At 41.1% G+C, this 121,896-nt stretch overlaps 7 protein-coding genes across 19 annotated transcripts in view; 2 read left to right on the forward strand and 5 right to left on the reverse strand.

Moving 5' to 3' along the window:
* Nucleotides 1-6,058, reverse strand: part of LOC139544338 (DEP domain-containing protein 1B-like) — a 16,354-nt gene extending 10,296 nt beyond the window's left edge. The window contains exon 1 of the mRNA XM_071351326.1: nucleotides 5,886-6,058. Within this exon, the coding sequence (XP_071207427.1) occupies nucleotides 5,886-5,933 (48 nt within the window). The 5' untranslated portion in view covers nucleotides 5,934-6,058. The remainder of the gene's footprint in view (nucleotides 1-5,885) is intronic.
* Nucleotides 6,059-6,288: 230 nt separating this feature from the next.
* On the reverse strand, nucleotides 6,289-13,467 carry LOC139544588 (very long chain fatty acid elongase 7-like). 6 transcript variants are annotated; one of them, XM_071351896.1, is made up of 9 exons: nucleotides 13,251-13,467; nucleotides 12,943-13,103; nucleotides 10,383-10,466; nucleotides 9,834-10,024; nucleotides 8,688-8,768; nucleotides 8,478-8,534; nucleotides 8,255-8,360; nucleotides 7,997-8,133; nucleotides 6,289-7,617 (listed from the first exon to the last, which is right to left on the reverse strand). In XM_071351896.1, the coding sequence occupies exons 3-9, from the start codon at nucleotides 10,444-10,446 to the stop codon at nucleotides 7,273-7,275; spliced, it is 981 nt and encodes a 326-aa protein (XP_071207997.1). In that variant the 5' UTR covers nucleotides 10,447-10,466; nucleotides 12,943-13,103; nucleotides 13,251-13,467; the 3' UTR covers nucleotides 6,289-7,272. The 6 variants fall into 6 exon arrangements, with proteins under 6 accessions (XP_071207997.1, XP_071207996.1, XP_071207994.1 ...); XM_071351895.1 differs by having other exon boundaries at nucleotides 12,794-13,103; XM_071351893.1 differs by having other exon boundaries at nucleotides 12,894-13,103; nucleotides 13,251-13,465.
* Nucleotides 13,468-19,028: 5,561 nt separating this feature from the next.
* ubxn8 (UBX domain protein 8) lies at nucleotides 19,029-23,556 on the forward strand. 2 transcript variants are annotated; one of them, XM_071351900.1, is made up of 8 exons: nucleotides 19,029-19,299; nucleotides 19,599-19,727; nucleotides 20,745-20,818; nucleotides 20,913-21,035; nucleotides 21,568-21,702; nucleotides 22,390-22,431; nucleotides 22,584-22,658; nucleotides 22,817-23,556. In XM_071351900.1, the coding sequence occupies exons 1-8, from the start codon at nucleotides 19,215-19,217 to the stop codon at nucleotides 22,985-22,987; spliced, it is 834 nt and encodes a 277-aa protein (XP_071208001.1). In that variant the 5' UTR covers nucleotides 19,029-19,214; the 3' UTR covers nucleotides 22,988-23,556. The 2 variants fall into 2 exon arrangements, with proteins under 2 accessions (XP_071208001.1, XP_071208002.1); XM_071351901.1 differs by lacking the exons at nucleotides 19,029-19,299; nucleotides 19,599-19,727 and adding an exon at nucleotides 19,792-20,178.
* Nucleotides 23,557-23,615: 59 nt separating this feature from the next.
* Nucleotides 23,616-35,360, reverse strand: ppp2cb (protein phosphatase 2, catalytic subunit, beta isozyme). Its single transcript, XM_071351899.1, has 7 exons — nucleotides 34,788-35,360; nucleotides 30,371-30,580; nucleotides 29,372-29,545; nucleotides 26,963-27,052; nucleotides 26,193-26,354; nucleotides 24,532-24,650; nucleotides 23,616-24,241 (listed from the first exon to the last, which is right to left on the reverse strand). The coding sequence occupies exons 1-7, from the start codon at nucleotides 34,887-34,889 to the stop codon at nucleotides 24,169-24,171; spliced, it is 930 nt and encodes a 309-aa protein (XP_071208000.1). The 5' UTR covers nucleotides 34,890-35,360; the 3' UTR covers nucleotides 23,616-24,168.
* A 1,100-nt stretch (nucleotides 35,361-36,460) lies between these two features.
* Nucleotides 36,461-77,102, reverse strand: LOC139544585 (uncharacterized). Of its 5 annotated transcripts, none has more exons than XM_071351886.1 (9): nucleotides 77,085-77,102; nucleotides 50,607-51,052; nucleotides 50,178-50,343; nucleotides 47,638-47,875; nucleotides 47,403-47,546; nucleotides 44,102-44,252; nucleotides 38,213-43,953; nucleotides 38,000-38,049; nucleotides 36,461-37,793 (listed from the first exon to the last, which is right to left on the reverse strand). In XM_071351886.1, exons 2-9 carry the CDS (start codon nucleotides 51,022-51,024, stop codon nucleotides 37,097-37,099), a joined length of 7,605 nt encoding a protein of 2,534 aa, XP_071207987.1. In that variant the 5' UTR covers nucleotides 51,025-51,052; nucleotides 77,085-77,102; the 3' UTR covers nucleotides 36,461-37,096. The 5 variants fall into 5 exon arrangements, with proteins under 5 accessions (XP_071207987.1, XP_071207988.1, XP_071207985.1 ...); XM_071351887.1 differs by lacking the exon at nucleotides 77,085-77,102 and adding an exon at nucleotides 53,385-53,514 and having other exon boundaries at nucleotides 38,000-38,046; XM_071351884.1 differs by lacking the exon at nucleotides 77,085-77,102 and adding an exon at nucleotides 53,385-53,514.
* On the reverse strand, nucleotides 57,174-66,777 carry purg (purine-rich element binding protein G). The gene has a single exon (XM_071351902.1). The coding sequence runs from the start codon at nucleotides 66,231-66,233 to the stop codon at nucleotides 65,211-65,213; it is 1,023 nt and encodes a 340-aa protein (XP_071208003.1). The 5' UTR covers nucleotides 66,234-66,777; the 3' UTR covers nucleotides 57,174-65,210.
* wrn (WRN RecQ like helicase) lies at nucleotides 76,147-116,169 on the forward strand. 3 transcript variants are annotated; one of them, XM_071351890.1, is made up of 36 exons: nucleotides 76,147-76,421; nucleotides 76,979-77,055; nucleotides 77,748-77,869; nucleotides 78,243-78,388; nucleotides 78,568-78,716; nucleotides 79,017-79,166; nucleotides 79,306-79,348; nucleotides 80,554-80,656; nucleotides 80,790-81,171; nucleotides 83,115-83,183; nucleotides 83,700-83,814; nucleotides 84,486-84,561; nucleotides 84,649-84,716; nucleotides 85,834-85,942; nucleotides 86,432-86,500; nucleotides 87,347-87,429; nucleotides 87,725-87,831; nucleotides 88,362-88,549; nucleotides 88,924-89,098; nucleotides 89,357-89,538; nucleotides 89,724-89,825; nucleotides 89,940-90,032; nucleotides 91,147-91,291; nucleotides 91,437-91,607; nucleotides 93,310-93,404; nucleotides 100,780-100,843; nucleotides 101,370-101,443; nucleotides 101,757-101,844; nucleotides 102,305-102,417; nucleotides 103,401-103,515; nucleotides 103,727-103,858; nucleotides 104,295-104,457; nucleotides 105,029-105,192; nucleotides 107,776-108,138; nucleotides 108,309-108,464; nucleotides 115,883-116,169. In XM_071351890.1, the coding sequence occupies exons 2-36, from the start codon at nucleotides 76,987-76,989 to the stop codon at nucleotides 115,994-115,996; spliced, it is 4,557 nt and encodes a 1,518-aa protein (XP_071207991.1). In that variant the 5' UTR covers nucleotides 76,147-76,421; nucleotides 76,979-76,986; the 3' UTR covers nucleotides 115,997-116,169. The 3 variants fall into 3 exon arrangements, with proteins under 3 accessions (XP_071207991.1, XP_071207993.1, XP_071207990.1); XM_071351892.1 differs by having other exon boundaries at nucleotides 76,147-76,417; XM_071351889.1 differs by lacking the exon at nucleotides 76,147-76,421 and adding an exon at nucleotides 76,461-76,664.
* Nucleotides 116,170-121,896: the final 5,727 nt, after the last annotated feature.

Here is a 121,896-nt window from a genome sequence, read left to right on the forward strand (position 1 = left end):
ATATATTGAGAGGCATGTTGCGCACCCTTTAGTTCTCATAAAACGATTCCTAGATTAAACATATATATGTTTTTGTTTTAAATCCCTTAAAACTCATCAGTTCCTTTAATATGTGATGTAGACACCTCAAACCAACTTTGGAATGTTCAAAGGGACAATTGTTGAATTTCTTTTACCTTAATTTATTAGTTACATTTTGGCCTTTGAATTTCAATAGCTCCTTGATCACATGACCTAGGCACTTCAAATCAACTTAGGAATGTTTGTATTATTCACAGGGTAGGGACACACATTGCATGTCTGCCATGAGTTTCACACAAAAGTAAGACTTTCTGCTCTGCAAAGTTAGACCGCCAGGTTTTGGGCATTCTGAATAGTATTGTGTTGAACAGTTAATCAGATTGTCACCTCTTATTTGGACTACTGTAATGCTCATCTCTAGTCTCTGTCAACCCTCTTCAATATGTTCACAATTCTGTTGCTTCAGCGCTCACCCACACCATTTTGGTGTCACCATTATGTCTCAATCTGTTTGCAGGCATTCTGATGGGCTGGCAAGGGGAGGGAAAATATAGTGTTCTCCCTCCTCTGGGTCCTTACCTGACGTTATGGTATAAAGTAAGGCTGCAGACTGAAGCGTTGGAAAAGTTTGCCGGCAGGCTGTATGCAACTTCTTACCATTGTGCACAATATCTGAATGCTTACAAGACAGTTGTTCACTCTATCCTTGGATCCTTTATTTCAAACCACTGGGACCCGAAAATTCCCTAATCCACACCAAAACCTGGGAAAACATCCACTCTCCACCAACTCCCCTGCTCACCTACAAACCTCTCCATGTCCTGGCTCTTTCTTAACTCTCTGACATGCTGCACACCTAAATACCTTCCTTTTCACCCCCAACACCAGACTCCTGGCCACTGGGGAGCTTGTCTTCAGTGACTTCAGCTCAGCTGCAGTCCTCTGAAACATCCATCATCAATTTGCATATTTAAAACCAGACTGACAAACCATCTCTTTAGACAACACCTATGTTACACTCCAATAATTACCCAGTCTCCCAGTTCCTTGTTAGATGTTTTGACTAGAACCAAAACGTGATCATTTTACTCCAGTGCTAGTCTGCTGGCTTCCTGTTAAGGCTCAATGTTTTACTGTTAACATACAAAGCATTGCATGGACTTGCTTTTACTTATCTCTGATTTGGTTCCACCGTACATACCTACGGTACATGTGTTCTACAGTCATAAGACGAAGGCCTCCTTATTGTCCCTAGAATTTGTAAGGAAACAGCCGGAAGCAGGGCTTTCTCCTATAGAGCTCCTCTTTTATGGGATACTCTGCCGATCCATGTGAGAGACGCAGACTCGGTCTCAACCTTTAAGTCTTTACTGAAGACTCATCTGTTCAGTAGGTCCTATGATTGAGCGTAGTCGTTTTTTGCTCAGGGGAGCGAAAGTGAATGAGAAGTCACTGGCGAGAGGAACCGCCCTTGCCGTCTCTGCCTGGCTGGATCCCCACTCTCTCTTGGGATTCTTATTATTACGGCGTCTGTGTCACTGGCTTGTTCATGCTGTCCTATGCTTTCCCTATAAGGACACATCACATCATGCCAGGCTTTGCTCGCTACACTCGACTCCCTTGGGTGGGTTGAGTCACAGACGTGATCTTCCTGTCCGGTTTTGCTTACCTTAGGGCTAGTGCGGTAGGGGAGATCTTCCCGGGCTATACTCGGCCTTGTCTCAGGGTAGTAAGTTAGAGGTCTCTTGATTTCCCCCGAGTGGTGTGGGAGCTGTGCTTTGATGTTTATCCTGCTTGATTGGCCCTGTCTGGGAGTCATTTTGGACGGGGCCAGTGTTGCCCAACCCCCACCCGTCTCAGTCTCAAGTATATATCCTGCAATAGCCTATGTGCCGGGGGTCTAGGGTCAGTCTGTTCAATCTGGTGTACTGTGTGATCTAAGGATAGGAGAATTTGAGGAAGCATGCCTAAGGCCATACCGTACACAAGATAGGATAGGAGAATTTGAGAGAGCATGCCTATCTCGTGTACTGTGCGAAGGCTGATTTCGTTACCTCAGCTGAACCTCAATTGAGAACAGGTAGAGGTTCAGCATTTTCAATTACTTGGGGGCTATTACAGACAGAAGCCTCAACTTCACTGAAAACAAAGTACATTTGACACTTACCTGCTATGGAGAAGGAGGCGCCTCAACGTAGTTCCCACAATCCTGCAGAGCTATTACACCTGCCACCTGTTACATCAAGCTGAGGAAGTCAGTCTGGGGTCTGCTGTCTGAGGCCACCTGTTACATCAAGCTGAGGAAGTCAGTCTGGGGTCTGCTGTCTGAGGCCACCTGTTACATCAAGCTGAGGAAGTCGGTCTGGGGTCTGCTGTCTGAGGCCACCTGTTACATCAAGCTGAGGAAGTCGGTCTGGGGTCTGAGGCCACCTGTTACATCAAGCTGAGGAAGTCGGTCTGGGGTCTGAGGCCACCTGTTACATCAAGCTGAGGAAGTCGGTCTGGGGTCTGAGGCCACCTGTTACATCAAGCTGAGGAAGTCAGTCTGGGGTCTGCTGTCTGAGGCCACCTGTTACATCAAGCTGAGGAAGTCAGTCTGGGGTCTGCTGTCTGAGGCCACCTGTTACATCAAGCTGAGGAAGTCGGTCTGGGGTCTGAGGCCACCTGTTACATCAAGCTGAGGAAGTCAGTCTGGGGTCTGCTGTCTGAGGCCACCTGTTACATCAAGCTGAGGAAGTCAGTCTGGGGTCTGCTGTCTGAGGCCACCTGTTACATCAAGCTGAGGAAGTCAGTCTGGGGTCTGCTGTCTGAGGCCACCTGTTACATCAAGCTGAGGAAGTCGGTCTGGGGTCTGAGGCCACCTGTTACATCAAGCTGAGGAAGTCAGTCTGGGGTCTGCTGTCTGAGGCCACCTGTTACATCAAGCTGAGGAAGTCGGTCTGGGGTCTGAGGCCACCTGTAGTCTGCTGTCTGAGGGCAACAGTGCTCAGGCCTTAAGAGGCTGTATGACACACAAGCAAGGAAAAAAGCAACACAAATAGCATTGGACTCAATTCGCAATCAGTGTGGCTTCTTCCAGAGCCTGCCCTTTGGTCTAAGATACGCTAAGTACACTAACATTCATGACCAACTGAGGCAGGGGCAGCTTCATTCCCACTGCTCAATTATAATTTCCAATAGTTACACTTTTTTACTTTAGACCAAGGACCTAAGAAATTAATGGTGAAAAATAAATGTTTCAGAAAACCAAAGGGTGTGCAACATGCCTCTATGTAAGGAATAATGGACAGTGAGGTTGCTAAATCACATGGTTTCAAATATTTATATAAAAATTGTCTAAGTCAGTGTTCCCCAAACTCGGTCCTCAAGGTTGCACGGCTAGTTTTTTTTTGCCCTAGCACTACACAGCTCATTCAAATAATTAAAGCTTGATGATTTGTTTATTATTTGAATCAGCTGTGTAGTGCTAGGGCAAAAACCAAAACATGCACCCATTGGGGTCCCGAGGACCAAGTTTGGGAAACACTGGTCTAAGTGCATTTTGGGAAAACCGAAGGGTGTGATCCATTTCTGCCAGGCTAGAAGATTTCCCCCTATGAAGGTTGGTTGACTAATGTGATATTTTGTCCCTCCCATTTGAACAATACAAAGTTGGTTTGAGGTGCCTATGTGATCGAAGAGCTATGGATTTTAAAGTGATTATTTTTTTTACAATATACAGTGCCTTCAGAAAGTATTCAGATCCTGAATTTTAAATGGTTTAAATTGAGATTGTGTGTCACTGGTCTACCCATAATATCAGTGGGAATATGTTTCCGGATTTTTTCTTGATTTTTTTATTATTTTTTATATATAAATGGAATAGAGCTAAACACAGGCAAAATCCTAGAGGGAAACCTGGTTCAGTCTGCTTTCCACCAGAAACTGTGAGACAAATTCACATTTCAGCAGGACAATAACCTAAAACACAAGGCCAAATATACAGTGGAGTTGGTTACCAAGGCGACATTGAATGTTCCTGTATGACCTAGTTACATTTTTGACTTAAATCGACTTGCACCCATTGGGAACATCTATGGCAAGACTTGAAAATGGCTGTCTAACAATGATCAACCAACTTGAAGAATTTTTTAAAAGAATAATGTGCAAATATTGTACAATCCAGGTGTGTAAAGCTCTTAGAAAGCTACCCAGAGAGATTCACAGCTGTAGTCAATGCCAAAAGGTGATTATAACATGTATTGACTCAGGAGTATGATTACTTATATAAATGAGATTTCTGTATTTCATTTAATATGTTTTCAAAAATGGCTAAAAAACATGTTTTCACTGTCATTATGGGCTATTGTGTGTAGATGGGTGAGAAAAAAATATCAATTTAATCCATTTTGAATTCCTGATGTCACAAAATGTGGAATAAGTCAAGAGGTATGAATACTTTCTCAAGGCACTGTATATTTTTTTAAATATAGGAATCGTTTGAGAACTAAAGGGTGTGCAACATGCCTCTATATAAGGCATACTACAAAGTTGAAATGAGGTTGCTAAGTCACATTGAAGAGACAGTCATTTTAAAGTTTCAAATATTTATATGAAATCATGAACGCGCATTTTGGAAAAACCAAAGGGTGAACAATGTATTTCCCTACATGTGAACATTCCAAAGTTAGGTTGAGATGTCTAGGTCACATGGTCAAGGAGCAATTGAATTTTAAGTGTATTTTAATAAATATGCAATAAACTGAGATATTTTTTGGAGAGAACTAAAAGATCAATCAATCAAATGTATTTATAAAGCCCTTTTTACATCAGCCGATGTCACAAAGTGCTGTACAGAAACCCAGCCTAAAACCCCAAACAGCAAGCAATGCAGATGTAGAAGCACATGCCTCTATAGAAGGTATGATACAAAGGGTGCGTTCATAAATTCACTCTGGCTATGTACTCAGATTTCAGAGCACTCATCCGAGTGTGCCAGAGCGCAGAACTACTGATGAATTTACAAACGCGCAACACCCGTTGAATATGGCCGGTGTCAGTAAACTTTGGCAAAATATATGAAATTGTTGCCAGCAGCACAGTTAGTTGCCAACGCTCTGGATAACCAGCTCTGCTAGGGCAAGTAAAATGGTCAGAGTGCGGTGTTCTCTCATTTATGTCTGGACGTAGCTAGCAAGCTAGCTAAATTTAGCCAGTTCGCTTGGGTGGTTGACTGCTGTTGAGGTCAGAACGCTCAGGTCAACCCTACTCCTCAGCAAGATTGTACATTGCACTCTAAAATCCCGAGAGCGAAACGCTCTCAATTTAAGAACGGACAATCTGACAACGCTCGTAATTTATGAATGCCTAGAGCACTCTCTGGCACTCCAGAGTGAATTTACTAACGTTGAAATGAGGTTGCTAAGTCACGTGGTTAAAGCTATTGCAATTTGAATGTTGTGATCATGCACTTCGTTGATGGTCCCTAACTAGTTGCATTGACGGTGCCACAGACTGCCTACACTTTTGCCTTGTGATTATGAAACTCCGGTCGGGGAATTGGGAAAGTAAGACCTGTGCAAAGTTGTACAATTTTTTTTCACAAAGAGTCTAACCTGAAGTCCTGACTGGCAAAGATACCAACTTTACCACGGTGAGAAACCTTGCCAGAGTGCACTGGACAGCGCCGGGACGTTCCTTCAACGCTAGCCAGCCAAGAGTAATATCAATACCTAGTTGGCGTTAGCCAAAAAAACTGAGTTTTATCCGATTAAACGACAAAAGTCTTACAACATAACCAACAAGCCATTTGGCAAATTGACGTTGCCTATGCAAATGACCACAAAACTAGCTAGCAAACATTACTAGCATTGGACATAACTCACCAACTTTGTTGCCCTGTATGGACCCGGTCCGATCATTTTACCTTCCATTCTGGTACAATAACACACACAAACGTTACACAGCTTTCATAAACGAGAAGTTCTACCAAATATTATTGCAGACTATCGTTACTGCTGAAAACATAACATGCCATTGAGAAGCTAGCCTAGCTACGCCTCGCTGACCAACTTTGAATCTCGAGCGTCACATCTGAGCAATGCGATTGGAGCAGAGACAAGCGAACCCGGTCACATGATACGATGTCCAAATATGGACATCCTGCAACAATTTAGGGACATAGTCGAGTCAACTTGCCCGAGATAAGAGAACATTGTGTAGTCTAGTATAGTTCCCTATAAAAACGTAAAGAATAAATGAACTTTCATAAATGACTTGGCCAATATATGTAGGTAAAAATAATTTATTTCAACATAAAAGCAGATTGTTCTTTTGAACAATATTGTAGCGACCTCGTCAAGCGGTTTGGACCTCCTGGCGTGATGGTTAAGGTGTTGGCTTGACAGTCGCGGGACTCGGATTCTAGTCCCGATCGGTGCCAACCACCCGAATTCGCTACAATATTGAGCAAGTAGCTTAAAAATACACAGTATTTGCTATTGCCTGCAGTAGTAAAATAATCGCTTTCATTCAGACAATATTGTTCTGTTCTCATTCACCATGGGCACAAAGGAAATGCCCAGTTTTGGTCAGCTCCTTCAATAACACTAAAAGCCCAGACAGCCTTCACATAGCCTGCTGTACATTTTACCTTGAAACGGCAACATAAAAAAGACAAATGTATATACATTGTGAACATTAAATTAACACAAAAGACATCAAGTACGATCCATTGGCATACTATAAGCAATAAAGCATTTCAGGAAGTGCATTTCGCCTACTACAAACTTACTCATATGAAAAGACTAAAGCTCAAATCAGTGAAATGTATGCCACTAATTCCAGGGCTTCAGGTTCTACCAGAGCAGCTCTAAGAACATTCATATGCTCTGTTTGCGCCAGACATTTCAAGCATAATCACCTCGTTTAAAACAACTCTCAAAAGCCTGTTCCCAGGCACATTATATTACAGCACAAAACCATTTACATTTAACTGAAAAAAATGGTATGCAGTGGTCCCTATAACTACATTTCTGAACAAAAGTCATGCAGTAACTCAACCACCTATAGCCAAACAGAACATGTGATTCTATTCAATAACAGTGATAAGACAAAGTTGTAAGCACACACAAAAAACAACAGTTGGAACCAACTAAAACAGGGAATACGCTCTGAAATGGTGGAAGTGTAATAAAAAGGAGACTTGGATGTAAAATACAGCCCGGGAAGTTGGTAATTGAGCTTGTCAACTAAAACATGAGGCTGCATCGTTTACTTTTCCTTCTTGTGAATGCCATTGCCATGGTGAAAGCCGTTTGCGACCCTGTTGGTTGTGCCATAGAAGATGCCGTTGGTTGCCTCCTTGGCGACCCCGTTGGAATGGTGAACCCCATTGGCATGGTGAGCACCGTTGCCATTCTGGAGAGCCTTGCTGTTCTGCGCAACCGTGGGCAGCCTCTTTCCCTTTGTGTATGCGTGGTACCAGAAGTTGAGGAAGAGAACCAGGAAGATCAGTCCGTAGAGACCAACAATGTAGAGAAGAACCGGAAACTTATAGGGGCAGTCCTTCATGAAGACGAACTGGCCAATGTGGACAGTCACCATCACAAACTGAACCTAGAGAAAAGGAAACATGATTAAGATATATGGTGACTAAACCACTACAATGCAGATGTACAGGTCTTAAAAAGGGGCAGCATTGAGGAAACCATTTTACTTAAAGTAAAAATGTGGATGCTTCATCCAGCTTTGTTTCTTAAATTGTTTATCCTCAGTGCTTGAGCTCACCACAGCAGAGTACCAGCACCTCAAATGTTCTACTGCTTGAGCTTCTGTTCCTCTTCTAGAATATTAGCTCAAACAAACGGTACTACTGTGGAGCTCCTGCATTTGACTATAAAACAGTACCGGCACTCATTCTATTTCAGTCTAAGTCATGCACTTGTCCTCAATACAATTAATGAACACAGGGCACACTATACAAGTATTAGCATACCAACTGGATAGTGGTCATGTATTTCTTCCACCACAGGTACTTCTGATAGGCAGGCCCCATAGCACACACAGCATAGTAGGAGTACATGAGGACGTGGACACCGCAGTTCAACATGGCATGGAAGGTTCCCATACCACCTGGTTAAAAATAAAAAATAAAACATTTTATGATTTCAAAAATGGCAACAGATGGCATTGCATAATGTTAGGTCATTACCAACTCAGATTCACAAGTTCCATTTCAAGTCTCTTACTCTACCTGCTGAAAACTTGACTCCAAACCACCAAGTGAAGGGCATGATAGAGTGATGAAAGACATGAAGGAATGTCACCTGGCTGGTCTTTTTGCGGAGGACGAAGAAGATCTGACAAGAAAATAACAATAACAATGTCTTTCATATAGTTGTGTAGTAATAGCTGGTTTAATTCATTAAAATGTTCTACTTGACTACAGTTGTACAACTAAACAGGATAGTACTTACTGTGTCCAACATTTCAATAAACTTTGAGAAGTAGTAGAGCCAGCAGGTCCATGCCATCTGAGGGGGCAACAGTCAAACATTAGCCTCCGGGGGTAACAGTCAAACATTAGCCTCCGGGGGGTAACAGTCAAACATTGCCACCGAATTCAGAGATACAGGACTATTAATATTCAAAGAGTATTTCGCTAGTGCAATGTGAAAGTAGCTTACCCGGACAGCCAGAGGATTGCTGGAGTAGTCAACAAGGTCACAACGGTAGGAGTAACCATTGGCCCAACCGGACATCAGATACTAACAAACAAGGTAATGTTAGTCAAAATTGAAAAAACCATGAGAAAAAAAAAAGACACCCCACTTTACAAAGCACCTCATGTAAAAGTCACACCTGTGTTATTGCAAGTAACCACCAGCAGATGGCAGCATAGTAGTAAAAATAAACCCATTATATTTCTCAAAGGCCCAGTGCAGTCAAAAATGTGTGTGTATGCATCTCGCCACACAGTAGGCAGTTTTCCATTGACCCAGGTTTATTCGCAAACAAATAATTGTAACATGTGTAATGGAAACGGCAGATATGAGACATTTTCTTAAGGGTGACAACACTCATCCATTCGACAGGGGTGCATTGTGTTGTGCGACAAAACTGCACATTTTAGAGCGGCCTTTTATTGTCTCCAGCACAAAGTGCACCTGTGTAATGATAATGCAATTTAATCAGCTTCTTGATGTGTCACACCTGTCAGGTGGATGATTATCTTGGCAAAGTAGAAATGTTCACTAACGGGGAAGTAAACAAATTTGTGAACAAAACTTGTGCGTATTAAATTCTGGTATCTTTTAGGGCTCCCGGGTAGCGCAGCGGTCTAGGCTACTGCATCTCAGTGTAAGAGGCGTCACTACAGTCCCTGGTTCGAATCCAGGCGGTATCTGGCTGTGAACGGGAGTCCATAGGGCGGCGCACAATTGGCCCAGCGTCGTCCGGGTTTGGCCGTCATTGTAAATAAGAATGTGTTCTTAACTGACTTGCCTAGTTAAATAAAAGGTTAAATAAATAAACATATTTAAAATAAAAAAACTCAGCTAAACAACACTATCTGTTGCGTTTATATTTTTGTTTAGTATAGTTAATAGACCGTTAAAGAGTTCTGGCAATAACAGTTTTCAGTTTCAAGCTCTCTACTCAGAATTCTAGAGAAATTGCTCTTTGCTGTTTGCTTTAAATAAAAACACAAAATAAATCACAGTAAGGTACTTAATTGTTACCCAGAAAATTATTTGATTTTGAAATAAAAACAGCTGCATTGCACTTTTAAGTTTAAAGTTATGGTGGCCAGTCGATTTCTGAAGTGCACCCACCTCATAGATCATGTAGATGGAGAAGCCCACTATACTGAAATTGTAGACGACCATGGCATTTTTGAGGTCAAAGGGTTTGCGGTTCTCCATCAGCCGAGGGCCCAGCGTCGTGACAAAGCAGATGTAGGCGATTACGATGAGAGTCTGGGCCATCGGCGATGCCATTAGGGGCCAGTCCTCTGTCCTGGGATCTGAGTGGACCAAAAAAAACATTATTCCTGAGTGTAACGTGACAAGCCAGGGATCCTGTTCAAATAGTTCAAGTAATCACTAATCTGACATAACAGGACAGGTGTAATGTAATGAGCCCTTGTGGACACCCATCCAATTGTGTTCGAGTATTATTCTCTGTATTAAGTCAATGCCTCAAGGAAGGGCAGGAAAGAGTTAGAATGGATGGAGATAATGTTTTTAAACAACTTAATTTCCACAGTCTTAGGTATCCCTAATATACACTATACAGAAATTAAGACCTGAACTGATAATTGAATCAACTTTCTACATCAATAAATATTTGCATAACGTCGTTTCGAAATTACAACAACTTACCAGCCAGTTTAAGCCATTCATCATAGAGCAAGACTACTCTGGAGGACAGCGAGTCAAAAGCCATTACTGTTCTTGTTGCACCTCCTATAAAATAAATGGGATACAATTCAGAAGTGCAATCGCATAATTCAGAGCCCCATATCAGTTCACAGAATAGGTTTTTACAGCAAAGTAACATGCACAATTGAAATACAATTGAAATACAATGCAAGCTTTTTAAAGTAGTGCAGTAGGGGAAACTGTGCCACTGTCTGCCCCACAGACAGTATTGTCTGTATGCATCAATTGCATAATAGCATCAGTTGCAAAATTACTCCAGTCAATTTTTTATTTTGGACACAGTAATTGCAGATTTTTAAAATTTAACTAGGCAAGTCAGTTTAGAACCAATTCTTATTTACACTGACGGCCTACCCCAGCCAACGCTGGGCCAATTGTGTGCCACCCTATGGGACTCTCAATCACAGCCAGATGTGATGAAGCCTGGATTTTAACCAGGTACTGCAGTGACGCCTCCTGCACTGAGATGCAGTGTCTTCGACCACTGCGCCACTCGGGAGCCCAAAATACTTACATTATATCTTTGAAACAAGGTGGATGGGTCAAATTCCAATCCTAGACATTCTCCTAAGGCTCTCAAACTCATCCTCAGCTAGCTCCACTGCGTTCCCATTGTTGCCCCTCTGATCAGTGACTGATTTAGATCTGGGACACCAGGTGGGTGCAATTAATTATCAGGTAGAACATAAAGCTGTCAGGATCCGGACCTTGTAGGGTAAGCATTAAATACGCCTGCCCTATGGTTTACCCAATTAGGCTACAAGTCAGTTGTATTGAGCTTTACAAGTGGGACAATAGAAACATGTGATCATAACAAAGAATGTAATAGCTACAAAAGTTATCAGTGAAGCATATACTGTTAATCAGCATTGCCATTACACACTCCAAATAACATTGAAGTTTACCTTTAAAATGACTCTACACATCTACCCAGACAACCAAAGATTGCAATCTATGCCTGGGCCCAAACTCAGAATGCCCGTAACGTTTACACAAGGTTGGTCCATCATCATAACCCAGCCTGGTCTCAGAGCATTTCGTATTATTCTGTACGTAAGTCCGTAACATTCCATTTAGTATGATATGTTAGGTATGCTTACATAGATGTTACTTAAGGCACAAAGGAAAGGAGGGTGGATGGATGGGCATCAGTTGAGGCTGCTTAGGGAGGATGGCTCATAATGTCTGGAAGGGTGTCAACGGAATGATATCAAATACATGATTTCCATGTGGTTGATATCACTCTAGACATTATTATGAGCCGTCCTCCCCTTAGCAGCCTCCACTGGTGGGCATATACCACAAACGTCTATCAAAAGATTGCGAGGTCGAATTTAATCACAGACAACTTCAGCATTTTATCAACTTTCTAACTACTTATCATGTTAACTAGCCCTTCCCCTAACCTTGTAACCTAACCTTAACCCCAAGCTTCACTCACGCCCGCCGGCCACAGAGCTAGAATTTGTAACATAATACGAAGGAAGGCACGAGGGGGTGTGGTATATGGGCAATATACCACAGCTAAGGGCTGTTCTTAAGCACAACGCAATGCGGAATGCCTGGATACAGACATTAGCCGTGGTATATTAGCCAAACACCAAAAATCCCGAGGTACCTTATTGCTATTATATATTGGTTAACGTAATTAAAACTGTAAAAATAATTTGTCATACACATGGTTTATGGTCTGATTTACCATGGCTTTTAGCCTATCAGCACTCAAACCACCCAGTTTATAATTAGTAATATATCATACAAAATGGATGGACATCCACAAATTATATACCATACGAATCTTTAAAATATATTACTAAATGAGGTTGCTCAGATTTACGTACAGAATAATACGAAATGCTCTGAGACCAGGTTGCATAACCACCACAATGCAATACTCTAGTCTGGGAATGTGTCTATTTGTTTAAAGAGGGTTCTCCATTACAAGCAGGTTATGTTTACGTTGAACACGAAATACCACGCCGTCGGGGGAAATCTCAGAAACACACCGGCTCTCCGTTATTAGGCTAATCAAAATATATACGTTTGGGTTAATTACTTCAAATGTCAAAAAGTTAGACTAAACCACAACGTTTTTCTGGAGAAGTGGAAGAATTAAGGTTCAATTAGTCTAATATTTCACTAACCTAAAATTTAACGCGCAAGTAGCCTAGTGGTTAGAGTGTTGGGACAGTAATTGAAAGGTTGCTAGATCGAATCCCTGAGTTGACAAGGTAAAAATCTGTCGTTCTGCCCCTGAACAAGGTAGTTAAGCCACTGTTCCTAGGCAGTCATTTTAAATAAGAATTTGTTCTTAGCTGACTTGCCTAGTTAACATAAATATTTAGGCCTACCTCATTGTACTGGAACTTCAAAAAGTTAAGAACTGGAAAGTGAATCGCCTAAAATTAGGCAAAACTCAACGATGAAGATAAATGAGTGAGACCCAATAACCTGTTTGACGACGATGGCGTTTCCCTTTCCTCTTCTATCTGGTACACACCTGTCGCTGCCCGGTCTGGCTCGAATGACTCGCCTGTTGGTGATGCACCATACTTATCCACCCACTGCAGATGTCTCCTCCCACATGTTGGCAGAGCAGGGCTCCGGACGAAACTTCTCCAACAATGCCCGAAACTATGCCACTTCGCTGATTGGTGCTTTCTGTTTGACGAAGTTCCAAGCCAATCCCATAGTGAGCAATTGAGAATTAATGAAACATTATATGCAGTGTGTAAATACGTCACATTTTATTTGTCACATGCACAAATTACAAACAGGTGTAGACTTTACAGTGAAATGCTTACTTACTATGTACGATTGTTGGGAAATGGCTCGTAACACAAACTAACGATGCTATATACTGGAGTAGCGGTACTACTTCACTGACTTTATTGTCCTCATGAGGAAATGTTGTTACAGTGTCATGTACACGTTTAAAGTGGCGTTTAAATACAAGACAAATTGGCAATACAACTTTCATAACAGTTACATACCCATAAAACGAGACTAGCCTGCTGGCCTTACTGAGTCGATAGGAACATTAGCCCGAGCTATTTAGGAGGGATATCACACCTGGCACAAATTGGATAATTCTGTTTTTCTTGCCGAGGTGTACCTTATACCTGCGCACAAAGGGGAGTAGTTCAAAGTCCGGTTACAGGGGGTGGCTTGGGTCCAAAATGATTTTGAGAGCCTTGCAGAGGGCCCTGACCTTAAAGATCTCATCCAGGCCTGTCTGTTTGACTCCAAGTACCTTGCTTGCTGTGGTGATAATCCTTCTCAGCATATTTCTCTGGCTGACAGTGTCTTGGCCAAACCAACAAACAATACAAAAAGTTAAAATACTCTCAGTGAAAGATTTGTAAAACAGAGTCAGTATAGTACAATTAATATTAAAAGATCCCAGCTTTTTGAGAAAGTACAGTCTCTGTTGACTCTTTTTGTAGATCAGGTCTGTACATTTACTCCACTGAAGCTTATTGTCCAAGACGACACACATATATTTGTATTCCTCTACAATCTATGGAGTCAATGTGCACCGGTACGAGGTAGTAGAGATATTATGTAGATCTAGGTATGGGTAAAAGTAACAATCAGAATACATAAACACTGTGTGTGGGGATAGAGTTGTAACATAATGTCTTTAGGGACACCAAAATTATTAGGAAGATATATAAGCATCAACAATATCCATGCATCATCAATACCCTGTCAATTGACTTAGAAAATTATTTATATTACCATCATCCTCAATTGATTTAGAAAATTATACAGAAAGTTAGTGTATCAGCATCATCGATATCAATAAACATAATCACCAAATAGCGATATAAAAAGTAACTATATTTAACCAGGTAGCCTAGGCAAGTCAGTTAAGAACAAATTCTTATTTACAATGACGGCCTACCGGGTGCCTTGTTCAGGGGAGAAACGACAGATTTTTACCTTGTCAGCTCGGGGATTCAATCCAGCAAGTTTTCAGTTACTGGCCCAACGCTCTAACCACTAGGCTACCTGCCGTCCCTACACTCTAACCACTAGGCTACCTGCCGTCCCAATAAACACAATAGCTCTATGCATAACTACTTCTAAATAAAGTAAATAAAGAAAAAAATACTATTCTGTGAATCTGTAGTTATCAAGTCATAGTTTTTATTCTCTGTAGTAAGGGAATCCAGTTCCTCACATGAAGTAGGCTAAACGTTCAGGTTCAATACCATGCTTTGCACAAATACTAAAATAGCAAGTACATGTTTGGGGGAGTGTTGTCAAACTTGGGGTGTAAAGTTGTTGCAGGAATGTCAAACAAAGATCTCATAGTAGCCTAAACTAATAATTGAAAACATACTTAGAGCAAAACTGAGAAGGGATACATGCATATTATGCAGCACAATGCCCTCAATGCTGTAGGACATTTCACTCCAAAACCAAAGTTTGTCAGATGTTTTCAGGGAGTACACATACACAAGCATTCATGGGAGTACATATACAGTCAAATGTAAAATAACACACGGCATATTGAGAGAAGACATTCAATCACATGTAATTTACTTCCAAAGTATCAAGTCCTAACACAGATAGATGACTGGGGTAAAGCCAACTGTACAGTCAACCTCATTATGAGAAATTAAGGGAATGTTAAGAAAATGTAGAGCAAATATACATACACCGAAAGGGATTATTATAATATTTTTTAACCATAATTATACTAAAACGAATTTATAATTTATGTTTCAATATACCTTGAATCAGAAACATTCACAATGGAAATAAACAACAGTATCCTCATGGCAAAGTTATGCGTGTTCAGTGTGTCAAGCAGAGGAATAGTAACAAGTAACCTGATAGGTATCTTATCTCACTAATCGTGTACAACTTCCTTCTTCATTCTTTACCTCTGACTTCATCATTCCTCCCTTCACGTCTGGGAGTGTCAACATTACAACAAATAATGGAATAAGGAATAAGCCAAGTAACCAGGAACTATCAATCATTGTCAAAATGGTTTCTTACTGTTCGATCTTAATTGCTAGACTTAAAAAGTACCACAGTGTCCTAAGCTATAATCATATAAAAAGACACACTGAAACACCCACTCCGGCTATTTTGTTTTACTTTTCCTGTTGGAAAAACAATATCCCAAGTATAAATGCAGTAATGTTGCCATAAGGCCTCCCCTGTCCCCCTTGCTTGAGGAACAATAGAGGTCAAAAGAGGTAAGGCCCACCCCCCTTCTTGTTCCATGTCATACCTGGACCACCTATTGAGATGTGCCTTTTTGTTAAGTAAATCAGGTAATAAATGAGATGAAAAGGAGACTGGAATGCATCTTTAAAGGGAATGATGATTCGTCAAAAGTATCTGAATAATAATATATGCATCAAATCAGATTGTATTGGTCACAAACACGTGTTCAGCAGATGTTATTGCAGGTAGAGATAAATGCATGGAACAGTTTCAATGGCATATTTGGCTCAGTGGCAACTAGAGTAGATGGCAGTGCCACACCCTATAACTCAACTCTCACCTAACAAGCTCTTCTGGGTTACACTGACAACCAGGCAGTGTGATGGGGAGCTACTAGTCTACCGACTAACTGTATGTAAATTCATAACATACCTATGAGATGTCCTAAACAACACCATGTCCACTTCCTGGACAGTCGGTAATAAATCTCATTTGTAGGAAGTCATCTCTGCTTGTGTTGAATGACATTTATTATTGGTAACAAATACAAAATGGACAATGTGAAATGGAATGTTCTCACTAAAGCCGCTAGATCAAAATATAAAATGCAAAACTCATCAAAAGCACAATATGCTGAACAATACTCAACAGACACCACAATATTGTAGTTTGACATGAATACTTAGTATCTCATAATCAATATACTGTATCTATATGTTACACAAGGTTTACACAAAAACGTGTTTAACTTTCATACATTTTGGGGGGGTAAGTATGTCATGAATTCAGATAAAGCTCTGCAGTCAGCATGCTCTCTATTCTGAGGTTTGGTCGGTCAGGTGACCTCTAGCTCATTGTTGCTAGGAAGTCAGTCCCCAGGGAGACAAAGGCCTTTCAGCGCTGTGGCCTGGTCACTGCTCAAAGGCCTTTCTCTGACTTGTCCTGCCAGTGGGAGTTCAAGATAGAGGCACTTGGAGATATTCTCACTCACACACACTCTCCCTGGTCACATTTTGTTATATTGTTCTTGTTCACCATTACACTTTCAGTGATTTATTCACAGATTAGACGAAGTACGATGACTAACAACTCCAGTTTTGCTGTATTAGCTTGCTCGGGAAGTTGTATCAAGGCTGTTACTCCAGGTTTCTTTCAAAACACAGGGACAAACATAACATGTCACTGAAGATCCAGTACCATTCCTATCATCTCTTTTCTAAAACAAACGTTGACTGTTCTTCTTTACAGATATAAATTGTGTCAAACAAACTGTTTTTGCTCATATCAGTTATTTCATTAAAGCTCGTGTTGGCCTCTTTGCCTTCGTCAGAGGAAAGAACATCTGACGAAGGCCAAGAGGCTGACACATGAGCTTTAAGAAAATAAGTGATAGGAGCAAGAGCAGTGTGCGGGTTTCTCTGTGAAGTTATTACATTATTCCCACTCACCTGCAATGAGAACTCGGATAAAGGGGTACCCCAGGGTTTGATTCTGGAGCCACTATTGTTTACACTGTATATACACAAATTGAAATACTGTGAAAAAATGTTTATGAATGTTTATGCTGATGATACAGTATTGTACTCTGTAAACCAAGCCTTTTCACATTTGACGTCTGATTTCCAAGCGCTACAGAAGTCACTCTTGGACCTTAAGTTTGTACTTAATGCAACAACAAAAAAATCCATGCTATTATCTAGGTCCCATAAATGACTTACTGTTTGGGGTTTAGGCTGGGTTTCTGTATAGCACTTTGACATCTGCTGGTGTAAAAAGGGCTTCATAAATACATTTGATTGACATTACTAGCCTGAACAGAACACACATTGAACGAGTTCCCTCTTATGAATATCTTGGTAACTGGCTAAATAATAAGTTGGCATTTTAATAACGCATGTTACTGAGCTGGTAAAGTTGAAGATCAAAGTTGTATTATTTTACAGAAATAGAGCATGTCTATCTTTTGATAATAGAAAGGAAGGTGTCCAGGCCATTTTTATGCCTGTTTTAGATTAGAGGGATATCATCTCCATGCAAGCAGCTGCTTCCACACTTTGACCACTAGATGCTGTTTTACATTGTGCCCTTAGATTCATTACTGGTGGTTATTTTAGAACCCACCCACCTGTCTGTAGAGCAGCATTCCCTTCTGTTTATTTACAAAGCGCTCCTGCAGAAACTTCCGATGTCTCTGACAACACTGGTCAAGGACACAAAGATAGAATACAGTACAAGAGCACAAGATTGGATAGTGCTAGAGGTTCCAAGGGTGGCATCTGATTTAGGGAGAGACTCCTTTTAGTTTTTATGCTCCACAGATGTGGAATATGTTGCAAAGGAGGCTCAGGCTTGAATGCCTGGCTCACTTTCGGGAATTTACAGTTATGTGGGGGATGCTCCATGTAAAGATTGGGTTGATTTGTTTAGGATCATGTTTTGTAATTTAGTATTATATTGATATTTTTATTGTGCTGGGCTCATTTGAAAAAGAGAATTGGTCTCAATATGAACATTAATTAACCTAAATAATTCCCCCCTCTGCTGTGAACAGCATATGATAACTATAACTTCATATTTTAGCTGAGCTTTGATTCATGTAATGGGATTGACAGTTTCCCATTCCCTTCACTTTCTCTGTCTTATTTCCTTTGTCCTGTTGTCTGTATGTGGTGTCTTGAATGACACAGGTGGCACATCATGTTTGACATTTTCTGAGAAAGAAAATGTGTGATAGGTGGCATGAAATATATAGGGGTAATAATCAGCTGACAAAAGAGACCACTGCATAACAGTCAGAAGTGGGCTGTTCCTTATATGCTTCCATCAATCAACTAAATATGGTTTAAAAATACAGTTACGACCATATGTTTATGATCAGTTTAAGACGTTTTATCCTGACCCTATATAACCTGTACTTATATTATGTACTTATATTGACCAGCAGGGGTCCCTAATCACACGTTTGCGAAATTGACAAAGATTCTTTATAACTAACCCAAGACAGACCAGAGCCTGTTGTTTCCAATGGGCACAAACGAACAGAATGAGTAGAACAAGCAAGGAGGTGAGCAGAGCCAAGCACGAGCTAGTGAAATCCTATTGGCGCGATCTAGTATATTTATTTGCATATTTCCGTTAGGGAACGCCTACTCTGTAGTGCGCGTGTGCAATAACTCAATTCGCCCATGCACTCCTAAACAACGCCATAACAAACAAAACAAACTTTTGCAAAGGGTAAAGGCTAAAAAACGCAGTCCACTCTGTTAGATACTAGTTTTGGAAACAGAAAACTGTATGGAGATCAAATGTTTAATCGACGCGAAAATTAGCAGAACGTCGGCCAAAATCCATCTCGCTCCATCTTCTCCCACTGCCGGCTAATGGACTTCCTCTCATCACCATATTTGGCAGTGAGTGGGAAACGCCAACCGGATGCTTCACATTTATACATCCAGTGAAATATCTGGCTCATGGTTCTAGCTGTGGTTGAGATATTTACCGCGGAAGAATATTTTAAGAAAAAATATATAAAAATAAAAGACACACGCAGTAGAAACGGGATAGCTTGGAGAACGATATTATAAAATGTCTTCGTCAAAGACATCTTGGCTTTTGGGGACCTTGTTAATATCAATACTTTGTTTTGTTTCTTGGAAACATTCAATAATCGGTAAGTTTATTTTTTTACTCTTGCAAGTGTTGGTTAAGCTATGTGCAAGGAGCCCATTGGCTAGTTTTGCAACAAGGGGGAGAGGGATTCTAATTTTGTTTGGGGATAAGTAGCTAGTGAAATTGTCATGGTGTTCTTTTATTGTGACATTACTGTCCTAACGTTTGTTTGTACACACAATACTGAACTGATTACTGAATTGATTACTAATATCCACTATCCATTTGAGAAGGTGACGTGTGAGTGTACATTATCTATGCAAGTTATTAATTGCTTATGTCTATTAATCTCCATTTTAGATGTGAGAGGTGCCTTTCTATTGGTGGGGCGAGGTCTGTTGCTGTTGGGCCTGTCTACCTTGATGGTGTCATATTTTTATCCACGCCTGAGGTCTTTGTTCTCTTCCAACACCCGATCAACATCTGAATGTAGGTGACTGTCTATCAAACAGGCAATCCCAATATTACTCATTCAAATCATGCATTCCATTTTGTATAACAATAGTCGCCAACCCTTTGTTACAGTAGAGTTAGCATTCCGAAACCATTCTTATCCATAGAGTTTTTAGCGGTTAGGTTCACCCACAGCTGCCTGCATGTGAACTACAATTCCGACGCTGTGTTAACGTTTAGAAACTTCAAACCAGTTGTTCGAAACATGCCGATATGCCCCTTTCATTTCAACAATAAATCATTTCCCAAAAAATATACCTACTGTAGCAGTTTTGCACAGACTTGTGCGCCATTTTACGAACGACACTTCCTCCCAAGTTACATACAGGTGTTTGGAGTACGCTAGATAGCCAATTAGCTCAGGTGGCTTTCTGTCTGTCTACCACAAACAAGCGATGAGACATGGTCGTATGGGAACCATATAAAGGTGTGTAGTAATATTTTATTTTAACCTTTTATACGTTCCTTATGTTTCCAAAACCGTACCGCAAGCGATTGCTTTTAATGTTCAGAACGAGCGTTGGAGACGTTGATTAACAAAACTCCCCCCACCCAAAAGATGCTACTGTCAATAGGCGTTAAAGCATTTAGCGTCTATGAATGGGTTACAGCAGCGCCAGGTCACCAACACACCTGATTTAATTAATCTAGGCCATTAGTTGATTAGCCTAATTAGGTGTTTCAGTACTGGTGTAACCGATGTGAAATGGCTAGCTAGTTAGCGGTGGTGCGCGCTAATAACGGTTCAATCGGTGACGTCACTCGCTCTGAGGCCTTGAAGTAGTTGTTCCCCTTGCGCTGCAAGGGCTGCGGCTTTTGTGAAGCGATGGATAACTGTTGTCTGTGTGCAGAGGGTCCCTGGTTCGAGCGAGGGGAACGGAAGCAAAACTGTTACACTGGCCACTGTTTTTCAACTTCTGATACCAGGCCAACGATTTCTTCTGAAAATTGTGAACCAGTTGATGGTTGAATGAAACTATGCACTTCTTCCAGATTCTGAAGATGAGGAGGCAAAACAAAGACAAAAGCAGGCAAGGGAGGAGCTGCAGGAGAAACACAGTGAGAAGGTAATATGGCCTTTCAGCAAAAAACTAAACAGCACTGCTCTTTTTTTTAAACAGAGTAGGCTAATACTTTCCTGTGTGTGTTTTTCTCTTTCAGGCCTTCTCTTATCAGGAGTCAGTGCTGAGGCCTCGTCAGGAGTCTTCTATGAGGAAGAAAGAAGAGCGATTCTACCGCATGACGGGAGAGGCCTGGAAGCTGACTGACGGAGAACAACTTGGGGTGAGAATAACTTCAACTACCAGATACCACCCATAGAATTGTATAAAACAAACCACATAACTTAGTTGCTGGGTGACTGGATTCTCTGAACACTTCGTTCCGACAGCTAAACAACCGTACCTTTTGCGCATGTACTACTTTATGAGTTACAAAATAAGTTGTAGGTTGTTATTTACGGTTAAAACGTAGATTGTTTTGCCCCAGTGCAATATGTAGACTAGGTTGTCATGTAGGCTAAATGTGTTTGGTTTCACGCCAAAATTTGAATTTTAAAAAAGGATCTATTTCAATGGGCCAGGTAAATCTACATATTAATGAATAAAACATGATAAGAATTGATATTGTACACTGTTTCAAATTTGCTTGGACCAAATGAACAGTGTGCTTAGCCAATGGAATGCAGTACTTGCTTTCTCCCACTGGGGAGAACAATTCTACACACCTCTTACATTTTTAGGCCTTTTGATACTTCTATGGACAAGATCCTCAGTGAGGTGTGCCAACTGTAAATGTGTTATTTATGTGGCTACAGGAAGGAGAATCGTTATGGCAGAGAGCCCAGGAGGATGTTGATGGGACACCCAATCAGGAGGCAGTAAGAAGGAGGAAACTGCCAGAGAGTGCCACCAGACTCCACCCCAAACTTGAGGTCCCTCCCCAAAAAAGGGTGTGTATACTGAATGCCTCTATTCAGGAAAGGATGTTAAGATGCTAATGGGAAGGATATCTTTAACAATTTAAATCCAAGGACCTGAAAATGGTTTTATTCCATGGTTAGTGCTATTCAGAATTGGGACGTCCCTACCCTAACCATTTTAAATGTCAACTTCAATGAGGTAAAATCAGTTGCAACCACCCAAGGATTCCAGATAGCACCAACCTTTATTCCATGTCAGGTTAGTCCCGCTTGAGGGTCCCTCCTATAGTTTATTATTTCACTAAAGCAGAGGGAGTCATTGTTCTGTGTTTAGGCCGTGATTCAATCCGATCACGCTTTGTCAGCTATGCACCTTTTTTAAAGACGTTCAGAGACCGCACAGTAGGGAAAGGGGGATACCTAGTCAGTCGTACAACTGAATGCCTTCAACTGAGAGGTGCGGGGGGGGGGCTGCCTTAATCGACATCCACGTCTTTGGTGCCCGGGGAACAGTGTGTTAACTGACTTGCTCAGGGGCAGAATGACAGATTTTAACACTGTCAGCTTGGGGATTCGATCCAGCCACCTTTCAGTAACGCTGCATATCTCGGCTCAATCAGAAAATACCTTTGAAATGGCGCATAGTCGACAATCCACAATGGGTTTGAATCCAGGCCTAACACCTCAATGGTTTATGTGCTCTTCTGGATTGAAAAGGTGGTCGTTTTACCTGAGGAGCCAGCAGAGGATGCTGAAGGGGTATGTATTAGACACTTTTGTCCCATGGAGTGTTTGCTCTTACATCTGTTATGCTATGGAATTTGAAGACACATTTACACTCTAATCAATGTAAACTATTCATGATTGGCAAAAGGTGGTCAGTGTGAGTACGGCAAGGTTTCTCTTGATAGGTTGTACGGGTGGCTTTGAGATGCCCAAGTGGAAGAACAATTCACAGAAGATTCCTGAAATCCGACAGCTCCTCGGTGAGAAAAGGAGTTTCCCCCCCTTTATGTATTCATCTCATACTCAAACTTTTATAACATGGTCTCATAATCCTATTCAATAAAATAGTTAAGTTTAACATCCCAGAAGATGCTTATGAAGATTGTACTGTTTTGATTTGAAAACCCTTGTTCTGTAGGTTCTTTTGGACTGGTTGCTGAAAACAGGATATCACCCTGCAATCTACACATTATGCACCACCTACCCCAGACAACCCTTGGTCATTGGGAAAGACATAAGCATGGGGGATGCAGGCATTTTAACACACACAGTATTAAATGTGGAAGTGAAAGATCCCTCCACGACCTAAGGAAAACGCATCAGTTCCATGCCATTTGAAAATAAAAATATGGGCAACTGGATCATAGGTGTCAGAACAGCAAATCCTTCACAACTCTTTCAGACAAGGGAACAAAGCTATAAACTATGTCCATATTGCATGGATTTTCTTAATGTCAGAACCAAGTATACAACCAGTGTACTCCTTTCATGTTCAGTTGTATGAATTACTGTTTCCCAAATTATATTGCTACACAAACACATGTGGACAATGTCGAGTTCTGGTGATGTTATAAATTGTTGGGTTGTAATTTGAAATACTTGCTATACCAGAAGTTAATGGTTATTTAGGAGGAATGTATATGGTGGGGTCAATGGAGGTTGTTTAAGAGCCAGGAATGTTACTAAGGGGAAAGGCAGTCACATGGTTGTGGAATTGGAGCAGAGGTCAGGTCACATGAAGGAATAGTATTACCCACATCAACTTCCTGCCTAGCAACAAAGATGTTGAGGAAAGGAGACTGCCTAAAGGGGATATAAATACTTGGGTGTTAACATGCATTTTTTTCAGCCATTGTGTGAATAAACTTGGTTCGAGTTTTTCCTAGTCTGTTTTTACTCATTTTAGAACCTAACAATGACTGAAATATCAGCAAGAGTCGGATTAAAAGTACTTTAGTTCAAATACATCAAAGAGGCAATCACTGACAAATATACAGAGGGCAGTAAATGCAAACGAGTAGGAGAAAGCAGGTAGGTCTATTGACATGAAAGCATACAATCCCAAGGAGGAAGAGGCATCTCCCTCAATTTTAAGCATCCATTCCCAAATAGTGTGAAGGCTAGGGATGTATGTGCATTTGTATAAAATATTGTAAATAATTCACATTGCCAACGGAAATTGTATATTTGTCCAGTGATCTTTGGGTGGGGAAAGGAAGAGTTGTCACATTTGTTTGCGTAATGTACAGTCCACGGAAGAAAAACAAAGGAACATTACGATCAATAGTATAGAGCAGGCAATTGCACTAAAGGCTAAAACAGGACACTGTGTTGCAGTACTGAGACACAGGGCAATGTGTATTATTGTAATGTGTACTAAATGCTTATATGGCACATTTTGGTCCATGTTAGTGCTTTAATGTTGGTAACAGGTCATATGCACACAGGTTTTGGGCGGGGGGGGGGGTTTGTCGTTTGCTGTAGAGGAGTTTATAAGAAGTAGTCGGGGGTACGGCGGGTGACGTGGGGCTCTCCGCGTCGAGGTGCAGGGTCGAACTGAAGGCTGGAGGACAGGAAATGCAACATTAGGATGACTCCAATTGGGACCATTTACAGAACTGTCATTTTTAGACTAAAAACTCAATTTATGCCAGTTGTGAAGATAAGTTTTTGGTGCTGAATATAGAAGTTCCAATTAGGGACAATGAGCGTTACTTTGAAGTACACTGACAAAGCACATGCAGCAACAGCTATTGCATTCTATTTGTTCTCAGTAACACTCAATTTGAGTTCCCCTGGTGTTAGACTCAAAGTTAAAACATCTACTCCAGATAACCACAAAATGTCACTTACAAAGAGTATTTAAGAGTATCGTCCAGTTCCATGATAGCAGCTTGGTTGCCACAGCGATAGCAGTAGTTTGGCGCACTGAAGATGGTGACAACATTTCGGTCATGACACCAGTTGTAGCCCTGGATAAAGGCAACCCGTACGTTAGTACATACAAACCATTTAGTTGAAATGACCAATTTAAAAGTAAACAACCTCAAGTCACTTATTCTAATCATTAGTCAAAACTTACAAGAAGTTAAATTGAGAGCGTTACAAAGCTTCATTTCCAACTCTATATTCTCATCCTGGGATTCTTATGCAGAGTGACTGAGCCAAAGTACCTACATAGTCCAAGAACATTTTACTAGTGCACTTTATGGGGAAGAGTGCACCATTTTGGATGCAAACCTAGTCTCGAAGCACAGGCTGTCCCCCCCGTTACGTTTTTTTTTTACACTACCAAATCTCTATTTTTGATGTTAATGGAATGTTATAGAAGGGTCCAGGCACATAGTTTGTGAATTCACTTTTGCGGGAGGGGGGGGTGTAATATGGGGGCCATGAAAAACATGAACCAAGGCTCCAAAAACACCTAAATAGTGTAGGTCCTTTTGGAAGCTCTCGGTATAGTGATGAAGCTCTTTAAATGTTTTACATGAAAATGTGTCATTCTGAACTTTGGCCGCAACGTTATATTCCATTTTGTTGCGACTCGAGCGATAGCTATCCGTCCATTCTAGACGTAATTGCCAAAATAAAGGAAACACTTGAGTAAATGAGGGATAAGTATATAGAAAACATAGGATGCTTCCACACAGGAAGTTCCAGACATTTGTAGAATCCATGCCAAGGCACTGGTGGTTCGTGGTGGCCCAACGCCCCATTAAGACATGTTGGCATTTCCTTTATTTTGGCAGTTACCTGTAGCAGCTGGCTACATGGAGAATGGAACAGCTGGATAGGGGAAACGGCTTGGGTCGCACAAAAGGGAATACAGGGTTGGGCTAAAGTTATGAATGACAATTTCATGTGTACAACATCATCACCTGTATCACTATACTGAGAGCTTCGCCGTTTCTAAAAGGACGCATTTGGGTGTTTTTGGCACCTTTGCTCATGTTTTTTCAGGGCCTCCCATACTACACAACAAGGATGAGGAAGTGATTTGCTGTAAGTTTAAAAAAAAAAAATGTTTTTTAAAAGTTATCACAAAGGTGCCTGAACCCTTTTATAAACATGCAATTGACATAAAAATAGAGGTTTGGTTATTTTTAAAAACGTATCCTTTTAAGCTGAAAGTGGGTAAAACTATAAATATAAAAACGCTGTACACAAGGCTCTTGAATTATTGATTCCGGTTCAATTCTAGCACAGCAGCTTCCAGCTGAATCATCTACGGAAACATGGAGACTACCTCAGTCTTATCCTAACAAACCTTTAGGTTCCATGAACAAAATGGAAGTACCACAACATTTGAAATATTCAGAAATTGCCCCTTTCCATGGTAGAATTGAAATTCTATGCTCCCTGCCAAAAATATACTATAACTTTATTTTCCATTTACATGGAAGTCCATTAATTAATGTAAATATCTAACAGATGCTTTAATACTAACTACGCCAACCAAGTATATAAACACACTTAGCATAAACATTAACTGCCTAAATTAAAAGTGGGGTTACCTCCATGACAAGTTGGTGGGCACGGGACACAAGGGTAAGACCGTTGGCATGATTGAAGGTTTCCGAGATGTCCTGCCCAAAGGTGTAGCCGGCACCCCGGGGGGAGATGCCCCAGCCCCCACGGTCATCTGGGTCTGACCACAGCAGGTCACACATGGGCCCCTGAAACAAACACACATCATTAACAAAAGCAGCCCTCAATGACAATGACACATGGGCATTATGACCTCATTCCTGAAACACACATTAACAAAAGCAGCCCTCAATGACACATAGGGATTATGACCTCATTTAGCATGGCTTGAACACTGAGAGCCTAATACATTATGTAATTCTATGGGCAGTAGGATTGCAAAGGAGGGGAATATTCATCATAAGACCACAGCCCTCATTGACAATGATGCATTGGAAAGGTGACAACCTGAATAGCCTACCTCTTGAGCAGAGACCAGGGCTATGTTCATTAGGGCCCACCGTAGCAAAACAGATGAGAAAACGAAAATAAGCATTTCTAATTGGACAAGTCCAGTTACATCTTCCCCGTTTTACTCAGTTTGGTGCCTACTGAACATGACCCGGCTTGGCTCCAACACTGGTAGGTCAACATGACCCAGGGCTTGGCTCTGGGTCAACACAACCTCATGACAATATCACTACCTCATACCATCTGATAGCCCCACTCTCTGCTTACAGATAGCTAGTATCCAGCCCCTACTGTATGTGTCGTTGACAGGGCTGACTACTAACGTCCTCTGGCAGGCAGCACTGACCTCGTGTGGAACCTCCTGCAGGCGATCCAGGGCCCGGATGTGATCCAGTGTGTCTATGGAGGGAGAGAGGCCACCGTGCAGACAGAAGATCTGAGACAGAGGAGGAAACAAGAGTATAGATGTTGATTTGCCCTTACGTAACAAGTTGCTCCGGATAAGAGTGTTTGCTAAATGACTAAAATGTTAATGTAGCCTAAATATAAAATGACAAGAGTTACAAATATACATTTGGGACACACAGATTGAAGGTTGCGAATAAGTTCAAAAGGAAGCCTAGCTACTGAATTACACTACCGTTCAAAAGCTGAGTCACTTACAAACGTCCTTGTTTTTTAAATATTTTTTTTGTCCATTAAAATATCAAATTGATCAGAAACAGTGTAGACATGTAAATTACTATTGTAGCTGAAAACGGCTGATTTAATGGAATATCTACATAGGCGTAGGGCTGGGCGGTATACCGTATTTTATGATATACCAGTATTGATGCAGGGACCAGTTTGGGTTTTTACCTTCTATACCGGTATTTGAATATTTGGTTTGTTAAATGCGATACGCCATGTGTAATGTCACTTTCCACACAGACCTAGCCACGCACCCTGTCACTCAAGAAGAGCATTTGATGTTCCTCAACCACGAGACACATGCGTTCAGTCTGCATGGTCAATGCAGCACATGCAATAATGTTGATGACAACAATGCGGTTTTCACTTTTCTTCTTAATATAAATCCACTAGCGTTCTATAATGACACTATTAGTTTGTGTTTCTTACATCAGCAAACAGCTAGTTTGTCTTTTCTTAGCAAGTTGCCTTAAAATCAGTTGCGATGCTAATTGTTAGCCGCTAATGCTAATAGCTAGCTAGCTAATAAATGTACTGAGTTAGAGCAAACGTAGCTAGCTAATACAGCCTGATAATATCAGTGATGGTGTAGACCTAAATCAGCATGTTGTTTGTGCACCAGTATCTTCTAAATCAAAGACGAATATGCAAAGCAAGAATATGTTAGCTGCATGAAGTAGCCAAGAGAAAACATGCACTGTAGCCAAAGCTTATAGGGTCCCATAGGAAACACTTAACACTTTAGTTCCCTCCCTGTCACAATAACGCCTCCTTGGCATTTTAATTAGTTGTCATCTCAAGTGCCCACTATAGAATTAGAATAGTCATTCTATTTCCATGATTCCAACAGTTTTGCTCTAATTCGCAAGTCAAATCGCAATTGCAACATTTAGTTAAAAATAAGTCCTAGATTATTTGCCCATATCGCGGAGCCCTACGTGGCAGTGTAGAAATTCTCTCAATTGAGCAGTGGTGTAAAGTACTTAAGTAGTACTTGAAAGTATTTTTTCTTAAGTCGTTTTTTTGGGTTGGCAGAGTTGCAAAGAAAAAGCCATATCTCAGACTGGCCAATTAAAGATTAAGGTGGGGGAAAAAACACACACTGGACATAGGAACTCTGCCTAGAAGACCAACATCCCGGAGTCGCTTATTCACTGTTGACGTTGAGACTGGTGTTTTGAAGGTACTATTTAATGAAGCTGCCAGTTGAGGACTTGTGAAGTGTCTGTTTCTCAAACAAGACACTAATGTACTTGTCCTCTTGCTCAGTTGTGCACCGGGGCCTCCCACTCCTATTTCTGTTCTGGTTAGAGCCAGTTTGCGCTGTTCTGTGAAGGGAGTAGTGCACAGCGTTGTAAGAGATCTTGAGTTTCTTTGTAATTTCTCGCATAGAATAGCCTTCATTTCTCTGAACAAGAATAGACTGACGAGTTTCAGAAGAAAGGTCTTTGTTTCTGGCCATTTTGAGCCTGTAATCAAACCCACAAATGCTGATACTCCAGATATTGAACTAGTCGAAAGAAGTCCAGTTTTATTGCTTATTTAAAATCAGAAAAACAGTTTTCAGCTGTGCTAACATAATTGCAAAAGGGTTTTCTAATGACCAATTTGCCTTTTAAAATTATAAAACTTGGATTAGCTAACACAACGTGCTTTGGAACACAGGAGTGATGGTTGCTGATAACGGGCCTCTGTACGCCTATGTAGATATTCCATTTTTAAAAATCTGCCGTTTCCAGCTACAATAGTAATTTACACTATTTCTGATCAATTTGATGTTATTTTAACTGACTTTTTTTTTTGCTTTTCTTTCAAAAACACGGACATTTTTAAGTGACCCCAAACTTTTGAACTGTAGTATAATTCGGTAGCTAGGCTTCCTTTGAACTTATTCACAACCTTCAATCTGTGTCCCCCAAATGCCACCATATTCTATATATAGCGCACTACTTTTGACCAGCGGCTTGGTCAAAAGTAGTTCACTAAGGGAATAGGGTGCCATGAGGGATGCACCCCATTACATAAAGTAAGGCCACGTCATGCACTTTTAAAGCACTTGTGTTACCTGTTCGTCGACCAGGGCCGTCAGGGGAAGATAATCGAAGAGGTCTGTGAAGTATTTCCACACGTTGGCGTTGCCGTACTTCCTCAAGCACTCGTCGTAGAAGCCGTACACCTGTGTGATTTGCCTGCTCTCGTGGTTCCCCCGCAGTATCGTGATGCGTTTTGGGTAACGGACCTGGGGAGCGAGACAGTCGTAATTGAGTTTGGCTCCAAAAGTGCCAGGCCTAAATAACTTGATTGATGAAAAACTGCCCGAGTTCCTTTGTAAAGTACATGACAGTGGCACAGCGCCACCATTTGAAAACTAAACTGCATTGTATTCAAAACTACATAACGCCATTTAAAAATAAGGCATTTTACACCACACTTGACTAATAAGTGATCCTGTTATAGCCTATAATTTACAAATAAGTTATTCCAATATATCTGTTGTCCTTAGATAAGATGTCCCACAGAGACCTCGAAAGTCACAGCTGACGTTTGAGATGAGCTCAATGAATCCAATTCGACCCACTATGTTAACAGCCGTGAGGTGAGTGACACATTGGTTATGACTGTAAACTGTCCCACTTCTAGCTTGTAAGCATTACCGGCTGAGCCCTGGAATACATTGAGTCTACAAAAAAATAAAAACACTTCGGTAACCTACTTCAGTTTGCATATTATCTTCGGCTTGCATACATTGACTCCTGAATACCACCAGTTCCCATACACTTCAAGAGCTAGCCTACATCCTCAGAGGTAGTAAAACTTGATTGGTCCTTGACTTTCTTCAGGACACAGTTGAGAGTTCGAAATATATTGAGCATACGAGAATGACATGTCCCTGGTTTTAAGAACAGGTGCTGGGCAAAAAATATACTGTCGGTAAAATATACTATAGATGTATTTATCTGGGTCCCATCTCTTTTTCAGTCATTTATTATGGCAAGGCAAACCTTATACCAGCAACTGAAATACTGTGGTTTCAGCCCACTCATCAAGTTCAGAATTCACTTGCCTTAAGTGCGACCAGCAGTGAGACTGTTTCCACCGAGTAGTAGCCTCTGTCTACATAGTCCCCCATGAACAGGTAGTTGGTGTCGGGTGACTTGCCCCCGATTCTGAACAGCTCCATGAGGTCGTGGAACTGGCCATGCACATCTCCGCACACCGTGACGGGACAGCGCACCTCCTGCACATTGGACTCCTTGGTAAGGATCTCTTTAGCCTGGAGAGGGGAACAAAACAAGTGCATTACAGAAAACATCAGTGACTGGTGTATCCACATTTACCTCCTTACTTCATTTGCACACACTGTATACAGATTTTTCTATTGTGTTATTGACTGTACATTTGTCTATCCCATGTGTAACTGTCATTTTTGTCGCACTGCTTTGCTTTGTCTTGGCCAGGTCGCAGTTGTAAATGAGAACTTGTTCAACTGGCCTGGTTAAATAAAGGTTAAATAATAAGTTAACAATTATTCATGAGGGTGAATGAAAGACAAGTATTGTATGTGTCGTTTAAATTATGTACGATACATCAAAACACTAGATAGGAAGGCTGCCTCATTTAACTTCAAGGGTGTCGTAGCTTCCCCTGCCCGAATTTGCTGTGAAAGCCGCCCCATTATCACCATGGAAACAATACGAGTGTGTCTCCATGGAGACTTCTCTGCAGCACAGCCCTATCCCTCTTTAATATGAAGACGACAATATAAATTCATCAGCAAAACTATCCCTCTCGCTAAAGAAATCATCCACATGCAATTGTGTAATAACATCATCTCAACAAGAATATAAATGACCAATGAAAATGGACTGGGTAGGTGGTGCATTAAATTAAGCTTGTTGCACATACTGTATTTCAACTATACAATGCAAAGTATGGATCGTCAAGCAGGGAAATTATTTTACGGTCTGCAATAGAGGTCGGCCGATTAATCGGAATGGCCGATTAATTAGGGCCAATTTCAAGTTTTCATAACAATCGGAAATCTGTATTTTTGGACACCGATTTGGCTGATAAAAAAAAAACACACACCTTTATTTAACTAGGCAAGTCAGTTAAGAACACATTCTTATTTTCAATGACGGCCTAGGAACGGTAGGTTAACTGCCTTGTTCAGGGGCAGAACGACAGATTTTTACCTTGTCAGCTCAGGGATTCAATCTTGCAACCTTACGGTTAACTAGTCTAACGCTCTAACCACCTGCCTTACATTGCACTCCACGAGGAGCCTGCCTGTTACGCGAATGCAGTAAGAAGCCATGGTAAGTTGCTAGCTAGCATTAAACTTATCTTATAAAAAACAATCAATTATAATCACTAGTTAACTACACATGGTTGATGATATTACTAGTTTATCTAGCGTGTCCTGCGTTGCATATAATCGATGCAGTGCGCATTTGCGAAAAAGGACTGTCGTTGCTCCAACGTGTACCTAACCATAAACATCAATGCCTTTCTTAAAATCAATACACAAGTATATATTTTTAAACCTGCATATTTAGTTAATATTGCCTGTTAACATGAATTTCTTTTAACTAGGGAAATTGTGTCACTTCTCTTGCAACAGAGTCAGGGTATATGCAGCAGTTTGGCTCGTTGCGAACTATGTGAAGACTATTTCTTCCTAACCAAGACAGCCAACTTCGCCAAACGGGATGATTTAACAAAAGAGCATTTGCGTAAAAAGCACAATCTTTGCACGACTGTACCTAACCATAAACATCAATGCCTTTCTTAAAATCAATACACAGAAGTATACATTTTTAAACCTGCATATTTAGCTAAAATAAATCCAGGTTAGCAGGCAATATTAACCAGGTGAAATTGTGTCACTTCTCTTATGTTCATTGCACGCAGAGTCAGGGTATATGCAACAGTTTGTGCCGCCTGGCTCGTTGCAAACTAATTTGCCAGAATTTTACGTAATTATGACATAACATTGAAGGTTGTTATGTTGTAACAGGAATATTTCGACTTATGGATACCACCTGTTAAATAAAATACGTAACGGTTCCGTATTTCACTGAAATAATAAACGTTTTATTTTCAAGGTGATAGTTTCCGGATTCAACCATATTAATGACCTAAGGCTCGTATTTCTGTGTGTTATGTTATAATTAAGTCTATGATTTGATAGAGCAGTCTGAGCGATGGTAGGCACCAGCAGGCTCGTAAGCATTCATTCAAACAGCACTTTCGTGCGTTTAGCCAGCAGCTCTTCACAATGCTTCAAGCATTGCGCTGTTTATGACTTCAAGCCTACCAACTCCTGAGATTAGGCTGGTGTAACCGATGTGAACTGGCTAGCTAGTTAGCAGGGTGCGCGCTAATAGCGTTTCAAATGTCACTCGCTCTGAGACTTGGAGTAGTTGTTCCCCTTGCTCTGCATGGGCAACGCTGCTTCGAGGGTGACTGTTGTCGATGTGTTCCTGGTTCGAGCCCAGGTAGGAGCGAGGAGAGGGACGGAAGCTATACTGTTACAGTGGCAATACTAAAGTGCCTATAAGAACATCCAATAGACAAAGGTATATGAAATACAAATCGTAGAGAGAGAAATAGTCCTATAATAACTACAACCTAAAACTTCTTACCTGGGAATATTTAAGACTCATGTTAAAAGGAACCACCAGCTTTCATATGTTCTCATGTTCTGAGCAAGGAACTTAAACGTTAGCTTTCTTACATGGCACATATTGCACTTTTACTTTCTTCTCCAACACTTTGTTTTTGCATTATTTAAACCAAATTGAACATGTTTCATTATTTATTTGAGGCTAAATTGATTTTATTTATGTATTATATTAAGTTAAAATACGTGTTCATTCAGTATTGTTGTAATTGTCATTATTACAAATAAAGATAGAAAGAAGAAAATAAAATAAAAAAGAGGGGGGAAAAAAATCGGCCGATTAATCGGTATCGGCTTTTTTTGGTCCTCCAATAAATCGGTATCGGCGCTGAAAAATCATAGTCGGTTGACCTCTAGTCTGCAATTCACATTTGTTTGGTGCGAAGGGTTCTCCAACGAAACAGTGAGATGTTTATTGCCTTTCAAAATCAGCAAGACTCATGTTCTGCACTGTGTGAGGAAAAATATAATTGTTGCGATTGTGATCGCAAATGGTTCCATCCTAAATGGAATCTTCTATTTCCCCAGGGCCTGCATATCTAGCAACATCAACGACATCATGTGTGGATAGTCATAGATTGCAAGCCAGTTCGATCAGGGATGGGAAACTGATGGGGAGGGAAACAAACAAATCTGAACTTATGAGGGGCCACAGTTGCTTGAGGGGCTACATATCCACCTGCAATTCTACACATTTTTCCATAGGGTGGTATCTGAGTGAGACTGACTTACAAAATCATGTTGGTAATTTGACCATGACCACTAAAATGTTGATAGCTGGCCACTAGACTAATTTACCAACCTAAAAAATGTTAGCTGACATGAGCTAATTGAGTGACTGGCATATGAAAAAAAAACTGTGACTGGCATAAGAAAAAAAACTGCTAATGCAGTTTCGAAACTGCACTTTGTGTATTCTACCTTGCAACCATAAGTGCGGGGAGGATAATTGAGCCAAGGGCCTTCATCCCGGAGTTAAATATTTGTAGCATTTGGGTACGGTTAGCTGCTCGGTGGTCGCCTTAACTATCAACCCTATGAAAGAGCTACTGACATGTATAAGCTAAAGTTTGTAGCTAACGTACTGTTTTTAGTCCTAACTTAAGTACAAGGCAGTAATATTTGCTTCAATTAGATCGAATTAAATAGCTATGCTGACACTATTTGCAGAAAAAAACGTAGCTAACCAACTAACTAGTTAGCAGTAACGTCAATAAACGGAGTTACACACTGGTTAGCTAACGTTAATGGTGGCACGTAGCTAACGTTACCACTAACGCGCTGCTAGTTAGCTAGCTACGTTAGCATGTGACAACGGACAACATTGGCAAAAATAACTAGCTAACGTTACATGTTTTCTATAACATATGCAAATAAATTATAAACCTAGATAATTGAGAAGTTAACCAGTTAACTAGATAACGTTACTGTTAACTACTTATGTTGTGTAAGTCGTTAAAGTTATTAACGTTAGTTAGCCATCCAACTAGCTTGTTATGGTAACGTTACCAGTTATTAGTTAGGTAACTTGTTAGATATGTTGTCTAAGTCACATTAGCGAATAACGAGATGTGGAAATGGACCTTAAAGACTTCGGATCAAAATTGTGTATTTGCATAGTTAGTTACTAACTAACCACCACGGAATGTAGAGGAAACATTGGTTAGTCGTCGACGCTAACTTGCTAGCTAGATTTCAGCGGCCTTCACGTAAACATGTTACCGGTGAGAAGTTAACTAAAAGTAACTTAGAGAGAACATCGCTAGCTAACATGTCTTCAGTCGAGTGTTCTTACCTTTTCGCATAGCGTTCGCACTTGATTCTCCGATAATTGCTTGCATTCATTCAGTTGCTCGACCCACTGATCCAATTCCTTTGTAAATACTTTATCGTCCATTTTGAAAACTGTTCAGATAGCTGAAAAACAGACTATGGTGAAGTAATGAAACAACCGTTCTTTCGCTCAAATTCGACGCAACTCAAGACGACAGCCGGGTTATGGCTGGGTTTGTGGAACGCTGCGCAGCACTCTAACGTTACCTATATAACTATAATCAACGAGCCAATCTGTGATTATTATGGGTACCGTCAATACAACGCTAATGTTTTCGTTATTTTTATGGCCCACGTATAAACCATATGGTGCGGCAGGGACGTCCCTGTTTTCTCGGCACTGCGAGCGATGTCTCTCGGTCGCTAGTTCCCTGTCGCCCCCGACCTTCCAAAGGAAACTCGCTGTGTAATGGCCGCTCAGTATTTGCCTCGCTCGGATCGACGTCATCACATTGGTATTTCTAGAACGATGGCGGTGGTGAAAGCGTGTGCGCCGCCTTGAGGACAAGAGGATTCGCCAGACAGATGGCTACCGCCAAATACTGCAATAGGAAGAATATAATATGAGAAACAGAAAATAAAAGAGATGCATGATATGGAGTATAGATAATAGATTAAGCAGGCTATAGTCTTGTACCGTTGAGGTTTAGAGCGTTGGGCCAGTAATCATAAAGTCTCTGGTTCAACTCCCGGAGCCGACAAGGTCCATAGTTGTCTCAGGGGAGTTGGGATATGCAAAAACACATTCCCGATACACGCAACAGGACAAATACAAGCACCCACCAAATTCTTATTACCAGGGTTAAAACCGTGGCAGAAGTCTATAGCCAATGGCTCAGTGAGCCAACGCAATAATGCAACTTTTCAGGTCTTAGGCAAGGTTATTACACAAGCGTGGTTACCCAACCTCCGTTACACTTCGCCCCCTCTGACAATGGTGCAGGTAAAGTAGTCAGCAGAGCTAGATATGAGCTGTATTTGGTTCTACATTTTTTGACCAGTGTTTCACAAAGTCTCATCTGTCAACCACACAGGAAGAGTTTTTTCTTTTTGGGATGCTGCTGGTTCCGTCAGTTTTCACACCTCTGTAAGGCAAGAGAGAGACCATTAGATTAAAAAACATTTAGTTCAGAATGAATCATGCACATTACCAGGCAAGTCCTTTTTTCTATATTTACAACTTCGGTCAGCTACGCTGGCCTATGGAGTCCCTTGGGAAACAACTAACGAACCGTCCAATGATGGGATTTATAAATAAATGATCTGGGCTCCCGAAAGGACTGATCTCTATAATATATTCTGAGTTAGCCATTATTTAAAAAGTATGGTCCACAGAACTATTGAATCTGAGCAACCCTTTAACTGGAGCAGAATCTGATGGGGACTGAGGAAGGGAATGGGTTGGGGTTATCTTTGTATGGATTGTTTTTGTAACCCCCCCCCTCTGGAAAAAAAAGGACAAAATAAATAGAAAGTTGGTTAAAACAATTACAAATTAGTTCAGATGACAGATAATTGCACCTTTCTAATGAAGTATATTAAAAAGTTTTGTTTAACAACATTATCTTTAAAAAATATTACTTATTTTGAGGTTGGTGTTGCTGTGATGCACAAATGGCAGCCACATTTAATGGATTTGTACAAATATATTTTATTTGACAGTTAACCTACACAACAACAAAACAATTCTGCTGGGGAAATAGTTATTAAGGGTTAAGTTTGCCAATGTGACACTTAAATACAAAACAAAGCCTCAAGCAGTAGCCAAAACATGACAAGCACAAAAATCCTGAGTAAAACAAACAAGCTAATAACCAAAAGCAGTCTTTAAAATTCAACAAAACACTTAAATAATATTATTTACAACTCGATATTACAAAATAACAATATAATCCACTTTGAGGAATAAGTTAACAACACTTTATACAATTAATTTTGGTCAGAAAATAGGACACTTTCAATCAGATATTGCTTATCAGCAATTGACAACGTGTTTGAGATTATATACAAAAGAAATTGTTACAACAATAAAAAAAAGTACAACAAACATGAAACTAATTAAATTAACTTAAAATAGTGAATTCAACATGAAATAAATTAACTCAAATCCTTTTGTTTCCAACTCCCCTTCGAGTTCCTTCTTTTTTGACTGATATTTGTTTCCTGATCCAGTTCAGTATTTAAACACGGAAACACCAGCACTTCCTTATTTTCAAAAGGTCCTTATTTGCTTTATAAACCTGTTCCATAAAAGTTGATAAAGAAGCAGCACTACTCTACATAGGGAGGAAATCTCCCTCTGTTATCAAGAGTTGCTGTGGATAATTCAGGATTGGCAGTGGAATAGGTCTGACCATTCAGGAGGAAAAATGGGTAATTTATAGGAAGGGGCTCACATATGGGAGGGAAATTATTTGTAGTGGTAGCGAGAGCTGGGAGGGAGTGCAGAGATTGTTGTGCTGTATTTCCTGCTGGTACAGATGGAGGAGGAGAAGAAGGCAGACTAGACCAGGAAGACGGATTAGTTTGCTCTAAGAGGACAGGCTCCCCGATGGGGGGATGACCATTGTCCCCAACACCAATCCACAGAGGATGCATTGGCCTCAGATCACTTCCTGTGATGTTCTGGAGGATATGGGGAATCCAGCTCACGGCCCACTGCTGCCTCCCATCTGATTTACTTCCCACCCCTCCCATTGAGGCAGGTAACTGGATCTGTGAGTTTGGCGCTGTCCCACTTTTACTAGTCCTTAGACAGGCCCTGATTTCAGGGTATGTTGGCACAGGTCGGGATAAGGAAGATGCAGGGATATTCCTCTCCATGGCTTGCGTATCATGTGACCTTTCACCCCAGTCTACTACCTGGCTCTTGACAAGGTTTTCTTGGTGTGTCCAAGCCTGGAAATGGGCTGCAGGGTTGCTTGGTGGTTTGGCCCAATGGTATACATCTGGGTTATCCCTGTTAGGGCTTGAATTGGAGAGGAAAAACAAGTTAGATGATAGATGTTTAAATTTTCCCTCCTCCAAACCATTATTTAGCTATCTTTAATATGGTAGGAATTACATATCAATTGCTACTGTGTTAATTCATGTTTTGCTTCTGATACACAAGGGAAATAACAGTGATACCCTTCCTTGGCTTATTGACACAAATAAAAATGGTAATTTACTTACGATTTTGTGAGGTCTATTATCGGCAAAGACCCATGTTGAGGATATTTCTTCTGGAAAATAAACCATACAGCAATAAAAACACAGTCTAATTGATCTCTTTTTACTAGTTTAAAAATCTCACCATGGGAAACATGTTACTAAAGGCAATTTAAATTATTTGATATCATACATGTGTAATTTCTACTCCCCAAAAATGGGAATATATCAACAAACCTCAGCACAGCGAGTGTTCTCCATAGGCGGCCTCCCATGACTCCGACCTCTGAATCTCTGTGCTGTGGTCCCAGTCTTAACCATGAGCTGGGTCCTCTTTGACATGCTTGTATGCAACAGTGAGACACCAGATTCAGTCACCCCATAGACAATTTGTGGATTTGCTTTCTTGTATTTCGCCTGCGGCTCATCTGACCCAGCCTGTTTCGTGTCCCTCCACACCAGCATCTTCGAAGCGTCATACAGGATGTGTTCCATGCCAAACCAAGACGTCTTGCTGACCATCGTGTTGCTGCAAGCTTTCAAATAGTAGATTTTCTCCTGAAGAAATCGGAACACCATGGCAAGGTGCTCAGCCTTTCCAACATCGAATCCGTCTTCTAATTTGTCTGCAGGAGTCTCTGTGAAAGTCGTCACAAGCCTCTGGACCCTCTGTAAACTTTCCACACTGTCGCCAAAATTGACCATGCAAGACAGTGGTACAGAGAGGAAGAAACTCTCTATGTCTGAGGGATTTCGTAATGCAGCCTCAATCTCCAGCCTCTCTCTTTTGCTTTTGAGATACATGTAGTAAGACATTTCTGGGGCCCTTTTCAGCTGTTCATTCAATGTAGAGACAGCTAAATGGTACCTCTGCAATGCAATTGGGCCTTCGTTGATGAGGCTTTGTTGGAAAGATGAATATAAAGAGGACTGTTGCTGAAATCCCACTTTCCCTTTAAAGAGTTCCCCATACAGAGTGGGATCGTACCAGAGCAGACTCCTAAATGTAGATTGTCCACTCAAAAATCGCATCTTGTTATCTACAAATTGCCAGGCCTCCATCATTATCTGCAGTTCCAGGAAAGAATTCAACGCCTCGTACTTCAGTTCCATTGGTACAGGAGGACGGTCCAGATATCGCTCTAAAATCTGATCTCTTGAGACGATAGTTCTATTGACCTCAACATTCTGTTTTTCCTCAAAGTTTAAGATGAAGTACTGCATCATGACTTTGCATTCAGTTCGCAACGGGCAAAGTTCGGCAAAGGAAGCTACTTTGTCTCCATGCTTTAGTGCATTTGAGATATCAGCCACACTGAAGTTTCTATGAAAAGTCTTAGTGTTCAACCTTACAATGTGGCTTGTTGGCTTCTGGTTGGTGTTTTCTTTTGTTTGACAAAATTCAGAATTCTCTGGTTCTATTTCTGCTAGTGCTTTGAGCATGATCATGTTGTTTGCATCAATAGTGCAATTTGCCTGTCTTTGCTGTTCTCTTGAGGCATACTTTTCTGCAATTGTAATTCCATGGTTAATGTCAGGCACACTTGTGGAGATTTCTGCTTCAGTTGTATTCTTGTCCATAGGAGTTTGAGTGGACTTTTCAGGGACTTCCAACATGGAAGTACTATCAGGGCTAATGCAAGGAATGCTGTAATAATTTGTTTTGTTCCCTCTTGTTTTCTCCTTGTGTTCCTGTTCTTTACTATGAATCAGGTCATTGTCTGTGTTGATAGTCGAAGTGCATATCTTTATTGGGAAAGGAATTGCATTAGGTCTCAGATTGCGCAACTCCACCCTGTCAAGGACAACCAGGTGAACTGGTTTCTCCTTATGGTCATTGACATTATTCTGCATAGTTTCACAAATCTGTGGCAAATTCGTTGCAGTTTCACAGAGTGTATCTGATGTTTTTGGCTCGGGGTTCCTAACTATGGACTCAAAATTTGTCAAGTAATCTCTTAATCTAGTGATGAGTTTCACTTCCTTGGAGGGTGTGTCTTCTTGTTCCAGTGGGTTGCAGTAATGTGTTCTATCTGATGTGTCTGCTTTCTCTGTCTCCATTTTACCATACTTGTGCTGCAACACCCAAGCGATCTCTTCCTGTGGTTTGGGTGTGTTTGAATTTAACTCACTGCCGCAAAGAATCTTGATGGCAGCATCTAAGGGAAACTCCATGTTCTCAGAAGCTGAAATTATCTCTTTAGCAGGCGCCATATCACTGTTGGCCTCTTCCACCTCTTTTATAGAGTGCGTATGAGCTTGTAATGCCTTTTCTTTCAGCAGATCCACCTCGTGTTTTTTAAACTCAGTTATTCCCTCATTGTCTTGATTTATAGCCACGGTATTGGTGCATTTCGGTGGAGGTATTTTGTTCTGAAGGGAAGTGCAATTGCTCTGGGTTTCCTGAGATGTTTCTGTGTCATGTGGCTTGCCTTCGTTGCAAGTTCTGCTTTTAGATAGATCCTTTACTTCCTCAATGTGTTGAATGTCTTCCACAAAGTTGCTCGCAGTGCTCCCAGAAGTAGATTTTGCAGCCTCTTCATTGACTATTTCTATGGTCGACGAAGTTAAGGTTGTGTCAACAGCATCAGCGATCTGCTTTTCCTCGTTGATCTTTTCATTTCCATCTCTCATAGACATATTTGTTTCTAACTCTCTCGTTGGTGTCTTCAGATGTTTCTTCTCGAAACGATTACCTCTCAGACGTTCATTATCATCTGACGTTGGGCTGGAAGTAATATACTTTGCAAGAGCATTGCACACATTCCTTTGACTGTACATTCTGTTGTGATTGAATGTCCCCCAACGTTTTTTTCTCCTAAAATCTATTATCATCTTCAGGATAGTGCTTTTTTTTGATTTTATGGGAACTCGCGTTGAGGTCTTTAAGACGTCTGAAATTTTGTGAGCTGCAACCTTTGATTTAAATGTAAAACATGATTTGTGTTTGTTCTCTCTGGCATTTCTTGTGACCTTATTGGGGGAAAAGGTTTTGCGTTTCAAGTTTTTGTGGGAAACATTCAGACAGTCTTTTTCCCTCTGCATAAATGGCATCTGCATATGACCTGTAATGGCTTTATGGGATGTTCTTGATATTTCTGAGCATGGAATGTCAGTGGTGGATTTTTCAACAATCGATTTCTTCTTCACTCTTGAATGTTGATGATTTCTCGTTATCCTCACTGACGCATTTTCCTTCCCTTTGTATTTCTCTGCCATCATTTTGATTAATTTGGCATTGCGGGCATGTGCTCTGTTGAAGGTGGTGTAGTAGGTGGATGTTTTCAGAACACTGTCAATGGGTGTGTTTTCACTGATAATGCTGTTGTTGCTAAACGTTTCATTTTCCTGTACAGTTGGTGAGGCTTGAGTTCCTTGAGGACATTCTGACACTGAAAATCTCTTGGACAGAGAGGGTGATTCCGTGACAGCGGACAATTCTCTATCAGCGTTTATTGTGATGCGAAGGTTACATCCCTCTCCGATGTCTACTTGGTTTGGGTTGCAGGGCGGAAGGAGTGATTTATTGGTGTCCATAGGACTGTCTTTGCATTTTGGTTTAAGGTAATGTTTACCAGAAATTGAGCATGATCCATGCTGATTAGGTGAAAGAAAGAGCTCACTGAGTTGCAGCCTGTTATACAGGAAACTGTAGACTGTATCTTTGGCTTTTGAATCATCAGCCTGACATTCCTCAGTATTATCAGCTAAGTTATCACAGGTAGAAAATGTATTGGATTCATTTTGTTGATGTTGGCCAATTCCATAACATTCTCTGTCTTTCTGTAAAAGCCTTTCATGATTTTGCCTTGACATAACTCCAGGACAGAAGACCTTGACACTCATAACTTCCTCTGATGTTTCCATACCACAAACCTCTTCACAAGCATCCATGATATCAGTATGGCTCTCATAAATGACTGGACACTTTGGTTCTGAGGGATTTTTGTTCGCCATTGTGTCATCCACTGAACTTACAGCATTTGTTTGTTTTTTCTCTGCTAAGATTGGTTCACACTTCAGTTCTCTGCTCTCTCTGTTTCCCTCAGCGATTTCAGGTACAATGTTTAGATTTTTTTCATCTCTTATGGAATTTGGTTTGGAGCTTGCCTCTGTGTTCTGCTTGCTTGCATTAGAGTTTACATTTAGAGCATCCTGAGGTTTTTCCTCTGTTGCTGAGTTAAGATTGGACCTCACCTCTGTGTCCTGCCGGCTTTCAGAGGTTGCAGTTTGGTTGACAGCCTGGGGATGGAATGGAATCGGTGAGTCATTTTTCATTGCCATTTCATCTTGTGGTTCCACAGTAACTTTGTGCGCATCCTCTTCTGTTTCTGTGAGACATGTAGTGGTGGGTTCTGGGCTGCAAAGGTTCATGTCCTCTGGTTCCATATTGCCTGTGTTCCTCTCAAGTTGGAGGGCCACGTTTTCCTCCACAGCCCCACAGACAATTGATGGATTATGGGCTGACATTTCTGGGATAGGTTTTGATCTCTGATCACCATTTGTGGTGTACTGGGGCAGATTATGTTGTCTCACCTGCTGCTGCAAGTATGCACCGCTGTCCTCATGAGTCTTTTGAGGACTGTTGCACATCTCCACTGAGTCTGTGCTGGACAAGCATCTTTTTATACTTCCTGGTTTACATAGCTGCCCAGGGTCGACTGTGGTGACCTTGTCATTTTGATTGAGTAGACACCTGGACTTCTGAAAATAAGTAGCATAAAAATTGGTTCTCTCTAATAATGTCTTTTTCTCATCAAATGACAGATGTTGTAGAGAACCAATTTTTGCCTTCCTCTCCTCTTTGGTCAGATAAAAATATGGAGAATACTTCTGGAACTTCATTTTAAGCATTCTAGACGATGGCTGATTCTCAGTTGTAGGTATCACAGAGGATGGAGCTGAAATATTCACCAAAGTAGCAGTAGAACAATCTATTGGTGTATCAGGCTGGCATGGTTTTGGATCATTCTTTTTTCCAGTTTCCCTGAGATTTTTCTCCTGTTTTGGTACATTTTGGAGATTCTTATGCTCTGGCTTCACGGTCAATATGCAGACAGAGGTACCTGTTTGTTGACCGCTCTCTGACTCCATTGAAATCGATCTCTGCATGTTGTTAGTTTCTCGTGCCGACAATCTGGGATCCTTAATCACACGTGAAGAATAAACTATAGTAGAGACTGGTTCCAATGCACCTGTTGCAGATGTAGACTGTCGCCAGAAGTTATCCTGGTTCGTGGACAGGGTGTTCGAAACTTGTTGACAAGACTGAACTTGGTTACCTAAGTGGGGTTTATTATGGTCAAATTGAGCTGTTCCAGCATGGCTTGGGATCTGTAAATGTATAGGGTCAGTAACCTGTCCATTGTCTTCCAAGAAGGTAATTGAACCAGTGAATGGTTGTGGTAAAGGAGGAGCCCAGGAACTAAAGGGTGGTGGGGGCTGGTCGCAGGGACTAAAGGGTGATGGAGACAGTGTGGGTTGGACACAGGAACTAAAAAGTGGTGGAAGTTGGACACAGGAACTAAAGAGTAGTGGAGGCGGTGGGGGCTTGACACAGGAACTAAAAGGTGGTAGAAGTTGGACACAGGAACTAAAGGGTGTTGGAGGTTGGTCGCAGGGACTAATGGGCGGTGGGGACTGGTCGCAGGGACTAAAGGGCGGTGGAGGTGGTGGGGGCTGGTCGCAGGCACTAATGTGTAATGGAGGCGGTGGGGGCTGGTCGCAGGGACTAATGTGTAGTGGAGGCGGTGGGGGTTGGTCACTTCCATCGTGATACAATTGGTTTGGGATTGATGTAATGTTTTGGAAGTTATGTTGATCACCTCTTTGAAATGGGGGGTTTGTTCCAAATCCCTGAGATCTGTATCCAGGCAATGGACTTTCAGTTGTCCCAAAATGTTTGAATGTCACAGTCGCATTCTGACCTCTACCCACTCTTTGAGCCACGGTGCAGGTCTCCAAACATGCTGCTGAATCTGGGAAAGATGAAACAAAACAATTATTAATACTACATAGCCTATAGTTTGTGTATATTAAATATAAAACATGGATCATCAGGTGATGATGAATATGCTGGAATGAATCTAGTCATTTAAACACAATCTGGTTATTGTAATTCCATACCCTTTGTCTTTGGCCCCAGTTTTACAGATGGAACTAGAGTGCTAGTCGGAGAAGAATTTACAGAAGGAACCAATGAAACCATAGCATATGGCAAACATTGCCTTGGTCTCTGTTTTAGCTCCTGGTTTTCATTGTAGTCAAACAGGAACACCTGTAAACAGAGAATGTGTCAAGTCATGGTCATATGGTCGCATATCAAGTCATGACTAAGAGCAGCTTTCTCTAAAGGAGTGAACTTTCAAATATATTTATATACTCTATATACACACACAGAGTGTACAAAACATTAGGAACACCTGCTCTTTCCATGACATAGACAGACTAGGTGAATCCAGGTTAAAGTTATGATCCCTTATTGATTTCACCTGTTAAATCCACTTAAATTAGTGTAGATGAAGGGGAGGAGACCGGTTAAAGAAGGAGATAGTTGAGACATGTATTGTGTGCCATTCAGAGGGTGAATGGGCAAGACAAAAGATTTAAGTGCCTTTGAACAGGGTATGGTAGTAGGTACCATGCACACTGGTTTGAGTGTGTCAAGAACTGCAACACTGCTGGGTTTTTAATGCTCAACAGTTTCTTGTGTGTATCAACAATGGTCCACCACCCAAAGGACATCCAGCCAACTTCACACAACTGTGGGAAGCATTGGAGTCAACATAGGCCAGCATCCCTGCTGAATGCTTTCGACAGGGGGTGCAACTCAATATTAGGAAGACATTCCTAATGATTTGTACACTCACTCATATATATATATATATATATGAGTGTACAAAACATTAGGAACTATATATTTACACATACATACATACAGTACCAGTCATAAGTTTGGCCACACCTACTCCTTCAATGGTGTTTCTTTATTTTTGCCATTATCTACATTGTAGAATAATAGTGAAGACAACAGAACTATGAAATAAAACACATATGGAATCATGTAGTAACCAAAAAAGTGTTAAACAAATCAAAATATATTTTAGATTCTTCAAAGAAGACACCCTTTGCTTTGATGACAGTTTTGCAAACTCTTGGCATTCTCCTGGTAGTCACCTGGAATGTATTTCATTTAACAGGTGTGCCTTGTTAAAAGTTCATTTGTGGAATTTCTTTCCTTCTTAATGCGTTTGAGCCAATCAGTTGTGTTGTGACAAGGTACGGGTGGTACACAGAAGATAGCCCTATTTGGTAAAAGACCAATTCCATATTATGTCAAGAACAGCTCAAATAAGCAAAGAGAAACAACAGTCCATCATTACTTTAAGACATGAAGGTCAGTCAATACAGAACATTTCAAAAACTCTGAACGTTTCTTCAAGTGCTGTCGCAAAAACCATCAAGCGCTATGATGAAACTGGCTCTCATGAGGACCGCCACAGGAAAGACCCATAGTTACCTCTGCTGCAGAGGATGAATTCATTAGAGTTACCAGCCTCAGAAATTGCAGCCCAAATAAATGCTTCACAGATTTCAAGTAACAGACACATCACAACATCAACTGTTCAGAGGAGACTGCATGAATCAGGCCTTCATGATTGAATTGCTGCAAAGAAACCACTACTAAAGGACACCAATAAGAAGAAGAGACTTACTTGGGCCAAGAAACACGAGCAATGGACATTAGCCCGGTGGAAATCTGTCCTTCGGTCTGATCAGTCCAAATTTGAGATTTTTGTTTTTTCAATCAATCAAATACACGTGTTTAGCAGATGTTATTTCTAGTGTAGCTGGTTTGGGATGGTTTGGGATGAGTTGGACCGCAGATTGAAGGAAAAGCAGCCAACAAGTGCTCAGCATATGTAGGAACTCCTTCAAGACTGTTTGAAAAGCATTCCAGGTGAAGCTGGTTGAGAGAATGCCAAGAGTGTGCAAAGCTGTCATCAAGGCAAAGAGTGGCTACTTTGAAGAATCTAAAATCAAAAATATATTTTAACACTTTTTTTGGTTACTACATGATTCCATATGTGTTATTTCATAGTTTTGATGTCTTCACTATGATTCTACAATGTAGAAAATAGTAAAAAGAAAACCCCCTTTTCCAAACTTTTGACTGGCACCGTATACTGTATACTGTATGTGTGTATTTACACTACATGACCAAAAGTATGTGGACACCTGCTCCATCGAACATCTCATTCCAAAATCATGGGCATTAATATGGAGTTGGTCCTCCCTCTGCTCTATAACAGACTCCACTCTTTTGGGAAGGCTTTCCACTAGATGTTGGAACATTGCTGCAGGGACTTGCTTCCATTCAGCCATAAGAGCATTAGTGAGGTCAGGCACTGATGTTGGGTGATTAGGCCTGGCTAGCAGTCGACGTTCCAATTCCTCCCAAAGGTGTTCGATGGGGTTGAGGTCAGGGCTCTGTGCAGGCCAGTCAAGTTCTTCCACATCCATCTCGACAAACCATTTCTGTATGGACCTCGCTTTCTGCACAGGGTCATTGTCATGCTGAAACAGGAAAGGGCCTTCTCCAAAAGCACAGAATCATCTAGAATGTCATTGTATGCTGTAGCGTTAAGATTTCCCTTCACTGGAACTAAGGGGCCTAGCCTGAATCATGAAAAACAGCCCCAGACCATTATTCCTCCTCCACCAAACTTTACAGTTGGCACTATGCATTCGGGCAGGTAGCGTTCTCCTGACATCCGCCAAACCCATATTCGTCCGTCGGACTGCCAGATGGTGAAGCGTGATTCATCACTCCAAAGAACGCGTTTCCACTGCTCCAGAGTCCAATGGCGGCAAGCTTTACCCCACGCCGATGCTTGGCATTGCGCATGCTGATTTTAGGCTTGTGTGCGGCTGCTCGGCCATGGAAACCCATTTCAGGAAGCGCCCGACGAACAGTTCTTGTGCTGATGTTGCTTTCAGAGGCAGTTTGGAACTCGGTATTCAGGGTTGCAATCGAGGACAGACGATTTTTACGCACTTCACACATCAGCACTTAGCGGTCCCGTTCTGTGAGCTTGTGTGGCCTACCACTTCGCTGCTGAGGCCGTTCCACTGCCAATGTTTGTCTATGGAGATTGCTTGGCTCTGTATGCGATTTTATACAACTGTCAGCAACGGGTGTCGCTGAAATAGCCAAATCCACTCATTTGAAGGGGTGTCCACATACTTCTGAATGTATAGTGTATATTATATAAAAGATAGAGAATGACAGTGGCGAAAGATAGACAAGAGGTTGTGTCAAAGGGCAGCAAGTGGGTTTTGAACTAATGCAGACACTGTAGATATGTGTGCTGGAGGCTGCGGCATTACCACTAGACCAGCCAGGCCACTAAAGGTGCAAACTTACCGACGAGCTCAAAACTTGCTGAGACAAGCTGTCCCTCGGGACAGCGGGGTCTTTGGACACGTGACAATCGTAATTCACCGTTGGATCATGTGTGCTGTTCCTTCCATAACATGGATGTACTTTTTTCACCTTGCCAAAGAGAACCTACGGAGAAAAAAAGCAAAAACTTATGTTTTACCTGCTTAATGAATAGAAATAATAACAATTATCATATTGACGACTATTACCATCTAACCTTGAAAATGATGAGGATTATTCCAGCAGGGGTGTTGCTGCTGATATTTTTCAGGGCCACATCAGCGTGCCTGTGCAAATAGACTCCATATGACGGGTTTCCCAGAGAGTGTTGATCCGTGTTCTCAACCTTCAGTCCGTGTTGATACATTTGCTTAGCTTTTTGGTCAGAGGTGACTAAAAAACAGAACCTCTCCTCCATTTCTCTGACGTGTCTATCCTTTAAACGCATTTCAGATCTGAGAAATAGGAACATGAAAGCAAATGACTGGTCGACAGGCTTAGATGTATCACACACTGTTCTGGAATTAAATATAACACCAACTCTACATATATTAGTGATTCCCTCATTAGGCAATTTAGAGATGCTGCAAAGTAGGCATAAAAAGATAATTGGTAAAACTAGGAAATTATGAATGTGCAATTTCCACACACAGGCATACTTCAACTTCAAAGAGAACACTTGATTTGGGATAACAACACCCTCTACTTGATAGGGGATAACAACACCCTCTACTTGATAGGGGATAACAACACCCTCTACTTGATAGGGGATAACAATACCCTCTACTTGATAGGGGATAACAATACCCTCTACTTGATAGGGGATAACAACACCCTCTACTTGATAGGGGATAACAACACCCTCTACTTGATAGGGGATAACAATACCCTCTACTTGATAGGGGATAACAACACCCTCTACTTGATAGGGGATAACAACACCCTCTACTTGATAGGGGATAACAACACCCTCTACTTGATAGGGGATAACAACACCCTCTACTTGATAGGGGATAACAACACCCTCTACTTGATAGGGGATAACAACACCCTCTACTTGATAGGGGATAACAACACCCTCTACTTGATAGGGGATAACAACACCCTCTACTTGATAGGGGATAACAACACCCTCTACTTGATAGGGAATAACAACACCCTCTACTTGATAGGGGATAACAACACCCTCTACTTGATAGGGGATAACAACACCCTCTACTTGATAGGGGATAACAACACCCTCTACTTGATAGGGGATAACAACACCCTCTACTTGATAGGGGATAACAACACCCTCTACTTGATAGGGGATAACAACACCCTCTACTTGATAGGGGATAACAACAACCTCTACTTGATAGGGGATAACGACACCCTCTACTTGATAGGGGATAACGACACCCTCTACTTGATTTGGGATAACAACACCCTCTACTTGATAGGGGATAACAACACCCTCTACTTGATAGGGGATAACAATACCCTCTACTTGATAGGGAATAACGACACCCTCTACTTGATAGGGGATAACAACACCCTCTACTTGATAGGGGATAACGACACCCTCTACTTGATAGGGGATAACGACACCCTCTACTTGATAGGGGATAACAACACCCTCTACTTGATAGGGGATAACGACACCCTCTACTTGATAGGGGATAACAACACCCTCTACTTGATAGGGGATAACAACACCCTCTACTTGATAGGGGATAACGACACCCTCTACTTGATAGGGGATAACGACACCCTCTACTTGATAGGGGATAACGACACCCTCTACTTGATAGGGGATAACGACACCCTCTACTTGATAGGGGATAACGACACCCTCTACTTGATAGGGGATAACAACACCCTCTACTTGATAGGGGATAACAATACCCTCTACTTGATAGGGGATAACAACACCCTCTACTTGATAGGGGATAACAACACCCTCTACTTGATAGGGGATAACAACACCCTCTACTTGCTAGGGGATAACAACAACCTCTACTTGCTAGGGGATAACAACACCCTCTACTTGATAGGGAATAACAACACCCTCTACTTGATAGGGGATAACAACACCCTCTACTTGATAGGGGATAACAACACCCTCTACTTGATAGGGGATAACAACACCCTCTACTTGATAGGGGATAACGACACCCTCTACTTGATAGGGGATAACGACACCCTCTACTTGATAGGGGATAACGACACCCTCTACTTGATAGGGGATAACAACACCCTCTACTTGATAGGGGATAACAATACCCTCTACTTGATAGGGGATAACAACACCCTCTACTTGATAGGGGATAACAACACCCTCTACTTGATAGGGGATAACAACACCCTCTACTTGCTAGGGGATAACAACAACCTCTACTTGCTAGGGGATAACAACACCCTCTACTTGATAGGGGATAACAACACCCTCTACTTGATAGGGGATAACAACACCCTCTACTTGATAGGGGATAACAACACCCTCTACTTGATAGGGGATAACAACACCCTCTACTTGATAGGGGATAACAACACCCTCTTTAGAGGATGATAACAAAGCAATATAACAGGATATTAGATTACCATTCCATTGGTTCGATTCCAGCCATTATTATGAGCCTTCCTCTCCTCAGGAGCTTCCACTGATGTACATATTCATATCATGTTTCAGTACAGAGTTGTATATGCATATAGCACATGCATGCAGTTCTTGTGAAGATATGCACTAACGCCATTGAACAACATGTTGATTGTCACCTTTTTTCAGAGAACTCTCGCAGAAGCTCCTCGTTGTGTATTAGCGTGACATCATCCCACTGCCAGCTGAGGGATATCTCCTTGCCCATGTCCAATCGGGACTCATTCAGAGTTGTCTGTATCAGACTATAGTCCCTGCTCTCTTTGAGGCAGACATCCAAAAGAGCTGGTCAAAAAGAGATGCATACAGACAGGATACAATGTAATTCAACCATCCAACAAAAATAAATGGCAAAACACTCTGAACTTTAATTCACAAATCAATAGTTTTAGCATTATTGTTATTGTTGATAATAAATTGAATTTATATCACACTTTTTCAAGTGCTAAAATCATTGTAGGGAGTGGCACTGACTTTATGAGCTATCAGATTATATTATTCAGATTATATTGACATGGGTTCTGAATGTGATTATATGTTTCTCATACCTTTTCCATCTCCCCTCTTCCTCCTGGGAATGGTGAAATTCCTCAGGGGCGGAGCTCCTATTGCCTGGGAAGAGCTCACGGTCGGAGTTCCTATTGCCTGGGAAGAGCTCAGGGTCGGAGTTCCTATTGCCTGGGAAGAGCTCAGGGTCGGAGTTCCTATTGCCTGGGAAGAGCTCAGGGTCAGAGTTCCTATTGCCTGGGAAGAGCTCAGGGTCGGAGCTCCTATTGCCTGGGAAGAGCTCAGGGTCGGAGTTCCTATTGCCTGGGAAGAGCTCAGGGTCGGAGCTCCTATTACCTGGGAAGAGCTCAGGGTCAGAGTTCCTATTGCCTGGGAAGAGCTCAGGGTCGGAGCTCCTATTGCCTGGGAAGAGCTTCGGGATGGAAGTGCCATCTCTCTCTTGCTACCGAGTGTCTCCATGGTGCTGGCCTAATCCAGAATCATCACCCTGTTAAAAGTCCACACATCAGATCACAGCCAAGAGGACCGAACAACTTCTTCTTACTACAAAAACTGTTAAACACCATTTTGTATTTTCTCAATCTGGAATGCTGTCAAGGCATGTATTTGTATGAGGCACACTTCCCCATTTCTGAGTAACATGAGAACTTGATTGTGCAAGCATTCAAAAAAAGTCCCGCAGCAACCGCCAATTAGTATGTTGTGAAGTCAACCTTCTTCCCCATTTCCAAACAAAGATTGGTGCCAATGCTCAGGTATACTTACGGTTTGCATATCCAATCGTGTTCAGTGGTGGTATTTACCCTCATTCATCGAGATATAGTATACTGTACTGATTTATAAAGTACTGGATTCACAGCAGAATAACAAGGAGCCCGAAATGGCAACCTTATCTCTCAGATTGTTCGATGATCTACCTTAGCTCACGCAAATCATTTCGTTTTTCTTCCTTGTCGAGGGCAAAGTTACTGGCACATGCTTGAGCAGATCAGAATCTGAATGTAAATATGTGTAGTTCTAATATCTCACCCGGTCTCAATAATGTCAGAGTCTACCCATTCCTGGAACATATATGGTGTATCCAAAGTCACTGTGTTGTCTCAGTTGACCTTTAACCTTCCCTTCTGATAAGTCTCTCAGACCCCATTTGCTTGTTTTAACATCATGTGACCCACGTGACCATATACAGACAAGTATTTGGAGCAAAACAGATTCAACTTGACAGATTCAACTTGAGGCCAAAGGTTGTACAACACTGTCTATAACTGTGGTAATAAGCCAAATTGGTTAATACAGACAGATCGTAAACTACACTTACAGAAAAACCACATGACTTCACAAGTGGAAAATCACATGCTTTCACATGAAATGTCACACTTGAAGTCATGTGAAAACATGTGTCACATGTTGCTTTACATGTTATCACATTACCTTCACATAAGATCACATGAAAACATGTTTTTGGAACACTTCACATGTGTTCACATGTGAAATTCATGTGGTTTTTCCGTAAGGGTATACTTGCTTTAAAGTCAAATCAAAGGTTTGCTTCTATGTATTGAGCAACAAATCTGCTATCACCCAAATCTGCTCCAAAACCTGTTGAAAAATATCTCTGGAAATGGAACAGTGATATCGACCTGTGTGTGAGCCTTCTCAAATAGCCTCTGATGCAAGGAACCACTCAAAAACAGAAATCACAACAAAAAAAGTTCTGCAGTCTTTAGAGACTGTTACCTTTAAATTAGATATTATAACCAAAGTAAACAATTCTCCCAAAAATATGAAGAAGTAGGTAATCCAGTCAAAACAGACATACAACGCTGAAATGAAGAAGTAAGCAGTCTTTTTTTAAACTGGAAATGTCGAAAGTGAGCTCTGCCTCACAGGACTGGTTCCATGTGTATGAAACAAGTACTGCACAGACTGTTCTTTGACAATCAGACGGCAAACAAGTTTTGCAGTTTTTTTTTTTTTTACACTTGTTCTTCCTGAATACTTTTTCGACCATGAACTTTGAGGCATGCATTCCAACAGCTTCATCTATGAGGCTGGTTGAAACTGGCATGAAACTGTTTCACCCAGACTACCCACACTATCTTTATTCAGCCCTTTTTGCACTAACTCTTTTGATTCATCACATACGCTGCTTTTACTGTTTATCTGCCGCTACTATTATCTATGCCGTTGCCTAGTCACTTTATCCCTACCTATATGTATATATCTACCTCAATTACCTCATACACCTGCACATCAACTCGGTACTGGTACCCCGTGTATATAGCCAAGTTATCGTTACTCATTGTGTATTTATTATTATTTTTCAATTATTTTTCTCTGCATTGTTGGGAAGGGCCATAAGCATTTCACTGTTAGTCGACATCGATTGTATTTGTAACATGCTACGTAAACAACTTGATTTGAAATTACTTGGAATGAATAGACACGACTCTCGCTTCACAATTAAAAACCTGATGTTTTATTTTCTAATTCATGTTTTAAACTTGAGTTACAAAATAAAACATCACGTTTTGAGTGAGCGTTGTGCCTTTTCCTTTCAAATGCTCTAATTTTTGGTTGCACCTTGTCACATGTTGGTTAAGCACCTCTTCATAAATCATAAATCACCCCATCTCAAGACAAACTGTGGACCTGTACTTATACTGACTGCAGAGTGTGCATCAGTAAAACGTTGATGTTTTTGTTAGACCATCATACATCATGTTTAATCTTTTAATGAAGATACACTAAAGATGAAAAAAAGCTATACAAAATAAGCAGGAAATGACTGAAGCAGTGAATACATGCTGTTCTCTTACCATACTCAGAATTGTGGATAAAACTCTTCACGCTTGTCTCAGATGGATTTGTCACTCAAATGTGACTGTCATATAATTTGTACTTGCAATTTAAGGGGACACTCTGCATAGGGTTACTGCAGGAGGAAATGGCTTGACCTCAAAGTCACATGTTCAGTTGCAAAGGCTCAGGAAGTCCCCGCCACTGCTACAGCTCACACCTCCTATAGCTGCATATATAGGTTCTTACCACAAAGACTAATATATTCTACTGAAAGACAACAAAATGAAGACATCATTTTCCAATCCTGTTCATATACAGCTGACAGATTTGGTTTTGACTGAATACACAATCAATTGCCCTTTAATTGTTGTTAAATAGCTGTTCATAGTTTGATAATAGTTCCCTTATAATAAACTACATGTTGAATCATGGAAAATGTACTGATCTGAAGGATAAGCACTGCAGCACACTGACATACACATATACATTAACAGCATGGGTGGTATGCTAATTACAACAGCTATAATAGTCAACTACAGACAGTGTTGGGGAGTAGCTAACTGCATGTAGTTCAGCTAGTAATTTAACTACATTTTACAGTAGCTTGGTGTTAGTTGAACTCAATTCAAATGTTGGTAGTTTTTTCAGTAGTTCATTACTTTGTAGCCATGTAGCGGTGTAGCTAACTACAGGAACTACACTCTACTTTTTTAGCTAAAATAAAATAATGGATGAAATAGGCAAGAATTTCCTTTATTTTTCGGCATCAGACCTGCCTAATCCTCCCTTGAAAAATAGTTTTTGCGTTTAAGCTAAATCGCACATTCTGTTAACATCTGATTCCAGAGTGATCTGTTCTTGAAATTTGTAGTCGATAACATATCAGGTTTAGATATGAAATTTTTTCACAGAGTAGTTTGGAGGTAGTGAACTACTTTTTCAAAGTAAGTTTAGTTAAATAAACTCTAGCTTTAGTGTAACTTAACATCTTCCAGGGTGAAGTAATTGGTTGCTTGGTTAACTCTTTTTTCAGAGTAGCTTCCTCAACACTGACTAGAGATGGGCGTATGTGATATAATTATGGGCGTACAGTGATAAAAAGCACCAAAACTGAGGCCTCTCTTTATAGTGTGACCTTTTGTGTATTTACATGGTGGTTACAGTGCCTACAGAGAGTATTCACACCGCTTTACTTTCTCCACATTTTCTTGTGTTACAGCCTGAATTTTAAATGGATTAAATTGAGATTTTGTGTCACTGGCCTACACACAATATCCCCATAATGTCAAATTGGAATAATATTTGTAGAAATTGGTAAAAAATGTAAAGCTGAAATGTCTTGAGTCAATAAGTATTCAACCCCTTTGTTACGGCAATCCTAAATAAATCAGTGTAAAAATCTGCTTTACAAGTCACATAATAAGTTTCATGGACTCACTCTGTGTGCATTAAAAGTGTTTAACATGATTTTCATTTTAATGGCTACCTCATCTCTCTACCCCTTTTCACCCTACACTTTATCTGTAAGGTCCCTCAGTCGAGCAGTACATTTCAAACACAGATTCAACCACAAAGACCTTGGAGGTTTTCAAATGCCTTGCATTGAAGGGCACCTATTGTTATAAATATGTATTTTTTAAGCAGATATTGAATATCCCTTTGAGCACGGTGAAGGTATTAATTACACTTTGGATGGTGTATCAATACACCCAGTCACTACAAAGATACAGGTGTCCTTTCTAACTCAGTTGCCGGAGAGGAAGGAAACCTCTCAGGGATTTCACCATGAGGCCAGTGGTGACTATAAAACAGTTGTTCCTGTATGACCCAGTTACAGTTTTGACGTAAATCGGCTTGATAATCTATGGCATGACTTGAAAATGGCTGTCTAGCAAATCGACAACCAACTTGACAGAGCTTGAAGAATTTTTAAAGAATAATGTGCAAATATTATACAATGCAAGCTCTTAGAGACTTACCCAGGCAAAACTCACAGCTGTAATTGCTGACAAATGTGATTCTAACATGTATTGACTCAAGGTTGTGAATTCTTATGTAAATAAGATATTTATTTTTCAATAAATTAGCAAAAATGTCTAAAATCATATTTTGAGTTTGTTATTAAGGGATATTGTGTGTAGATGGGTGAGAGAAAACAGATTTCATCCATTTTGAATTTAGCCTGTAACACAACAAAATAAGTCAAGGTTTTTGAATACTTTCTGAAAGCAGGTACATGTATTTAGTGTGGATAGGTACACATTAGTGTGGGTACTAGGTAGACCTATGGATTACAATGTAAATGGGTGGTTGACAAAACTTAATTTAAATTGGTTAAAATTGTGACATTACAAAAAGCTTTGTTTTTTAAATCTTGGAATAGCTCATGAGTAAATTCATCTAGTGTTTGTGTTTTTTTCTCTCACAATTCTGAGCCAAATGTGCTAATTGTCCAATGTTGTGTCTGTCCCAGGGAAGACTGTGGAACTTTGAAATTAAATTAACATAAATTAATAAAAACAGGAATACAATTCCCTTCACCTACTCTTGTACTTATAACACAGAAGTCTCTTTCAAGAAACAATAGTTCCCAAGTCCATTTGTGATATTTCAAAAATTACATTTTGTCCTCAAAACCAATGTCCAAATGGTGTGACACAATTCTGTGATCAAACAACGAGCCAGCATTTGAGCACCATTGGACGGGGAAGGGTTCTCTTGCAATGAGGAAGTACAGAAGACATTGCAGCTTTGTTGTATGTTGTGTATTGTCCACGGGGTGAGGCCAATAAATAAACATTTAAAAAGGTGTTGTCATGAACAAAATGTTAAGGCAGGTAACATGAGGCAGGTAACATCGTCATAATACACAATTAAACAAATTGCTTTCTATCTAGATTTTTTATCTGTGAATCTAATTCAAAATGTAATGGGGAAACACTTGGTTATAGTCATTAGATGAGGAAATTGTGTTTTTCAATTTAAATTCTAGAATATAATTACTGATTTAAAAACAGAAGCAACTAATAATTAGTAAAAATAATGTTTTTGTCTATTGGGGAATGAATAAAGCTATATATTAGAATGAATTATAATGTCACACCAGAGGACAAATTCAAGGCTATAATGCATGACATGGTTAATTAAATATGATTTTTTTCAATAAATCGAAGGTGGCCACATAACATTTTTAATTGTTTAGACAGTCAATTGCAACTATATGTTTTGTTTACATTAATTTTAGAATATATATTTTTTTCACTTTTGTTTTGGCCATATGGCAGCTACTTAAATACATATACATACAGTGGCTTCAGAAAGTATTCACAACCTTTGACTTTTTCCACATTTTGTTGTGTTTAATGTGTTTAATTCCATTCGCTCAGTTCCAGCTATTTATATGAGCCGTCCTCCCCTCTGTACCCCATACTTTATCTGTAAGGTCCCTCAGTCGAGCAGTGAATTTCAAACAGATGCAACCATAAAGAACAGGGAGGTTTTCCAATGCCTCGCAAAGAAGGGCATCTATTTATTTATTTATTTAATTGTATTTATTTAACCTTTATTTAACAAGGCAAGTCAGTTAAGAACAAATTCTTATTTACAATGACGGCCTACCAAACCCTCCCCTAACCCGGACGACGCTGGGCCAATTGTGCGCCGCCCTATGCGACTGCCGATCAAGGCCGGTTGTGATACAGCCCAGGATCGAACCCGGGTCTGTAGTGACGCCTCTAGCACTGCGATGCAGTGCCTTAGACCGCAGCGCCACTCGGCATGGTGAAGTTATTAATAATGTCAACGAGGGGGGCCTCCCGGGTGGCGCAGTGGTCTAGAGCACTGCATCGCAGTGCTATGCTGCGCCACCAGAGTCTGGGTTCGCGCCCAGGCTCTGTCGCAGCCGGCCGCGACCGGGAGGTCCGTGGGGCGACGCACAATTGGCTTAGCGTCGTCCGGGTTAGGGAGGGTTTGGCCGGTAGGGATATCCTTGTCTCATCGCGCTCCAGCGACTCCTGTGGCGGGCCGGGCGCAGTGCGCGCTAACCGAGGGGGCGGGTGCACGGTGTTTCCTCCGACACATTGGTGCGGCTGGCTTCCGGGTTGGAGGCGCGCTGTGTTAAAGAAGCAGTGCGGCTAGGTTGGGTTGTGCTTCGGAGGACGCATGACTTTCGACCTTCGTCTCTCCCGAGCCCGTACGGGAGTTGTAGCGATGAGACAAGATAGTAATTACTAGCGATTGGATACCACAAAATTGGGGAGAAAAGGGGATAAAATTAAAAAAAAAAAATAAAAAAAAAAAAAAAATGTCAACGATTGCAGCGTCATCCAAAGAGCAGACAAAGACCAGACCATTGGTTGCTACGCAACGACTGACTGCTTCCGGCCCAGAATACCACCGTAGTCGTGCACTGAAGCTGGTACAAGGTGATTGAACAGCTCCCAACAGCAAAGATGTTCTGGCTGGTCTGGTCTGGTAGATAGTCTGGCTGGTTTTAGCTAGTAGATGGTTGAGCTGGTTTTAGCCCCTTACAGACAAAAACGCATTTCACGTGAAAAATCACATGATTTCATGTGAAGTTTTACATGATCACGTGTGTAGTTTTATGTTATCACATGTTGCTTTACATGTTGCCTCATGTTATCACATTAACTTCACATGAAAACATGTATTTTGGAACAGTTCACACGTGGCCAGGTGACATTCATGTGTTTTTTCTGGAAGGGGCTGGTCAATCAGCTACCATCTCTCAAAATCTACCTAGAGCTAGCCAAACTGGTTTAACTGGTCACCAGGTTGAGCTGGTCAAGCTGGATTTTCCAGCAGGGTACGTTTTAGGGACATGTATTCCAAAGTGGTACCAAACTTAAAATCGAGCACAGGAAACATACTTCACAACTGGATTAATCTGGTGAAAGTTTTATTGAACACTAAAATAAAAGGAATGATGGTTAATACAACTGTAAAACATCCACATGTTCATCTATACCCTTCAAAGCAATACATCTGTTGCCATGAGAACCTGCTTCATTTTCCAAGACCGCATCATAACCAATGATGTATATAAACCCTGGATTGTTGACGCTATGTATCGGCCATATTGACACTCCCCAGTAGGCGCTGTCCTCCATAGGAATGAATGGAATTCTACAATATTTCAATGTTTCAAGGACAAAATTGCATGTATTTAAGTATTTTGTTGTTGTAGTGGGGAGAGTAACATCAGTAATCTCAAAAAACTATACTTTTAGGAAAATACTATATATTTTTTTACTTTATGTTTAGCTCACATTCTATAATTTAAAAGTATGCATTAAGGTGTCTGTAATAGAATAAATGTGGCAAAAACTAATGTAGACATTAATAAATGAATAGCTTCCAATGGTGGGGGAGTACCAAGATGGCAGCACGGTGGCTTCAACATAACGCCCCTATCAGTCATGTAGTGTTTATATAAATCACTGATCATAACCCTTTGAAGACTGCATTCTCTTCAGCTTTACCCTCTCCGGACCCTGCTACATGTAAAAGCTATTCAAAGACAAACATTTGAATCATTAGCATAAAAAAAAAAAAAATATCATTAGATTGTCTATAGATCTTTTGGAGCATACTCACAGAGGCAGGGTAACTGTAAATAGGCATCACTGATCCGATCACTATTTCCTTTGGCTAAAGTATCTTGTCACCTTGGTACTAACTGCTTTGAAAGCGGTAGGAGATACAGGTCTCTGTCTCCCATCTGTCTAGCTGTAGGGATGTCTTTTGCTTATAGCAAACACAATTTGCTAAATTCTGTAGTAATGACAGACTCTCCCTGGGGCCAGTACAAATGACACTCTGGTGGCAAAGTGTTGGTAGTACATGTCCTAATTGATGACGAGGCTTCCACTGACAGTAGGCTATTTACAGTTGCACTTTACCATGTGTGTTCTGGGAAGACATCTTGTGAGTGCACAACATGTCGAACTTCAAGTTTTTTTAATCCTACTTTTGAAATGTCCTCTTTGCATGCATGTAGTTTGGTTTCATATGAGCACCTTTATATCTTATCATATAGCACCATTTTTTATAGTCAATTTTCCCCCCCTGTTTTCAGTTTAAGACCCAACTGTTGGCATGCATAAACTTTTTTTTTTAAACTTTTTTTTTCTCAGATAGGTTTTTTCTAAACGTTGCAATCTTTTACAAACATTACAAGGCAATAAATGGATATTCATACATGTAGAACATGAAGTATTACAGTACACAGGTTAAAGAAAGTTCTAGAATACTAAACAATTGCTTTCTTGTTTTGAGTCATATAATATTCTATAGGACACGCTAATGTTGTACATTACATTTATCCAAAGATACACTAAACATTTTTGCTTCACTATTTCATTTTTATATCATTACCATAGACAGTTATAGTTCGAAAAATCCCACTGCAGTAATGCCATGATAAACACAAAAGCCAAAAGAAACAAAATCGACAAAGCTTCTTCAATACCCAGACTTTTTCACAGCACGCTACCTACACAACAATAAATTAGAAACATATGTAAATACGCCATCACTTTTCCCAAGTGAAGCCGGGACTCTTTTTCTCTTCATTGTCACTACTGCAGTTAGGTGGTTAGTAGTGTTTTGTGGAGCTCAAGTGCTAAGTAGCCTATGCTTTTGAAATGATAATCTCCTAAACATGCTTGAACATCATTGGTGTTTTGTGCAATAGAAATCTGTTGCAATTAACATATCCTTCTTATTTCTTTCACAAGATTGACAGGTAATCTTTTCCATTTGTTCTAAAAACAAATAAAAATTATAATCCTAATCAAAACATTAGCACCAAATTGTAAAGAAGTTTTAAGGCTAAAAGGTTGTAAACCTTTTGTTTGGATGATAACAGTCCAAATTTAATTCATTCAAATGATTTCTAAGAGACTAACTCAGCCTTCAATGATGACCTTGCTTCTTCTTACAAAGACTTTTTGACCATTCAAACACCTGCCTAAGTCTAGTTGGATATCAGGCCGACATATGATCTAGTATGGCTTTCAGGCAAGCTACAAATACGGAATAGTCAATTAAATTCATTCTAACCGTGTCTTTCTTGGATAATACCGGTACGTCACTGTATTTTCTGTGGAGTCAATTGTGAAATACAACGTCCTTAATAGATTGCAAAAATAATAATAATAATAACTACAGAAAGCATTACATAATATACCAGACAAATATAATGGAATAAAACAGTATAATATATCTTTCATCTTTAGTTCCATAGAATTTATCATTGACTTAATTTCATATATTTTTGTTTGGTAGAATAACAAGGAAGAGGAAACCTGTGTGCACGTAATCTAAAGTGCTTGTTTGATCATGTTGGGTTGATAGTTCCACCCACGTGAAATGGTTCAGGGATATTTTTGCAGCAAGATCTGTAGCATTTGCAGTTATGTCAAAACAACATATTTTTTCTATAAGTGATTAGCTCCAAATGTACAACAATTGAGTACTTTGCATTGGAAATGATAACCTTTGCTGCATCCATAAGGAACTGTAAATTCATTTAATTTTCTTATCATCACGACACCACTACAACTTGGATCTAATCCTTAAACTTGACAATCAAACAAGACAAGTTACACTCAAAGAACGTTTGTCTTAACCATATGCCTACAGCAGTCAGAAAGGTATGGACATTTCATTTTGTATAATTTCACAAGAAAACAGAGAAAGCTCAAGTATATTTACTAAATTGTGAGAACTTTGAGAATTGAAGGTAGATATCAACCCCATTGGACATTGCTAGCTGCCCTTACTTTAACTACAACCCAATCCAAGTAGACAAAACAATGCCATTACACTGTAAGACCTTATTTAAAAAGGGTCACGGTGGGTTCAGGTAAAACAAGACTAGGAGCAGAAGGGCGGGCTAATAACTTCATGGCCACTATCTGGGTCAGTTTATCTTTAAATGCAGCTTTATTTAGATTAAAATAGGCGATATCAACATCTAGCAGAAGATTAGCCTTATGGTGCGGTAATTTAAGTGCATGATTGTCACGTCAAAGTTAAACCAATGCATGGATCATGTGGTCCCTCCATGTAAATTAAGTAATAAACAGCAGAGGGAAGTGGTGCTTTTTAAAAAAAAATTGTTTTAAGTGCTTTCTTAGGGAGGCTTGTGTTTTAAAGAGCAAATAAGCTGTGCATCCCCACTCATATTCTCTCTCTCCATCTCCAAGAGAGGAAAAAAGCCATTGTTTATAGCCTATGCCAAATTTTCTCTTACTTTGCCCCAAAGATACTGTGATCAGCCTTATAATCTCAAACACAACATCACGGGGCATCTGCACTCTAAAATGTTGATATAAATTAAAGCATATGGGAACAAATGTAATATATTCCACATTTTGATTAAGTATGAGAATCGAAACGAATGTTGTAGGAACGTTGTGCTTCGAATTATTTTTCTATAATGAGTTGTAAAACTTTTAATGTTGGAATAGGTGAATGCAATTATTCAAGTGGAATTTCCATACCACACATTAGATAACCAAAAAAACTATGAATAACCAGACTATCCTTGCGCTTTTCATGCACTATGGTTCGGATTGCTACCACTAAGAATTAAAAATAAATACTGGTCTTTAAGATATCAAAAATCATAATATTAAAGTTTTGTTTTAGAGACAAAGATTTTTAACCTTGTCTTTTTTTTGTTATTGACCTATCCTTTTTTCATAATATACAAAGTACCTCTTTCCTTGAGATTCAAGATTCAGTCAACTGCATTCATTTGAAACCACAATATGCCTTAATTAACACAGACTGTGGAAACCTATGTGACAGTAGCATGATGCATTCTGACTTTTCTATTAGGTTGTTCTCTCCAATGGATCTTCCATGCGGGACAAAATGTACAGAAAATTACATTTGTCCATTTAAGCTCTGCAGAAGAACCACAGTTTTATAGACTCTGTGCAAGGGGGCATAGTTGCTAGGGAGTTGCAGCCAAAAGGAAAACAATGAAGAAATATGAACGCCTATTTCATACATCCTTTATCACCAGATGCAAGGGAAACGTAAAATAGGAGTTTCAGCACAGAATGTTGGTTACAACTAGTACAAACAATTGTTAAGCCCTTACTAGTACTGCAAGATCATTTGTCTAGCAGGCATGTGAAGAGGTGTTCAGACCAATGAGGTGTATCCTATGTGGATTAGCTAGGTCATCAGCATATGATATTTCATATCACTGACCATATCAGCCCCATCACCATATCTGGCATTAAGTCTATGGAGCGGTTTCGTGGACACAGACCCTAAATGATGAAAATTATTAATGGATTAAAAAAAATATTTAAAAAAAATCGATACAGTTACATATCGCAATATTATTTTTTGACAATATTATAGATATTTTTTGCTACTGTAGATAGCATTAGCTAGCGCTAGTTGGCTGTACCTGCGCCAAAACTCTGGTATCTTTCCTCCTATAGCTTGTTCTCCATCTTCTTAAATACTGAGCCAACCTGTTTTCAGCCATTTTATTACCCTGACTGATCAAAACTTGTTTACTCATGACACTCTCTTGTCTCTCTGCAGCAGACATATGGTGAGCAATACATTTGGAACATCAAATCGCAATATCGAATCGCAATACATATAGAATCGTGAGAATCGCAATACATATCGTATCGGCACCTAAGTATTGTGATAATATCGTGAGGTCCCTGGCAATTCCCAGACCTAGTAAAAAATGTTATAGTAAAAGCTCCAGAGGTCTAAAATGTGGCAACAATTTAGATGTGGAGGAAGACAGAATATCACCTGTCATTTAAAGATCTCCGAGGTACCTGTGACAAGGGCTAAACTGTCTGCTGCCTAACCAGCCTCTACGTGTGTAGAGACTCTTTATAAACTGGGTGGTTCGAGCCCTGAATGCTGATTGGCTGACAGCCATGGTATATCAGACCGTATACTACGGGTATGACAGAACATTTATTTTTACTGCTCTAATTAAGTTGGTGACCAGTTTATAATAGCAATATGGCACCTCGGGGTTTTGTTGTATATAGCCAATATACCACGGCTAAGGGCTGTGCCCAGGCACTCCGCGATCCGTCGTGCTTAAGAACAGCCCTTAGCCATGGTATATTGGCCATATACCACACACCCTCGTGCCTTATTGCTTAATTAACACATAGGCAACAAAGCCTATATCATTAAAGATGATCTGTGTTAGGAGCTTTTCTCAGCATGACTTGACACTAAACATATTGTATAGCAGATCATCAAAAAATCCAAGTGATTTGGTTTTCACTTAAAATTAATTTGTTAATATGTTAATAAATGACACAGTCAAATGCATTAAATAACTTTTAAAATACACAATGTGATAATGACAATTTTGTGGGGACACAGACTAAGTTGCACCTGTTAGTAGTAAGGGTATCTGGGGTGTATTGATAGCTGCATGGGCTGGATCTCAATGTTTCAAGTATCATTGCAAGATTTGTGAAGGCATCAGAATCTTTACTGAAATTCTGGAACATGAGCAGTTTTAAGGCTACACCAAGACTCTGTTCCAAATGACACCGTTTTCCCCTTTATAGTGCACTACTTTTGACCAGATCCCTATGGGCCCTGGTCAAAAGTAGGGCACTATACAGGGAATAGGATGCCATTTGGGATGCATCCCAAAAACATGGAATGAACCTCTACTGTGCTTGGTGGTGCGATAAAAAGTAGATTGCATGAATAATAGCCTATCTTTCTGTCAAAGCTGTGTGTGAATGTATATGAGATGATGTGACACTACCGTTATAACTAAGAAATTACAGCATCACTGCTGATCAACAGTTTCTTGATTGACATCTCCCACTTTGTATATCATATCTAAGCCCATGAATCATATCTTTCATATAGGCATTAGATGGTTATTTTGCAGACAGACATTGTTTAAAGATACATATTCTCATAGTAGTGTAGCATGGGTACCAGTCTGTTTGAGTTATCATTCCACTCTTTGCTATGTCATGTCATGTTTGGCATGACACGGAGTACAAGGAGTGGAATGTTAGCAAAACAGGCTCTGGAGTTCAGGCTAGTGCTAGTGTGCATTTCTATCAAATACTATTATTATTATTATTATTATTTGGTTAGTGCCCAAACCATACGGATAACAATACCCAAAATCCTTCATCCTTGTTTATTCTATACTAAGATTAAATCCTCAAATCATTAAATACTAACTGCACAGAGCAAATGATTGTTGATGTTTTAACAACAATATCATGTCTAGTCTTCAGCAGTAAAATCTTACAATACACCCCACTGCCAATGCTGGTGGAATACCGGAAGTTGTACACTATCATGTCTCACCCTGAGGTATATGGGGCTCACCTTTTTTTCTTCTTCACTCAAACAAGCACATGCGCACACGCACGTACATTCACACACACACACACACACACACACACACACACACACACACTGCAATTCTTTAAATGGACAGTCGACCACAACGAAACATTTTTCTACGCTTCATATAAATGACCTAGCTATATCATCATCTAGCATTTTGTATATCAGTTTTCATTGTGCAAGAATAGGCAACCCGTCCTCCTGCACCGATTTCAAAACGGATGCCATAATCTAAATATACGAATGAAACACAATAACCATGAAAAAATGTAAAAGTGCTAGTTGACAATAGTCATACAGTACAGTATTATAGAGGTACATTGAGAATACTTTTTCTTATAAACTAGGATATTGTCACGTTTACCTTTTCCCTTTTCCGTTTTAACCCACCATCACTAGAAACCTCTAACAACCATAGCATGCCATTGTCAATCCTCTTGGTCTTCACCGTCCTCGCGAGTCTCTGTCCTCTTCTCGTGACAGGTGAAAATTCGCCGCATTTCCCCCTCATACCTGATGAAATTCTCTCCAAATCTGGCCCAGGCTTTCATGGGGACTGTTATGGTGTTCCTGTATGGCTGTCGTACCTCGCTAATCTTCAAAAAGACACCGTACCGGTTGGAACCAACGTCGAAATAAAACCTCTTATTGTCCACTCGAAAGGATTCTGCCTCGGGAAGCTCGGGGGATTCTTCGTGGTTCCTATTGCCTCTTCCACGCTCATCCGTGGCATCACCATCGCCGTAGTCTTCAATAAGCTGCGACAGTGCATCTCTGAATTCGATTAGCCCTTGAGCCGGCAACACTATGGTCTGCTCGATGCCCTGGCCGTAGTAACCCATGGTGCCATGTCCTCTGCTGACAGTCTGTCTGATGCGGAGGAACCTGCCTCGCTGGTTCTCTTTCAGGTCCAGATAGTACTTTCTATTGTCTCTCTCAATGAATTCACTCTTCAGGACGCGATGAGTATGCTCCTCCGACACCGCAGAGCCGGTGGGAGATACTGATGCTGCGTGGTGGTGATCTTGCTGTCTTCTGCGGGAATCTTGGGGGCGGCCCTGGCCATTGCTCTGCACTTCTGGCCGTGGTACCAGGCCACCTCGCAACCCAATGTGAGCGTAATAATCAATGAAGTCACCCAGGCAATATCGTAGATCGGGTGCCATTGACATGGACAGCGTTAATTTGCTCTTCCTGATGTTATCATGGCGGCCTCTTCCAATCCAAACCTCTGCAATTTTTAGGAATCTGCCCCGTGCACTTTGTTTTACGTCCAAATAAAACCGTTTCTTCTGGATATCGACACGTTTAGAGGCAAGCTCCTGAATGTCTATGCCCTGCTGCTGTGTGCCAGGGTGAACATACTGTTGAGGATATGCGCCTCTCGTCATAGAATCTGATGTAATCCTTCCTCTGCCTCTTTCCATCCCTCTTGAACATGTATCAGCCATAATTATTTCGTTTCCACCACAGTTAGCACACGAACATTTGCTTATCCATTAATAGCCAACATGCTGTCTTTCAGGTAACGTTAAGCATATTAATTTAGCTAGCTAGCCTGCCAGCTTGTGGCTATAGTAGCCTAACACGTTTGAAAAATGCCTCGAATGACGTAAAAATGGCAGATACTAGGCAGGAATCGTCAGCAGATCGAGTTTCTGTGTCCTGATTAAAGGTCAAGCGTAACGTTTGGTGCCATTTCCATCGTAAACCTTGGCAAGCCGGGTTACCTAGCTACCCCTTTCCCTGCATCTGACACTTCTCCCCCGTCTACTAAGAGGCTATGAAAGCTGCTAGCCTACTGAAATGAAAGGAGAAATCGTCCAATCCAGGGTCTCTTGCTTCGGTAGCTGCGGCTTGATGAGCCCAATGAACCCACCCACCAAGCACGGACCAACACCAACGTCTTTTGGACGTCTTTTTTTGGTCCTGTCCGGATCAGCCATTTTTTTTTCTTTTTTTGGTGAGGTCAGGACCGGCCTTGATTTCAACGTCCGGACCACATTTGGCACAAACCTAGACGTTTATAATTGGTTCAGATTTGGTCCAGTCAATAAAGAAAAGTAGAGTATAGTACAGTATAATGTACTGTATTGTACCCTACTTTACGCTAACGTACTCTACTGAACTAAACTGTACTGTACTCTACTGAATAAAACTCTACTGTCCTGTACCATTCTCTACTGTGCTGAACTGTGGCATACTGTACTGTGCTGTTCAAACTTGTGAAACAGCCTAGACATCTATGATTAGTTCAGATTTGGTCTGGTCCTGACTGATCAAATTTGAACTTGTTTGGGGGCGGAGCTCATTAGAATAATACCAAGCATGTTTTGCAAGTGATTATTTTTACATTTACATTTTGGTAATTCAGTAGACACTCTTATTTTCAACATCTGTAAATTATGTCTTTTCAACTTTCATTCAGAACCGAAAATTAACCTAATTTCAACATCCGGAAAATACATATTTTCCAATCAAATCAAATGTTATTTGTCACATGCGCTGAATACAACAGGTGTAGACTTTACAGTGAAATACTTACTTACGAGCCATTTCCCAACAATGCAGAATTAAAAAGTATGAAACATTTGCTAAATAAAAAAAGGAAATAGTAACACAATAAAATAACAATAACTAGGCTATATACAAGAAGTACCGGCACCGACTCAATGTGCAGGGGTACGAGGTGAGGAAATAGTAACACAATAAAATTACAATAACAAGGCTATATACAAGGACTACCGCTACCGAGTCAATGTGCAGGGGTACGAGGTAGTTGAGGTAATTTACATAATATGTACAGTGCATGTTGGTAGGGGTAAAAGTGACTAGAAAATCAGGGTAGATCATAAACAGTAGCAGCAGCATATGTGAAAGTGTGTCTATGTGTGAGTGTGTGTGTTGCGTCAATATGCATGTCCCGTGTGGCTCAGTTGGTAGAGCATGGCGCTTGCAACGCCAGGGTTGTGGGTTCATTCCCCACGGGGGGAGCAGGATGAATATGTATGAACTTTCCAATTTGTAAGTCGCTCTGGATAAGAGCGTCTGCTAAATGACTTAAATGTAATGTAAAATGTGTGTGTGTTGGAGTGTCAGTGTAGTATGTGTAAATGTGTGGGTAGAGTCCAGTGAGTGTGCATAGAGCCAATGGAAGAGTCCGTGCAATATATATATATATACATACATACACTACCATTCAAAAGTTTTGGGTCACTTAGAAATGTCCTTGTTTTTGAAAGAAAAGCACATTTTTATGTCCATTAAAATAACATCAAATTGATCAGAAATACAGTGTAGCTGGAAACGGCTGATTTTTAATGGAATATCTACATAGGCGCACAGAGGCCCATTATCAGCAACCAACACTCCTGTGTTCCAATGGCACGTTGTGTTAACTAATCCAAGTTTAGCATTTTAAAAGGCTAATTGATCATTAGAAAACCCTTTTGCAATTATGTTAGCACAGCTGAAAACTGTTGTGCTAATTAAAGAAGCAATAAAACTGTCCAGCTTCATTAAATAGTACCCGCAAAACACCAGTCTCAATGTCAACAGTGAAGAGGCGACTCCGGGATGCTGGCCTTCTAGGGATAGTGGTCTTATATATATATATATATACAGTAAAAATCAAATACAATTTTATTGTTCACATACACATGGTTAGCAGATGTTAATGCGAGTGTAGCGAAATTATTGTGCGTCTAGTTCCGACAGTGCAGTAGTATCTAACAAAAAGTACCAGTCAAAAGTATGGACACACCTACTCATTCCAGGGTTTTTCTTTATTTTTAAAAATGTTCTACATTGTAGAGTAATAGTGAATACATCAAAACTATGAAATAACACATATGGAATCATGTAGTAACCAAAAAAAAGTGTTAAACAAGTCAAAATATATTTTAGATTCTTCAAAGTAGCCACCATTTGCTTTGATGAAAGCGTTGCACGCTCTTTGCATTCTGTCAACCAGCTCACCTGGAAAGCTTTTCCAACAGTCTTGAAGCAGTTCCCGGCATATGCTGAGCACTTGTTGGCTGCTTTTCCTTCACTCTGCAGTCCAACTCATCCCAAACCTTCAGGAAACAGCAGAGGGAGCATCAAGCATCATCAAGGACAACAATCCCCCGAGCCACTGCCTGTTCACCCCGCTATCATCCAGAAAGCGAGGTCAGTACAGATGCATCAAAGCTGGGACCGAGAGACTGAAAAACAGCTTCTATCTCAAGGCCATCAGACTGTTAAAGAGCCATCACTAGCACAGAGGCTGCTGCCCTATATACATAGACTTGAAATCACTGGCCACTTTAATAATGGAACACTAGTCACTTTAATAATGTCGCCATATTTTGCATTCCTCATATGCATATACTGAATTCTATCCTATTCTACTTTGTCTTAGTCTATGCCGCTCTGACATTGCTCATCCAAATATTTATAGTCTTAATTCTATTCCTTTACTTTAGATTGTGTGTATTGTTAAATATTACTTGTTAGATATTATTGCACTGTTGGAGCTAGAAACACAAGCATTTTGCTACACCAGCAATAACATCTGCTAAACACGTGTATTTGATTGATTGAAAACATCTCAATTGGGTTGACGTCGGGTGATTGTGGAGGCCAGGTCATCTCTTGCGGCACTCCATCACTCTCCTTCTTTGTCAAATAGCCCTTACGCAGCCTGGAGGTGTGTTGGGTCATTGTACTTTTGAAAAACAAATGATAGTGGGACTAAGTGCAAACCAGATGGGATGGCGTATCGCTGCAGAATGCTGTGGTAGCCATGCTGGTTAAGGGCGCCTTGAATTCTAAATAAATCACTGACAGTGTCACCAGCAAAGCACCCCCACACCTTCCCACCTCCTCCTCCATGCTTCACAGTGGGAACCACACATGCGTTCACCTACTCTACATCTCACAAAGACACGGCGGTTGGAATAAAAAAATTATTTGCGGCAATTCAACCATGAAGGCCTGATTCACGCAGACTCCTCTGAACAGTTGATGTTGAGATGTGTCTGTTACTTGAACTCTGTGAAGCATTAATTTGACCTGCAATTTCTGAGGCTGGTAACTCTAATGAACTTATCCTCTGCAGAAGAAGTATCTCTGGGTCTTCCTTTCCTGTGGAGGTCCTCATGAGAGCCAGTTTCATCATAGCGCTTGATGTTTTTTGCAACCCACTTGAAGAAATGTTAAAAGTTCTTGACTGATTGACTGACCTTCATATCTTAAAGTAATGATGGACTGTCATTTCACTTTGCTTATTTGAACTGTTCTTGCCATAATATGGACTTGGTCTTTTACCGAATAGGGCTATCTCTGTATACAACCCCTACCTTGTCAAAACACTATTTCATAGTTTTGATGTATTCACTATTATTATACAATGTAGAAAATAGTAAAAATAAAGAAAAACCCTGGAATGAGTAGGTGTGTCCAAACTTTTGACTGGTACTGTACTGTATATATATTTTTAAAAAGGGGTCAATGCAAATAATCCATTAGCCATTTGATTAAATGTAAGATTTATGGCTTGGGGGTAGAAGCTGTTCAGGAGCCTATTGGTCCCGCTTGCAGTGCGGTAGCAGAGAGAACAGTATATGACTTGGGTGGCTGGAGTCTTTGACACCACCTGGTATAGAGGTTCTAGATGGCAGGGACCTCGGTCCCAGTGATGTACTGGGCCACACACACTTCCCTCTGTAGCTCCTTACGGTCAGATTCCAAGCCGTTGCCATGCCAAGCGGTGATGCAGCCAGTCAAGATGCTCTCAATGGTGCAGCTGTAGAACTTGTGCTCCTTTCATTCAGAACCTAAAATGAACCTAACTTCAACGTCTGGAAAATACGTATTTTAGACGTTATTTTGCTTACTGGGCATCCAACTCTCCCTTCCTCTCCAGCAGCAAAATCCCACAGATAAAGAGACAGACAACCTAGTTTGAGATGAACAATTTTATTTGACACAGCAAGTGAATTTACTGCAAATAACTGCCTTTATTAAGTATGATAGAATAGCTGCAATAACGTTAGCCGTCACCATCGATATAGATGCTGCAACATTTAAAGGCCTACCAATTTTTTTTTACGTGAATGACGGACAAACATGATAATTGATTGAGAAAATATCGTAATGGCTACCGGAATAAAGTGATGTTTTAGCGCGTTATATGCAAATGTTCCATCCAGTTTTTCCCCGCAACTTAAAAAAATTACATTCTGAATTCAACAACGCAACTGGTTTCGAACAGATGATAAAATAGGTAAGAGATAATCAACGAGGGTCTATGTGTTCTATGGAAAATGCGCGTCATGGAACACACCATCCATAGAGTTGCATTAGTTTCTAGCGAACGCATAGAGCCCCGGGTTGATTATTTATACCATGGCTATAATTTAACATATTTGCCGCCTGAAATGCGTTGATTTGCTGGTAGAAATGTGTTCTGCATCCACTGAAGTAGCTAGCACGTTTACTAGATAGCTACAGTAGTTGCCTTGGTAACCAAACAAACAGACTTGCTAGTTTATCTAACAAAACAATCAGTACTAACTTGCCATTATGACAAATCGAATTCATTTTATATTTACAGTAATTTACCAGACTTACAGTAGTGAGTGAATACAGTACCAGTCAAAAGTTTGGACACACCTACTCATTCAAGGGTTTTTCTTTATTTTACTGTTTTCTACATTGTAGAATAAAACATATGGAATCATGTAGTAACCAAAAAAATTGTTAAACAGGTGATTGTGATAGAATAGCTGATTGTGTTAAACAGGTGATTGTGGAGGCCAGGTCATCTGATACAGCACTCCAACACTTTTGGAAAAACAAATGATAGTGGAACTAAGCGCAAACCAGATGGGATGGCGTATCACTGCAGAATGCTGTGGTAGCCATGCTGGTTAAGTGCGCCTTGAATTCTAAATAAATAACTGACAGTGTCACCAGCAAAGCACCCCCTACACCATAACACCTCCTCCTCCATGCTTCACGGTGGGAACCACACATGCGGAGATCATCCGTTCACCTACTTTGCGTCTGGAACTAAAATGACAGATTTCCACCGGTCTAATGTCCATTGCTCGTGTTTCTTGGGCCAAGCAAGTGTCTTCTTATTGGTGTCATTTAATGGGTCGGCAGGTAGCCTAGAGGTTAGTTACCGAAAGGTTGCTGGATCGAATCCCCGAGCTGACAACGTAAAAATCTGTCGTTCTGCTCCTGAACAAGGCAGTTAACCCACTGTTTCCCGGTAGGCCGTCATTGTAAATAAGAGTTTGTACTGACTTGCCTAAAGTTAATACAAAAAATAAAAATAAAAATTGGTACACACACTTCACCAGTGTTCTCCACTATATATAATACATATGTTTTTGTTTATTTGATTTATTGCTCAAATAAAGGTTCAATAAAATAAGTAATAAACGTGCGTTCTTACCTATTTAAAAAAAATATATTCTGACTGACTTCAAAGAGACCACATTCAAGTCCTCCATCCCCCACTTAGTCTGACTGCTGCTCTCTCTGGCTCCACAACAAACCCCCGCCCAGCCATCTAGAGGTGTGAATACCCAGCCAGGCTACAAGAAGAGGATGGTAAGTGCTTTACAGCAAAAAGAGACTTGGGACCAGCAGCACAATCTTGTGTAGAGGGTGTTCTAAATACTGTCATTGTAAATAGTTTGTACATTTATTTATTTATCTATATATATTTATTTTTTTACTTTGTGTGTGGTTTGTGGTGTGTTCACTTAAGACATTAGATCAGTGTTGGCTGCTAACTTGGCCCTTGTCTTAAATATTTCACTTCGGTGTTTGGAGACATTGGATCAGCATTCTTGTCGCATCTCCTGTTAGTACATTTTATGTAGGGATGCTAATGATCCATCATGTATGAAATTCCTGGGAGTGTGTAAACTTGTATTTTTTATTAGCATAACATTTTAATATGTTTTCTATAGTTATGTTCTTGAAAATGTATCAATTTACCAATTCGGCCACTTGGAGGCCACTTGGGTACATTTGGGCAAATCGTGAAGAACACCTGGGTGACTTCATACTAAATGCTGGAGACTCAGATCTCTCTCACTAGCTTTAAGCACCAGCTGCCAGAGCAGCTCACAGATCAATGCACCTGTACATAGCCCATCTGTAAATAGCCCATCCAACTACCTCATCCCCATACTGTATTTATTTATTTATTTATCTTGCTCCTTTGCACCCCAGTATCTCTACTTGCACATTCATCTTCTGCACATCTACCATTCCAGTGTTTAATTGCTATATTGTAATTACTTCGCCACCACAGCCTATTTATTGCCTTACCGCCCTTATCCTACCTCATTTGCACATACTGTATATATACTTTGTCTACTATATGTTTGTTTATTCCATGTGTAACTCTGTTGTTGTATGTGTCGAACTGCTTTGCTTTATCTTGGCCAGGTCGCAGTTGCAAATGAGAACTTGTTCTCAACTAGCCTACCTGGTTAAATAAAGGTGAAATAAAAAAATAAAAAATGTAATGTAGCTTGCTCATTCTTGAAGTTATCAGATGCAACTTTCCACATACACTGTTGCCCTCTTGTGGACACCATGTAAACAGCTTCCTAGCTGAACGTGTGACCTTTCTCTTGCATTTCAAAGATGAAGGTACAACAAAGAAAAAGTAGTTTTTTTCTTTATATTTTCTTTTACCAGATCTAATCTACAATGTAGAAAATAGTAAAATAAAGAAAAGCCCTGGAATGAGTAGGTGTGTCCAAACATTTGACTGGCACTGTATATTTTCCTATTTGTTTGTAATGGTCCCTGTGGGAATCAAACCAAGGGCCATGCGCTACCAACTGAGCCACATGGAACCACATAATTCAACAATGCCAATAATATTTTCAATTCGACTTCTGCTTTCAATAGCAGCACAAACATAGAACATGTAAGAATGAACTATAGCCATTGAATTCTACCATGCAAATGTACCGTATATTATAGTGAAATAATACATACTCTAGAATTTCCTTCAAGCCAATCAGAAACAAGTATTCATCAATACCATGGTATAATTAAGCAATAAGGCATGAGGGGGTGTGGTATATGGCCAATATACCATGGCTAAGGGCTGTTCTTAGTCAAATCAAATCAAATTTAATTTGTCACATGCGGTAAATTCAACAGGTGTAAACCTTACAGTGAAATGCTTAGTTACAAGCCCTTAACCAACAATGCAGTTTTAAGAAAATACCCCCCAAAAAGTCAGAGATAAGAATAACAAATAATTAAAGAGCAGCAGTAAATAACAATAGTGGGGCTATATACAGGGGGTACCGGTACAGAGTCAATGTGCGGGGGCACCGGTGTCGAGGTAATTGAGGTAATATGTAGTTATTAAAGTGACTATGCATAGATAATAACAGAGAGTAGCAGCAGCATAGAAGGGGGGGGGCAATGCAAATAGTTTGGGTAGCCATTTGATTAGCTGTTCAGGAGTCTTGTGGCTTTGTGGAAGAAGCTGTTTAGAAGCCTCTTGGACTTAGACTTGGCGCTCCGGTACCGCTTGCCATGCGGTAGCAGAGAGAACAGTCTATGACTAGGATAGCTGGAGTCTTTGACAATTTTTAGGGCCTTCCTCTGACACCGCCTGGTATAGAGGTCCTAGATGGCAGGCAGCTTGGCCCCGGTGATGTACTGAGCCATGCGCACTACCCTCTGTGGTGCTTTGCGGTCAGAGGCCGAGCAGTTGCCATACCAGGCAGTGATGCAACCCGTCAGGATGCTCTCGATGGTGCAGCTGTAAAACCTTTTGAGGATCTGAGGACCCATGCCAAATCTTTTCAGTCTCCTGAGGGGGAATGGGTTTTGTCGTACCCTTTTTACGACTGTCTTGGTGTGCTTGGACCATGTTAGTTTGTTGTTGATGTGGACGCGGCCAGAGACGCCGGTGTTTGGAGGATATATTGGCACAGGTGTTGTTAGGCCCGAGACGAAGTCGAGGTCCGGCAAACCGTGCCAATATATCCTCCAAACACCGGCTTCGATGGCATTATCACTTTTATACAATGGGTTACCAACATATTCAAATATTAGTTGAAACGTTATTTTGATGAATTTATTCATACTATTTCATCCTTCAACAAGATATAGTCCCGACACAAATCTAGTGTTGCTACCCAAGCCGGGTGGTCGTTCGTTCTATCAGTTCGGTTGCTAGAGACGCGACCCAGTTGTTCAGTCTTTTTGGTCTGCATCTGTGTACGCAACCCATTCTTTCTTGCTCAGGAGAAGAATGACAGATTTTTACCTTGTCAGCTCTAGGATTCAATCCAGCAACCTTTTGGCTACTGGCCCAATGCTCCTACCCGCCAAGCTACCTGCCGCCCCACGGCTAAGGGCTGTATCCAGGCACTCTGTGTTGCTTCGTGCATATGAACAGCCCTTAGTCATGGTATTGGCCATATACCACACCCCCTCAGGCCTTATTGCTTAAATAACTCCAGGAGTGATTGTATGCTATAATTGAGAAATAAGGCCAGAGGTTGTGTGGTATATGGCCAATATACCACGGCTAAGGGCTTATGCACGACGGAACGCAGAGGCCATATACCACAAACCCCCGAGGTGCCTTATCGCTATTATAAACTGGTTACCAACGGTCTGTTATAAACTGGGTGGTTTGAGCCCTAAATGCTGATTGGCTGACAGCCGTGGTATATCAGACCGTATACCACTGGTAAGACAAAACATTTATTTGAGCTGCTCTAATTACGTTGGTAGCCAGTTTATAATAGCAATAAGGCACCTCGGGGGTTTGTGGTATATGGTCAATATACCTCCGCGTTACGTCATGCCTAAGAACAGCCCTTAGCCGTGGTATATTGGCCATATACCACACCCCCTCGTGCATTATTGTTTAATTATAAACTGGGTGGTTCGAACCCTGAATGCTGAAAAGATGAAAGCCGTGGTATATTTAAGCAATAAGGTCCGAGGGGGTGTGGTATATTGGCAATATACCACAAACCCCTGACATGCCTTATTGCTATTATAAACTGGCTACTAATGTAATTAGAGTAGTTAAAATAAATGTTCTGTCATACCCATGGTATATGGTCTGATATACCACGGCTGTCAGCCAATCAGCATTCAGGGCTCAAACCACCCAGTTTATAATTTGTAATAATAACGAAATGGATGTTGTCTTAATAACATACATCCTTAAAATAAACCATTAAATAATTATTTATTCATCAGGTTAGATATTTTTTTTAACCGAAAGCCGGGAACTGTTTAATGATTAAAACGCTCAGAAAAAGGGTTATGATATGATGACTGAGCTTTTGTTTCACAAGTGCAGCTAATGTAGGATCATATTATTATTATTCCTCAGCGACTGTAACCAAAATTGTAATACAAATAGGTGCTGTAATGTTACGTAGATGCAACTCATCTTCCAAAACAGTACGTGGCAGCAACTCTCGAGTATATTGAATAAAAAAATGACTACAAATCAAAAAGAAGAAGAAGAATACGGCGGGAGATGTTAGCATGTTTGGCAGATAACGTTAACTACGCGTTAGATACTAGCTAGCCAAGAATATACGTGAACCATTTCTGGAGTTAGCTAACCACCGTGAGTGAGTATGGAAACACATGAAAGTAGACAACAATAGCTATCTAGCTAATGCAGCCAGCATAGCACATGACGAGTAAACAGTCAAGCAAGTCAACTACAACGTTTGTTTGCGTTGAATTCAGCAAACTAGCACGGATTCTTGACCTTAACCCTTGATGTAACATTAGAGAACGTTAGCCACCTAACTAACAACTTGGCAGCTGTTGGATTAACAATGGAAAGTTGGAAATATCTGCTATGACAGGTATCACCGCATGTACATGTGTTTTAGCCAATGCTAAACAATTTCAGACTGAAATGCAAACGTTAGCCTATAATAAAGATGGAAACACGACACTAGCCATGACAACAGCTGTCATTGTAAAGAGATTTATTTTACACCAGCAACATATTTTTCTGTTTATTTAGCTTACTAAGGAATACAATCTGATTTTTAAGCTGTATTTGTAAAAGAGGAAAATGTTGGAAACAAGGAAGGACTCATGCCACAGTGTTGTATTCTACACTGTAGATGCTGTAACTATTATTAACGCTTATAGAATTCTTTCCCTCTGACAGATTCAAACATGACTGACAGGAATTTACCTGAGTGGATGTCGAAGATAGAAACTACTGAAAAAGATGCACTTAAACAGGTAATTGAAGTTGAGTAAACAGTACTCACATATATGGTCCAAGATAGTGAACAACGAACTGGTATGGTTAGTAAGCCAGAAGTAGTTCCTGGTTCGTTAACAGATGGCAATATCACCAGCACAGTGTGTAGACAGGTCTACTGGCCTCCAAATGCCTGCCAACAGCTGTCTGAGGTTGGCTATCAAGGTGTGGTTAATTTTCAATTCAGTGAGACTCTCTAATTTGCTTATGTTTACCTATCCACCAGAGCTGTGCAGGGTCATATGCAAATAAAACCATTGCACTGTTTCTCTCAACCCATTTCAATATTCAGTATTGTTAGTGCATGTGATATTTCCTTTTGACCACCATTGTTAATTAGTTATAGTTAGAACATTTTAATTAATACTGACTTGAGTTTAATTCAACCAGTTTATTGATACTCCATGTGTTGCTGTATAGAGGTCTATGAGACGAGTCCTGCATCATGCTGTCACTCTTCAACATTTGCATATGTGATGTATGTACTGGAAATGTAAATTTCTGTACATGGAGTAAGAACTCATGTGCACGATGGACAATAGTGAATGGTCTTTTATTTGCATATTTCCTTCGACAGAGCAAACCCAATATGCCCAGTTCTGTGGATAATGGCTGGTAATGTAGTCTCTCTGTGGGGGTAATAAGTAACACTTTTGGTTTTTCTCAACAGGTTCAAACAGGACTCTATAAAAGAAATGTCATAGAGGATGACCTTCCTTATCTAGAGTTCACTGGCACAGTCATATTCAGCCAGGAGAAGAATGACTGCTCTTTTCTGTCTGACGAGTTAAGGTAATCAAGACTATCACCAGTCTAAGTCTCATAGTACATTCAGTGTACATGTAATAACACAGAGATTGAGCAGTCAATCAAGTCCGTTGTACAGTGGTAAGCAGGTAGGCCTAGCATGTGCAGTCATGGGTTTAGACGCATCACGTCTCTGAAGGCGTATCTATAATCTGGAACTCGTTGTCGGTTTGTGTTGATTGTAAAACGTGTTCACCGCTGTAAAATAAATGTCTGAATCCAAATTTTGGGGCAAATAACATCTCAAAAGTGTACCAACAGCATTGTACGTTAATTATAGTGGGAAATAATAGTTTTTTTACTTGGATTTTGCACCTCATTTACACATCAGTCCCTCTTGTTTTTTTTTTCTTCGTAGGTCTAGTCTTTCACCTGGCTCTGCTGTGGGGTTTGACATAGAATGGCCTCCTTCCTTCACCAAAGGCCAGAAGAAGAAAGTTGCCTTGGTCCAGCTGTGTGCTTCTGTGGAGAAGTGTTACCTTTTTCACCTCGCACCCATGTCAAGTAAAGTTCACAGGGGAAATGTCTCGAACATTGATTTATCATTGTATGAATCATTTTCTGCTTATCACTTCTGTTATGTTGTTGCTGCCTATAGTTTATCGGTATTTCGACACATCAGAAACATGTTTAGACCTGTTCTGCAATGGGTTTCTGTATTGCATATCTCTGACTTCTTGCAGGATTTCCAACTGGCTTGAAGATATTTTTGGAGGATGAGACAATCCGAAAAGTTGGCGTGGGCATCGAAGGAGACATGTGGAAGCTACTCTCTGACTTTGATGTCAAACTGAAGAATTTCGTGGAGCTTGGAGATTTGGCAAATGGAAGAGTAAGATCACAGAATTGTACCCTCATTTTACAGCAATTACACAACTACCAATGTGTTTACTCATGGGCCAATGTATCAAACACTTCCACTTGTTGGTGTGTAACCATATAGTCAAGTCGTAAACAAAATGTCAAGTTAAAAAGGTATCGTTCCAAATACAGCAAAAATACTGGCCTCAAATATTTCACCCAAAATGCATCTGCTAACATGCTATGAGGAATAGCAAAAGGACTGTTTGATTGCTCTAAAGCTACATACAGTATTATATCCTCACTGACTATAATTCTCTGTGATTTCCAGCTGCGATGCGGTGAGAGATGGAGTCTGGATGGGCTCGTCAAGCACCTGTTCAAGAAGAGGCTGTTCAAACAGCAGGATGTGCGCTGTAGCAATTGGGATGACTTTGAACTCTCCCAGGAACAGAAAAGATACGCAGCTACAGATGCTTATGTGAGTGGGGGAAAACCTACTGTATCATATTGTGTCATTGGAAGAATAGAGAACTGGTTTTGTGGGAGAGTTGTGCAAGGGATTCTGTGTTTGTTTATCAGCCATGTTTTTTATTTTTTATTTTTTTTGTCTTGCCTAGGCTGGCCTGATCATTCATAGCAAACTGAATACTATGGACCCTGGTGAGTATTGTGTAGATTTCTTTGATGTGTCATACATGTGTTATGTTTCTCAAATCCCAGTTATTTTATTGGTTTCCTTCATTTAAACCCCCTAAGGTCCATGTCCACGCCCCCGCGGAAATAAAATTAGAAAAATGTTTTTTTTTAAATCTCAATGGAAATCTGTCAGTTTAAGATAGAGATATCTGCGTCTCAATCCACCGGTTCCGCCTATGTCGCTCTTCTGCATTTGCGGTGAAAGGTGACAGAGCTAGAGCGGTGTTTATCAGACCATGAGACATCCTGAAAATGGTTCTTCTCACAAAATCCTCGGTAGCGTCTGAAGGGTTTGGCCAACAAACTATTATGACCCCTCTATGGAAAGATGAGACTCTCATGAACTCTTATGCTCTACGACCACCACAAGTGTCAGGGGACTCGTCTGAAGTCGGTACAGCCAATCTGCCTTCTGTCTGTAGTGTCCATACTGTTTGGGCTAACCCTCTGTGCAAAGGTGAGATTCTCACAAACATGTACAGTACCATTCAAAAGTTTGGACTCACTTACTCATTCTTTATTTTTATACACATACTAAGCAGCTCATGTTATAGACAGAAGCATGCTACATGGCATACCAATCCAAACTTGTCTCTTGGCATGTCCAGCCCATCCATTATGTCAGCCAGTCATGGCTAGCTTGAAAGTTTCTGTCTGTTTCTCTGACTAAACCAACTAGGCTCGTAATTGAACAATTGTATTCATATTTACAGATGGTATGCAAGTTTGTTATTAAGGCACATGCAAGTTATCACGTTCCAGAAGGCATTTCTGCCAAAAAAATCATTTTGATAAAAATGTAAGTTCAAATGGCTCTCCTGTGAATTAGTGACGCGTGACATACACCTAGTTTCCTGAAATGAGTCAGATCTTTTTTTATATCGCTCAGATATAGGAGAGACACTTCAGAACAAACTTCCTTTTGTTTTATTTGGGGGGGCTATTTGTTCCATGTAGTGAATAAGCTAATAGCAGTAAGAACCCCCCCAAACATTTTTATTTTTTATATATACTTCAAGGGGTCTTAAAATGCTAAATGATCTTTGGTATGACCTTCATAAAACAATTCTGTATAGTTAGTAGAATCCCCCCCTCCCCCGGCTTAGACTCTGGTTGGTTAATAGCGGTATCTTTAAACAAAATATATGTCTCTTTGTGCTCCAATAAAGGAGTGAATTCTCAGTCTGGCCTTAAGGACAAGCTGTCTCAAATGGCCAATGAAATTGAGGAATTAGCTGGCAGCATCCCAGAAGAAGTCAATGACATCCAGAGGTCCAGTATACAGACATTACTATTCCAACATCAAGATTGTTGTTCACTCATTTGTCTGATTCGTAAGTACAGTACAGACAAGGTCAGAAATGTAATCAGTCTCAAATGCATTTCTTTTCTTTTGTCATTGTAGCGTTGCAACGCTAGTGGAGGACCTGTATGTTAGTCTCACTGCTCTGAGAGATTTGCTGTCAAAGAACAACACCTCAGCTTCAAACATAGATCCAGAACCTTTGTCTCACGACCTCCCAGAGAACAAGACCCTCAGTCCTGACGGAACAGACGCAACCAATGGAACACAGATGGATCAGGGCTCACCCGGAGAAGATGAGGACCTCAATCACTCTAACATAGATCTCTTTAAGGTTCCTGAACCCATGGAAGAGGCCAGCAAACCCATAGACTATCAAGGAGACTGCATCATGTCCCTGGATATCTCAGAGTATGAGCTTCAAATGCTGGAGAGGCAAGCTAAGCAGGAGGATTTGGAGGAGCAGTCCACTTTGGAGTTCCAGGTGAAGAGCAAATCTATTTAGCCTGATCCCAGACCTGTTTGTGCTGTAATGCCAATTTCTATGGTCATCGTCACGCCAATAACCAATAAGACGGGACTAACAGATCTGGAACCAGGTTATATCCATTTGTATTTATGTGGAGGATTCTACATTAGATGTCATTGTTCAGGAAACAAGCTAAAGATAGAGAGTCCTTTATTGACCTCTGTTCATTTTGCATTATGCCACCTTCATGCAAATGTCCTGAAAGGTTGTTGGCAGCCATTTATTGTCCAACTGATGTGGGCTAGAACAACTAATATATTTAGCCCTCATTCAATAGGGATGGAAGTTTGAACAACTGGTAGTATTTGTGTCACTAGTTTCAATAGAATGTCTTAAGTCTGCATATCATAATATGGCCGGGGTGTCAGTAAACGTCAGGGGGAAAAAAACGTAAATAAATTGTTGCCAGCAGCACAGTTACAGTCACCAACACTATGGATAACATAAAAACCGCCTACCCAGCTCGGCTATGGCGAGTAAAATGCTCAGAGTGAGCTGTTCTCTCATGTCTTGAAGTAGCTACCAACTCTCTGAGTTTACGAGTGCCCAGGGCGCACTCTGGCACTCCAGATTGAATTTACGAATACACCTGTAGTATAAACCAGCCTTTAGTCTTAATCTTTGGTTGTTTAGTACATGCCCTCACATGTGAATCCTTAAAGAGATGGGTTTAAGAGTGTGTGAACTATGCTGAATGAGTGTAGACCAGGGTTTAAGAGTGTGTGAACTATGCTGAATGAGTGTAGACCAGGGTTTAAGAGTGTGTGAACTATGCTGAATGAGTGTAGACCAGGGTTTAAGAGTGTGTGAACTATGCTGAATGAGTGTAGACCAGGGTTTAAGAGTGTGTAAACTATGCTGAATGAGTGTAGACCAGGGTTTAAGAGTGTGTAAACTATGCTGAATGAGTGTAGACCAGGGTTTAAGAGTGTGTGAACTATGCTGAATGAGTGTAGACCAGGGTTTAAGAGTGTGTGAACTATGCTGAATGAGTGTAGACCAGGGTTTCCCAAACTCAGTCCTCTGGACCCCAAGTGGTGCACGTTTTAGTTTTTGACCTAGCAAAATAAACTAATCATCAAGCTTTTAATTATTTGAATCAGCTGTGTAGTGTTAGGGCAAAAACCAAAACGTGCCCCCCTCCAGAGGACTGAGTTTGGGAAACGCTAGTGTAGATGAAGAAGAGCTCTCCAGTAGGTTTACCAAAAACATTCAAGGGCCATTTTCTCAAAAGTGAGGTTACAAGTTGATCAACTTTCGAAGCAGAATTACTTTCCCATTGTTCTTCAACTGTAGTGTATGATATACCATTTTCTAGCTCTGAGTCTCTACTTTTATCCAATGTAAAAAATAAAAAAAACACCATTTCAAATGTTGCTTCATAAGATCAAGCCGAGCAGTCACATATAATAATATATTTAGCAGGTGCTTTTATCCAAAGAGACTTAGTCATGCTTACGTACATTTTACGTACGGGTGGTGCCGGGAATCAAACCCACCTGCCGTTGTAAGTAGGGCTGTGGCGATACAAGTATCGCAATATTTTTTCCATAGCAAAAATATAAAACAAGCAGACCAAACTCTTTTGGTCCTTTAAAAACCTGCTGTATGTAAAATATTGTGTGCTATAGCTTGGAAAATAAATTGGACTGGATGACAATATAATGATGTTTGTTTCCAACATTAGGGATGTTTTCCTAAAGAAGGTAAATCCGCTTCATGTTTTGTTTCCTTGCCATGATACTAACAAGTATCTACTGGTATCGTCCCGGCACTAGTTGCAAGCGCCATGCTCTAACAATTGAGCTACAGTAGACCTCATTCATTATCTTCACCAATCAACTTCACCCACAGTATTAGGTTCTTAATGCTTTGCTCTTTTGCCTTTTCTATTGAAGGAGAAAAATGCACCGGATGACTCTGCAGACCTATTGTACGAAGTGGAGCTGGAGAGCGAGATGCTACAGGTAATAGTCTGGATGTTAGAGAGAACGATGGATTTCCCCTCTTACCATACATTATCCTTACAGATGTTATCCTAACCTCTCATCAGTCAGTATGCCCATTCTCAATAAGCCAGTTTTACACATTCAAGCACGTCTGAGGTGTGGATTTTTCTCATTAACCTTCTTATAGCAGGCCTGGGTCAAAATATGTCAAAAATGTGAGTTTGTTAGTTTGATTTGTATAAAATATGTCAAAACCATGAGTTTGTTAGCTAGGTTTTTTGTTTGCTTTGTACAATTGAACCAATGGATGTATTTATGTTCTGCTTTTATTTAACTAGGTAAGTTATTGAACATATTTTATTTTACAATAACGACCTGACAATGGATTAAGTACGAGCTCCAAACTAAATCAAGTACGTATTATATTTTCAAATGTACAAAAGTATATTTGACATAGGCATTTTCCCCAGGTCTACTATTGGTTAAGAACCAGTGCCTTGTGTGATGATGTGGTTTGGATGTTTCTCACCTCAGTGTGTGGAGGAAGTGGAGAGGTTGACTCAACAGAAGCAACACCAACCTGAGGAAATGCCCTCTGACCTTGGCAATGAGGAGGATGACATAGAGGAGCTGGAAGAAGAAGATTTTGGTACTGATGGAGCTATGTCTTAGCTGTTTTAGGTTTCAAAGATTGTTGTGGAGAAATACTAATGGACTGACTGACAAATAGGCAGCCTTATTATAATCTATTGCGAGTGTAAAAGGAGGATGCTCTCAGTCTACTGTGTGTTGATTGAAGTAGAGTGACGGTACATTTTAATAAAAGGAGCTAATAATAGCTATAATTTTCTGCTGTAGGCAGTGGAAATAGTGGTGAGCCTTTACACAAATCCCATGACCTATATAGCCAGCATTATAATTAAATCATGCTCTACTCTGTTAAAAAATCAATACCAACACAGAAACCTATTCAAAATCACACGTTGAGATAGATTTAAGCAATAAGGCCCAACCGGGTGTGGTATATGGCCAATATACCACGGCTAAGGACTGTTCTTACGTACGACGCATGCGGAGTGCCTGGACACAGCCTTTAGCCGTGGCATATTGGCTATATACCACAAACTACTTATTAATCCAATTCCCTCTAGGAGTTGGGCTCATTGCCAACAGCAGGGTTTTAGAATAGCAGTTTCGGATTAATCGCCAGCCTTGTGTACTCGGGCAGATGTTAACCTCCAGTGTCAAATGTACTCAGGCTGATGTGAGTGTATTTCTGTGTCAGTCTATTGAGGCCTCTTTCCCCCTCTCCACATCCAGATCCATCTCTTCCAGAGCCACTCCCTGAACAAATCAAATGTCTAAAGATGTATTTTGGACATAGTCGCTTCAAGCCGTAAGTCACCCCCCCCCCCCCCCTCCCCCATATGTTCATATTATAATTTGTCATTTGTACATGAAAGAGAAATCCCCTCTGTTTCAGAGTACAATGGAAAGTAATTCACTCTGTTCTGAAGGAGAGGCGAGATAACCTTGTTGTCATGGCAACAGGTAAGTTCCATCCCCCACTCGCCATCATGTTAAGTTAATTATGATTGACTAAGTCGTCACGGTAATATGAGCATCCATATGGATGGCATCGTATAGTTCCAATAATAAAGTGTAGTTCGTAAATGAATATTCCCAGAAGAGGTACATAAAAATATATATATATATTGGGCTTTCATCCTTTTGTTCAAATCTGATGTACTTGCACTTATACTACTGCTATTGCACTGCCACCTAGTGGATGGTTTCGTTATGACTCTGAAATCTCTATGCACATTAATCAGACCTGTATGACAAGTAGCGTAAGTTAGTTCTGCTGCGGGATATTCAAGGGTACTGCAAATATATTTGTAGTTACAGATTCACACAAAAAAAATCACAAAAGCTCTGAGGAAGGTTGTGTGGTCGATACGTAAAGCTTAATAAGGAACAGTGCCGGTTTCTTAGTTTTAATCATTTTATTCAACTGTTACTGTGCACCTGAAAAAAAGACAGCTCAGATGTGCGAGTGCCTTTTTGAATTATAGTTACAGATGACAACATCCTTTAATTAGTTTGTGACAGAAACAGGCTGAATGAGTATAGTCACGAACCGGCTCTTAACAGAAAGGGAGACAACGCAGAGATCAAGGAATAACAAAAATATATTTCTTCACTAAAGTAAACTATATTTTAATTAACAATTGTGTGTGGTTGCGTGCAAAGATGGTAATAATATGGAGCCATGCCAAAATAAACAAACCACAAAATGCCACAACCAAACCAACATACATTGTGTTTGCACGGAGAGAGTCTCCTCAATGAATGGGGGGAAAGGTGTATTTATCCCCGGGACACACCTGGACTTGGGTGTGTTTCCCTGACAACCCTCCCAGCTCCGCCCACCAACATCATATTAAGGAAAACAAGAGCAAAGAGAAAGAAATTCGGTAGACAGAGTGGGAGGGTCGTCACAGTATAGTTAAGGAAAATATGCTATCACTTATTCAACTAACTATTTTGTGCAATGGAACATCTTGGGTTAGTAGGTGAGATATGCAACGTGATGTAAAATCAATGAGGATGTCAGCCATTGGTATTCTACCAGGTAAACTAAGTGTTTGTCCATGTCTCCCTGAAGGCTATGGGAAAAGCCTGTGCTTCCAGTTCCCCCCAGTGTACTGTGTTGGCGTCAGCATTGTTATCTGTCCTCTCATCGCTCTCATGGAGGATCAAGTGCTCCAGCTCGAGTGAGTAGCAACATTTTAGCACCAGTAACCTTTTAAAAATACCGTCCCTACCAATGTCATTTTCTACTTTTAACATATTTTGATTGTCATACGCCATTGATAGAAATAATCACATGAGTTCGACTGCTTGTTTTTCCCCATATATATTGAAAAATGTGAAAATGTCATGTTTTGCAGGAATAGAAGTATCTGGTAACCATTAGAGCTCATCAATGTTGGTATTCTTCTGAGTGAAACAGTATGTAGTGTTTGGGTTATAGGTGACACCTAGTCAGCCAGTGGTGCGTTCAGCAGGACATAACGTTGTGCAACGTGCAGATAGAAAAACAGCATGTAGAACAAACACCCCTCTAACATGTAGAATAAGGAACCGTGTCGGCTCTATTCATAATATTTCTATCTGCAACGTTCCACAACCTGAACGCTGTCCAGGTGAGATCACGGTGAGGTTCTCCTGCAACAACGTAGCGTTTTCTCTTCATTTTCCAGAATGTCCAACATTCCAGCTTGTTTTCTCGGCTCTGCTCAGACCAAAAATGTTTTAGCCGGCTTGAAACAGTAAGCCCCTTTTCAATTTTTTATTTTTTTATTTTACTAAATGTTTGCCAACTGCTAAAGTATTACAACTGCATAAAAGTATTTTGTTCTTAGTTCTGACAGAAAATGTAGTCATGTGATATGTCCCTAAAGGGATGTTTACATGCACCCTCTCCTTCCTCTGTTCTGTCACCATGTGTAATATACTAATTTATACTTTTTACAGTCAAGGGGCATTGTAGCCTGAGTGCCAGTCTGTTTGTGCTATCATGTCAACTCCTTGTCATGCCAGTGACAATGAGCAATGAAGTTGGCCAGAGCAAACAGATCTGGGACCAGGCTACCAATGTCATAAGTCAGCTCCCAGGCCCACAGTGTACTGAGTTTACCAGCTGTATGAACTGTAAATTGATCAATTAAAGTGGCAATATGTAATTTCTTGGGTGACTCAAATTCACATAGAAATGTAAGTTATAGATCTATCATTCTACTTGAAAGCAAATCTAAGAGGTAGATATGTTCTAGGTGCACTATTTCTATGCTTCCAGTTCTTAAGTTTTGTTTTTGCGTCTTTTTGTACACCAGCTGAAACAACCATATTTTTGGTTATTAAATATATTTCAGTGGTTTGGATGGTACAATGATAGTATAGACAATCTTACTTTGTCACAAACTGAAATTAAGCGAACTATTAGTTTTAGCAACCAGGTAATGGCGGAGCAATTTCTGCATAGTGTTACTTTAAGACTAAACAACATCTAGCAGGACTGTGGAACTGGAAAGCCTGAATTTTGCACCCCTGTTATAAGTAAAGCCTGCTTATGTACCAACTAGGCAGAAAATAACATGACCCTATTCTGTCTTTAGGGGGCAATACAGAGTTGTATACATGACCCCAGAATACTGCTCAGGCAATGTAGCTCTACTCGAACAGCTCGATAGAAGTATAGGTGAGTGAACTCTAGGTTCCAATTCATGACTTTCTTTTAAATATTTCTCCTTATACATTTATACAGATATATTCCATTTTCTCAAGCCTTGTCTTTTTCTACATTTAGCAGTGAGAATATAGCTGATGGAGGTGTTTCCCAGAAACATCATCTTTAGAACAAAGATTATCTTAAGTTCATTGGTAGGCAATGGACGAACAATCATTTAACTCTAAAGATGATCTTTTATGTTTTTTGGGGAAAATAACTATTCTGGGGTGAGTTATCTCTGCATTCTGCTGTGCTTGTCCTGCAGGAATCTCTTTGATAGCGGTGGATGAGGCTCATTGTATCTCTGAGTGGGGCCATGACTTCAGAGGTGCATACAGGAGTCTGGGAAACCTGAAGAGAAGTCTACCTAACGTAAGAACATTAGTCTCTCATTGCATACATCATTTGGTGATGCCAAAGAAAAATGTCCATCCTGAATGGACAATAAAGTTTTATTCTATCACAGACAGCCATCATCTTAAACAATATATTATCAATTAGAGGCAATCCTCCGTCATAATTCTTATGTAGTCATGTCATAATGAGGACATAACAGATGTTGCATAACAGGTCAGCTACATAATTCTATGTATCGTGGACAGTTGGCAAACGCTGACATCCTTCTTATGGTACTCTTATGTGGAGGACTTACAATGGTGTCAAGTGAACGTTTTACCAGGATTGAACGACTGTGTTCCGTGTTCAGGTTCCCATTGACTGTGTTCCGTGTTCAGGTTCCCATTGACTGTGTTCCGTGTTCAGGTTCCCATTGACTGTGTTCCGTGTTCAGGTTCCCATTGACTGTGTTCCGTGTTCAGGTTCCCATTGACTGTGTTCCGTGTTCAGGTTCCCATTGACTGTGTTCCGTGTTCAGGTTTCCATTGACTGTGTTCCGTGTTCAGGTTCCCATCGTGGCGCTGACTGCCACTGCAAGCCCATCCATCAGGGAGGACATAGTGAAGAGTCTGAACCTGGAGCAACCCATCGTCACCTGCACCTCCTTCGACCGGCCCAACCTCTACCTGGACGTCAACCGCAAGTCTGGGGGCGTGTTTCAGGACCTGAATGGCTTCCTGAAGAAGACCACCGGGTAGGCTCATATATTAATTGCTTATTATTCAACATATATTTAGGTCCATATACTGAATGAAGGTTAATAATATATTTAAGCAGACCTAGCTATATGATGTTTTTTTTAAAATTCAGGATATGTACTGTATATATATGCTTTTGGGAATATTGGTGAATATGGAGCCAGCTTTTATCATAGTAATGATATTAATATCCATGTTTTGTTTGTATAGGAAAAGATGACATCCAATGTCTTTGAGCAGATGCTGGATATAAAAATGTATTCGGTAGATGATACTCGGCACAATGCAATCTATCCTCCCACAACGTTTCGACCAATTAGATCAAAATAGCTTCTTTTTTTTTTGTGTCATTTGCTGTCGGCTATTTCAGGGGGGATTATGAGTTTGAAGGGTCCTCTATTGTGTACTGCCCCTCGAGGAAAGAGGCTGAGCGTGTGACCTCAACTCTGACCTCGCTGGGTGTCACGTGTGGTGTATACCATGCTGGTCTGGGCATCAAACAGAGGAGGGAGACCCAGTATCGCTTCATGAGGGATGAAATCCAGGTGTGCTTTTAAATCTTTAAGAAACAAAAACAAGTTTCAAATATTTTAAATTAAATCCAGGTGGGTTAGATTTATTGCTATACTGTGTAGAGATTGATAGTAGCAAAATATATGCCAAATTTAGTTGAATTAGTCTCTTCTCTCCAAATATAAATCAGTTTGTGGTTCTTTGCAAATTCTATACAGGCATGAAAACACATAAACATTGTCCACCTCTGTATGCAAGCATACTTATATGGTTTTGTTAATTGTTTTTAGTGTATTGTGGCTACAGTTGCTTTTGGAATGGGGATCAATAAGGCTGACATCAGGAAGGTGATCCATTATGGAGCCCCTAAGGAGATGGAATCTTACTACCAGGAGATTGGACGTGCTGGGAGAGACGGACTTCCAAGTGCCTGCCACGTCCTGTGGGCACCAGCAGATCTAAAATTAAACAGGTCACTCTTTTTTGTGATTATGTTATAAGAATGTAAAAAAATATATATATATATATTAGTTCATAAATGGTAGACAAGACAGTTATAACAAATAAATAATATTGTCTGTCTTGACATGAAGCCTTCAGAGTTCAGATTAGTGAAACCCAGACCTGAACTGAGTCTTTTATTGTTGTTCTGTACAGGTTTCTCATCAACCAGGTAGCAAACAACAAATTCCGGGGCTACAAGCTCAAAATGATGGGCAAAATGGACTTGTATCTCAACTCATCCAAGTGCAGAAGGAAGTAAGTCTTGTTCTTGTTCCGTAATGAGTGATACATGTTTTAGGTACATATCAGTATATTGTGTCAATAGCTACCTGTATTCAAAGTATTGCTTCACATTTCATTTCTCTTTAGGCTGATCCTCTCCCACTTTGAAGACAAACAGCTTCGAAAGGTGACCTCGGGCATCATGGGAACTGACCAGTGCTGTGACAACTGCCGATCTGGGTGGGTGTTTTCCCAGCAATTTTCTGTTCTGTTCTGTGTAAAATAACATCCACATGTTCTTTTAGCTCCACATAACATGCACTGTTTACTGTGTTCTGTTTCCACCATCTTTGGGTTCTTTTAGACCTGGGCTGCCCAACCCTTTTCCTGGAGATCTACTGTCCTGTAGGTTTTCACTCCAACCCTTTTCCTGGAGATCTACTGTCCTGTAGGTTTTCACTCCAACCCTTTTCCTGGAGATCTACTGTCCTGTAGGTTTTCACTCCAACCCTTTTTCTGGAGATCTACTGTCCTGTAGGTTTTCACTCCAACCCTTTTTCTGGAGATCTACTGTCCTGTAGGTTTTCACTCCAACCCTCTTCCTGGAGATCTACTGTCCTGTGGGTTTTCACTCCAACCCTCTTCCCGGAGATCTACTGTCCTGTAGGTTTTCACTCCAACCCTCTTCCCGGAGATCTACTGTCCTGTAGGTTTTCACTCCAACCCTCTTCCCGGAGATCTACTGTCCTGTGGGTTTTCACTCCAACCCTCTTCCCGGAGATCTACTGTCCTGTAGGTTTTCACTCCAACCCTCTTCCCGGAGATCTACTGTCCTGTAGGTTTTCACTCCAACCCTCTTCCCGGAGATCTACTGTCCTGTAGATTTTCACTCCAACCCTCTTCCCGGAGATCTACTGTCCTGTGGGTTTTCACTCCAACCCTCTTCCCGGAGATCTACTGTCCTGTGGGTTTTCACTCCAACCCTCTTCCCGGAGATCTACTGTCCTGTGGGTTTTCACTCCAACCCTCTTCCCGGAGATCTACTGTCCTGTGGGATCTACTACAGGGCAGTAGATCTCCAGGAAGAGGGTTGGGCTGTAAACCTACAGGGCAGTAGATCTCCAGGAAGAGGGTTGGGCTGTAAACCTACAGGGCAGTAGATCTCCAGGAAGAGGGTTGGACTGTAAACCTACAGGACAGTAGATCTCCAGGAAGAGGGTTGGGCTGTAAACCTACAGGGCAGTAGATCTCCAGGAAGAGGGTTGGACTGTAAACCTACAGGACAGTAGATCTCCAGGAAGAGGGTTGGGCAGCCCTGTTTTAGATCATCCATTGGGAATGTGTGTGTTTTCAGGGCGGTGAACAGAGTCGGTGTAAATGACACAGTGGACGGTGGGCGTCAGGACTACGGTGTGTTGGCATTCCAGCTGATGGGAGCCGTCAGTGCTATGGGGGAGAGATTCGGCTCCGCAGCCCCCATCCTGTTCCTCCGTGGATCAGTGAGTTTGAGAGTTTTGGGCTGGGTCATGTTCATTAGGGCATACTGGAACAAAACAGGAAAATGATTGTGTCCAGGTTGTCCCACTCTGTTTCCGTTAGTCTACTTGGTGCCTAATGAACATGACCTTGTTCTTCTTCTTCCAGTACTCTCAAAGGGTTCCTGAGAAGTACCGGTGTCACCCTCTGTTTGGAGCTGGGAAGAGTGTCTCTGAGCCCTGCTGGAAAGCCCTGGCACGTGAGCTGGTGAATGAGGAATACCTGAAGGAAGCCACCGGCACTAGCAAGTTCTGTATCCTCTGTAAAATCACCCCCAAGGTACGACATAACATATCACAACATATCACAACAACACAACATGTATCACAACCATAATATATTACAACATAACACTACATACAGTGCATTCGGAAAGTATTCAGACCCCTTTTTCCATATTTTGTTACGTTACAGCCTTATTCCAAAATGGATGAAAACAAATGTTTCCCTCAATCTACCCCATTACCCCATTATGACAGTGAAAACAGGTTTTTAGACATTTTTGCAAATGTATTAAAAATAAAAAACTGATACCTTATTTACGTGATTGATGACCTTTTGCTATGAGACTCGAAACTGAGCTCAGGTGCATCCTGTTTCCATTGAACATCATGTTTCTACAACTTGATTGGAGCCATCTGTGGTAAATTCAATTGATTGGACATGATTTGGAAAGGCACACACCTGTTTATATAAGGTCCCACAGTTGACAGTGCATGTCAGAGCAAAAACCAAGCCATGAGTTCAAAGGTATTGTCCGTACAGCTCCAAGACAGGATTGTATCGAGGCACATGTATGGGGAAGGGTACCAAAAAATGTCTACAGCATTGAAGGTCCCCAAGAACACAGTGGCCTCCATCATTTTTAAATTGAATACGTTTGGAACCACCAAGACTCTTCCTAGAGCTGGCAGCCCGGCCAAACTGAGCAATCGGGGGAGAAGGGCCTTGGTCAGGGAGGTGACCAACAACTCAATGGTCACTCTGACAGAGCTCCAGAGTTCCTCTGTGATGGGAGAACCTTCCAGAAGGACAACCATCTCTGCAGCATTCCACCAATCAGGCCTTTATGGAAGAGTGGTCAGACGGAAGCCACTCCTCAGTAAAAGGCACATGACAGCGCGCTTGGAGTTTGCTAAAAGGCACCAAAGGAAAGCTAGATTGAACTCTTTGGCCTGAGTGCCAAGCGTCACATCTCGAGGAAACCTGGCACCATCCTTACGGTTAAGCATGGTGGTGGCAGCATCATACTGTGGGGATGTTTTTCAGCGTCAGGGACTGGGAGACTAGTCAGGATCGAGGGAAAGATGAACGGAACAAAGTACAGAGATCCTTGATGAAAACTTGCTCAGGATCTCAGACTGAGGCCATGGTTCACCTTCCAACAGGAAGGGGAGAAACTCCCCAAATACAGGTGTGCTAAGCTTGTAGCGTCACACCCAAGAAGACTCGAGGCTGTAATCGCTGCCAAAGATGCTTCAACAAAGTACTGAGTAAAGGATCTGAATACTTATGTAAACGTGATATTTCAGTTTTTGCTTTGTCATTATGGGGTATTCTGTGTAGATTGAGGGGGGGGCAAATTTAATACATTTTAGAATAACGTGGAAAAAGTCAAGGGGTCTGAATACTACAACATAACACAACAGTATATTCTATACTACTGTCTCAGGACCGTTTCTCAGACTGGAATCAGTTATTTTGGATACCTGGTGGTAGTGTAAATGTTATGTCTTTGACAGTTTGTTTTGTCTTAAATCAAGAATTGTCAATGTGTTTATGGCTGAAACGTATTTCTAAGCATACTGCCTATAGAAATCAGGTGTAGTAAGCATGTTGGCTGTTCCTGAGGCGACCACTAGGCGACCACTAGGCGACCACTAGGCGACCACTAGGCGACCACTTACTACAGCTTTCTCTATTATGTGTCTTATTCAGGGATGGGTTCAATTCCATTTCAATATATCATTCTTATTCAAAGGGGAGGTGGTGGCTGAGCCGAGCCCTGGATGAGAAACAGAGAACCCTCCTGCTCCAGTCGAGTGACCCTGACCTCAACACCTGGTCTGCACTAAGGTATGCACTACGTAGTACACTACCACATTCTACTGCTACTTAGTGTGCACACTCATTAGGGAGAGGACACACTCTTTAGGGAGAGGACACACTCTTTAGGGAGAGGACACACTCTTTAGGGAGAGGACACACTCTTTAGGGAGAGGACACACTCTTTAGGGAGAGGACACACTCTTTAGGGAGAGGACACACTCTTTAGGGAGAGGACACACTCTTTAGGGAGAGGACACACTCTTTAGGGAGAGGACACACTCTTTAGGGAGAGAACACACTCTTTAGGGAGAGGACACACTCTTTAGGGAGAGGACACACTCTTTAGGGAGAGGACACACTCTTTAGGGAGAGGACACACTCTTTAGGGAGAGGACACACTCTTTAGGGAGAGGACACACTCTTTAGAGAGAGGACACACTCTTTAGGGAGAGGACACACTCTTTAGGGAGGGGACACACTCTTTAGGGAGAGGACACACTCTTTAGGGAGAGGACACACTCTTTAGGGAGAGGACACACTCTTTAGGGAGAGGACACACTCTTTAGGGAGGGGACACACTCTTTAGGGAGGGGACACACTCTTTAGGGAGAGGACACACTCTTTAGGGAGAGGACACACTCTTTAGGGAGAGAGCACAAATGCCTTTCAATCGGGATGGCTTTGAGAGGCTCATCTGGGTCGTGTTCATTAGGGCACACCGTAGTGAAACATTTTGTATGATAACCAAAATGAGCATTCGTTATTGGACAAACAATAGATAGAATTTCCCCGTTTCACTCAGTTTCAGACACTTTCCTTAAAATGTGTGCATTGTGAACATAACCCTGTTCTAGCCTGGCTTAGCTTCCAGAGGAGCGATTGGGAAAGGGTTCATTTGGTTATGTTATTATGTTATGCCCTATTCGCACGGTACTAGTATTACTAGAGAACGATGGGTATGTAATTATTCCTACCCCAGAATGTTAATTATTTCAGAGGACGATTCGGACGGGATTAGTCTTTTCCAAACTGCCTGCTGTAATAATAAATGTTTTCTCAATAAATTGAAGCCTGGAAGTTTTTTTAAATTCTAGGCATGAAGATATTTCAACATGTCCAGGTAATAACAGGCTACACTTCGAACCTGAGCTTGGATCCAAAGTTTCTAAACCAGACCACACCATTTTTGGTATAGTGCAGTCCTTCTCAAATAGTGCGGCGCGCCCCCCTGGGGGGGCTCGGAGCGATGCGTGTGACCCCGGGGAACATGCTTTTTTTTGCTGCAGGGAGTAGGTTTTTTTTGCACTGAACAAGAGCACACAGCACAGAGCAGGAGATATGAAGTGCAGATAACAAAACCTTAAGAGACACCATGGAAAAATATTTAACAGGGATGAAAAGAAAGGCGGAGAGAGACGGAGATAATGAGACAAACGTAAGTCTCCCGAAAGCTAAGACGAGGAAATATGACAATGCGTATGTAGCGCTTGGCTTCACTGTGACTAAGGTGGGAGACGAGGAAAGACCGGTATGTTTACTGTGTCAAAAAATGTTGGCAGCGGACAGCATGAAGCCAAATAAATTAAGGCGTCACTTAAAGACATTACACCCCAATCACGCTGATAAGCCGCTTGAGTTTTTTCAGCGAAAACGTGCCGAATATTGCCAACAATCGTCCCACTTTGTGAATGCTACTTCAGTAAACCAGCGAGCACTGTTAGCATCATATAAGGTGGCGTACCAAATTGCTCAGTGCAAAAAAAAACACTCCATAGCAGAGGAGCTGATACTACCTGCAGCATTAGACATGGTCTCTGTCATGCTGGATGACGCAAGTGCTGCAAAAATAAAAACTATGACTTCCTCATTTTGATTTTTTTTAAATCAGCACATTGTTTTATTCATTTTTGTTTTATAGGTCAAAGTGTTTCATATATTGTGCTCCTGAGTTAATGTTGCTGATCAATTTGAATTTATTATTATTTATTGATTATTTTATTTTTCAGTATCAAATGGTAAAAAAAAAAATACAGTTTAAATAAGGCGTGATTTTTTTTTTACATTTCAGGCAAATCGATGCACTTTAAGTATTTTCTGTTACAGACTAAAAAACAATGTTAATAAAGTTATTCTTTGTTGTAAGTTGATCTATATTTCTTTCTTTCTTTTTAGTTTTTTAGTTTTCTTTAATGCTAATAAGGATACAATGTTATGCAGAGGTGTACTTATAACAATTTTATAGACAAATTATACTATTTACAGTCGCGGCGGAGAGTTGGGGGGCGGAAAATGTTTACTTCTTCCTAGGGGGGGGGGGCGTAACAGAAAATAATCGAGAAGCACTGGTATAGTGTCACAATCGGTAGCGGTGCGTGGGTAAAATCAATGGTGAAGCCAAGCCAGGGGGGAAAAAGCCATATTACAACCTATGTTGTAAATAATTGTTGTTTGTGCTCTATAACCCGCTAGTTCATACGCCACTGTGATTATATAAAGCCAAGACAACAGGCAGAATAAATTCAACCACACATACTTTTTTGCCCCACTGTATTTAGTCAGCCACCAATTGTGCAAGTTCTCCCACTTAAAAAGATGAGAGAGGCCTGTAATTTTCATCATAGCTACACTTCAACTATGACAGACAAAATGAGAAAAAAAAGTTCGTAAGAAGCATTTCAAGGTCCTGGAGTGGCCTAGCCAGTCTCCAGATCTCAACCCCATAGAAAATCTTTGGAGGGAGTTGAAAGTCTGTGTTGCCCAGCAACAGCCCCAAAACATCACTGCTCTAGAGGAGATCTGCATGGAGGAATGGGCCAAAATACCAGCAACAGTGTGTGAAAACCTTGTGAAGACTTACAGAAAACGTTTGACCTCTGTCATTGCCAACAAAGGGTATATAACAAAGTATTGAGATAAACTTTTGTTATTGACCAAATGCTTATTTTCCACCATAATTTGCAAATAAATTCATAAAAAATCCTACAATGTGATTTTAGTTGAAGTGTACATATGATGAAAATTACAGGCCTCTCTCATCTTTTTAAGTGGGAGAACTTGCACAATTGGTGGCTGACTAAATACTTTTTTGCCCCAATGTACATTTGTTTCATCACAAGACCAGAGAGCAACATCTGTCTGAAGTCCACAAAGCATATTGCTTGATCCCTTCCCCATACTCGTAGAGGAACGTCAATACCACCATCCTCTCTTTCATGTTGCCATAACGGTCTATGACTCTAACATATAGTAGTTTACATTATTTTAGTTTGTTGTCCTAGGCCTAACTTACCTTCATGTGCAACAATGAGCCAGCTAGTTAAGATTGGCCTACTATATCTAGCTACATATGCACAGTGTGATTTTTATGGTTGGATCAGAATCGCCGGTACCAGATCCCTGTCTCCATTCATGGCAAATTTAGGAAAGCCACCGGAGGACAACATTTTTTTTCTTTCAATTACGTTTTGGTTTTGATGTAATGTGATTGGTGTATAGCCAAATCCAAACTGGTTTCCCTGAACACTTTTTCATTGCGGTAGTCACTCAGTTTAGCTCAACGCTGATTGGCTATTCTTTATTTTTTTAATTATCAAGGGGAGCCAAATTCTTGCTGAATTCCCTTGCTATTAAATTCAATTCTGTGAGCGCCAAATTGTCAAACTCTTTTTGACCAGACAGCATCAGATAGATGGGCTACACATAGAGAGACAGAGGGGCGCTGTTTTGCTCTCTCTGATGCTTTCTCTGGTGAGATGTATTCAGCCACTTGCAAATTGAAGGACAATTGTAGTTGTCTATTTTTTATTGTATATTTTTTTGTCCATTTTTTGGGGGGAAGCTTGGCTTCCCTTGTCATACATGAATACACGCCACTGGTCGCCATAATATTTTAATTGAGGAAGTTGGATCATAATCATTAGGATATTTTAGCGATCCACAGTAGAGGACATCATAAATGCCCCCCCAGAAAGTGAACTTGTCATTTCTAAAAGTCTAGCTCGATGTAATGCTGCTTTATAAACAGCAAGGGTTGCATTAATAAATAGGCTCAATATTTTTTTACTGCCGCACTTGGCGATGTTTAATTCGTTGGCAGAAAACGTAGAAACAAAAGCATTCACTGTGAAAGTTGATACATGTTGGCCCTTCATATATACAGTGCCATGAGAAAATATTTGCCCCCTTCTGATTTTCTTTAGTTTTCATACTGAATGTTATCAGATCTTAGTATTAGATAAAGGGAACCTGAGTTTACAAATGTATTCATATAAGTTACGCAACACCCAATTCCTCTGTGTGAAAAAGTAATTGTTAGTGGGCCCAAATTCCTCTACAGCAATGTGAGAGAGTGATCAACAACTACAGGAAGTATTTGGTGGCAGTCATTGCAGCTAAAGGTGGTACAACCAGTTATTGAGAGTAAGGGAGGAAATTCTTTTTTCACACAGGGGCATTGGGTTTGCCAAAACTTTATGAAATAAATTAAATAAGTATGTAATTGTTGTGATTTGTTCACTCAGGTTCCCTTTATCTAATATTAGGTTTTGGTTGAAGATCTGATAACATTCCGTATCAAAAATTTGCAAAACCATTAGAAATGGGGCAAATACTTTTTCACGTTTCTGTAGGCTTTGAGCAGCACTTTGTTTTAAGCATACATTTATTTGACTTAGTTGTTTTCTTGCTCAATCCGTGAGCAACAAACGCAGACATTTCTCTCAATACACAGGGATGTCGATTCGCATGGGACTATATTCAGAGGACCTTGGATTTAATCGAAAAACAGTTTTTTTTTCTTTTTTTTTTCTCGGTTGGAATTATTCTCCTGCTTAGTAAAAATGACCCACATGGCATATTTGGACCGGACTTAAATGACGGATGTGGTGATTTGTGCTTGTGCACATAATTACACGTCCCTATCCTCCCCAGTAAAACGAATCCTGACCGAATAGGGCTATAGGAGCAACCAGCTGTTGCCACACATCAACAAAACAGTTTGTAAAAACATCAAAGAGATCAAAGTTAACACAACGTTGTGCCAAATGGGGCATATCTCCTGGCATTTGGCATGAAGTTAAATCTCTGAAATCTGTACAGTAAATTCACATATAATACAGCTGGAAAACAGGCTCCAAGACAGCTTCTGACCCCTAGCCATAAGACTGCTAAATAGTTAATTAATGGTTACCCAAACCATTGATCTGGTACTCCCTGTATATATCTCCACATTGATCTGGTACTCCCTGTATATAGCTGCACATTGATCTGGTACTCGTACTCGGCTCCCGAGTGGCGCAGCGGTCTAAGACACTGCATCCCAGTGCAAGAGGCGTCACTACAGTCCCTGGTTCGAATCCAGGCTGTATCACATCCGGCCATGATTGGGAGTCCCATAGGGCGTTGCACAATTGGCCCAGCATCGTCCGGGTTTGGCCGGAGTAGGCCGTCATTGAAAATAAGAATTTGTTCTTAACTGACTTGCCTAGTTAAATAAAGGTTAAATAAAAAATATAGCTCCTTTCTTGTGTATTTTATTCCTCTTGTTACTATTTTCACGGTTAAGTCTACACCGGCGCATGTGAGAAATACATTTTTATTAGATTTGAGAAAAAGCTGTAATTCTAGACGACTTTTGTATATTCTGTTGCATAATGACATGTTTATAATATTTAGTGTAATTGCAGATTTTCCAGGCTTTGGGAAAGGGAGTTATTTGGGGTTATTAGTGTGTGTGGTGCAGACGCGATGTTATTAGTGTGTGTGTGGTGCAGACGCGATGTTATTAGTGTGTGTGTGGTGCAGACGCGATGTTATTAGTGTGTGTGTGGTGCAGACGCGATGTTATTAGTGTGTGTGTGGTGCAGACGCGATGTTATTAGTGTGTGTGTGGTGCAGACGCGATGTTATTAGTGTGTGTGTGGTGCAGACGCGATGTTATTAGTGTGTGTGTGGTGCAGACGCGATGTTATTAGTGTGTGTGTGGTGCAGACGCGATGTTATTAGTGTGTGTGTGGTGCAGACGCGATGTTATTAGTGTGTGTGTGGTGCAGACGCGATGTTATTAGTGTGTGTGTGGTGCAGACGCGATGTTATTAGTGTGTGTGTGGTGCAGACGCGATGTTATTAGTGTGTGTGTGGTGCAGACGCGATGTTATTAGTGTGTGTGTGGTGCAGACGCGATGTTATTAGTGTGTGTGTGGTGCAGACGCGATGTTATTAGTGTGTGTGTGGTGCAGACGCGATGTTATTAGTGTGTGTGTGGTGCAGACGCGATGTTATTAGTGTGTGTGTGGTGCAGACGCGATGTTATTAGTGTGTGTGTGGTGCAGACGCAATGTTATTAGTGTGTGTGTGGTGCAGACGCGATGTTATTAGTGTGTGTGTGGTGCAGACGCGATGTTATTAGTGTGTGTGTGGTGCAGACGCGATGTTATTAGTGTGTGTGTGGTGCAGACGCGATGTTATTAGTGTGTGTGTGGTGCAGACGCGATGTTATTAGTGTGTGTGTGGTGCAGACGCGATGTTATTAGTGTGTGTGTGGTGCAGACGCGATGTTATTAGTGTGTGTGTGGTGCAGACGCGATGTTATTAGTGTGTGTGGTGCAGACGCGATGTTATTAGTGTGTGTGTGGTGCAGACGCGATGTTATTAGTGTGTGTGTGGTGCAGACGCGATGTTATTAGTGTGTGTGTGGTGCAGACGCGATGTTATTAGTGTGTGTGTGGTGCAGACGCGATGTTATTAGTGTGTGTGTGGTGCAGACGCGATGCCTCTGGAATGTCATCAGCTTGTCAGCATCCCTGAGAGCTGTGTAGTCAAAGCATTATGTTAAAACTCCCTTGTTCTTGACAAGGCCTCCATATTCTTCCCTGGCTCCACCATCCTGCAGCTGTCTCCTTTTTAAATGAGTGTGAAATGGTGCAAATCACCACCATGATATGGCTCCTGGATGTATCAATGTGTTGTCTTTTGATATCTTCTTCCTCTCTGTTTCATAGTGCGCCTTTCTGGCTCTCTCCACACATGCACACACACGTGTTTTCTTTGGCTTCCAGTCAAGTTCTGCCCTTGACTTTCTTTACATTTTACAGTTCAGTCATTTAGTGAATGCTTACTCTTAGAGCGAGTCACATTGGCTGTGTTATTTTGTGGAGCTGTGTTCTGTTTCATCCTAATTTGATCAATTATCAAATGCCTCAAAAATGCAAAGCTCACTAAACATGTTTCATTTTATTGAAATGTCACCTTTATGTCTGTCGTCTGGTACTGTGTAGGCTGTTTGGTGAACACTCACCAGTAGTTCGGTGTCTTTATGTTACAAATAGTTATTCAATCATTGGTGAGTAGTCACAGGGAATTTTGTCAACCCAGTACAAAAAGCTCTGTGTGCCTCTGATTTCAGACAAAAGCAGAACCCTGCGGCCTCCATCACTAATGGCCCTGACAGACAGTATTCCACCGCTCAGGTGAGTGTGTTCTGGAGGATTGGTACAGAGAGAATGACTAGCCTCCACCACTAATGTTTTTACAGATCTGATTATTTGGTCCCACTTTAAACAAAGTACAACTTATAAAGGCTTCATAAGCACTACATAAATGCTTCACAAATCTATAAGCGTATGTCATACTCTATAAATGCTGTGTAAAAGGTGACAAGTCCTTCCCACTGTAGGGTGAGCTGCCACAGTGTACAGTGTGTCATAACACATGTTTATGTTTATACACAATTGATAAAGTATGACATGCGCTTATAGATTTGTGAAGCATTTGTGGTGCTTATGAAGCCTTTTATGTAGGCTTTATTTATGCCTTTATAAGTTGCACTTAGTTTATAGTGGGTCTATTTTTATTTTTTGTAACACTTAAGTACCAACTGAAATACTTTTTCATGCAACAACACTATTGAAGTGCATGTTATAGATGGAAAATGGTTGACGGTCAATAAGTGTTGAATATGTCAAATGTGATTTTAATTTTTTTGTCTCTCCACAGAACAATGGGTTAAATGTCTGTTCTAGGCCAGTCAACAGCAAATCTATCCAGAAGTTGGACATGTCATCAAGCAGGTATGAAGAGGTTGATGTCGAGAATAGAGGACATGATATTTGCCTGTTTATGTGTACTTAGTTTGTTCAGATCCAATTTTGTAGTGTGAAACCTCTGAAACAACACAATAGGTGAATATTTTAATAAAAGTGTATGGTTTCCCAGACACCAAGTTAAGTCTTGGACTAAAAAGCCCTTTCAGTGGAACTTTTCCATTGATTAATGCTTTTTAGTCCAAGACTAGGCTTGATCTGTGTTCTGGAAACCAGCCCTCGGGTTATAGGAAGATATGAATTATCGGGTTTGATGGCTTTTCGTTACATGTATTTTTAGTGACAGGACGCCGTCCAAGTTGTTGACCCAGGTAGCGGTGTCCAAACCACAGCCAACCCCCATCTCCGCCAGAGAGCTTGAACTGCAGGTAGAGTCAACAGAGCAATAATCCATACTCCCTTTTTAAGATGCACTCTATTTGATGAAACCAGTCAATTCAATAAATTGTTATTGTCCCCAAAAGGTAATTCGATTGCATCAATTACAAGACAAAGTACAGTGACACACATCACATTTTGCACAAAGACTGGCAGACATACGAAAAGAATACAAAATAAATAATATGGAGAACACTTACTTATTATGGACAATGATCTTGTATGTAAGTCCCCATCAATGTGCGGCCTCCCATAGAAATATATGCTGTGAAACGTGATCTTGCAGAGCCTCTCGTTTCATAGTCAGTGTACTGTAATTCCAGATAGGATTAAAAAGAAAAGCAGACTTCTCCTATGCTGCCTATAGCTCATTGCATTACATGTCATAATTTGTTGATTCTTGCTGATGTTCCTCTCTTGTAAATATCTCTGTAATTTGTTGTTCCATAGACGGCGTTGTACGCCAAGCTGGTTGCTGAACGACAGAAACTGGCCAGTGAGAAGGACATCCCACCGGCCATACTGGCCACCAACAAAATCCTCCTGGATATGGCCAAGATGAGGTACAGTGGGTTGATGGGGGTCTGCCTTCATGTATGGTGACTCACTTCGTCTTGTTCACTTTTCAGGAGTCGGTAGTCATAATTAGTTTTGAATTCAGTGGAACATGTACAGTACCAGTCAAAAGTTTGGACACCTAGTCGTTCAAGGTTTTTTCTACATTGTAGAAAAGTAGTGAAGACATTAAAACTATGAAATGACACATGGAATCATGTAGTAACCAAAAAAGTGTTAAACAAATCAAAATGTATTTTAGATTCTTGAAAGTAGCCACCTTTTGCCTTCATGTAAACTGTCGTTTCTCTTTGCTTTTTTGAGCTGTTCTTGACATAATATGGACTTGGTCTTTTACCAAATAGGCCTATCTTCTGTATACCACCCCTACCTTGTCACAACACAACTGATTGGCTCAAACGCATTAAGAAGGAAAGAAATTCCACAAATTAACTTTTAACGAGGCACACCTGTTAATTGAAATGCATTCCAGGTGACTACCTCACGAAGCTGGTTGAGAGAATTCCAAGAGTGTGCAAAGTGGTCCTCAAGGCAAAGGGTAGCTACTTTGAAGAATCTCAAATATAAAATATATTTTGATTTGTTTAACACTTTTTTGGGGGGTTACTACATGATTCCATATGTGTTATTTCATAGTTCTGATGTCTTCACTATTATTTTACAATGTGTAAAAAGAAAAACCCTTGAATGAGTAGGTGTGACCAAACGTTTGACTGGTAAACAAACGTTTGCAGGTTAACAAAGCTGGTGGTCAAAACAGGTCATAGCCACAGACCTCCCTGGTTCTTTGGCCAGATCTGTGTTCATACTGATATGTAATTATCATTTAGCATGCTGCTGTATTAAAATAACTACTAGTGAGTAATAATCTCTTTTTAAAAATGTCATAATCCTTAAATGTTAACATGGAAAATAGTAAAAAAATTCAGTGTACTGTTTGCTAGTTGATGATGGTGTTGGTGTTTTGCAGGCCGTGCACTGTGTCCAGTCTGAAGCAGGTGGATGGTGTTTCTGAGGCAAAGTCCAGCATGCTTATACCCCTCCTCAAAACCATAGCAAGTTTCTGTGAGCTTCACAACTTGAAGGTAAGTCATGTCCATAATTGAGACAGGCATAGGCTATGATTCGACTATCATAAACCATAAGTTAATCCTACATGATCATAACAATTGGTCTCATCACGTGTTCCTAAATGTGTTTTCCCAGATTCTACTACCAACAACATGGCAAACAACACATTGGCTGGTATTTATACAGGGTGTTCAACAATGTCTTAAACTCTTGTCTGTTGTCCAGGTGGACTCCTCGACTCTGGCTGCAGCCCCAGGTCCAGAGAGCGTTAGGGGGGCGGTGACTGGGAGGTCCTCCTCTCTACCCAACAGTATTGCTATCACCTACAGACTGTTCCAGGAGGAGGGCAAGAGCATGGTTAGAGAGCCCTGTTCTAGTCCTGGCTACATGAAATGGCCATCTGGTTTTATTTATTTCAATTGGAGATCGTATCCTTTTCACAATGTCATACCATTAAGAAGCATGCTATGCTTGCTGGGAGATTCTTTCTACATGAGCCTTTCTCCTACAGTTTCTGCAACTATGGTGGGAGTCAAACCAGGCCAGTACGGCTCTACTTGGTTTGGTATAATAAAAAAATATATATATATTTTCAATTTAGGGCTGTATTCAAATTTGATATACATACCACCACTAACATGCATATATCTGGACATCGAAGACGATGGACGATTTCGGTGCACAGACCTGAATTCAATTTCCACCTACTGTGCTCCTCAACTGACACCGTCCTTTATGAGCACTATAAGCATGTAATGTGTTGTTCTTAAAGATATGTGTGTGTTGTGTTCAGAGGCAGGTGTCTGATGTGCGCAGTTTACCCGTTGCTGTGCTAGAAACTCAGCTGATCCAGGCCTTCAGGGCAAACCACCCACTGGACACAGAGAGAGCTGGTCTAACAACCGCCATACGAACTACCGTCAGCCGCATCATCCAGTCACACCCTGTCAACTCTGGTACGGACATATCACTTCCTGTATCGCTCAAAATTAGATTAGATCTCAAAGTCTCATCTAGGTTGAGAAAAACTCTGCATTAAACACTAGCCTGGCCCCAGATCTGTTGTCTACTTCTGTAGCCTGGTCCCAGATCTGTTGTCTCCTTCTGTAGCCTGGTCCCAGATCTGTTGTCTACTTCTGTAGCCTGGTCCCAGATCTGTTTATGCTCTTGCCAACTCTATTGTTGTCATTGTGAAGGGGCAGAAACAGACTGACCCAGGCTACATTAAACTTTATTTACCAAGATAAACAATCTTATCACGTCCCGGCATGGTTTAGGGTCAGCAGATTTCCCAGATCAGAAAAAACTCCTGAGTAGGAATGCTTATCTTGGATCAGGTTCCCTCTCTTTTTCAATATGATGTAAAAGGCGAAACCGATCCCAGATCTGTACTTCTACTCTGAGACGCTTCGGCTACATTAACACAGGCAGCCTAATTCTGATATTTTTTTTCTCTAATTGAGAACCCCCCCTCTCTCCACACTGACAAACCTTGTCGCTCTCGACTAACCCATCCTCTTTCCCCAGACCTCAGTGACATCAAGGCCATTCGAGCCAGAGTCCCCGAAGACATTAGCACCTTCCTCATCCAGTTGACTGTGGAGCTGCTGCAGAGACAGGGGATGCCCACGGCCCCACCTGCTGTTTCCACCAGCCTACAGCAGCCTGAGCTCACCTGGATAGAACCAGAGGTCAATATAAGATTTTTGTTATATAATATCTGTCAATTAGCAGACGCTTTTATCTAGGGATGTAACGATTCACAAATACGCATCGGTCCCAGATACAAGTGTTTAAGATACTAGGGCATCGGTCCACGGACCCCAAACTGATCCAAATGTAGGATGCATCGGTCAGGAAATCAATTCAAACGTTACGAATCGCCGGTTCACTAACAGTCGTTGCTCATATTACGGTCTGCCTTCCGAAAACATCTTATGTGACATGTGGCCTGATCTTGCACATCTGCTCTTTACCTTCAGCATTCAAATGCTAAAATGGCTTGTACGATATACGGCTTTATTAGTTGTGACAACAAAACTATCACATGACATAGGCGCTGTTGGTAATGGTGTTTTTACCAGAATAAAAAAAAGAACTCATCTGGCTATACCTGCTGAATGGGGATTTTTCAGGTTCACCATCCGAAATAGTTTTGGTAAACAATCAGTGTTTATGGTCATTTTTAGTTATACAGGGTAAAGTTGATGATTTCATAACAAGGACAGCAATCACGTTTTGCAAGTTGCGCTGCATCGCTGATGTGGGAGGAAAAAAATAAGGTTACTTCCAAACGGTCAAAACCAATCCATTTTGAGATGGGGGGGGGGGAATTGTGATAAACTCAGCAAAAAAAAAAAATTCCTCTCACTGTCAACTGTGTTAATTTTCAGCAAACTTAACATGTGTAAATATTTGTTTAACAAGATTCAATAACTGAGACATAAACTGAACAAGTTCCACGGACATGTGACTAACAGAAATGGAATAATGTGTCCCTGAACAAAGGGGGGGTCAAAATCAAAAGTAACAGTCAGTATCTGGTGTGGCCACCAGCTGCATTAAGTACTGCAGTGCATCTCCTAATGGACTGCACCAGATTTGCCAGTTCTTGTTGTGAGATGTTACCCCACTCTTCCACCAAAGCACCTGTAAGTTCCTGGACATTTCTGGGGGGAATGGATGGCCCTAGCCCTCAACCTCCGATCCAACAGGTCCCAGACGTGCTCAATGGGATTGAGATCCGGGCTCTTCGCTGGCCATGGTAGAACACTGACATTCCTGTCTTGCAGGAAATCACGCACAGAACGAGCAGTATGTCTGGTGGCATTGTCATGCTGGAGGGTCATGTCAGGATGAGCCTGCAGTAAGGGTACCACATGAGGGAGGAGGATGTCTTCCCTGTAACGCAAAGCGTTGAGATTGCCTGCAATGACAAGCTCAGTCTAATGATGCTGTGACACACCGCACCAGACCATCTGGTGTACCAAAATGCAATGACGCTGTCGTTGTGATCGAAGCGTTACACGACTGTATTCCCTTGGTTTATTTCTCCTTCATTGGGGTACAACCGGGGTAAGTGTCTCATGAGGGTCTCTCTCCCCTGTAGTCAGCACGGATCCTACTTTCTGATTAGAAATGCACTGATGTCAGGTAGTTTATTCCTCCTTATCAAGCCCAGAATGTAGCCATCATTTGATGTACATATCACTACTCCTGATGAACGACGCTACTATCTATCTACAGTGCCTTAAAGAATTCACACCCCCTGACTTTTTCCACATTTTGTTGTGTTACAGCCTGAATTGAACATTTATTAAATTGAGATTTTGTGCCAGTGGTTTACACACAATACCCCATAATGTCAAAGTGGAATTATGTTTGGAGAAATGTTTACAAATAAAATGAAAACTGAAATGTCTTGTGTCAATAAGTATTCAACCCCTTTGTTATGGCAAGCCTAAATAAGTTCAGGATAAAAAAATGTGCGTCACAAGTTGCATGGACTCACTTTGTGTGCAATAAGTGTTACTACATAATTCACCGTGGATATATTTCATTTTATATTCAGATTGTGCCCGTGACAAAGCCTTCTCAGCTAAGCTAAGCCTTTCAAATACACCTGTGTGACGGTTCATTTCTCAGTGTGGTTGATAACAACTCCTTCAAGGTGAAGGTATAATGACATCTCCAGCCCTAAAGTCGTGCACTATAGTCTCTTTATCTCTCTCTCTTTTCCCGTACACGCTCTCTTTATCCCTCTTTTTCTCTCTTCTCCTCCTCCTCCTCTCCCTCTATGGCCACTCTTGTCAGTGCAGAGCCCAATCTCTCAGGCTGCTCTAGTCCCCATTAAGGGGACAGGCTTTAAAGGCTGACATCTGGTGCCTTCCTCTCAGACTGATTACTACAGAGGACCTATTTCCTTAAAGGCTGACGCAGCACGACAAGCCCGGCCCCATGCCCAAGCCAAGCTTCATGACCCAGCCTGGCCCCTGTCCTCAGCCCCACTGCCCAGCCTAGCCCCACTCCCCTCTCCAGATGTGAAAGCAGCTTGGGAGGTTTTTCACACCACTGGCTCACTTCTACATGGGAGTCATCTCCCTCGTTGCTGTTGAGTCCATGTTAGTGGCTCATAGTGATATTTGACACTGTCAGTTTGGGTAGGATTTTGTTGCAGTTGTAAATACTAGCTCCTAATGGAATCCAGCTCTCAAGTCATATGTGACATCATTCATTAGCACTAAGTAGGCACTTCACTTGTGTGTTTCTTCCAGGACAAACCAGTGAGAGAACCTTCCGTCCACAAGCCAGTGTGGACAGAAAAAGACCCAGCCCAGCCAGCCCCCATCAAGCTATCCCCAGCCCAGCCAGCCCCCATCAAGCTATCCCCAGCCCAGCCAGCCCCCATCAAGCTATCCCCAGCCCAGCCAGCCCCCATCAAGCTATCCCCAGCCCAGCCAGCCCCCATCAAGCTATCCCCAGCCCAGCCAGCCCCCATCAAGCTATCCCCAGCCCAGCCAGCCCCAGTGGAGCTATCCCCACCCCAACCGGTTGGTTGGTCAGCAGTCGGACTCCCAGACGAGATGGAGATGAGTATGGAAGAGGATGACCTCTTCAGGGATCTTCCAATGCCAGAGGTAATGTTCAGCTAACAAAGACAAACTGTTTCAAAACTAGCCTGTACTTTTTACACCAATACACCTCTGCGGAAACCTATCTGCATTTGTGGACTAACATGATTTGCAGTATGTCTCAGTCAATGTGTCTCCTACTAAAGATGATGTGTTGTCTTCTCTCTCTCTGGTAGGAAGTGGGTCCCATCCCAGAGTATGTCCTTGCCCCTAAGGCTCTTACTGCAGCCGCCACGGCTGTCCCCCAGACCAGTGCAGTGAAGCTGGCATCCTGGAACAAGGAGCCGCTGGATGAGGACACACAGGAACTCTTCAATGACCCCCCTCCTCAGGTAGAAGTTATTGATTTGCTGTTGTGTGTTTTTCTCAGCCTAGAAAAAGTGGATTTCACTCACGATATGAAACGATATACCAGACCTATTATTTCAGCAAAATAGACACATGTTTGATTCACAAACATAACAAGTGTCAATGTGTGGGATACGTGATGATATAAATGATATTTCTTACATTACAACCAAGGCGATGAATACGTATTATTTTAACTGTGGATTTAATCATCAATGAGGCAGAGGAGGATAAATATCTGCTCTCATTGGTGCGGCTGGCTTCCGGGTTGGATGCGCGCTGTGTTAAGAAGCAGTGCGGCCAACCAAGCCGCACTGCTTCTTAACCCAGCGTGCATCCAACCCGGAAGCCAGCCGCACCAATGTGTCGGAGGAAACACCGTGCACCTGGCGACCTTGGTTGTGTTTCGGAGGACGCATGGCTTTCGACCTTCGTCTCTCCCGAGCCCGTACGGGAGTCGTAGCGATGAGACAAGATAGTAATTACTAACAATTGGATACCACGAAATTGGGGCGAAAAAGGGGGTAAAATGTTTTTATTTTTTAAAAAGAAAAGAAAAATCCCTTTCCCTGCATTAAAGAAACTACTCAGCAGTGGTGGGCCGTCAGGGCCAGCAAGGCCTTCTCTGCTGGCCTAAACATCATCAGAATATATTTTTAAAATATATTTTCCCACAAATATGTATTAAATTATTCCCCAGAGTAAGAATTATACTCTTCATTTCATAGCTTTCCTCTTGGTTGCACTGCTTCTAGCCCCAGGTTGAGATTTGGAGGGCTGGTCTTTATGTTAGATCTTTTATCCAATCATATTCAGCCATCATGTGTTGCCAGGGGTCTAAAATCTGCCCTCAGGCCTTCAGAATCAACAGTGCGGGCGCTTGTAGCTTAAAGTGAATGGAAATGAAAATTTAGTGTCAACCAATCAGCTTTAGAGTTGGCTATTGTACGCCTGCTGGCTGGCTCCAGTGTTACACAGGAGCCAGCTAGCAGGCGTAGTGCGTGCACGTCTTTTGATTGGATTACCAATATTGAGAAGCAGGTCCTATGGGCAGGTCTATGCAGATCCTCAGAACTAGGAAACTGAATTTGATAAACGAATTAATTTGCGTACAACTAAGCTGTTTTTTCAACCCACAATGGCGGAAGGAGGAGAAGATATCGATTTGGTCGAGGATATAATTATAACGCCATTCTCAAGACGAACTTTTCAAGAAAAGTTAGACATTGTAAGGAGAGGTCACCCGACGCCGATGCTACAAAGCCTGTCACAGGCGGGAAAGGGGTTCGTTCGCCACTTTCAAAGTTCCAACTACGAGCGCTATCAATGGCTCACAGGCTCCGAGAAGCACTGCAAACTGTACTGCTGGGAATGCCTATTATTTGCAAGTGATCGATTTGGTGTTTGGAGCCACACTGGCTTTGCAAACTTGAGTTGTCTAACCAAGGCAGCAACGAGACACCAAAGGGGAAATGCAGTACAGCTCTCACTCGTCCTGCGTTATGTGACGGACACAGGAGTCAAGGAGCGATTTATCCGATTTGAAGATGTGACAAGCGGGAAAGGGGGGTGATGACATTGCCGCTCTTATTTTCCGTTTCTTGGAGGAAAATGAATGTAGTCTGGATAAAGTTGTGGCACAGTGTTTTGATGGCGCTGCAGTCATGGCATCTGGACTCAATGGGGTGCAGGCTAAAGTTAAGGAGAGGGCACCGATGGCCTTATTCATTCACTGCTATGCACATCGATTAAATTTAGTACGGACTCAAGGAGCCTCAAAGCTTAAAGAATGCAAGGTCTTCTTTGCCAACCTCAATGGCCTTGCAGCATTTTTCTCACGATCCCCTAAACGCACGCAACTGCTGGATGACATCTGCAAGCGTCGTCTTCCTAAGGTTGCACCAACGAGGTGGCAATATACATCTAGATTGGTCAATGCAGTCTTTGAAAAGAGAGTTGCCCTAAAGGAGCTGTTTAACCACTTACTGGAACATCATGATGACCATGACGGGGATACTGTGCTTATGGCTGATGGATTTAATGCACGTTTGGATGATTTTGAGTTTTGTTTTTTGCTTGAAACATTCAATGGGATTTTTAATTATTCGGATGTGCTTTTTGGAATTCTACAGAAACAAACTTTGGATGTACAATTCTGCCTGACAAGGGTGAACGAGTTTTGTGACACAATTGAGCGAGAGAGGTGCAGGTTCAGTCAAATCTACGATGACACAGCGCGCATCTCAAGTTCACCCAGCGCACGCAGAGGCCCAGCACAAGGAGACCCTCGCACATACTATCAACAACTCCACAGCAATATTCTGGACAACATTCTTTGCCAGATACGAAACAGGTTTCAAGACCACGAAAAATTAATGTTTCTCTCCCTCCTGGACCCCCGGCACTTTCAGACCTACCGGGAAAAAATCCCGAAAACAGCCTTCTCCAGCTTAACAGAGAGTCACGGAACACTGTTCGACCTATCCAAGCTAAAAACAGAACTGACTGTAATGTATGCTATGACTGATTTTGAAGGGAAAAGTCCCTCTGATCTCCTTGATTTCCTTAAGCAGAAAAATCTGAATGAGGACATGGGGCAACTTTACACATTGGCATGTGTGACAGTGACTATCCCTGTGTCCACGGCTTCTGTCGAGCGGTCATTCTCGGCCTTAAAGCGAATCAAAACGTATTCCAGAAATGCTACTGGACAGACTCGGCTTTCAGCATTAGCCTCCATGTCGATAGAAAAGGACTTATTGGTGGAACTAAAACGCACAGATAGACTGTACAGAGTCACAGAGTCATTGAAGTCTTCTTGAGGAAAGAAAGGAGGAAGGATTTTGTGTTCAAATAATCAGTCTTTGGTGAGTAGGCATACAATGCATTTTATTTTTTATTAAATGTGTATGTATGTTTCGCATTTTATTTCGTTAATATTAAATACCCTATATATTAACAAAATAAAATGGCAAATAGCCTATGTTGCAAATTATTTGTTTTCTTTCTTTTATTTTCAGTGAATAGTTATGTGTCTTTATCATCACGGTGAAACTGCTTTGGGTGCGACAATGCGCTGTTTAGTGAACACACTGTATTTATTTTTTGGGGGACTTAAAGCTCAAAGTTTGTGGACCAGAAATGGATAGAAGAAGAATATTAATATAACTCTGTTGCACTCGACTATGTTCTTGCCTATTAGTTGAACTGTACTGTATTGTACTCTTCCCCTGCAATTCTCTGAATAAAAATGTAAATTTCAAGGTGACGCAACGCCTGGTTATACTGCGTTTCTGTAATAAGAGGTGGATTAATTCGGGTGGGACTGTGTAGGACCTCACTGAAGGCCCAGGCCCACGGCACGCTACTGCTACTCAGTAAGCCTTTTCAAAACCCTGGGAAAACTCCACTAAGTGGAAAATGCGCAACAGCTTCCAGTCTGTACTTCCAGTGTGTGGAGCTCTCTAGGTCAACGTCAGTGCTCTTGTTCAGCTGTTGATCTCTCTTCCCAGGGTGTCCACGCTAAGGTCCTCATTTCCACGTAGAATTGGATGGAGCTGAACTCATTAGCATAAATCCAGTTGGTAATACCTTCCATCAAGCCCAATTTATATCTCACCCACTCCTGTAGCTAAAGGTCCTCAATAGAAAGGGAAGTAGTGTCATTGACCCACTGAAATGATGCGTTATGCATCCACTAACTGGTCGTTTTCTAGTCATTCTGGTGTCCTGCTGGCAGTGTGACTAGAAATACCGTCACACAGTTGTAGTGATACTACTGCCATCCTCCAGTTGTGGTTTTCACAGCACAACAGAGCAGATTGTTTGAGAGCTGTTTAATACCGACAATTGCGTGCAACTTAAGAGATCTCCCTGATGACACGGGTGGTGATCTTGTGCCCTGACATGCAGGAATTCACCATAAATCCAAAACAAAAACAGATCTGCGCCAGATGAGCCCACAGCAGGATGTCCACCCGCCCCAGTCAGGCGAACACACAGACCCTCTGGTTAATGCAGAGTTAATTGTTATTCGCCACAAAGAGCTTTGTTTATTTGTGACGTTTTCCAGAGGGTCGTGACCCTTGGATCTCGCTAATCCCACACGGGAGGATCGATGAAAACGTGGTGTCCCCCGTCTAACGAGATGAGTGTGCCCTGGCTTTGCCTGGAGCTGGTTTACGTTTAACCTCTGACCTGGGGTCAGCGCTCAGCGGGAGCATCTTGAACGCCCTTTGACCTCCTTTAACCCCATCAGTCCCAAGACCCCTGCAAAAATCGGCTTTTCATTTATCTGTATGTCCAGTCCTTATATTTAGCCTCACAATGAATTGTTGTACCATGTCCTGTTCAGGACAACCAGGGCTACAAGTAGAACACAACACTATTTGATATAAACTGTTGCATTCATGAATTCTATGGACAAATTATTTTTTTTAAATTAAATGAAGTCCGCCAAAGCAAAAACCTGATAAATAATTTATAGAAGGCTGTAAGTACAGAAATTGTTTGCTCTGTGGGAAATTAATATCCAACTAGTCAGTGACTACTGTGTGGAGTTTGACAGCAACTTATTACCGTATATGATTTCCCTTTTTTGAACCCCTTACCATAATGACTCTTATATAGCAAAATGTGTGTTTGTGAGTCTCAGCTTTTCATAGTTTTTTAATAGTTTGTAGCTCAAACCATTCGGCTTCTACAGACGTTTTTGTCAAAAGACCCGGTCCCCTTCGGGATCCGACCTTGTCTCATAAACACCATTCTGGCTCAGCCCTCTTTAGCTCAAACACACAATGTTTAAGAGTGGTTAGAAGTCCAACTGGCGCCGGCGTCGCGGTGGGACTCGTGGGTTAAAGGCCACTGGACACCCCTGCTGTGGCGAGGGTCTGCAGTGGTCAAGAGCTGGGACCAGGTGTGGACAGAACAGTCTGCAGTGGTGAAGAGCTGGGACCAGGCTGCAGTGGTCAGCACAGTCTGCAGTGGTCAAGCGCTGGGATCAGGCTGCAGTGGTCAGCACAGTCTGCAGTGGTCAAGAGCTGGGATCAGGCTGCAGTGGTCAGAACAGTCTGCAGTGGTGAAGAGCTGGGACCAGGCTGCAGTGGTCAGCAGACTGTTGAGTTGTGGAGCCTCACATGCAGACATAACTGACTGCAAGGGTGTCCAGACATAACTGACTGCAGGGGTGTCCAGACATAACTGACTGCAAGGGTGTCCAGACATAACTGACTGCAGGGGTGTCCAGACATAACTGACTGCAAGGGTGTCCAGACATAACTGACTGCATTTCTTCACCACGATCAATTTGAGTTTTTTTTTTTTATCAGTGTTTCTCATCAAAGAAAAACCCCTCAATCATTGACTGTTGATGTGAATGTGTACTTGAAAGCTTTATTTTTCCACCTTCTCCGCACGCTCCACTGTGCCTCCTATTCATGGTAACCTGTAGATCAATATGTGCATTAGAGCTCCCTCTAAATAGATCAACAGCCGGATCTGTTCTCCCCTTCACCGAGCGGCGGCGGTGAGGTCACTAAAGATTTAGCACCAATGAGATTGAGGGAGACCAACAAAAAAATAAATGCTCTCCTCGAGGAAATTACATTTAGAGGGGTCAGATAAATGGCTTAGGAGGAATTGTGATGAATGGTAATCCGATGTTGGATAGCACGCTTGTGTGTCTTGTATTGATGCAGCTGCGTGCATGAGACTCACATAGACATACAATGGACTGCGGACACTAGACCAAAGGAGAATCCGGGAAGTCCAGTTTAGTCTCCAGGTCCAACCGATTGTAGCAGTCTAGCCATGTGAATTATTGTCTCTCGGCACATTTGGCCGTTACAAATTTGTGCTGGTACATATTTCCTATACTTCATTATAACATGCCCATCAAATAGATTGAAGTCCAGATCCCGTTTTTATCAGCTGTGTGGCCAAGAGATCTATTTCTCATAAAGCCTTTATACAGTTGTTTTGACAACAGCTTGTTTCTTTTACTGTGGTTGGTTTTCAATCACAGGACCAGGACACTAATACGTCAGCTTTGTTTTTAGAACTTGTCATAGTAGATATCAGAGGTGTCACAGATGGGGGATTTATTGTCTGAGGTTTGCGTGCATTCCTCAACCTCTATTTTTTTTAAGCTTAAGTCATTCTGGGCTTCTAAGCATTTTTGTATCTCTGACTTGAGGAGACACAGAGAGTCACTGAGGACCCCTGAGTTTTTCAGTAAGAGCAGTGTTATCGGCTGCATGGCGTCTCTATTTACCCAACCAATAGGTCACGTACTGTAGGTCGGACTCCTAATCCAGTGTGGTTTATTCACCAGAGCTCCTTCTTCTAATCTCTGTCTAGCTTCAGGAGACACCACAAGCCTCACCATAACATAATTTGTTCTTATAAAGGTTATAAATTTAAAGAAAATGCTGTTTTTGTTAATTATGTTAACAGCACATACTTTTAATGGGTGTTAAATACGCATATTAGAAGTTACTTCAAATCTAATTTGATTTATAGAGGACATTTCTTACAACAAATAATAATATCTGGGAAATGTTAATTGCGTTCATCCATCCATTTAACACCAATACAACTCAATTCAGGTGGAAAGAACCGGAGTGAAAGATGGAATGTGATTTTATTTGACTAAAGAACTGTGGATTTGATGCAACAACTGGGACCAATTCTGCAGACAAACACTCAATTTAACAAAGTCCCACCAGAGCTTTCTCCTACATGATCTCCGTAAAAACTTTGGAGCAGATTTCTCCCTGAAGTACCTTTCCATATTTTACATGACAGCCGGTGAAGTTCTCAGTACCAGAACATTGCCAGAACAAATGTGTGAAGTTCACATTTAGTAGGTTGATGATAAGAACTTGAAAGGGAGTACCCAGCAGGCAAAACTGGTTGCAATGGCGTCAGGTTGTATATTGGTTTGATAGGGATGTTTGGTTCACGTCTTTTTTATGAAAAAGGCGTCTTTACAATAACGAAGATTTGACGTGTTTTCCACAAAGTCATGAAAGACTTTATCTGGTTGTAATAGAGACCAGTTGGTTGTAAACTGGTTATATGACGTCTCAACCAGAACCAGTTTACCACCAGAGGATTATGGAATTAAGATGTCGTGTGCCCACCTGGTAAACCAGGGTTTCCCTATTCTGTGGCGCCACCGGAGGTGGGGAAACACTGTCTCCGGTGGCGCCACCGGAGGTGGGGAAACACTGTGGCGCCACCGGAGGTGGGGAAACACTGGGGCGCCACCGGAGGTGGGGAAACACTGTGGCGCCACCGGAGGTGTAGAGGTGTAGAGCTTTGCTAGTTTTCAGTGGAGCTAACAATAACTATCGACCAAGAGTGGACTCATTGTTGTCAATACATGTTAATTTCTCCACAGAATGTCAGCCAGCCGGCGAAGAGAAAACTACCGGACTGGGCTGAACTACCAAGAGGTTCAAGTTCGTTGGCCTGTACAAAGAAAACCAAAAAGAACAAAGGACTTTTTTCGTAACTGACCAGTGACCAACAAATTATTCTTACTGACCAAATGTTTCTTATTTTCTTTATTACAAAATGGCAAATAAGGTGTTCATGTCCAACTTAACAATGTAACATAGCAGACTAATTCATGTAAAACATGTAATTATGTAATACTTCTTGTAATAAAGGTACAACTTGAATGTACAGTATTTTAGAGGAAATCATTGGGAAGTATGATTGAGTCATGGAATAATCTCATTTCTTAATGAGTTGCATCTAGTTAAATTAGTACCCACAAGTGAGAAGTATCTAATCTAACTGTGCCAAGTTGACAAGATAATTATTAGTATGTTGTAAAATACACAACTCATTAACATATGTATCATTGGTAAGATGACCTTATCACAGAGATCATTCAGTTTGTTGCTGAGCTAAGGTATGTGTCATTCATTCAAATCCTGTACAGACCTTCGATAATTACATTTTAAGGTTAAGAGATTAGCAAATACAGGGCTTTTACATCCATGTGGACATTTTAATCCTGGTTCAGATTAGTGTGTCTGCAGACACTACTTTCTATTGAGATTAACTGGCAAGACTTATTTTGTCACCGTTTGATCCTGGTGGGAAGAGAACTGTACCAGTTATAAGACTATCAAATGTTGATTTCCTGTTCTGGTGGCTCTTTTAAAGTTTGAGACCTGACCATTTTTAAAAACTGGAGAGGTTCAGAGTATCCAGATTATAGTGGTTCTCTTTGCTTTACATTTTGCCTGGATAAAAGACCATCACAGTTCATAGTGATTCTTGCAGTAAAGCCACGACTGCATGTGTATCCGTGCATTGGCCAGTACTACTGCAGTCATTTATGACATCTACATTTGCTCAACTATGCAATGTCTAGCTAAACTAAACAAAAGTCCTCTCAATCAAGCTCTAACATAAATGATTATATACTGTATGCATGGTTTCTTTTTTAATATCAACTGTATTTGAGCATGTATTTTTGTAGTAAATTATGCATTTAACTTTTTGTTGAGGGTAACAAAAATAAAATCCACCCTCTTCTTGGAAACACAATAATATAGGGGGGGAAAAGGAATCAATTTCACCATTGTGGCCACAGTGCTATCTCAGAAGTGCATCTCATGCTGACCAAAATAGACTTGATCTAAGATGCATCCTGTACCAATACTATAGATTTCCATTGGGTGCTGTGGCTAAAGTGAAACCCCCTTTGAGGTAATTCTAAACAGCCTGCCCTCTTTGGCTCAGAGTGGCAGAGTCAGCAATTACTTGACATTAGTTACCTAATGTTAGTCACTGTCTCGGATACAGTGGCTACTTTGATGCTGAAGCTCTGATGCTGTCAAGTAACATAAAAGTGCAGATCAGGACTCTTCCCCTGAACGCATTTGTTATAAACCTGGCCCTCATCAATAAAACCTTAAGAGGAAAAGCCCAGTCAATATAGTGTTTTATAGAGACGGGGAAACATGTTAAAGTTTGATCAGAGACCCGGGCTACATCTATAGTACAGTCGGAACTAGAAGCACAAGCATTTCGCTAGCACTCGCATTAATATATGCTAACCATGTGTATGTGACCAATACGATTTGATATGAAAAACAGCATTTAAATTACTGATTGTTCTTTAACTAGCGTCGGGGGGTGCGTCGAGCACAAATGCTTCTCTCGGGTATGTCCTAAATGGTACCCTATTCTCCCTGTAGCTACAGTATATGGACCCTGGTTAAAAGTAGGGCACTACCCTATGGACCCTGGTCAAAGTATTGCACTAGAAAGGGAATAGGGTGCCATTTGGGACGTAAGCTCATTGATGACTCCCGTTGTTTCAAGTTGGGCTGGATGGCTGACCAGTGCAGCCACACGAGTCTGCTGCTGGGTGTACGTGGGAGCAGCAGGTGACCAGTTAAATTAATATGCAGGGCCTTTGCTAGGAAATCGCTCTAAATTGCTGTTGGCGCTCGGCTACATCACGTGTACTCTAATATAATCAATACATTTTAGCAGCAATCCCTTGAAGAGTTTCCCCTCTGTGCTGAGATATTCGTGGACGGGCTATCCTAGTATTTTCCTAGTCGGTGTGTTCGATGACATAATCCTTGTCTTGCTGTCTACGACATGAGAGCGTGCACATGTAGAAAGACCCCCTTCGTGATATTCATATTCAGGACAGATAAATACTGCTTGTTTCATAAAGGGTGGAGTTCAGGTCTTCCAGAATGATGTTAATGTTTCCAGTTTTTGAGATGGAACTCATTGCTGTTATTGTTTCCATTGAATCACATTACTCATGCCACCCATACTTTGATAAAGAGATCTAACATGTACTTTGGCTAATTTACCTATTGCCCTTGGTACAAACATGTTTCCATTGTCAACAACATTTGTATTTTCACATGAATTACATTATGCATAGTTTCACTTGATCATCAGAATTACATTATGCATAGTTTCACTTGATCATCAGAATTACATTATGCATAGTTTCACTTGATCATCAGAATTACATTATGCATAGTTTCACTTGATCATCAGAATTACATTATGCATAGTTTCACTTGATAATCAGAATTACATTATGCATAGTTTCACTTGATAATCAGAATGGCAATAGAGAGCATTTCATCTTTATTCTCTATCTGCTTCTTAGAATAGGTATATAAAGCATACACAGTCTATTTATAGAGATGTTGGACTGCATTCCATGGAATATAAACTCAGCAAAAAAAGAAGCGTCCTCTCACTGTCAACTGCGTTTATTTAAAGCAAACTTAACATATGTAAATATTTGTGTGAACATAAGATTTAACAACTGAGACATAAACTGAACAAGTTCCACAGACATGGAATAATGTGTCCCTGAACAAAGGGGGGGGGTCAAAATCAAAAGTAACAGTCAGTATCTGGTGTGGCCACCAGCTGCATTAAGTACTGCAGTGCATCTCCTAATGGACTGCACCAGATTTGCCAGTTCTTGTTGTGAGATGTTACCCCAATCTTCCACCAAAGCACCTGCAAGTTCCTGGACATTTCTGGGGGGAATGGCCCTAGCCCTCAACCTCCGATCCAACAGGTCCCAGACGTGCTCAATGGGATTGAGATCCGGGGTCTTCGCTGGCCATGGTAGAACACTGACATTCCTGTCTTACAGGAAATCACGCACAGAACGAGCAGTATGGCTGGTGGCATTGTCATGCTGGAGGGTCATGTCAGGATGAGCCTGCAGTAAGGGTACCACATGAGGGAGGAGGATGTCTTCCCTGTAACGCAAAGCGTTGAGATTGCCTGCAATGACAACAAGCTCAGTCCGATGATGCTGTGACACACCGTCCCAGACCATGACGGACCCTCCGCCTCCAAATCGTTCCCGCTCCAGAGTGCAGGCCTCGGTGTAACGCTCATTTCGACGATAAACGCGAATCCGACCATCACCGCTGGTGAGACAAAACCCTGACTCGTCAGTGAAGAGCACTTTTTGCCAGTCCTGTCTGGTCCAGCAACGGTGGGTTGGTGCCATAGGCGACGTTGTTGCCGGTGATGTCTGTCTTTCTTTTGGTGTTTTTAGAAAGGTCAGTAGAAAGGCCTCTTTTTAGTGCCCTAAGTTTTCATAACTGACCTTAATTGTCTGTAAGCTGTTAGTGTCTTAACGAACATTCCACAGGTGCATTTTCATTAATTGTATGGGAAACAGTGTTTAAACCCTTTTACAATGAAGATCTGTGAAGTTATTTGTATTTTTATGAATTATCTTTGAAAGACAGGGTTCTGAAAAGGGGAGTTTATGAACGTAACTGGTTAAATTTGTCCCTTTTGGGTGACTTGGCAACCAATTTAACAGTGTTGCAATGAAGACACTAGGCCTTTTTCAGTAGCAGCCTACTGCCCCTCCACCAAAAGTGTGTGTGCCAATATGTACACACCCACACAGGGGTGCAAGAACATCATAGGCATTGTTGTTCATATTGTGGCATTCCACTACATTGTCAGTAGTGAGGAAACATTACCTGGCTGGAAGTGTACAGTGCATTCAGAAAGTATTCAGACCCCTTGACTTTTTCCACATTTTGGTATGTTACAACCTTATTCTAAAATGGATTAATTCTTTTTTTCTCATCAATCTACACACTATTCCCCATAATGACAAAGCGATCTGTGCCTTGACACGATCCTGTCTCGGAGCTCTACAGACGATTCCTACGACCTCATGGCTTGGTTTTTACTCTGATATACACTGTCAACTGTGGGACCTTTTTATATAGACAGGTGTGTGCGCGCCTCTCCAAATCATGTCCAATCAATTGAATTTACAACAGGTGGTCTCCAATCAAATTGTAGAGACATCTCAAGGATGATCAATGGAAACAGGATGCCCCTGAGCTCCATTTAGAGTCTCATAGCAAAGAATACTATTTCTGTTTTATTTTTAATACATTTGCAAACATTTCTAAAAACCTGTTTTCGCCTTGTCATTATGAGTTATTGTTTGTAGATTGCTGAGGGAAAAATGATTTAATACATTTTAGAATAAGGCTGTAACTTAACAGAATATGGAAAAAGTCAAGGGGTCTGAATACTTCCAGAAGGCACTGTATATTTCATTTTCTGATGGAACAGTGCTTTGCATGCTCTAACAGGGTAGCTACTTAAAGGTTCAATCCAGCTGTTTTTATCCCAATATCAAATAATTTCTTGGTAACAATTAAGTACCTCAGTGTGATTGTTTTCAATTAAAATTGTCAGAAAGAAAATTGCTTCTTGGCAAAGACCAATTTCTTAAGCAAGAATTTAACTAGGACTGTCTGGGAGTGGTTTGAGTAGGGAGGGGAAAACTGAACATTTGCTGTCATTGGCAGAGAGGTTTGGAACTATTTTCCTTATTGGTCTATTAACTAATTCACAGCATGGTGATGTCACCATGGGAGGGCAAAACTTCATCCCACCAAAACAGGTTGAAATTTCAGGTGGTCTTTTCAAACAGCTCATTACACTAAAAAGGGCCTTATTATTTTCACAATTTCACAGTTTTATTCCAACCTCAGTGTGTGTAAATATACACTGAACAAAAATATATAAATGCAACAATTTCAAAGATTTTACTGGGTTACAGTTCGTATAAGGAAATCAGTCAATTGAAATAAATTCATGAGGTCCTAATCTATGGATTTCACAGGACTGGGAATACAGATCTGCATCTGTTGGTCACAGATACCTTTAAAAAAAAAAAAAAGTAAAGTAGGGGCGTGGATCAGAAAACCAGTCAGTGTCCGGTGTGACCACCATTTGCCTCATGCAGTGTGACACATCTCCTTCACATTGAGTTTATCAGGCTGTTGATTGTGGCCTGTGGAATGTTGTCCCACTCCTTTTCAATGGCTGTGGGAAGGTTCTGGATATTGGCTGGAACTGGAACACGCTATCCAGAGCATCCCAAACATGCTCAATGGGTGACAGTACGCAGGCCATGGAAGACTGGGACATTTTCAGCTTCCAGGAATTGTGTACAGATCCTTGTGACATGAGGCTGTGCATTATAATGCTGAAACATGAGGTGATGGTGAATGGTGCAACAATGGGCCTCAGGATCTCGTCACAGTATTTCTGTGCATTCAAATTACCATTGATAAAATGCAATTGCATGCACTCTCAACTAGAGACATCTGTGGTATTGTGTGACACAACTGCACATTTTAGAGTGCCGTTTTATTGTCCAATGTGCACCTGTGTAATGATCATGCTGTTTAATCAGCTTTTTGATATGCCACACTTGTCAGGTGGATGGACTATCTGGGCAAAGGAGAAATGCTCACTAACAGAAATGTAAACAAATTTGTGGCCAAAATTTGGGAGAAATAAGCTTTTTGTGCGTATGGATAATTTCTGGGATCTTTCATTTCAGCTCATGAA

Source organism: Salvelinus alpinus, chromosome 18 (genome assembly GCF_045679555.1).
Source record: "Salvelinus alpinus chromosome 18, SLU_Salpinus.1, whole genome shotgun sequence".
Classification (NCBI taxonomy): Eukaryota; Metazoa; Chordata; class Actinopteri; order Salmoniformes; family Salmonidae; genus Salvelinus; species Salvelinus alpinus.

Excerpts from the sequence above, each read along its gene's own strand:
- LOC139544588 (XM_071351896.1), bottom strand. The coding sequence starts at position 10,446 with ATGGCTTTTGACTCGCTGTCCTCCAGAGTAGTCTTGCTCTATGATGAA. Across the intron at positions 10,025-10,382 it reads TGAATGGCTTAAACTGGCTG|ATCCCAGGACAGAGGACTGG; the intron begins GTAAGTTGTTGT and ends TGGTCCACTCAG. Across the intron at positions 8,134-8,254 it reads TGGAGTCAAGTTTTCAGCAG|GTGGTATGGGAACCTTCCAT; the intron begins GTAGAGTAAGAG and ends ATTTTTAACCAG.
- ubxn8 (XM_071351900.1), top strand. The coding sequence starts at position 19,215 with ATGTCTTCGTCAAAGACATCTTGGCTTTTGGGGACCTTGTTAATATCA. Across the intron at positions 21,036-21,567 it reads CTGACGGAGAACAACTTGGG|GAAGGAGAATCGTTATGGCA; the intron begins GTGAGAATAACT and ends ATGTGGCTACAG. Across the intron at positions 22,659-22,816 it reads TGAAATCCGACAGCTCCTCG|GTTCTTTTGGACTGGTTGCT; the intron begins GTGAGAAAAGGA and ends CTTGTTCTGTAG.
- ppp2cb (XM_071351899.1), bottom strand. The coding sequence starts at position 34,889 with ATGGACGATAAAGTATTTACAAAGGAATTGGATCAGTGGGTCGAGCAA. Across the intron at positions 29,546-30,370 it reads CACTGCTGGTCGCACTTAAG|GTCCGTTACCCAAAACGCAT; the intron begins GCAAGTGAATTC and ends CTCGCTCCCCAG. Across the intron at positions 27,053-29,371 it reads CGGCCCTGGTCGACGAACAG|ATCTTCTGTCTGCACGGTGG; the intron begins GTAACACAAGTG and ends CCTCTGTCTCAG.
- LOC139544585 (XM_071351886.1), bottom strand. The coding sequence starts at position 51,024 with ATGGAGACACTCGGTAGCAAGAGAGAGATGGCACTTCCATCCCGAAGC. Across the intron at positions 47,876-50,177 it reads CGAGAGTTCTCTGAAAAAAG|ATCTGAAATGCGTTTAAAGG; the intron begins GTGACAATCAAC and ends CCTATTTCTCAG. Across the intron at positions 44,253-47,402 it reads AGCAAGTTTTGAGCTCGTCG|GTGTTCCTGTTTGACTACAA; the intron begins GTAAGTTTGCAC and ends CTCTGTTTACAG.
- purg (XM_071351902.1), bottom strand. The coding sequence starts at position 66,233 with ATGGCTGATACATGTTCAAGAGGGATGGAAAGAGGCAGAGGAAGGATT.
- wrn (XM_071351889.1), top strand. Across the intron at positions 77,056-77,747 it reads AAAAAGATGCACTTAAACAG|GTTCAAACAGGACTCTATAA; the intron begins GTAATTGAAGTT and ends TTTTCTCAACAG. Across the intron at positions 103,516-103,726 it reads GTGAGCTTCACAACTTGAAG|GTGGACTCCTCGACTCTGGC; the intron begins GTAAGTCATGTC and ends TCTGTTGTCCAG.